At 43.5% G+C, this 108,386-nt stretch overlaps 4 protein-coding genes across 6 annotated transcripts; 2 read left to right on the top strand and 2 right to left on the bottom strand.

The window, feature by feature from the left end:
- The first annotated feature begins 1,527 nt into the window (after window positions 1-1,527).
- Window positions 1,528-11,535, top strand: LOC120058308 (cyclin-T2-like). 3 transcript variants are annotated; one of them, XM_039006873.1, is made up of 10 exons: window positions 1,528-1,717; window positions 2,661-2,742; window positions 2,859-2,987; window positions 3,509-3,569; window positions 4,094-4,156; window positions 4,374-4,419; window positions 7,885-8,048; window positions 8,210-8,280; window positions 8,459-9,608; window positions 9,768-11,535. In XM_039006873.1, the coding sequence occupies exons 1-10, from the start codon at window positions 1,560-1,562 to the stop codon at window positions 9,833-9,835; spliced, it is 1,992 nt and encodes a 663-aa protein (XP_038862801.1). In that variant the 5' UTR covers window positions 1,528-1,559; the 3' UTR covers window positions 9,836-11,535. The 3 variants fall into 3 exon arrangements, 2 of the variants coding, with proteins under 2 accessions (XP_038862801.1, XP_038862802.1); XM_039006874.1 differs by lacking the exon at window positions 4,094-4,156; XR_005477998.1 differs by lacking the exons at window positions 8,210-8,280; window positions 8,459-9,608; window positions 9,768-11,535 and having other exon boundaries at window positions 4,374-4,782; window positions 7,885-7,997.
- Window positions 11,311-17,786, bottom strand: map3k19 (mitogen-activated protein kinase kinase kinase 19). Its single transcript, XM_039006872.1, has 8 exons — window positions 17,629-17,786; window positions 16,915-17,002; window positions 15,907-16,157; window positions 15,681-15,724; window positions 13,335-15,560; window positions 13,115-13,219; window positions 12,175-12,872; window positions 11,311-11,871 (listed from the first exon to the last, which is right to left on the bottom strand). The coding sequence occupies exons 2-8, from the start codon at window positions 16,956-16,958 to the stop codon at window positions 11,796-11,798; spliced, it is 3,444 nt and encodes a 1,147-aa protein (XP_038862800.1). The 5' UTR covers window positions 16,959-17,002; window positions 17,629-17,786; the 3' UTR covers window positions 11,311-11,795.
- An 8,053-nt stretch (window positions 17,787-25,839) lies between these two features.
- On the bottom strand, window positions 25,840-29,519 carry LOC120057902 (FAST kinase domain-containing protein 3, mitochondrial-like). The gene is made up of 6 exons (XM_039006377.1): window positions 29,446-29,519; window positions 27,772-29,189; window positions 27,399-27,481; window positions 26,949-27,193; window positions 26,543-26,657; window positions 25,840-26,322 (listed from the first exon to the last, which is right to left on the bottom strand). The coding sequence occupies exons 2-6, from the start codon at window positions 29,147-29,149 to the stop codon at window positions 26,224-26,226; spliced, it is 1,920 nt and encodes a 639-aa protein (XP_038862305.1). The 5' UTR covers window positions 29,150-29,189; window positions 29,446-29,519; the 3' UTR covers window positions 25,840-26,223.
- A 568-nt stretch (window positions 29,520-30,087) lies between these two features.
- Window positions 30,088-73,436, top strand: rab3gap1 (RAB3 GTPase activating protein subunit 1). The gene is made up of 24 exons (XM_039006870.1): window positions 30,088-30,149; window positions 30,246-30,301; window positions 31,942-32,017; window positions 32,143-32,275; window positions 33,103-33,181; window positions 33,436-33,555; window positions 36,128-36,293; window positions 38,218-38,317; window positions 41,839-41,920; window positions 42,114-42,182; window positions 43,776-43,849; window positions 45,360-45,452; window positions 45,882-46,045; window positions 46,596-46,706; window positions 46,996-47,168; window positions 49,454-49,508; window positions 52,954-53,337; window positions 57,953-58,090; window positions 60,240-60,467; window positions 62,152-62,248; window positions 62,340-62,443; window positions 62,672-62,787; window positions 68,120-68,222; window positions 71,980-73,436. The coding sequence occupies exons 1-24, from the start codon at window positions 30,129-30,131 to the stop codon at window positions 72,223-72,225; spliced, it is 2,988 nt and encodes a 995-aa protein (XP_038862798.1). The 5' UTR covers window positions 30,088-30,128; the 3' UTR covers window positions 72,226-73,436.
- Window positions 73,437-108,386: the final 34,950 nt, after the last annotated feature.

The raw sequence follows: 108,386 nt of genomic DNA, 5'->3' as shown, positions 1-108,386 counted from the left end.
AAGTTTGGAGAACATGGCTGAACATTTAATTCTGCAGTGAGTCTGAGAGCTTGTTGAATTATTATTCCAAATCATGAGTATCAAATTTACTTAAAAGTAGGGAACAATGCTTAAATTTTTCTGTTGAAAGGTTCCTCATGAGTTATCACGTCGATCAGCAGTCCATCGCGTACTTCAAGCTTAATATCCAGTAAGCAAAATTACATTGAAAAGGTGTTTTCCAGATGTTGAAGTTAGGTTAATATTAGGTTCTGGATGAAAGGTGAAAATACGTATTAACCGGATGTTGAAAATATGTATTTTTTTGGGACGTTGAAATCGGGTAAATTTTATGTTCTGAAAAAAAGTCAATTCCAGAAGTTGAAAATATGTATTTCTTTGGTAATTGATTCTATTGCTGAATGTAAACTGCACTTACATTCTCAGTAAGCATTATATCACACTAATACTTTTTATATCCATTTAATATAAGAGGAGCCAACTGAAGATTGCAACAGAAAATATTTGGTAACACTTTACTGTACGTGTTTTTCTGCATGCATTCATAAAGCTATTATAACAAAAAGTACTGGTTTATATCATTCCTTTCTGTTCCTTTTTTAACCTGTGAAATACTTCTTTTTTTTTTTACATTGAGCTTATTAAATTACTTCACGAATCAAGTGTGGATAGAGTAGGCAAGCTAGTTATTTACATGCGTGATGGACAGACAAAGTGTAGCCTATGGCACAAGATGCGACTGAAATTTTGCGGGTGGGGTGAGAGCTAGAGAGGGTTGAGGAGGCTTGAGACACTGGGCATCTTCTTGTGACATGCATTATCTAGCTAATTAAAAGTCTATCTTATGTTTTGAAGGGTAAGAGCAGGTAGCAACAAAAAAACACGCACAGGCAAAGATTTTCAGCTTGCAGGCAGACACTGGAATAAGTTTCTGAGGGACAGAGCATTAAATCACTTTATTAACTGGTTCCCATGCATTTAAATTAATAGTTCTGTTACGGAACAGTATGGATCACTTGTGTTCCAGGTTCTGTTTCTGTTCCTTGAAAATGTTTATTTTTTGGTTCTGGAAAAATTTGGTTGAGGTTAGAAAAAGGGTTAGCTCAAATGCTCTCCTAACCTTGAACCATGAACTGCCATTGCTGGGCCTCCATCAGCAGAGATCTCCTTTTGCTCCTTTTTTTTCTGATACATAAACAATTAATGAACTAAGACCAGACCCAGTTGCTAATGCATTGGTGCATATGGGAGAGCCACCCCTTAAGCAGACCGGAACTGTTAACAAGTTATGTTCATTTATCCACTATCTTTGTCCATCTTCCTCTCTATTGCTTTTATCGGCTGTAACCGAATTAAAACTAGGCTACTAATAAAAAATGTGCGCACTAAGCTGCACATTAATACAGAATCGTGAAGTTCACACTCCAGAACGAATGGAGGCGATGATGCACTACCAGTTGGTTTGGCTGTGTCAAAAAAAGCTATCGAAGAAAAACTATTGTCGTTTCCGGTATGCGTCCATTCGGGTCTTGGTGTGCTGTGTGAAAGCTTGGAGAGCTATGGCGGCGTGCCGGGGATCCTCTTCAAAATGGTTTTTCACCCGGGAGCAAATCGAAGCCACGCCGTCCCGCCGTTTGGGAGTGGATCCGGACAGGGAGCTATCTTACCGACAGCAGGCGGCTAACCTCATTCAAGATATGGGCCAGAGACTCAACGTGTATCCTTTATAAACAAGCTTTCAGTCATCAGATGTCGAAGGAAGGAGGATTTACATAGCGCTCTTTGTAGGCCCGTGTCTGGGGCACGCGCTAGAGGCAGGTTATGTTCGACATTATTTTGTCATAGTAGAACATTTCAAATGTGCCAGTGTGGTGTAGGTTATTACCCATCCAAGTTTGACTAGCAAACATCAACCAACATTCAACATGAAGGGCATCTCTCTAGCGCTGGTTAGCAAACTAGCAATGCTAGCAGCTAACTAGCCCACTACTTGTTAGTTACCATAACTGAAATGTTAGTTAGCTAACGCCGATGTTTAATGATGAATCATAGTTCCTTCGCTTAGACAAGTGATAGTTGCACTAGTCAGTAGTCAGCTATAGTAGAGCTATAGTAGCATTGAACGGTCCTGTCAAGCTACCTAGTTCGTTGTGACTAAGTTGCTTAGCTAGTTAGCGCGAGCAAGTTCAATCAGGTAAAGCAGAACGTGCATTGTTGTATTTGTCAATTTCATTTGCTCGGTTGCCATGTTAGTATTTTGCTTACTGGATAAAATGTATCTAGCTGCTGTACCTTAACTAATAGGTCGCTAATATCTAGCCGGCATTGTCAACACAACGTGGATCAAATGATTAGGAGTTGCCACATCTCATTGACTTGATTTAATTAAGTAACTAATGGCTTACCCCATGGATAACAATGGCTGCGTTTATACAGGCATCCCAATTGTGATTGGTCAAAAGATAAATCAGTGGGGAAAAAGATCACATCAGATTTGAAAGCTGATCTGATTGGTACAAGGACCAATTGGTGAAAAAATATCACAATTGGACTGATTGTAAACGCAACTGTGATCTGTGGACTAAAATACATAATTTTAGCTAGTTGATGAAACATCGTAAGTTGAAATATATTTGAATTCCTTAACCCATTTTCTCCAGCTCACAACTTACAATAAATACAGCAATTGTTTACATGCATAGATTTTATATGTTCCACTCTTTCACCAAATTCCACAGAAATGTAAGTATTTTTTTTCCTCCTTATGTATAGTCAGTCTGACTGTCTGCTTTCTCCATACAGACAATTTGCTACATGTTTACATATTAATATATTCAAATCAATTTATTTTGTTACAGACAATTTCTCCAACCACCTTATTCCTAGCTGCGAAAGTTGAAGAGCAACCTCGGAAACTTGAGCATGTTATTAAAGTTGCCCATGCTTGTCTAAACCCTCAAGAGACCCCGCTTGATACAAAGAGTAATGTAAGTCTGGGTAGTATGGGTATTGTAGGTTTTATTTTCCCTTCCCACCTCCCTGCTTGTCCCATTTTGTCAATGGCTTGAACACTTTCTTTTGTGTGATTATATTGAGGTTTGAGTGTAAAGGTTTATACAAAGTGTTAGTATACACTGAGTATACAAAACAATAAGAATATCTGCTCTTTCCATGAGACTGACCAGTGAATCCAGGTGAAAGCTATAGTCCCTTATTGATGTCAGCTTAATATTAGTTAGGTGTTCCTAATGTTTGGTATACTCGGTGTATATTCTCCTTTGTCACCAGAGGGCGAGTCTAGATTGACAATAGTCCTGCTTTGTCAGACTGATGTCTCAGTCCAGTCTCAGCAAGATCTTAGTGCTCATATTATTCCTAGTAGCGAGACTGAGTTGAAACCACTGACACTAAGAAAACAATACTGTTACAGTTTGGAATTGAGCTTTGAAATAGAGGTATGGATAGACACATTACACATGTCATGTAATGATTGTCTATTGAACTTCAGGCATACCTCCAGCAAGCTCAAGAGCTGGTGATACTTGAAACCATAGTGCTGCAGACTTTAGGTAAGTAAAGTCTGACTGAGTGAGCATTTAGTGAGAGCTTGATCTTGTCTACAAAGTGTTTGAATATTATGTTTGAATATTCTGTTGGTTCATTGCTGCCAGGCATTGGTGAATTTCCATTTTTCAGACTGTTTTAAATTAGGTTTGTCATAGTAACATGTTGATCATTCCTCAATGCCATAATTCTATTGTACCCGCGCAGGTCAAAATGTTCTTCTGTTATGATGAATTTCAGATCTTGGCAAACAGCAGTCCCAACCAAGCATGTTCCAATCTGTGGTCTCTATGACTACGAAATACTCTAATTATGTGGCCACCATCTGGCCATTTTGATTATACAACACCAATATACTCGCCCTTATTTAGATGGAAAGAAATGAGAACTCCTTTTCATAGTCCACATGTTATCCTGACTGTGCTCTTGTGATAAAGAATAGAGGGGAAGAACCATAGAACATTACTTTAATACATTTCAGCTACAAACTGCTACTGTTGAAACTCACCTGTCATGTATTTTGTTACAGGATTTGAAATAACTATTGAACATCCACACACTGATGTGGTGAAATGTTCCCAGCTAGTGAGAGGTAGAGGCTTCTTTCTTTGCTCTTTCATGCCCTCTAGCCCGCCCAACCTCTAATGTGGGTGGGAGAGAAGATAATGCTGACATAATGATTGTGCAACAAGTCATTGTTGACCTTAGAGTTCACAAAACATGATGTACAATTTGTGAACTTCTAATAATAACCCTTACCGGAGCTTACTGGTTGGCAAAAACTTACCCTCTTTTTCTTTCACTTGCAGCAAGCAAGGATCTGGCACAGACTTCCTATTTCATGGCTACCAACAGGTTGTTATCCTGACCCTCCTTTGTTGCACTGTGACTACTGCACACTATAGCTTCCTTTAATGCAGGGTACCCTTTCAGTGTCCAACGGCCCTCTATGCGCCGGTGGCTAGTGGGACGCCAGCCCCCTCCTTGCCCCCCGGGTTGGGGGCGTTTGGCGGTACCGGCCCCGGTTGCAGTGCGGTGTATTGTACAAGGGACCAGAGTTGGCACAGTAGGGTTGAATGCACAATGTGAAGTGTAGTGGTGCGCTAGAACCTCACGTTTGCTCGGTTACAAAAGTGCATATGTCTAAAAAGACACTTTGGTAGCCTGAATAGCAGCTAAAGATTACACAGATGTAAACATAACGTAGAAGTCATCCCGGTAAGTACCAATACCCTATTTTCTTTTTATTTGTATTTTTCCAATTTCACAAAATAGTTTTATTTAAGTATTTTCTTAAGTTTAAAATTTTTAAGTCAGTTAACCAAATACTATTTAGTGGAATGATATCATAAACAGTGCATTCGGAATGTATGCAGACCCCTTGACTTTTCCCACATTTTGTTACATTACAGCCTTATACTAAAGTGGATGAAATTTCTTTTTTCCCTCATCAATCTACACACAAAACTCCACAAGGATAAAAGCTGAAACCGGGTTTTAGACATTTTTGCAAACGTATAATAATAATACAAATTGTATATCACATTTACTTAAGTAATCAGACCCTTTACTCAGGACTGTGTTGAAGCACCTTTGGCGGTGATTACATCCTTGAGTCTTCTTGGGTATGATGCTACAAGCTTGTCACACCTGTATTTGGGGAGTTTCTCCAATTCTCCGCAGATCCTCTCAAGCTATGTCAGGTTGGATGGGGAGCGTCGCTGCACATCTATTTTCATGTCTCTCCAGAGATGTTTGATCAGGTTCAAGTCTGGGCTCTGGCTGTGCCACTCAAGGACATTCAGAGATTTGTCCCGAAGCCATGCCTGCGTTGTCTTGGCTGTGTGCTTAGGGTTGTTGTCCTGTTGGAAGGTGAACCTTCGCCCCCAGTCTGAAGTCCTGAGCGCTCTGACGCAGGTTTTCACCAAGAATCTCTCTGTACTCCATCTTTCCCTCGATCCTGACTAGTCTCCCTGTCCCTGCCGCTGAAAAACACCTCCACATCATGATGCTGCCACCACCGTGCTTCACCGTAGGTATGTTGCCAGGTTCCCTCCAGATGTGACACTTGGTGTTCAGGCCAAAGAGAGGAACTCTATAGCTCTGTCAGAGTGACCATCGGGTTCTTGGTCACCTCCTTGACCAAGGCCCTTTTCCCCCAATTGCTCTGTTTGGCTGGGCAGCCAGCTCTCGGAAGAGTCTTGGTGGTTCCAGACTTCTTCAATTTTTAAGAATGATTGAGGCCACTTTGTTCTTGGGGACCTTCAATGATGCAGTAATTGTTTTGGGAACCCTTCCCCAGATCTGTGCCTCGGCACAATCCGGTCTCTGAGCTCTTCGGACAATTCCTTCAACCTCATGGCTTGGTTTTTGCTCAGACATGCACTGTCAGCTGCGGGACCTTTTATATAGACTGGTGTGTGCCTTTCCAAATCATGTCCAATCAATTGAATTGACCACAGGTGGACTCCAATCAAGTTCTAGAAACATCTCAAGGATGATCAATGGAAACAGGATGAACCTGAGCTCAATTTTGAGTCTCATAGCTAGGGGTCTGAATACTTATGTAAATAAGTTATTTCTGTTTTAAATTAATGAATTTGCTGAAATTTCTAAACCTGTTTTTGCTTTGTCATTGTAATATTGTGTGTAGATAGAGGGAAAACAACATGATTTAATCCATTTTAGGAAAAGTCTGTAACGTAACAATGTGGAAAGGGTCAAGTGGTCTGAATACTTCCCGAATGCGCTGTTTTGTATATAAAACAGAAATGGAAGTGCCAATTTTACATTTCTGATGTTAACCCATTAAGGACCTGCTCAAATGGCAAGTTTTTATTAGATTTGAAGAGAAGAATTCATGTTTTCATACACCATTGCATTGTAAAATACTGATTTGGTGCCACATCTGCCCATTATCATACGTATTATTCTTGGTTTCTGGCTCTTCGCGTACAAACAACCTTTCACAGTTCATGTTCTGCAAATTCTCGTAGAACTAGGTCCTTAAAGGGTTACTTTTAACGTGACATGTTGGGTTGGGATTTAAATATAGCCTTTTTGTTTCCAACTGTTGAATGCCCTCAAAACAAACTACAGTGTCTGGACGTAGATTTTGATAGTTGCTTTTTTGTTAGGCCTAGTCTTAATTAAAGTGCTGTAATTCAGCAATCGTATGGATATGTGTATATATATATATATATATGTATATATATATGTTTTGTTTTTATAGAAACAAATATCAAAGAGCCAAAGACAACGTTGTGTTCCAAACGCGGCCTGTTCGGCTGGGTTTGACACGTTAGAACTGTAGAGGCTTATAGACAGTGAACAAGGAGAATAAGAGGTTGCCGCTGTGCCTGAGACATCGCTGTAATTCGAGGATAAATGGCTTCTTAATGCCTGAACTGAACCCAATAACCAGCCACAGCAAGTAGGAGCATAGAAATATAATCGACTTGAATGGGAATGTCTGTTTTAGAATCCAAACCATAGAAATACTAAGGTTAGTCACCATGGTGAATTCTGGAACTTCTAATCTGTTGTTTTTCAGGATTGTGTGCGCACTAGGCTCAGGCAGCGCAGTCATACAGGAGATGGACAAAAAAAAAACATAATATGCGTTGTGTAGCGTCCAGGCATTGTACTTGTTGTGACACAAGGTTACCATCCAGCTTTTACCACGGTCTTTCAAATGGTAGGCTACCTAGCTCTCTGTGCTAGAAAATATTGTACGGTTCAGTATTGTAGCTCGATCTAGTTCTCTATTACTCAGGTTCTTTAGAACTCAAACCAACTTGGACTAGAGTTGACCAGAAGAAGGCATTTCTATGCATGTCTCACCATAACCAGTTAGTCATGAGTGATGAATGCAGAATGAGTGTCTGTTTGAATTAACTTGAGTTTACTTTGCCATAAAATGTTCACCTTGTGTGTTATTTATTGGTGGTTGATGTTTCAATGAAGGGTGAAATTCGGTCACTTTTCCCACACAAAAAAACGTATAGTCATCTTTTTAATTAGAATTGAAGTTATTGCTATATCTGCAGCTCCTTGTGGTAAACACTAGGATGGTAGCCACAATGTGAAACTGACTCATGATCTATTCTGCATGTCAGTCATTGTTTGTTATTTTGGTAAGTGTGCAACTGTGTCAATCTGTGTCTAACATTTCTGTTATAATGATTCTTATTCTTCTCTAATACTATGTTTTACCTCAGCCCTAAGCACCTGTTACTAACGTTGTTCCCCCCTCCCCTCTTTGTTTTTTCTTCCCTCTCGTCCATGTGACCCGTTGTGCTCCGGCCTCTCTTCACACAGCCTCCACCTCACCACCTTCTGCCTGCAACACAAGCCCACAGTAATCGCCTGCGTCTGCATCCACCTGGCCTGTAAATGGTCCAACTGGGAGATCCCTGTCTCCACTGACGGGAAACACTGGTGGGAGTACGTGGACAACTCTGTCACACTGGAGCTTCTCGATGGTGAGGATTTGATTCTGGTTCATGCTCATAGTCGAAAAGCCACAGTTACATTGTGGTTTAGTTTAGAAGAATAGTTTGTTTTTGTCAATGAGAAGTGTTTGAGATATGTCATTCCTATGAATTAGGTGTTAAAACCAAGTGTGATCTTTCCTTGTCTTCAGAACTGACGCATGAGTTCCTTCAGATTCTGGAGAAGACACCGAGCAGGTTGAAGAGGATACGAAATTGGAGGGTAAGCTTCTGTTTTTCACCAGTGAATCATTAAGACCTCTTACTCACGTTAAACACTGTAGAGCATCTTGTGTCTGCTGATTTAAATTCAGTGTAGTTTTATTGCTGTACAGTTTTATATAATGCCCTTTGCAAAATCGCCTCCTCACGCCATCTTTCTCTCTTCTCCCACTTGCCAGACCACGCAAGCTGCCAAGAAGACCAAGGGAGATGGCTCTCAGGCAAACGACCCCTACCCAGGACCCTCCCTGGTCCACGAACATTCCCTGGGAGATGCCATCCCTGGGGTCTCCAACTCAGCCTTCTCCAAAGCCGCTTCATCGTTCCCTGTCCCTCTGCCAGGGCACGCCAGTGGGCCCCTCTCCCTGGACTCTATCGCGTCCATGCAGGGCAGCTCCTACACCTTCACAGCCCCCAGCGACTGGCCCCAGGATACGGGGGGTCGCTTGGAGGGAGGAAGCTATTCCCTCAAAACAGATGCACTTGGCCTCCAGCAGGGTGCTCCAATGAACCCGAACAGACCAGATAAGACAGTAGAGTTCAACCCTACTAAACATGAACACAAGGTTGGGTCGGGGGGGGGTGTGGGGAAGCAACAGCAGCCAGTTTTCCCTCCACCGCCCCCGCCGGCTCAGAAAATGTCCCTGGACAAGTATAGAGAGAAGCACGCTGCTGAGCTGGCGGTGCAGCATAAACGCAGGGCAGAGCAGCAGAGTTTTGAGCCTGAGGGCAGGGACTCATATATACCCTCTGTCCAATCAGACCACAGGAAACTCATGCAGCTCCACCCTAACCCTGGGAGTAGCAGCAGCACCACTGCCTCCCCTCTTAAAATGAAGCTGGCCACGCCAGGCCAGGACAAGGTCCCCTCTGACAAACGGGACAAGGGGGGCTCACTCAAACTCCGCCTTCCAGTTCCTTCTCAGGGGGGCGTGGCCAGCAAAGAGGAGCTGAAGATGAAAATCAAGGTGTCCTCGGAGCGCCACAGCTCTTCTGATGAGGGCGGGGCCAAGAGCAAACATTCCAGCCCGCTCGTGAGCAAGGAGAAGCACCGGGAACACTCAACCCACCGCCACCACCACAAGCAGCACGGCCACTCTCACCTTCATGCAGCACAGCACAGTGGCAACGGCCGAGGGGTCCCCGAGGGGCCAGCGGGGGCCGGGCCAGCCGTCCTCCGGAGACCCCTAGGGCTGGGAGGTGTTGAGGGGGTGGCGGGCATGGCCCCTAGCTCTGGTTCCAGCTCCTCCCGCAAGAGGGGGCACCCACACGTCGCAAGCCACAACCACCACTCCTCCAAAACGAGCAAAAGCTCCAAGGGCGGCGCAGGTAGTTCCTCCTCCTCTCATTGTTCCTCTGTTCAGCTGCAGTCACAGTGTGTGTCGTCTCAGTCACAGTGTGTGTCGTCTCAGTCACAGTGTGTGTCGTCTCAGTCACAGCTCTGGTTTTAACCTTCCCTTCCCCCCTCCTCCCCCTGTCACATACCAGGTGGGCTACGAACATCTCAACGCCCTAGTGAAACTGGACAAGAAGCCAGTGGAGAGCCGCAGTCTTGAGGGAGCCGGCCGGACGTTTGCTGCCAGCGGGCAGACTACAAACACTTTTGACATGCTCGATTCTCTCAAGTGCCCAAGGAATTAACTCATGAACCCTTTGTAGCAAAGCATAGGAAGGTAAAGTAAAAAATATAACGGAAAGTGTAGGACATCTCAACGGTTGAGGCAAAAAGAGAGAAATGAATGCTTCCTGATCATCTGATCTTTTGGAAGTGCTGGTATAGTCCTGCCCCTTTCAATGTGTAACTGCTGCTTTGTCCTCCATATTCTCAAGATGGGTCTTGGAATGCGGACGTGTGTGAGTGTTAGGGGGTCATCCGAGTTTAAATCTCCATGTTCGGAGGGGGGAAAAGTATAAATACTGAAAATGCACGAAAGGTGCAATTTCTAATAGTTTCTTTTAAATAATAATTTAAACAGCATTGCCACCGCTGTTATCCATTCTGGTGAGAAACATGTCAAGTAGCCCTCTGTTGTGGCAGGAGGGGGCTTAACTCAGACAGAAGTAAAGGCAGGCCAAACATGGCTGCCAATGGAAGTTGGATTTTTAGTTGTTTATTTCTCTTGAATTAGTTTTTCCTTTTTTATGCTGAATACTGTATGTAGGATCTGCATGCAATCATCAAAGGGATAACGCAGAAAGCTGACCGCTGTTTACAGAAAGTAAAGATAAATGTACATACATTTTTGTATGTTTAAAAAGCTATACCATAAATACTCAGGTTTGGAGCTGCTTGTAACTATAACAAGATATATATATTGGGGAAAAATACTATTGTAACTTGATGTAGGAGTCCTATCATCGGTGATTCTGACTGCCGCATTCCTGTGTTGTGCTTAGAGCCTGTACTACACATGGCTGGCTGCCAGGAGATGGCACTTGAACTTCGACCTTTCCAACTCAGCCAATCCAGACCCTACAAACAGTACCAACCACCTGGCATGTTGTCAGAGGCCATGCAATTTATACACTTATTTTATTTTATTTTTGGACTTCCAAGATTACCTTAAGCTGGATGCCAAAGGCTTTGCCTCACAAAAAAACTAAAGACATACATGAGAAGAGGACAATAATAATAGTGCTATAACGGTTACATGCCTAACCTTTGCTGTGAAGAGCATTTACACAAAATTGTTACTTGGCTTGACGCTGTAGCCCATAGATACAAAGCTGTAGGTAAGTAATATAGTATTGTTTATGTCTGGTGAAAGAAAACAACAGCAGAAAAGTAGCCTGGGGTGCCAGTCTTTCTGCTCTCTTGCTAACTCCTTACGTAATATGGCTTGACAATATGGCTTGACAATGGAGTAGGCAAGAGCACAAACCGATCTGGGACCAGGCTAGCAGTAAAGGCTGTAGGGCTTAACGTTCCATCAGTGTTGATACAGTACGGTGGCTTGTATGCTGTTTGTTCTCTAACGGGTCAGTTTCCTAATATATGGAGTATATCGTTCTCAATTCTGGACACACAATAGTAACTGTTCTTTGACTGGTTAGTCCTTTATTTCAGTGTGCAGACAGTTTGTATTGAGGCCAAGATGGTATATTTCCCCAGTAATGATAGTGATTATACTCTTGGGCACAGACATTATTACAGTGGTTTGGTCTCAACAAGAAGGCAAATGCAAACCTTGACATCCATTTTTGTTTTTTTTGTTCTACAAATAAATCTTACGGTTACCACTACCTTAAAACATGACCTATGTTGTATGATTGGTATTTACTGTATGCTATATGAAAAGTATGGATGCAATATGTTTGACAAATGCTCTTTGTATCAAAGGTGCCCCAAATATTCAAGGAATTATTTGTGTAATAGTCTAGGGAAAGTATCTAAGTTTCAAGCAATACATTTGAAAGTGAATTTAAATATACAATTTGGACTTGTTATAAAATGATTGATAGGTGTTCCTGATTGGCACTTCTGGCGCTATTTCCTAACAGCTTTGAGTGTAGGTCCTAAACTAAGATCACATTGTTAGGAATGAACGGGTGGTCCAATAGTTGTTCTGCAGACGGGCGCTGTTTCTGGTCACTGCAAAGAGGACAAAATAATATGTTATTCAACTTGGATGCCTTTTTATTATCATGATTTACTGACTGTTGGTGAGTTGTCACATTTATCTTTGACTTAGTAATTGTTAATCTAATTAAGTTACTGAAATGTTAATCCACACTGTTTTACTTTAGTCTTTGTAGCGTTCTATATAAACCCAGAGTGTAGATCCCAATCCTCATATTTGGAGACCACGTTCAAGGTAAGGAAACATCCAGTCATTTAGTTGAACTATGCCTTTAAAAAATATTATATGTAGTACAGAATTGTAAATCAACTCACTTGGTCAGACAGACTTGAACAAAATCCCTGGCGTCCTCTGAGAACCTGTCAGGCAGCGAGGGCATCAGGCCTCGCCTCGCCCCGATGTAGAACAGCGCTGCCATCTTGTCCATGTGTGACAGCGGCGGCTTCCCCGTGGCCATTTCAAACACTGTGCACCCCACGCTCCAGATGTCCGACTTCCTGCCGTGACCCGTCTCGTTGATTACCTCTGGCGCCATCCAATAGGGCGTGCCGTGCACCGATTTCAGGAGGTCACTATGACTGTGTGTGTGACTGAGGCAACTCAAACGGCGGGCGCAGCCGAAGTCTATCAACTTGACTACTCCCGTAGGCATCAACATCACATTGTTCCCCTTCAGGTCCCTGTGGATGACCCTGTTGAGGTGCAGGTAGGACACCCCCTCCAGGATCTGACGGGTGTACAGGGCCAGGACGCGCTCCGGAAGGGGACCAAAGCGGTGGAGCACGCTGGCGATGGAGCCTCCGGGGACATACTCCATGAAGATGCTGACTATGTGGTCCCGCAGAGAGGTGCCCAGAAATCCCACAATGTTGCCGTGATGGAGGTTCTTTAAGAGGTCTACTTCCTCCTGTAGGCGGTTGTACTCCTTGTCTGCGGTTTCGAGGTCTGAGGCGTCCAGGGCCACCTGTTTTACGGCTATCAGCTGGCCATGGCTGGTCAGTCCACAGAACACCTAAAAACAGCGTAAATATGAAGTTTTAAAATTCCTATTACAGACAGGCTCAGGTGCTAATTTGAGACCCTAGAGATTAGCTCAACTGTTTCATTTGAATGTCTATAAGATGAAGGTAGCCTTGTTTTGATATGGGATTATACAACTATAGCAAGGTTTGGGTGTTGGCATGATTGGATCTCTTTACTGTGATGTAACTTTTCCTTTTCTCCAAGGCAATTGAGAAGCTGACATATACTCACAGTTCCATAAGCTCCTCTGCCCAGCACTTCTCCTTTCCTCCAGGTGATGGCATCATCCACTACCAACCCAGACCCACTGAGCACTTCTCCAGGTGATGTAAAATCCTAATGGACAACCGCACAGGGTAGGAAGTTACACACACACACACATAACCACGCATATGTGTGTGTGTATATATGATTAGCTGTAATTGGTGTGGGTACTCTAGTGCCAACTTACCCCCAGTAATGACTTCTCACATCTCAGCTCAGAATCGTTTCTAAATTCCCTCTGGTCTGAGTCATAGTTGTTTTCTGGACATACACCATCTCTCTCATCCAGTGATATCAGCTCTTCTGCCAGACAACGGAGCAGGTCATCGGTCAGTGGTCCCTCCCCCACGTCATCCAGAAACTTCTGGAACACAGGGGACACTGTCCTGCTGTCACAGCTACCCGAGGTCCAGGTGTTGATCTTAGGCTGCACTGGGCAATCGGATGGGGTGGATGAATGGTCAAAGTGATTTGCCTTGTTTTTCTCATTTTCTGACATGTTGTTCCCCATGGGTCCCCTATTGTGCAGCACATGGAGGTGATCATCATCTGGGTCCGAATGAGATGTGAGTTTAGTCTTTGTCTGACTGGGAGAGGTTTTGTCTCTCAGCTGGTGGTGAGAGATTAGTGGGTTTGGCGCATGGCTGGACATAGACAGCACTTCTTCTATCACTGACAGTGACAACATATGGTCCAGCTCCTGAAACTCTGGTATGCTGGGAGAGAGGGTCTCTTCTCCATCTTTACCGAGGACCAGCTCAGTCTTAGTCTGGATGTGGATTTGCCAGTCGAGCCCAGAAATAACCACCACGTCGTCTTTGTCATCCGTGATGGCGATAGGCATCAGATGCGACTTTCCCCTGGATATAGGCCTAATAGCCCTGTTCTTCCTCTGTTTGGCCTTGTCCACTGGGCTTCGCCTCACTCTTCTGCTCTCCAGTGGTTTAGGGCATTTGTGTTTGGTCCTGTGGGTTTGGGTCTTCCTAGATGGGGCAGACAGGACCTGCCTGGTCCTCTCACATGAACTGGAAACTCTTATGTTGTCAAACACCGGGCCGGCAAACATCTCATAGATGACTGGTCCCTCCTCATCCCTGGTGTTGATTTCCTGGAAGATATCACTATACGTGATGTAGTCCACGGCTGACTTGGCCCTCGGGGTCCCCGGTTGTGACCCAGTCTTGGCTTGTCTGGCACTTTTCGGTTCCCTCTGCTGAATATGTTTCTGACAAGGGATTTTTATTTTAAGTGCCTTTTTGTCGTTGTTCAGCCTTTTGCAGCTTGGATGTACGGGCTCTGTAACCCTCGTTCTGACAGAGGTTGAGTCTGTGCTTTTCTGACCAGTCTTTGTAGAGATTATCCCACTGACGATGAGATCAGGAGGTTTTCTGACTTTGCCTTTGACTTGTGAAGGAATGGGTGAAGTCCTCAGGTTGCTTTTGGACTTGCTGTTCCCCCGAATGTGATCTTTGTGTGCCAAGACGTTGAAAGACTGATTGGTTTGGACACTAGTGCTGCCTCTTCTCTCTTTGTTCTTGGCAGGCTTGATAGGTTTGATCTTTTTCTCTGTAGGAGGGTTTAATTCAGGTAGTGTGACATTCACAGTAGAAGGAAGACATTGATACTTGGTGTTATCCACAACACTAGTCTTTGCATTGTCATCAACTTGAATATCTTTGTTTCCATTTCTTTTAGATGCAAAGGGGCATGTGGTAGTTGGCTCAGTACTTGTGGTCTCTTTTGAGAGACCCCCTGAGCACATCACCTTTGTCCATTCCACTGCCACAACCTCACCCTCACAGTCCCTCTCAAAGCATGAAGTGCTGTTAACATCTTTGAAATTTGTCAAATCGGGGTTAAGTTGGTGCCTCAACTCAATCATTGCTTTGTACCCTCTCCCTCCAGGGTCAGATTTGATAGATACTCCTTCCTTGTTATCCCTAGAAAAGGCACCCTGATGTCTTGTCGACTCCCTATTCATATGGTTTGCATTATCCTCACTGTAATCTCCAACATTAAACTTTCCAGATGAGTCTAGATCCAACTGCAACCTTCCCTCAAAAGTCTCTCCAGCGTGTTGTTTTGCTGTAGTCTCTCGTATGTCTCTATTGTCATCCACCTCTACCTCCAAGTCGATGGAGGATTGGCTACTGAAGCTGCTCTCCTCGCTGCCCCCCCTGGTGCCTGGGGACCCTCTGGGGCTCACCCTGGTCCTGGCCAGCCTCTCCTTCCTCAGCCTGGAGGTCATGGAGGACATGGAGGTCAGGGGCATCAGGGGCACGAGGCTGATGGGCTTTAGGGGAGAAGGGTGCTTCAGGCCGGGCAGCACTCCTCCGTTTCTATGCCTCCCCTCCAGAGGGGCTAACAGCTTGGGGGTCCTGATGGGGCCTGGAAGCAGGGAAGGGAAGGAGCCCTGGACAGAGATGATAGGAAAAGGTGAATAAATAGCAGATTGCAGGTGGTTTTACAAACTAAGGAAGCTGTATGAAAATGTGATGTACGAATAAAACATGATTTATTTGAGTTGACCTACCTTTCGACCACTGCTTTTTTTCTCCGTTTCACCACACCCAAGCCCTGCAAGACAAGAACATGCCAAGCTTTACAAACATAAAATGATGCAACTAATTTCCTCAACAGAGTACTTCTCTAAACACATTCATGAGCATGACCTTTACCTAAACAAATGAATCAACAACATGCTGACCATATACTGTCCTCTAAGCCTTTAGCAGACACATCATTATTATATTACTAACTGTTCTGGATGTGAACTCGGGCCTGGACCAGAGAGCTGGAGTCCAGGAGAGGTTCCAATAGACCGGGGGCAGATTGGCTCAGCTGGGCTGGGTGAGGGGCCACCGGGCTGGGGGCCACAGCCTCACATCTGAGCCTGGGGGGAACAGGCAGGCAGGATGAGCTTCCTGTGGTCTTCAATAGCCCCGGTGTAGGATCCAGTTTGTCTAAGTGTCTGGCTCTGAACCACAGACTGGGTAGAGACGAACCTTGACTGAAGAGGGAACAAATTAGATTTGAGAATAAATCCTTTGCACCTCACAATGCTCTTCACAGGTAATCTTGGTCAAATAATTTGGTTCATTAAAATCATCTATAATTCACAAAACCTGGAGCTGAGACGTAGGGTAACCTTATATAATTTCCTAATAATGAACACTGTCCCTCCCTTTCAATTGCACTTTCTCTGTTCTGTGTGGACGCAGGACAGAGGGCACAGCAGAAGGACGCTGGCCAGGGGCTGATGCTGTAAAGTGAGAACTTTTCAAAGGGGTTTATTTTCCCAGGATCCCTTTGGACCTCTTTCAGCAGTAAGAGCCCTACAGACAATGATCTGTTTCAGAAAGCAAAGTAGACTCTCCCTCAGTTTCTCCCTCCCTCTGTTTCTCTCGGTCTCCCTCTGTTCTCTGTTTGGGAAGATTGGCATGCCCTTGACATGATGACTGCTGGCCTGACCGTGTAACTGGACACTTCTTATTCTGTATTTATGTAAGTGACAGGGAGGTGTGGAAGAGGGATGGGGGGGTGAAGTACACACAAGGAGGAGGGACTAGCATACGGTGGATTTGTTTGTTCATGTGTGTGAGAGTGCTTGTTAATAGCAAGGATGTGTGCATAAGTGTTTGTGTGTGTGTATGAACAGGTGTTGGTGTTTGGGTGTGTTCCTGACTGTCAATTTGCTCTGTGGTTACTGTATTGTTGTATTAATTTATAGCCGGTCTAATTAACATGGAGCGTGTGTGCATGCCCACCTGCTACCCTTCCCCAGATCTTGGTAGGCTTGCCTCATGTCCATCACGGCATCAATGGCGCTCTGGAAGGAGAGGGAGAGCCCCTTATCTACAGGACCCAACACAGCCTGAGGTCAGTAGGGGTTGATGTACCTTTCACACACAGCAGGGACATTACTGCTACTGTGTGTCAACAGCAAAAGTCCCAAGCCAACAGTGAATGGTTCCTCTGTTACACGTAGGATAGCATTTGGTATCACAACAGTCCACTGACAAATCAGATTTTTTCCTTCCAGTTAACCATTATTTAACTAGTCAGTTCAGAACAAATTCTTATTTACAATGACGGCCAAACCCGGACGACGCTGGGCCAATTGTGCGCCACCTCCCAATCACGGCCGGATGTGATACAGCCTGGATTCGAACTAGGGACTGTAGTGACGCCTCTTGCACTGAGATGCAGTGCATTAGACCGCTGTGCCACTCGGGAGCCCAGATGCTCCACCATGACACTGTTTATGATAAACTCAGTAGGATTTCACCAAGATCAAAATTAACCAATAATACAATTATCACTGCATAATGCCAAACATTTTACACTATTTACACATTGTTTTTACACACAACTGTTTCTATACACAGCCTATGTGCAGAAAACTACATATGACATTTAGCATTTACAGTACTTTCCAAACAAAGTGGTTGGAGAACAACATAAGAAACAATAGACGTTACCTGTTTGAGCCAGTTAGTCCAATCTACCCTCATCTCAGCCTACTCAGATTATATGACAGATTGAGAGGGGCTGTACACCTCTCGCTCGCTCTCGTTTTCGCTCTCTGAGCTACTCTGTTCTGTTGTGTGTGTCTGACAGGAGTCAGGAAGGTTTCCAGCTGGGAGTCTGTATTGTGTCTCCCTGAGGGGAGTGATTTAGCACACTGACCCAATCAGCTTGGGCCATGGCAGGGCTGGCCTTTGTGGCTGTCTCTTTGTGGGATAGGCCCAGTGTGTGAAGAGAGGGGAAGGGTGTGTTTGGGAAGAGGGGGTGGTCTTGTGTAGAGCCAACAGGGCACACAGACCAGAGACACAAGGAGTCACTGTCCAAGACCCTACCTACTGTAGGTGAGAGTGCACAATAGGGAAATACAGCTTACCTTGTTTGATGGCTTTATGATGGGCGGATAAAGGAACGTACTCTGGAGACTCCAGCAAATCCTACAATGGGAAAATAAGAATGATCATAAGTAGCCTTAAACCCTGTGGCATTTGGCATGAATCCACAAAAATATCTATGATATAACTGTCCTAAGTGCAGTTAGGAGGACGATGGTGACTGTTCTTGTAGCTAGTGGTTATGTTCAACTGACATTTCTCAGAGCCTATAACGAATTAGATTGGTAAACATCTGATTAACAACTCCACCCCATTTAATTTCCCTGGGGGGGCCCTAAAATATAATATAGCTTCACGTTAGTGCCCAGTCTGCTATGTTTGTGTGCCCCTGGGGTAGCCTCTTTCAACCATCTGCTTTTCCGCTATTCAATAAGTGGGCTGGGTCATTAGACACCCGACAGTAGCCAGCTGCGCTCCCTGCCCTTGTCTCACCTGTTAAGACCACTTCAAAGCAAAGTCAGGATATAGCTAAGAGTCAGCTAGTCAGAACACGGACTCCCCACCAGCCAATTACACTGATGTAACTCAGGTCTCTGGTGAATTGGGCCCCATTGCTTTAGGGGAAGAGCCACTATGGATTAAGCCTTTTAATTGATTAAGGATATTTGGGCATTATTTGGTTAAGTAATAAATAATGCATTTGAGACAGAAGCTATGGTGTAGTAATTTTTTTGGGATGCAATACAACTAACTTGTCTTTTAATATATTTGATGATCTTAAAATGTGTTAACAGATAGTGAACAAAATCACATTATGAAGTAGGTCTCCACAAAATGATAGACTTGTACACTTCTTACATAACTGTACGACCGGATGATCACTTACCTCTGTGCTGGCAGCAGTCTGAATGAGGACATTTTGGGTCAGAGAGGGAGAGGGGCTGGGGGAGTTTGTTGCTCTCAGCTCATCGGTCAGAGAGGGAGAGGGGCTGGGGGAGTTTGTTGCTCTCAGCTCATCGGTCAGAGAGGGAGAGGGGCTGGGGGAGTTTACTCTCAGCTCATCAGGGTGGAAGCACTGCAGGTCCAGGGGCGTGGGCGCTGTTTGTTGACCAGGGCAGAATGAGACAGAGGTGTGGAGTCAGTGAGCACAAGAGGAAACAAGGCCCTCTCACACACTCAGCCCCTCAGGAATTCACCAGGATTTCCCATATGAGTGCTGGTTTTGACCACTCCTCCAAGCTCAGGAAAACATTTGATTACGCAAGTACACACTGCACGGATCGACTAAATCAATACTATTCACCACAGTAGGTTCGTGGCACCTTAATTGGGGAGAAGGGGCTCATGGTAATGGCTGGAGCGGAATACGTTGAATGGTATCAGAGACATGGTTTCCATGTGTTTGATGCCATTCCATTTGTGCTGTTTCTGCCATTATTATGAGCAGTTCTCCCCTCAGCAGCCGCCTGTGCTATACACTAAGCTAATAGATAAGTCAAATCTGTATTGCGTTTCTGTCAGGATTGATTTGAAAAAATCTACTTTAGAGGAAAACTTTAAAGGCATCATGTTGTACATGACCTGAGTGCTGTGATGTCATAAGAATGCACTGCCACAAACAAGCAGACTTGGTGTGGTACTAGTATGTGTATAACAAACAGATCACATGGTTTGTACTTGGATAGAGAAGTATTTCCCTGGAATATCCTAAAAAGTAAACAGAGAATATATCAAACCATACCAAAAATCTGGGTTGTGTTATGTTGGATTTGTCTGAACATCATGGTTGAAAGTCATGTCACGTAATTACACAGCAATAACTGTAGAAACAACATTGTCTGACCATCTTGGTTCAAAGTCATGTTATACCTGGCTGTCTGAGGGACTCAACCATCATGTGGATGAGTTCGTCTTTCAGGGGGCTCTCTATCTGAGCAGCATAGTGAAGAGCAGAACAGCCGTTGACATCACACACCCCCAGGTCACTGTTTGGAAAGAGGGAGAATAATTAACATAATTTATAGAGCGGAAGGCAGCGTATAGACCAATAAAAATGCAGGGGCAATGTGAAAAAGTATTTGTGAGTGGAACAAGGAAGTTGTTAGCTTGGGAGGTGGAATATATTATTATGTTGTAAGATTGTAATAAAATTGTATTGCAGTATCAAGGTCATTTTGCAATTAGGTTCTGTAATAATGTAATGTTTTAGGCTGTTGTAATAACAAAACCAAAGCGATATTGTCATTGCTGCAGGTTTCCTTACGCTGAGAGAGACAGCAGTTCCCTGACCACCTCCACAGGTCTGTATTCCCATGGCAACCGGACGTCCAGCTCCTCAAACAGGTCGACGTCCCTCACAGCCAGCATTAGAGGGGTCAGCCCGTCGCGGTTCTGAGTGTTCACGTCCACTAGGTCAGTCTGGGCCTGCAACACACACAGACATAGAGATATAGGCTCAGCACTGGTGCCTGAGAGTTACACATTACGAACAAAGATAGGTCAAATGAGAAATGTCCTGGAGATGATTACAGATGAAATGCTCATAGCTGCTTCGGCTGCATCCACACAATGCTGTCCTTTGTGCTAATCTAAACTCTAGCCTACCCCGTTGTTAGACAAGCACCTGATGCTGTGTGTCACAATTCCAGTTACACAATGTAAAGGGCGTTGGGAGTGGTGGCAGTGACCTTGTGTGTGTGTGGTCTATGGTGAGGCGTTGTAAATGAGTTTTGGGGGGAGGCGGACTTACCAGGAGGTGCTGCAGGGAGTGGAGGTCTCCCTGCCAGGCAGCCTGGAGGAGCTGGGTCTGGTGGGGCAGAGCCCTGGACATGGCTGATAACAGCACCTCCTGGAGGACTGGAAGACTCACATGCAGTGGTGTCTGGTTGCTATGGTTGCACAGAGTCACATCGGCTCCTCTTTTCAGAAGGAAGTGTACAACCTGACAACAAAATTTACATTAAAATACCCCCACCCCTCCTATGTTTTATTGGTAGGGTAGGGTTAATGACATGCTTTGGTCCCCTATTTCAAAATGGCAAGGGTCAAGTAAATGATAGCCAGCATAATAGTATGGGGTTTATTGCATGTTTTCTCCGTGTACATAGTACAATGCCATGTTTTGCTATGGCAACAGTGAAATCTGTTAAATCATACAGAGTCAAAACAAAAGCCAGAAAGACCCAACTCCTGGGACACATGCAATCAATTGTTTCCCTGTGGCCTTAGACACACTACTAACAAAGTCATGTGGTTGTTTTGATAGTGCATCTCCAGAGAATGATCATGGGTCTTCACCCCCCCCCCCCCCCCCCCCCCCCTGTCAATGTCACATGACACCATGTTATTGTTATTGCGAAGAAAAATACAACTGATGAGTAATGTCACTGTAACGCTGAGAGGAATAAATAGTCTATAATTTTTCGTCTGTCATCACCTGTGTTTAAATGGATTATTCACATCCTCACAGTATGTTAAACTGTTTTTGATTTAAATATTCCTTCATTCACAAGACTAATAAACATGCAACCACATAAACAGAACAAAGTCTGTATAAAGCATATCAGTCATGCTGTGTTTCCATTCAAATATATAGGCTTATTCACTAACAATAAGAATACTAATCACATCTTATCAGTTCAGTCAAAGGGTCTCTGAAGCAGACTAACATACTAGACAGACCTCCCCCTAAACCAAATTCCCCTCCCCAATGGTGCTTACCTCAGTCAAGCCCCTCTGGCATGCAGTGATAAGGGGAGTACAGCCCCCCTCCATGCGGGGAACATCCACCTCCTCCCAGGGACAATCTCCCAGCTCCTCCAGCCCCAGGCCTACCACCTCCAGCTCTCCCCTCAGCACCTCAATACCAGCCCCCAGACCCCTTCTCTCACTATTCTCCATCATCCACAAGGGTCCTGTTGACAAGTTGGCATGAATAGAAGCCAGAAGGATGAATGTAAGAGATAACAGTGAAGGTTGTTTTGTTGCTCTGTAGCTTGCTGCCTTTCAGCTTGGTTTGTTTGCTGTGGACACTTGGTACGTGGTTACTCTCCTTTTTCAAGATCTGGTCCCTCCATGTATGGTGTGGGGCTTCAGCATGTTTGTGTTGAATGTTGATGCAAGCCTCTAGGGCTCTCCATCCCTGTTCCTTTAGAGCTACCGTCCAGGAGGTTTTCACTCCAACCCTAATCTAGCGCACCTGCTTATAATAATTACTATAATATAATAAGTCCCAGTAGGAGAGGGACAGTGGAGTGGAGGACATTTCCTCTCGTTACTGTATCATGTGTATCAGAGAATGACTGCCTCTCACATGGTATCCTATATCCCCTATACCAGCGGTATTAAAAGCTTACCCTACAAGGTATGGAGCCTACTGGTTTTCTGTTCTACATGATAATTAATGGCACACACCTGGAGTCCCCACTAAATTAGAGGGGAACAATGAAAAAAAGCTGTGGAACTGGCTTTGATGTCCAGAGTTATGTTTGAGGGCCCTATACAGTGTAATGCTTTTGATGCAGGGCCCCTGGTCAAAAGTAATGCACTACGGTGCCTACACATAATACCCGATAGTGTTGAATTATGTTGTTAGACATTTTTACAAAAAAATGAAAAGCTGAAATGTCTTTATCTGCCTCACAAAGAAGGGCACCTATTGATAGATGGGTAAAAATAAAAAGCAATAATTGAATATCCATCTGAGCATGGTGAAGTTATTAATTACACTTTGGATGGTGTATCAATACACCCAGTCACTACATAAATACAGGCCTCCTTCCAAACTCAGTTGCCAGAGAGGAAGGAAACCTCTCAGGGATCTCACCATGAAGCCAATGGTGACTTTAAAACAGTTAAGAGTTTAATGGCTGTGATTGGAGAAAACTTAGGATGGATCAAAATTGTAGTTACTCCACAATACTAACCTAAATGACAGAGTAAAAAGAAAGAAGTCTGTACAGAATACAAATATTCCAAAACATGCATTGTTTGCAATAAACCACTGAAGTAAAAATGCAAAAAATGCGGCAAAGAAATTAACTTTATGTGCTGAATACAAAGTGTTATGTTTGGGTCAAATTCAAAACAACACATTACTGAATACCACTCTACATATGTTCAAGTGGTGGCTGCATCATGTTATGGGTATGCTTGTAATCGTTAAGGACTGGGAAGTTTTTCACAATAAAAATGTTTACGGAATAGAGCTAAGCACAGGCAAAATCCTAGAGAAAAACCTGGTTCAGTCTGCTTTCTGGGAGATGAATTCACCTTTCAGCAGGACAATAACTTAAAACACAAGGCCAAATCTACACTGGAGTTGCATACAAAGAAGACAGTGCATGTTCCTGAGTGGCCGAGTTACAGTTTTGACTTAAATCTGCATGAAAATCTTAAGCAAGATCTGAAAATGGTCTTTCAATGATCAACAACCAATTTGACAGAGATGAAAGAATTTTGAAAAGAATAATGAGCAAATGTTGCGCAATCCAGATGTGCAACGCTCTTGCCTTGTTTACACTACAGGCCTTAATGCTCAAATCAGTTCTGTTTTTCAAATCCGTTTTGGAATAATTACTGTCCAAACAGCAAGTTACAAGCGACCAAATTGGATTTGTGCGTGTTCAGAGCTCAGACAATAGTAATTTGGTGACATGGCTCAAATTTGACTTGAGTCACTTCAACCTGCCAATGTGAATAAGGCTTTAGAAACTTGCCCAGAAAGACTGACAGCTGTAATCGTTGGCAAAGGTGATTCTAACATGTATTTACTCAGGGGTGTGAATACTTATGTAAATTAGATATTTCTGTATTTCATTTCCAACAAATTTGCTAACATTTCTAAAAGCATGTTTTAACATTCATTATTTGGTATAGTGGGTTGATGGAATGATAAAAAAATGTTTTTAATCAATTTGGAACAGGCTATTACACAACAACATGTGGAATAAGTCAAGGGGTATGAATACTTTCTGAAGGCACTATATATAGTACCCTCAACAGTACACATTTTGTTGTATCCCCAGACAAGCACACCTGATTCACCTGAACAACTAATCATCAATCCCTCAATGAGTTGAATTGGGTGAGTTTGTCCGGAGCAACAACAAAAATGTGTGCTGTTGGGGATACTCAAGGACTGGAGTTGGGAAACACTGATATAGGGGATAGGGTGCCATTAGGGACACGACCACTGACTCATGATGTGACTTAGACAATAACAATGAGTTAATGAGAGAGTACTAGAACAAATTCAAACCACAAGCCTGACTGGCATCATAATAACAACTATTCATCCCTGGAACATTAACCAGCATCCTAGTGGATTCATGACTGACAACTAATCATTTAAACCATTTTGGGAGTTCTTTACAGATTAGCATTCTAGAACCAATTAATGGAATAGTACTAAAAGTGTCAGTCAGAATGGACATAGTTAAAGCAAGAAGTCTTGAAAAAGAATAGCAGTAGAGTGAAATGAACAACTTTACTCACCTTCAGTATTCTTGGTCTCCGACTTTGAAATATCTTCCTCAATCCTTTGCCCAATTTTCATGCTTCACATTTACTCCAATGTTCTTTGACAAACAAATAGTGTTCTGCATTTTAATAGCAGCTGTTTTATAAGTAAACTTCCTCCTAGTTTAAATAGCTTCTTCAGTGTATGTCTGCTCTCCTTCCCTGTGCAGTGTGCATGCCTCCCCTCCTAAGTAGCTCGAATGTTTACATTCTGTTACCAAGGAGATAGTCAGCCAGGCAGGCCAACAGTAGATTAATTGCCAGTCTGAATGGGCCTCTCAAACAAATAAAGGCAATACTGAGTGCATGCCTACAATTAGAAGTGATATCTGTCAAACGTTCCTTTTTCCTGTATGAATTAGCAGTGGTGGAAAAAGTACCCAATTGTCATACTTGAGTAAAAGTAAAGATACCTTAAAATAAAATTATTCAAGTAAAAGTGGAAGTCACCTAGTAAAATAATACTTGAGTAAAAATATTTGGCTTTAAATGTACTTATGTATCAAAAGTAAATGTAATCGCTAAAATATACTTAAGTATCAAAAGTGAAAGTATTAAGCAAACCAGATGGCACTATCTTGATTTTTAAATTAACGGATAGCCAGGGGCACACGTCAACACTCAGACATAATTTACAAATGAAGCATTTGTGTTTAGTGAGTGCCAAATCAGAGGCAGTAGGGATGACCGGGATGTTCTCTTGATGAGTGTGTGAATTAGACCATTTTCCTGTCCTGCTAAGAATTCAAAATGTAACTAGTACTTTTGGGTGTCAGGGAAAATGTAAGGAGTAAAAAGTACATTATTTTGTTTAGGAACGTAGTGGAGTAAAAGTAAAAGTTGTCAAATATAAATAGTAAAGTAAATACCCCCCAAAAAACTACTTAAGTAGTACTTTAAAGTAATTTTTACTTTACACCACTGTGAATTAGTAATTATTACACCAAAAATTGATTCAGTCACAACAAGCTGTTCTGACACTCAGCTCTGTAGTTAATCAGTATTATGCTCATTTTTCACGTGACATGTATGGGGTATAGCTTTGTCTTCAAAATAAAGCCTGTTACGCAGAGCACCCCTTGTACATGCTTTGGTCCATATGCCTGTCAGCATTTCAGTACCCTTTAATCTATTACTTTATGTTCCCCTTCAACTTAGTGAGGCTTTATACAAATCATGTGTATTGTTTACAAAAGCACATAACAGCGATGGAACTTTGAGTTTTTCCCATGGTAGTTTGAAAACTGGTTTTACACATTTTGTATTGGAAAATAGAGTGCATTGTACAAAATATACAGTACCTTCAAGCTTACATGGAAACACAAACCTGTTTTATTTATGAATATAGAGTCAGTGTATAACTAACAGACTGCAGAAAGCTCCTATATGGAAGTATGCAGTTTATAGTTTACCTATTACCACCATAGCCCATATTTTGTGAAAAATGCCATCACATTATGTACAATGACTTAACACTTTTCTAGCCCAACACTGTCATAACAATAGTATTAAAGTATTATGAACCTTCCGTTTATAAACGGAAGGTTCATGCCTAATCCAATCCAATGTTTTCTGTGATGATTAGTAGACAGTTTAAGAAACATCCTAGTTCATCTTGTTGAAGGCCATGTTGTCAGGTCAGAGGTCAAGGAGCTTGGATGTGATGTCACACAATGTCCTCCTATCCTATCTGAGAAGTCACCGGTAAAACCTGAAGATTGTGGGGAATATCTTCTTATGAAGGTATTGTACCCGTTCCTCTTGTGTTCTCAATTTTTCAAATTCAAAGTAAGGGATCTGGTTGGGAACATACAGACAAAGACCAATGTCAGATAGGTCTTCATGAGAAAATAAATACCCCTAGACAAATGTAACTCAGTCACAGAATGACACAGAAAATGACACATTACATTGATTATAGAGATGAATTCAAAGCACATACAGTACTAACACACATTCCACACACCTCACATTGTGTGTCTATTCTAGCCTGTAACCAGGAGCGGAGTTCCCCTACCTGAACCACTTCGTAGCCCATTCTGCAGAGGTGGCGTCTCTTTGTGGCCTCCTTTCCCAGAAGGTGATGGGTGTTGCTGCAGAAGCGGTCCTGAGCATCCAGGCACAAGGCAATCCTACATAGAGGAAAACAATTCACCTGTTATCTGACTGGCCATTTTATTCAATGGGTGATAAGTCGTGAAATGCAATAAGTATCATTCTCTGTGTCCGAGGATCTGCCTGAACAAGGTGCTGTGAAGATTTGCTCATTGGAATAAATTGTTGTATTTCAATTGAATTGAATCTTTGGAAATAAGGACCACTTATTGGGCACTTCGCAAAACAGGGTGATTGGTAGATCAGGGAATGAGTCTGTGCAGCGCCCTGTCAGACTGATCCTCTAACAAAGTTCCAATGGCTCTAACCTCCTATGAGTGTGGTCCCACTGTGAGAGAGGCAGGACAAACCCCTCCTCATCCAGACAGATCTCCACATCTATGGTGTATCCAGGCTGTGTGAAGACCCTGGTAGAGTAGTAGGTCTTTCCCTCTAGCAGCTTGTTAAGAGGGCCCTTCACCTGGTTGTACAGGTAGCTCTCTACAGGGCTCTCAAAGGAGTGGTCCATGGAGGAAAACTTCTTCACATGGAGATGGTAAGGTAATCTCGGGCCCTGTACGGAACACAGTATAATATACAGTATATACATCAGAATGAACTTAGTGTTCAATCCAACTACTTCAAAATAATATTTTTCATTCAGTGTGACACGTGAAGGCCCATTGTAAGAGTCAGAGGGCTTTAATTTGACAGACAATTTTGCATAATTATTGTATGATTTATTTGTATATTTACAATGTTATTAGGGAGGTACTCACCCGGTAGGTGCACTCGAGTGAGATAGAGAGGTTGAGTTGGGTTAGCTGGCCTAAGGCATGCTTGTCCAGGGGCTCCCCTTGTGCTGTGAAAGAATAGCAGCCTTCATCAGACACATACATAACATGACTCTGGCTAGCTCAGCTGTGGACAGTGACAGAACTGTGCTGCTGGTACAATGGAACTTAAACCAAAGAGTATTTCTGACCATCATCTGGAGGAATTTAATTTGCAACTGAATGGAAAGGACAAAACTGACCCTGTTACATAGACATACACGTGGCATGAAATTGTGCACACATACTCAAATGTAGCCCTTTTACTTTTGCTCTCACTTTTTTTTTTACACACACAGACAGAAACTGACTAGCCTACCTTGCAACCTCTGTAGGAAGTAGGGGCTGAAGACTTTGGACACAAAGTTGAGTGGAAACCTCTCCAGGTGAATACAGGAGTGGAGCACCTCAATCAGAGCCCTGGGCTGGAACTGAGAGAAGCGAGAGGACAGGACACTCTCCAGCTTCTTAAACATCTGACTGGAGCACTGGGGCAGGTAGCTCAGTCTCCCCATGGCAATGATCTGCCGGGCTATCTGGGATGTGGTATACTTCTCTGAGTTGCAAATAAAGCTCTCAGCCACAGCTTCGAATATGGGCTCTGAGCGACACCTCATCTGAAGGCAAAACTCCATCACCACGCTTGTGAGTTCGGGGTCTGCGTCAACTATTTTGCCTGGCAGGTGCTTTTCCATGGCTGTTATGAAGTCTTCATCATGCTGACCGAAATGCATTAAGGCAGCTAGAACTTTGATGAGCTCTTCATCTCGGAACGATCTGAATACCCTAGAGGCCCGTCTGCTCAGCTTCACAATCAGTGCAATGGCCTGCCTCTGTTGTAATGCCACCAGGGAGTGGAAGATGTCACTGATGTTGATGGCTTGTAGTCTGTGTGTCAATTTCTCTGTGTGTCTGTGTAGTCTTGACATGAGATCTTGGCAACGGTGTGGGTCCTCGAGTAGTGCAAGGAAGGAGTACACACGAGCGGTTTCATTTTGGGTGAGAGCCTCACCCTCATCAATGCTGATGCTCACGGAGTCGAGAACCTGCTCGACAATCTCTGACCTCTTCCCCTCCAGATTATAGGCTACTTCTCCAAGGTGGCACAGGTGAATGACCCCAATGTCTGTTTTGGAGAGGTGTGTCCTCCACTCCTCTTTCAATCTGGAGACAATTGAATTTTGATAGTCCACACCAAACTCAACACATACTCCCAGTAAGGTTGCCAGACCCTCAGTTTTCTCATTGCTGGAAGCTTCTTTCAAACGTGTTAACAACTCAGGTAAAACCTCAACCTCAAAAAGGGATTTGACAGAAAGTGGCTCCACTTTTAAGTGCCCTAGTTGTGTTGGTGAAGCACTGGTTCCTAATTGGGTGTCAATGGAAGGCTGTCCAGCTGTTTTGGGCAAAAGGTCTTTCTCCAGGTGAACCCTTAATTCGTAGTCTTTCTCTTCTGCAAATGGGAGGTTACTTAACTGTTGCGCCACCGCCCCCATCTCACGTGTGTTATGGAAGCAGCCTAAACTACTTTTTACACATAGTTGTGCCAGTCTGGCTTTAAAAGAAACGTCCGATTTCAATATTCTTCCAAGTGAATCTGAGTGACGTATTAACCCCCGACTACTAGTCATAAAATAGTTAGGAGAATACTGACACACAGCCCTAACTGAGGAAGAAATGCTGACAACTGACTTCATGCTTGAAATGATGTAATCTCCCTCTGAATTACAGTGGAACCTAGAATAATAAGAACATAAAATTGTGTTATTATGCATGCAGAAACATTATTATACTTCATTAATTACATTGCAGTCCAGTTTGTTACAGTACCTTCTTTAGCAGCAACTTCCATGCACCAAAAACACACAGCACTCTTTCACTTTTGGTAAAATTCCCGAATGAACATTCCAGTAAAAGACATTGCCTACCTTACATCATCATTAGCTTTTGAGCACAGTTAATATTTTTTTCTTTAAGTGTGTAGATTGCTTACCTCCTCGGTTCGAATAAATGTGAAGAACTGACGAGTCACGGGCACTTACGGAACTGGCATTGTGTGTTCGGTAAATACCTTGTGTAATGTCACATGTGTCACTATTTGCTGCCATCTGCTGGCAACATGTGTCCATGAAGGCATTTCACGTCTCCAATAAGGCTTATTATTATGCCATCATATCACCTTTAATAACAAATATATTACAATATGTATCAAAGCAATAATTTTATCTGCAAAAACTGGTTAAGGGCTTGTAAGTATCTGCATTGTTGGTTAAGGGCTTGTAAGTAAGCATTTCACTGTAAGGGCTACACTTGTTGTATTCTGCGCATGTGATAAATAACATTTGATTTGATCTGATTTGAGTGTTTGACAATATGCAGACTGATATTAATTTCAAGACTAAGTTGTAAAAGTAAGATATATTTTTCTACTACTGTTACTACTAGATGAACAAATTAAACTGCATTAAATAAAGGAATTTAAAACAAGGGATTCGAATGAAGGTAAATATTGTCCATTTTCATTACGAGTGGTTTAAAGCACGAGCCTTGTGTCAAAAGCTTTTTTTTGGTGTAAAATGTGTCAAATTCGGTGACGTCATTGCTTAATTGCGGAAGAGACTCCATCGACAAGAATCCCATAATGCAACGGACAGCAAAATTCATAAACAGGAATTCATGATGGCGGCTGACAGTGACGTGAGTACAGTACTGGTGTACAGTTTATAAAGTAAACATTGCATCATATTAACAATGTTTAGAAAATATTGGATGTTAACGTTATTTCCTTTACAGCCGGAGTCGGAGGTCTTCGAGATCACGGATTTTACCACCGCGTCGGAGTGGGAGAGGTAGGTGGATACTGGAGATCTCTGGCTAGCTAAATTAGCTTTAGCTAACAACAACAACAGTAACGTTAGTTGTGAATCATCATCAGACTCAGACTAGATAGAAGAATTGGATTAGAAGTTATTAATGGCTGGCCAAATATAGTTCGCCTGTTCCATATAGCTAGCATACTATGCTGAGTATATGGCAGACAACGTTCTCGTCTCCTGCTGTCAATCACATTGCTCAATCGGCTAGAAAGCAACCGTTCTTACCAATGTTGACAGCTCAGCAGAGCCCTACATACACTACATGGCCAAAGGTGTGTGGACACACTTGAAATTAGTGGATTCTGTTATTTCAGCCACACCCTTTGCTGACAGGTGTATAACATTGAGCCCTACGCCATGCAATCTCCATAGACAAACATTGGCAGTAGAATGGCCCTTACTGAAGAGCTCAGGGACTTTCCATTATAGGATGCCACCTTTCCAACAAGTCAGTTCATCAAATTTCTGCCCTCCTAGAGCTGTCCCGGTCAACTGTAAGTGCTGTTATTGTGAAGTGGAAATGTCTAGGAGCAACAATTGCTCAGCCACGAAGTGGTAGGCCACACAATCTCACAGAACGGGACCGCTGAAGAGCGTAGCTCATAAAAATCGTATGTCCTCGGTTGCAACACTAAACTGCCTCTGGAAGCAACGTCAGCACAAGAACTGTTAGTCGGGAGCTTCATGAATTGAGTTTCCATGGCCAAGCAGCCGCACACAAGCCTAAGATCACCATGCTCAATGCCAAGCGTCGGCTGGAGTGGTGTAAAGCTTGCTACCATTGGACTCTGGAGCAGTGGAAACACGTTCTCTGGAGTGATGAATCACACTTCACCATCTGGCGGTCCGACGGACGAATCTAGGTTTGGCGGTTGCCAGGAGAATGCTACCTGCTCCAATGCGTAGTGCCAACTGTGAAGTTTGGTGGCGGGGGAATAATGGTCTGGGGCTGTTTTTCATGATTTGGGCTAGGCCCCTTAGTTCCAGTGAATGTAAACATTAATGCTACAGCATACAATGACATTCTAAACGGTTCTGTGCTTCCAACTTTGTGGCAACAGTTTGGGGAAGGCCCTTTCCTGTTTCAGCATGACAATGCCCCTGTGCATAAAACGAGGTCCATACAGAAATGGTTTGTCGAGATCGGTGTGGAAGATCTTGACTGGCCTGCACAGAGCCCTGACCTCAACCCATTGAACACCTTTGGGATTAATTGGAATGCTGACTGCGAGCCAGGCCTAATTGCCCAACATCAGTGCCTGACCTCACTAATGCTCTTGTGGCTGAATGGAAGCAAGTTCCCGCAGCAATGTTCCAACATAAAGTTGGAAAGCCTTCCCAGAGTAGTGGAGACTGTTATAGTAACAAAGTGGGACCAACTCCATATTAATGCCCATGATTTTGGAATGAGATGAGCTGGTGTCCACATACTTTTGACATTGTAGTGTAGCTTGTCCTTCCTTGTCAACAGTATTTCCCAGAGCCATTTATTTCGAGATTGTGTATGTGCGTGCTTGCTTGCTTGCGTGCGTGCGTGCGTGCACGCCTGCTTGTGTGAACACTGCTCTCTGACTTCTGCTGGTATATGTTATGATCCCCATGTTGTTTGCTAGGTTTGTGTCCAGAGTAGAAGAGGTTCTGAATGACTGGAAGTTGATTGGGAACAATTCAAGCAAACCACCAGAGAAGGTAACAATAAACCCTCATTCAATCAGACCTTAATGTTATGTAAGAAGCACGATGCATTAATAAGCAGCGATCTGGTAAGCTTGTTGAATTCATTCATGGATGCCCTGATTGTCGTCTTGATCCAGGGTGAATACACCAGTGGTACCTGGGAGGAGAAGACCCAGGATATCAATTTTGCTGATTTTAAATTCTCCGTAACGCACCACTGCCTGAAGCAGGAGTCTGAGGAGGGCGAGGGGAAGGAGGAACCTGAGGAGGGTACATTGCTGCTGCGGCTTTTATTTATAATCCCTGTTATCATATCTGTCTCATAGGAATTGTCACTCAGTGTTTCCCCTAGGATTTATTTCAGCAGTGGTAGCAAACTTAGTGTAGTGGGTGTGACCAATAATGCGGTCTCCAACCTAAAATTTTAGAGGTCCCTTTCTTGGCTGCAGATAATTTCACTTTTAAAAGTAATTATTCTGTAAACTCATACCCAAATAATGTTGGTGACTCGTCCTATACGTGTATTTATGGCCAAAGCATAAATTGGACAAAAACACTTCAAAAACCCCACCTGTATCTCAAACAGACCATTTAAAAAGTCTTGCTATTTCCTCACAGAGTATGATGTCATCCTCTGAGGAGGATAAGCTGGCAAATCAGTGGTCTTAAGGAGGATGAGCTGGCCAATCAGCAACTACTCAAATTAATATTTGTAATGAACGGTATATGCCCACACCATTCTGTTAGGGTATTCCCACACCATTCTGTTAGGGTATTCCCACACCATTCTGTTAGGGTATTCCCACACCATTCTGTTAGGGTATTCCCACATCATTCTGTTAGGGTATTCCCACACCATTCTGTTAGGGTATTCCCACATCATTCTGTTAGGGTATTCCCACACCATTCTGTTAGGGTATTCCCACACCATTCTGTTAGGGTATTCCCACACCATTCCAACACAGAAACTATATGATGAGACTATATGGATGAACTCCACAATTTTGTCTGGACCACTGCTCTGCTCTCCAGCAACAGAGAAAATCGTAGTGGATGTTAGAATATAAATGAAGTTTCTCACTCTGCTCTCTCCCCAGATGCCTTCCCCACAGCCATGCAGGACCTGCTCTGTATGAACAATGACTTCCCTCCCAGGGCCCACTGCCTCGTCAGATGGTGAGTACAGTACTCCAGGTCTCCTAACCTCCGACCTCTAACCTTTACCTCTTACATTTATTTTAAGATGGGAATTAAAATGACTGAAGATAGACATTCACAACTGCTATTGATATTTGTTATCACCAAATCCAGCTGATGTCTGATCTTTTTGAGAAATATATTACAGAGTTTGGTTTGAATGAGACTCAACTTGATGGATAGATAGATGGTAGCTGTCTGCTCTCTTTAAAGTATTCCGTCTGTGTTTGCAGGTATGGCATGCGTGAGTTTGTGGTCATCTCCCCCGGGGCCAACTGTGAGGCGGTCATCAGTGAGTCCAAGTGCAACCTGCTACTTAGCTCCATCTCCATCTCTCTGGCCAACACAGGCTGGTAGGTGACAGTAACTCAGAGCAACAGTGAATACTATATTAACTAATACTCTTTGGGAACAGTATAATTGTTATAATTCACAGTTACATTAGTATGCCAGAACATCACTTTATGTTCTTATGGAAAATCAAGTTAATATTGGTAACAGAATTTGCTTTGACAAAGAAAAGGGCTGATACTGCCAATGTGTTCATGAATCTACGCTAAGGGAAAACAGTGTTAGTTCTTACACATTCACACATCTAGTGGCAACATGCCCTTTGTGTGTGTTTCTGTTTGATGACACAAGCATGTTTTAAAATAGCAACACTGTGGGTGGTGAGTACAGCTCTCCGTGGCATCGTATTGCGGTAGATCAGCTGGTATCCATGGCAACACTGGGCTAAATGGGAGATGGTACCATTGTAGATGCTCCGAGTGCTGTGGCTCTGCAGCTCTGCTCTGTGGTAGCAGCAAGGTCACCTGGCCTCCCACTGTGTCTCTGGGAGTTTACTGTGAGGCAGAGTGACACTAATAACGTGGTTATAAGAGGAGGAAGCGTGTAGCCGACCATCAGAACATACAGTACCTTCAGAAAGTGTTCAGACCCCTTGACTTTTTCCATATTTTGTTACGTTACAGCCTTATTCTAAAATTGATTCAATTGTATTTTTTCAATCTACACGCAATACCCTATAATGACAAAGCAAAAACAGGTATTTAGAAATGTTTGCTAATTTATTACAAATTAAAATTAAAAAACGGAAATATCACATTTACATAAGTATTCAGACCCTTTACTCAATACTTTGTTGAAGCAACTTTGGCAGCGATTACAGCCTCGAGTCTTCTTGGGTATGACGCTAGAAGCTTGGCGCACCTGTATTATGGGAATTTCTCCCATTCTTTTCTGCAGATCCCCTCAAGCTCTGTCAGGTTGAAGGGGGAGTGTTGCTGCACAGCTATTTTCAGGTCTTTCCAGAGATGTTCGATCGGGTTCAGGCCTGGGCTTGACAATCAGAGACAAGTCCCGAAGCCACTCCTGCGTTGTCTTGGCTCTATGCTTAGGATCGTTGTCCTGTTGAAAGGTGAACCTTCGCCCCAGTCTGAGGTCCTGCGAGCTCTGGAGCAGGTTTTCATCAAGGATCTCTCTGTCTTTGCTCCGTTCATCTTTGCCTCGATCCTGATTAGTCTCCCAGTTCCTGCCTCTGAAAAACATCCCACAGCATGATGCTGCCACCACCATGCTTCACCACAGAGATTGTGCCAGGTTTCTTCCAGATGTGACTCTTGGCATTCAGGCCAAAGAATTCAGTCTTGGTTTCATCACACCAGAGAATCTTGTGTCTTGTGGTCTGAGAGCTTTAGGTGCCTTTTGGCAAACTCCAAGCGGGCTGGAACGTGCCTTTTACTGAGGAGTGGCTTCCGTCTGGCCACTCTATCATAAAGGCCTGATTGGTGGAGTGCTGCGGAGATAGTTATCCTTCTGGAAGATTCTCCCATCTCCACAGAGGAACTTTAGAGCTCTGTCGAAGTGACCATCGGGTTCTTGGTCACCTCCCTGACCAAAACCCTCGATTGCTCTGTTTGGCCAGCTCTATGAAGTATCTTGATGTTTCTGAACTGCTTCCCTTTAAGAATGATGGAGGCCACTGTGTTATTGGGGACCTTCAATGCTGCAGAAATGTTTTGGTGCCCTTCCCCAGATCTGTCCTGTGACACAATCCAGTCTCGGAGCTCTACGGACAATTCCGTCGACCTCATGGCTTGGTTTTTGCTCAAGACATGCACTGTCAACTGTGGGACCTTATATAGACAGGTGTGTGCCTTTCCAAATCACGTCCAATTTTTTTTTTTTTTTAATCCATTTTAGAATAAGGCTGTAACGTAACAAAATGTGGAAGAAGGGAAGGGGGCTGAATACTTTCCGAAGGCACTGTATAGCTTCAAGTTCTTTTCTTGCATGAGCACTTGTTCTATTACTAATGCATAGAGCATTTACTGCATTTTTTTTACCACAATCTTGTGACTGGAAATAAAAAAAGGAATCAACAGATATAACAAGGCTTATTATTTAAATTCCATACTTGTTCAATCCACTAGGTGGTGTATGTTTTGATTGTAATATCTCTATTGTGCACCAGGTGCTGCTGTGTAGCTGTGGTATATCAGGGATGCTGAGGTAGTTACAGGATGTCAGTGTGTGCCTGCTCTTCCACATTGATACCAGAGATGCCTTGCATGTCTCTAAAGGGATAACTTCAAAATCAAAGTTTTTCAAACATCATGATTTGTCTGTTGTGCAGCTCCAACTGAATGCCTCAATCCCAAACGAATGGGAAAGATGAGCAAAATCTAAAATGATTCAACTAGATGGTGTTTATATTTCTCATTAATTTGGAGTTGATGCACATAGCTATGTCTTCACAACTGATGGCATAGGACATTACCTCGTCTTGACACAAGAACAGGTGTAGTTACAGTAGCAACAGGATTTCAATGTGTGGCTACCTTCCCACAAAACATCTGAATGAATTAGAATTTGAAGTGACCTATCCCCTTTAACGTCTCTATCCCTGTGGATGCCATGCAGCCAGGTACCCATGTTTGTTCAGATCCAGCAGAAGTGGAGGAGGATGTACCATGGGGAGTGCCAGGGCCTGGGGGTGCGTACCGACTTTGAGATGGTCCACCTCCGCAAAGTGCCCAGCCAATACAACCATCTCTCAGGCCTACTGGACATCTTCAAGTCCAAAATAGTGAGTATGGAAGGGCCAGGGCTTACTTATTGCCTTACATGGGCTTTTATGAGTAGTGCCTTTCACATGGGTCACCCATAAATAATTGTAAGACTGGTTTCCCGGAATGAGAGTAAGCATAGTGGATTAGAATGTTCTTTCAATGGTGAATCTCCATTGGCTGAACAAGCATGCTCATGGGTTAGCCATGGGTTAATCTGGGTCCGGGCACTCAGTCCCTACAATTAAATTCTATGATACAGTTGAAGTCGGAAGTTTACTTACACTTAGGTTGGAGTCATTAAAATTAATTTTTCAACCACTCCACCAATTTCTTGTTAACAAACTATAGTTTTGGCAATGCATGACACAAGTAATTTTTCCAACAATTGTTTACAGACAGATTATTTCACTTATAATTCACTGTATCACAATTCCAGTGGGTCAGAAGTTTACATGCACTAAGTTGACTGTGCCTTTAAACAGCTTGGAAAATTCCAGAAAATGTCATGGCTTTAGAAGCTTTTGATAGGCTAATTGATATCATTTGAGTCAATTGGAGGTGTACCTGTGGATGTATTTTCAAGGCCTTTCAAGGTTCATCCTTGGGAGCAATTTCCGAACGCCTGAAGGTACCACGTTCATCTGTACAAACAATAGTACGCAAGTATAAAAACCATGGAACCACGCAGCCGTCATACCGCTCAGGAAGGAGACACTTTCTGTCGTCTAGAGATGAACGTACTTTGGTGTGAAAAGTGCAAATCAATCCCAGAACAACAGCAAAGGACCTTGTGAAGATGCTGGAGGAAACAGGTACAAAAGTATCTATATCCACAGTAAAACGAGTCCTATATCGCCATAACCTGAAAGGCCGCTCAGCAAGGAAGAAGCCACTGCTCCAAAATCGCCATAAAAAAGCCAGACTACGGTTTGCAACTGCACATGGGGACAAAGATCATACTTTTTGGAGAAGTGTCCTCTGGTCTGATGAAACAAAAATAGAACTGTTTGGCCAAAATGAACATCGCAAGCCGAGGAACACCATCCCAACCGTGAAGCACGGGGGTATCCTGTTATGGGGGTGCTTTGCTGCAGGAGGGACTGGTGCACTTCACAAAATTGATGGCATCACGAGGAAGGAAAATTATGTGGATATATTGAATCAACATCTCAAGACATCAGTCAGGAAGTTAAAGCTTGGTCGCAAATGGGTCTTCCAAATGGACAATTTATTTTACCTTTATTTAACTAGGCAAGTCAGTTAAGAACAAATTCTTATTTTCAATGACGGCCTCGGGCAGAACGACAGACGACCTTGTCAGCTCGGGGATTCGATCTTGCAACCTTTCAGTTACTAGTCCAACGCTCTAACCACTAGGCTACGCTGCCGCCTCAAATGACCCCAAGCATACTTCCAAAGTTGTGGCTAAATGGCTTAAGGACAACAAAGTCAAGGTATTGGAGTGGCCATCACAAAGCCCTGACCTCAATCCTATAGAAAATTTGTGGGCAGAACTGAAAAAGCATGTGCAAGCAAGGAGGGCTACAAACCTGACTCAGTTACACCAGCTCTGTCAGGAGGAATGGGCCAAAATTCACCCAACTTATTGTGGGAAGCTTGTGGAAGGCTACCCGACACGTTTGACCCAAGTCAAACAATTTAAAGGCAATGCTACCAAATACTAATTGAGTGTATGTAAACTTCTGACCCACTGGAAATGTGATGAAAGAAATAAAAGCTGAAATAAATCATTCTCTCTACTATTATTCTGACATTTCACATTCCTAAAATAAAGTGGTGATCCTATCTGACCTAAGACAGGGAATTTTTACTTGGATTAAATGTACATATGATGGATAGAACAAGATAATACATCATCTTGACTCTTTCTGTCTCTGCCCTTTTCCCTTTTTCTCTTCTCTGTCTTATGTTGTTCTCCAGGGTTGTCCCCTGACTCCTCTTCCTCCCATCAACATCGCTATCCGCTTCACGTATGTCCTGCAAGACTGGCAGCAGTACTCCTGGCCTCAGCAGCCCCCTGGTAAGTACCACCAACAACACAACCACACAGCCTACTAAACTGGAAGAAATGTATCGAGTTATTATGACCCCTTGACTTTTTTGTTACGTTACAGCCTTATTCGAAAATGGATTAAATAAATAAATATGTCCTCAGCAATCTACACACTACCCCACGATGACAAAGCGAAAACAGTTTATTTTTTGTTTTTTGCAAATGTAATAAAAATAAACAACGGATACCTTATTTACCTAAGTTTTCAGACCTTTTACTATGAGACTCGAAATTGAGCTCAGGTGCACCCTGTTTCCATTGATCATTGTTGAGATGTTTTTACAACTTGATTGGCCAACTGTGGTAAATTCAATTGATTGGACGTGATTTGGAAAGGCACACGCCTGTCTATATAAGGTCCCACAGTTGACAGTGCATGTCCGAGTAAAAACCAAGCCATGAGGTTAAAGGAATTGTCCGTAGAGCTCAGAGACTGGATTGTGTCGAGTCACAGGTCTGGGGAAGGGTACCAAAAAATGTCTGCAGCATTGAAGGTCCCCAAGAAAACAGTGGCCTCCATAATTCTTAAATGGAAGAAGTTTAGAACCACCAAGACTCTTCCTAGACCTGGCAGCCTGGCCAAGCTGAGCAATCGGGGGAGAAGGGTCTTGGTCAGGGAGGTGACCAAGAACCCGATGGTCACTCTGACAGAGCTATAGTTCCTCTGTGGCGATGGGAGAACCTTCCAGAAGGACAACCATCTCTGCAGCACTCCACCAATCAGGTCTTTATGGTCGAATGACCAGACGGAAGCCACTCCTCAGTAAAAGGCACATGACAGCCTGCTTGGAGTTTGCCCAAAGGCACTTAAAGACTCTCAGACAATGAGAGGCAAGATTCTCTGGTCTGATGAAACCAAGATGGAATTCTTTGGCCTGAATGCCAAGCGTCACGTCTGGAGTAAACCTGGCACCATCCCTACTGTGAAGCATGGTGCTGGCAGCATCATGCTGTGGGGATGTTTTTCAGCGGCAGGAACTGGGAGACTAGTCAGGATCGAGGCAAAGATGAACGGAGCGAAGTCCAGAGATGAAAACCTGCTCAGGACCTCAGAATGGGGCGATGCTTCACCTTCCAACAGGACAACGACCCTAAGCACACAGCCAAGACAACGCAGGAGTGACTTCGGGACAAGTCTCTGAATGTCCTTGAGTGGCCCAGCCAGAGCCCGGACTTGAACCCGATCAAACATCTCTGGAGAGACCTGAAAATAAATGTGCAGCAACGCTCCCCATCCAACCTGACAGAGCTTGAGGGGATCTGCAGAGAAGAATGGGAGAAAATCCCCAAATACAGGTGTGCCAAGCTTGAAGCGTCATACCCAAGAGGACTCGAGGCTTTAATCGCTGCCAAAGGTGCTTCAACAAAGTACTGAGTAAAGGGTCTGAATTCTTATATACTTATGTAAATGTGATATTTCAGTTTATAATAAATTAGCAAAAATTTAAAATAAAATAAAATGTTTTTGCTTTGTCATTATGGGTTATTGTGTGTAGATTGATGAGGGGGAGAAAAACAATGGAATTTAGAATACGGCTTTAACCTAACAAAATGTGAAAAAAAGTCAAGGGGTCTGCATACTTTCCGGAAGGCACTGTGTATTCCAGAGTCGATATTGGTTCGAATTCAGCCCACTGCCCGTCTAACTCGCCCAGTCGCACTCCTCCTACCTTACCTGGCTGATCTTATAAAACCACATCCTATCTGTTCAGTAAAACCACAAAATATAAAACAGGAAGGAGCTACAGTGTCTTCAAACTATTCACACCCCTTGACTTTTTCTAAATTTTGTTGTGTTACAAGGTAGGATTAAAATGGATTTAATTGTCTTTTTTTTGTTGACGATCTACACAAGATACTCCGTCTCTAAGAGCATTGCACACCTGGATGGTACAATATTTGCACATTATTCTTTAGGAAATTCTTCAAGGTTTGTCAAGTTGGTTGTTGATCTTTGCTAGACAGCCATTTTCAAGTCTTGCCATAGATTTTCAAGCCAATTTAAGTCAAAACTGTAACTAGGTTACGAAGGGGAACATTCAATGTCATCTTGGTAAGCAACTCCAGTGTATATGTGGCCTTGTGCTTTAGGTTATTGTCCTGCTGAAGGGTGACTTTGTCGCCCAGGGTCTGTTGGAAAGCAGGCTGAACCAGGTTTTCCTCTAGGATTTTGCCTGTACTTAGCTCTATTCCGTTTATTTTTACCCCCCCTCCCCCAAAAGAAAACTCCTTAGTCCTTGCTGATTACAAGCATACCTATAATATGATGCAGCCACCACCATGATTGATAATATGAAGAGTGGAACTCTGTGATCTGTTGTTGGATTTTCCTCAAACATAGCATTTTCTATTCAGGACACAGTTAATTTTCTTAGCCAAATGTTTTGCTGTTTTATTTAGAGCCTTATTGCAAACAGGATGCATGTTTTGGAATATGTTTTGTCTGTACATGCTTCCTTCTTTTTACTGTGTCTTTTAGGTTAGTATTGGGGAGTAACTACAATGTTGATCCATCCTCAGGTTTCTCCTATCATAGCCATTAAGCTCTGTAACTGTTTTAAAGCCACCATTGTCCTCATGGTGAAATCCCTGAACAGTTTCCTTCCTCTCTGGCAACTGAGTTAGGAAGGATGCCTGTGTCTTTTGTAGTGAGTGGGTGTATTGATACACCACCCAAAGTGTAATTAATAACTTCACCATGCTCAAAGAGATATTCAAAGTCTCCTTTTTATTTATTTATACCCATCTACCAATAGGTGTCCTTCTTTGCGAGGCATTGGAAAACCTCCCCGGTCTTTGTGGTTGAATCTGTTGGAAATCACTGCCCGACTGAAGAACCTTACAGATGATAATTGTATGTGTGGGGTACAGAGATGAGTTAGTCATTAATAAATCATGTTCAACCCTATTATTGAACACAGTGAGTCCATGCAACTTATTATGTGACTTATTATATTTTTACTCCTGAACTTAAAAATGGTTCTAGGCCTATATAGGTTAGCCCATAGTGTATTGGAACCGGTCTTTCAACGCCTCCATGCGCATTGGCAACTCTTTTAGGAAACTGATATAATCCACTCGATCTCTTTGCACCAAATTCAATAGTGGATGATTCTTCCCACGGTCATGTTAAGTGCTGCTCTCCAGGGTACATTTTAGTGCTGCAAAGAGATGCTCAACTCTTTGAGTGGTGCAGGGAAGGCGGTAAAAGGTAAGAGCTCGGAGAGCTTTTTAAACGGCTTACAAACAGTCACTATTTCTGCTCCTCTTGAATCGGACTGGTGAGCTCTAGTTTGAGAGACCAGAGTATATTTGGACCTTTAGTTTTTATGGGATGAATTTGCCTGCCTTCAAGGCATTGAAGATGATAAAGCGTAAAAAGTGTTTACGGTTTGGGTTCTTCTTGCTACTTCTAAGTGGACGTATTGTGTGCTGAATCAAAGTAATGTTTGAACAATGAAGGTAAGTGTTTTTTTTGCTGCCTCCAGACTTCGACGCTCTCCTCGGAGGTGAGGTGGGAGGGGTGGAGTTCGGGAAGCTGCCATTCGGAGCGTGTGAGGATCCAATCAGGTAGGATCGATGGTACTGTAGCCATGACGATAAAACAATTCACGCTTGATTTAGCAATTTACATCATTGGTCATGTGTATTATTTGTTTCTTTTAGTATGAGCCTTTAATTAATTGTTTTATGTAATTCATTAATCTCATAATGTGAAGTTGATTATGCAAAATAAACATATCTGTATTTAATTGTTGTTTAGTGAGCTTCACCTAGCGACCACCTGGCCCCACCTGACAGAAGGCATCGTGGTGGATAACGATGTGTACTCGTAAGTATCCACCACCACCCTCCCTCTCTCTTCTGCCCTGCTGGTTGACACACACTGAAAATACATCTCAACAACCTGAGCTATGATCTATCAACAACATTGTTTGTCCCCCCACAGAATGACAGGTATTTAGACAGGGAAGATGGAGGTGTCGTCTTCAATAAATAGAATCAGTAGCCAGTATAAACTCATCAAGTAAGTGAGCATTGAGATAGACAGAGAGAGGGAACCTCCAGGTAGGTGATGCCAACAATGAAATAAGTTCCCTTTAAAACATTGGGAAAGGTTGTTGCCCATAATAATTTCCTGTGTGCCAGACAGTGTAGGTGTTGAGGGCGGATGTGGAGGAGTTGTGTGGGAGTTGATATAACAAGTACTTCAGCCCTAGCAACACCACTCGCTTGTTCAACTGCATTAAAGCTGAATGACTTTACGCTTTTCAGTTTAGTGATAAAGTGGTGCTCAGTGAGCCAGCGCATCTTATTAACAGTGTTTGTGTTTTTCTTCGAGGGCCTTCATCCTAAATGTTCATGACATTCACTGTATAAAGACATCGAGACTAATCTCAGCCCTCTGAAGAGATTCGAAGACTGAGATTAGCCCAGCCTAAGATGGTCCTCCTCCAAATATGTTTTGGGTTTTATTTTGATGGTTGTATTTATTGTTGAATCCCCTTAGGGCATTCTGGGATAGAAATGTTATACATGGTATTTTGGCGTAAAAAAAAAAAAAGATATGACTTGCCTCATGTCAACTTGAAATTTAAATTCTACATTCCCTGACTGAATGGGTAATATACCTGGTAAGAACCCCTTTTTGCCCTCAGAACTGCCTCAATTCGTCAGGGCATGGACTCTACAAGGTGTCGAAAGCGTTCCACGGGGATGCTGGCCCATGTTGACTCCAATGCTTCCCACAGTTGTATCTAGTTGACTGGATGTTCTTTGGGTGGTGGACCAGTCTTGATACACACAGTAAACTGTTGTGTGTGAAAAACCCAGCAGCGTTGCAGTTCTTGACACAAACCGGTGAGCCTGGCATCTACTACCATACCCCGTTCAAGGGCACTTAAATATTTGTTTTGCCCATTCGCCCTCTGAATGGCACACATACACAATCCATGTCTCGAGGCTTAAAAAACCTTCTTTAACCTGTTTCCTCCCCTTCATCTACACTGATTTGAAGTGGATTTATCAAGTGACATAGCTTTCACCTGGATTCACCTGGTCACTCTGTGTCATGGAAAGAGCAGGTGTTCTTAATGTTTTGTACACTCAGTGTAGATTATATGGCAAGTGATATTTAGTGGTTCTTATTTCAAGGATCTCAAATTAACCAAAAAGTCAATAGATGATTATCATGTAATTACTCTTTCCACTATATAATCCCTATACTAACACCAGTAGGTTCCAGGCTGTAAAATAAACCACACTAACAAGGAACCTTTCCTCCTTTCAGAGCACCATGTTTTAATAGCTATTGTTCAGTCCTGACCTTGACTATAATGGTAAATGTGAACCACTGAAACAATCCAGGGCCAGTTTGCCTTCCTCCCCTGTGTTGTCTGACCGTGCTCTCTGTGTGACCTCACAGTGACCTGGACCCGCTCCAGGCCCCTCATTGGTCAGTCCGAGTCAGGAAAGCAGACAGCCCCACGTGTTTGCTCGGTAAGACCTTCACAAAAATACTTACTGACCTTAAAGAAACATTATAGAATCCTATGGATACCCATGTAGAGCAGTATGCATTCCCATTGTCCTTCACCTACCAGATATGTGTATAGTGGGGTTTTTGGGAGCTACATGCAAAAGACGTCTTTTTTAAGATTTGTTGGACAGTAAAGTAGGGTTAGGTCGATGGTGACTAAATCATGTGACAGATGATGGTTTAGCCTATTCCTATTTGTTGTGGCCTATTTTATATCGGACACTGATTTAACTATCGTGTGTCTAGCTGTTTAAAAAAACGTGTCCTATATTCCTTTCTCTCTCCATTCGATAGGCTACGATCAAGCAATGGATGTAACAGAGTTCCATCTCCAAAAGTTATTTGAATAGTCTAAAAACTTAAGGTAGCCAGAGTATTAATAATTAGAGAGAACAAACGATATCAATAGGAAAATAGAATGTCAAGTTAAATCAAGTTTAAGCTTTTAAGAAATAAATTACTTTTAAGAAAGAAATTATGCTGGCCGGAAAAATCCTTCCATGCGAGGTTGAAAACCAAATGGCCAGTAACCTATCCTCCTACTAGGCCTATCATAAAAGCTTTAAAACAAGTTTAAAGTTATGAACAGTAGCTTATTTCCCAAATATTGTAGCCTACGAAGGTGTTGCCCTAAAGTTGTTGTGGCTTTCAAAAATAACCAGAATTGAAGTCTATGGTCTAGGCATAGGCTATTCTCAGTCACAGCTTTATGAGAGAGAAAAATAAATAATAGTGTTTGTTATATTATTTTATGATGCAAATAAAGCTATTATTGTCCAGTTTTGAAGACGGTAGACTGATTCTATCCAGCCCGTGATGTAGGCCTATAACCTAGCTCACTACAGTAAGAAAGCCCGGTCCTCATCAGTTACTGCTCCAGCATGTACGTGCCAGCCAGAGACAGACAGACAGACAGACAGACAGACAGACAGACAGACAGACAGACAGACAGACAGACAGACAGACAGACAGACAGACAGACAGACAGACAGACAGACAGACAGACAGACAGACAGACAGACAGACAGACAGACAGACAGACAGACAGACAGACAGACAGACACACACACACACACACACACACACACACACACACACACACACACACACACACACACACACACACACACACACACACACACACACACACACACACACACAAACCTGTTCTGCTCCTCCACCAGAAAGGAAAATTGGAAAATATTTGCCATTGCCGGCACATAGCCTCTACCCAGGCTTTCAACAACATTATCTTTTGTCATGGTTCTTCCAGTTGCATTCAATTTCGCACTATAGCGCAACTGTTTTAGCTGATTACATTTTTTGGTGGCCAATCGAGAGAGCATCGTATATCACAATGTTTTATGGGTACCTAAGCACGATACGACAAAGGTTGCCATTGCCCAACCCTACAATAAAGCTATTTGACTTTGAATTTAATGTAATAAAACCTCATGTTGCCCATCCCAGGTGACTTCCTGACGGAGTTCTTCAAGCTGTGCTCTAAGAAGGAGTCAACAGAGGAGATCCTGGGACGGGGTCCAGTTGAGGAGGAAGGCAAAGGTAATACGACTCCCTCTATTAGTGTGTGCTATGGCTACTGGGGTGTGTCTCAATAGTCTAACATCACTCCCTCTCATTTTCCAATATGGTGTATGCCCAAAGGGGATTTGTGCAGAGCTCAGTGCTGATGGAGGAAAGGAAGAGTAGAACATGAAGCCACTTTGGACTATTGAGATGCACCCTTGGCTTGCGTCTTTCCATTTTTGTTTGTTTGCTGGTGCATGTGAAGGGAGCATGTGAAGGGAGCATATGCTCGCTCTGTCAGAGCCCACCCTCATTCCTTCTCTCTCTCTCTCTCTCTCTCTCTCTCTCTCTCTCTCTCTCTCTCTCTCTCTCTCTCTCTCTCTCTCTCTCTCTCTCTCTCTCTCTCTCTCTCTCTCTCTCTCTCTTCCCCCCCCCCCCCCCCCCCCCCCTCCCCTGTCGTTACAGATGACATCAGCCATGCCCTGTCTAAGTTGACAGAGCCCACGGCCGTGCCCATCCCCAAGCTGTCTGTCTCTAACATGGTGCACAGTGCCCGCAAACGCATCCGCCGCCACCGCCGCGTCGACGAATCACCGCTCAGCAACGATGTACTCAACTCCATACTGCTGGTGAGAGGGGCAACGCATAGACACACACACAGTGAAACCCCATATAAAAAATGCATCAGCTCTGATGGGTACACTAGGCCATGTGTTTGGCCTGCTCAGATGTCTACTGCAGCCCTCTGAAGGCTTATGGGGATTTAGTCTGGCTGACATACTACACAAGTGGCTCTGCCTCAGTGGCTGTGAGAGAGAGAGCTCCAGCCATTCACTGAGAGGAGAGAAAGGGAGCTGAGTCTGCAGCCAGGCTCCACTGGCATTGCTGTGTGGAACAGTTTCTTAATCAGCCGTGAAGACACTTGGAGTCTCAATTGGTAAGTCCCTAAGGGCCTTTATGGGTCCTGGTCAAAAGTATTGGACTGAATAGTGAATAGGGTGCCATTTTGGGATACACACACTGCCATTGGCCTAGAGGCTCAGTGAGGTGAATAAAACATTTAAACCAGACTGTTAGTAGCTGAATTGTTCCTTGAGGGTTTTTTTTTTGTCCAAACGGTGAGATGGATGTTCCCTATGTAAGAGAATGGTTAAGCTCATATTTGTGTGTGTGTCTCAGTATCTCTTCCCAGACGCCGCCATAGACAAGTCATCATCAGAGAACGGCGAGAGCAAGGCTTCTCAATTGAATACTGATGGGAAACCAGAAGAGAAGGAGTCTGACGACTATGTATGTCTGCCCTCTATCTCTATCTCTCTATCGTTCTCAAAGACAGACATTGTACATCAGGGATGTGTTCAGCAGGCATGACATTCCAAAAAAACATTTAAATACCTGAACTTGTCTGATAAAAGCACTCATTGTCTTTTTTCAGTGTGAACGAGATTGTTCCTTACTGAACGAAACTCACAAATTCAATTGTCAAACTTACACATTCAGAAAATCCATGATTGATTAGTGTAATTTTCTGTAGTACTGCATCCTGATTGCATTCTCTTTGTCAACTGTCTCCATCCAGAACCTGTACAACCAGCTGAAGTCTGCTCCTAGTGACAGTCTGACATACCGCCTGGCTCTGTGTGTGTGTCTGGTTAACTTCTACCATGGAGGGGTCAGGGCGGTGGCTCACCTCTGGCAGGAGTTTGTCCTGGAGATGAGATACCGCTGGGAGAACAACTACCTCGTCTACGGGTGAGACCATTATCGTATTTATTACGCAACAAACTAAACTGAGCAAAAAAAGAAACGTCCTCTCACTGTCAACTGTGTTTATTTCCAGCAAACTTAACATCCAGCAAACTTACAATTGAATAATGTGTCCCTGAACAAAGGGGGGGGTCAAAATCAAAAGTAAGTCAGTATTTGCCGTGGCCACCAGCTGCATTAAGTACTGCAGTGCATCTCCTCCTCATGGACTGCACCAGATTTGCCAGTTCTTGCTGTGAGATGTTACCCCACTCTTCCACAAAGGCACCTGCAAGTTCCCGGACATTTCTTGGGGGAATGGCCCTAGCCCTCACCCTCCGATCCAACAGGTCCCAGACGTGCTCAATGGGATTGAGATCCGGGCTCTTCGCTGGCCATGGCAGAACACTGACATTCCTGTCTTGCAGGAAATCACGCACAGAACAAGCAGTATGGCTGGTGACATTGTCATGCTGGAGGGTCATGTCAGGAGGAGCCTGCAGGAAGGGTACCACAAGAGGGAGGAGGATGTCTTCCCTGTAACGCACAGCGTTGAGATTGCCTGCAATGACAACAAGCTCAGTCCGATGATGCTGCGACACACCGCCCCAGACCATGACGGACCCTCCACCTCCAAATCGATCCCGCTCCAGAGTATAGGCCTCGGTGTAACGCTCATTCCTTCGACGATAAACTCGAATCCGACCATCACCCCCGGTGAGACAAAACCACGACTCGTCAGTGAAGAGCACTTTTTGCCAGTCCTGTCTGGTCCAGTGACGGTGGGTTTGTGCCCATAGGTGACGTTGTTGCCGGTGATGTCTGGTAAGCACCTGCCTTACAACAGGCCTACAAGCCCTCAGTCCAGCCTCTCTCAGCCTATTGCGGACAGTCTGAGCACTGATGGAGGGATTGTGCGTTCCTGGTGTAACTCAGGCAGTTGTTGTTGCCATCCTGTACTTGTCCCGCAGGTGTGATGTTCGGATGTACCGATCCTGTGCAGGTGTTGTTACACGTGGTCTGCCACTGCGAGGACGATCAGCTGTCCGTCCTGTCTCCCTGTAGCGCTGTCTTAGGCGTCTCACAGTACGGACATTGCAATTTATTGCTCTGGCCACGTCTGCAGTCCTCATGCTTCCTTGCAGCATGCCTAAGGCACGTTCACGCAGCTGAGCAGGGACCCTGGGCATCTTTCTTTGGTGTTTTTCAGAGTCAGTAGAAAGGCTTCTTTTTAGTATCCTAAGTTTTTATAGCTGTGACCTTAGTTGCCTACCGTCTGTAAGCTGTTAGTGTCTTAACGACCGTTCCACAGGTGCATGTTCATTAATTGTTTATGGTTCATTGAACAAGCATGGGAAACAGTGTTTAAACCCTTTACAATGAAGATCTTTGAAGTTATTTGGATTTTTATGAATTATCTTTGAAAGACAGGGTCCTGAAAAGGGATGTTTCTTTTTTTGCTGATTCTATATTTTAATTTAGCAGCGGTGTGCTTTTACATTTTTTTTACGGGATAGTGTGACATTTTGGCAACTAAGCCATTTCTTTACTTATCCAGAGTCAGATGAACTCATGGATACCATTTTTATGTCTCTGCATGCAGTTTGAAGGAAGTTGCTAACTATCATTAGCGCAATGACTGCATGTCTATGGGAACATGTAGCATGTTAGCTGTTCCTGTAGACTACCAACGTGCTAGCTGTTCCCCTAGCCTTCAAGTCATTGCGCTAGTTAGCAATGGCTTGTGAAACTACCTTCAACTTCGTTCAAACTGTACGCAGTGACATAAAAAATGGTAATTCCCAAAATCTCACACTATCCCTATAAGATCAGAGAAACAAGTTACATCATATATTTGTAGCAAGCAGAGCGAGCAGTGGCGCGATTCAGAGCCACGAGCGCACAGCCACCGCTTGCTCATATCCCTACAGTGCACTGGCTCCCATCAGTTATATTTAATATGGTGTCAACATCATTTCATTTTCATGCATTTTGGTGTCAAATGTTGTTGTTTTTTGTCACCTTCTCAAAGTCGTTCTACAAGAAAATCTCCTGGGGGCATGCGCCCAGACCCCTGCAGCAAAGAACCCCTCCCGCTACCTTTCCCACCGCTGTTGAAAAAAATCCTAGGGGAAACACTGCACTTGATTACAGAGGGAATAGAAATAGAAATTGGATTGAACCCTCATCAAATTGGATTGAACCCAAACCGGAATCCCATCAATAATGATGTTGAGGGTATACACCGGGACTGTATACTGAATTATCCCCTTCCCTGTCTTTTATTTCAGACTGGCCAGTGGTCCTCCAGACCTTCGCTGCTGTCTCCTGCACCAGAAACTCCAGGTGACTAGCCCAGTCTATCAACTATATACATACAGACCTCACTATGATTATTACTAAGACTGTTTACTCAGTCCTAATTAATAACAGCTTTGTCAGAGTTTTCCCTCTTTAAGGCCTGCAACAACAACAAAGCTCTCTGTAATGATAAAGACCACTATAAGCCCCACACACCAACATAAACAATCGCTACATGAAAGCATTAATCCAGCACAAAGCAAACTATCTGCAGAAATGAATTGTTTAGGAATGATGGATTAAGATGGTGGTAACAGCAGCAGCAACTTGTACACCAGGATCTCTATCGTTCTGTGTGTTTTGGTTTTGCATATTAGTCTGGTAGCAATAGCATGTACAAACATTTTTACTGGTAGTACAAAAGAAGTACATCTCTCCTCCGAGTGTTCACTCAATTGAGTCTAAATTTATCCTGGAGAGGATAGGGTGAATAAGGTAAAACTGTTGATAATAATGCCTCTGTCTTAAGTTTATGATGGAGAGGGTGTGAGTGAGTGGACAGGTAAGAGAGGGAGAGCCGACAGGTAGCAGAGAAAGAGAGAGCGAGCCGACGGGTAGGAGAGAAAGAGAGAGAGCGAGCCGACGGGTAGGAGAGAAAGCGAGAGAGCGAGCCGACGGGTAGGAGAGAAAGCGAGAGAGCGAGCCGACGGGTAGGAGAGAAAGCGAGAGAGCGAGCCGACGGGTAGGAGAGAAAGCGAGAGAGCGAGCCGACAGGTAGGAGAGAAAGAGAGAGAGCGAGCCGACAGGTAGGAGAGAAAGAGAGAGTGAGCCGACGGGTAGGAGAGTGAGCCGACGGGTAGGAGGGTGAGCCGACGGGTAGGAGGGGGAGCCGACGGGTAGGAGAGTGAGCCGACGGGTAGGAGAGTGAGCCGACGGGTAGGAGAGAGCCAGAGAGAGAGAAAGCCAGCCAGTCGACAGGTAGGAGAGAGAGACAGCCAGCCAGTCAACAGGTAGGAGAGAGCGAGTCGACAGGTAGGAGTGTCTCCCCCCTAGGGCTGTGACGGTCATGGAATTTTGGATGACAGTAATTGGCCTGCCAAATGACCACGGTCACTGCAAAAACTGTTTTAATACCAAGAAAATAAATATAGACAGTATTGTTTGCAGTTGTTGTACACTGCTCAAAAAAATAAAGGGAACACTTAAACAACACAATGTAACTCCAAGTCAATCACACTTCTGTGAAATCAAACTGTCCACTTAGGAAGCAACACTGATTGACAATAAATTTCACATGCTGTTGTGCAAATGGAATAGACAAAAGGTGGAAATTATAGGCAATTAGCAAGACACCCCCAATAAAGGAGTGGTTTTGCAGGTGGTGACCACTTCTCAGTTCCTATGCTTCCTGGCTGATGTTTTGGTCACTTTTGAATGCTGGCGGTGCTTTCACTCTAGTGGTAGCATGAGACGGAGTCTACAACCCACACAAGTGGCTCAGGTAGTGCAGCTCATCCAGGATGGCACATCAATGCGAGCTGTGGCAAGAAGGTTTGCTGTGTCTGTCAGCGTAGTGTCCAGAGCATGGAGGCGCTACCAGGAGACAGGCCAGTACATCAGGAGACGTGGAGGAGGCCGTAGGAGGGCAACAACCCAGCAGCAGGACCGCTACCTCCGCCTTTGTGGAGATCATCCTACTCTGCGTCTCACAAAGACACGGCGGTTGGAACCAAAAATCTCAAATTTGGACTTATCAGACCAAAAGACAGATTTCCACTGGTCTAATGTCCATTGCTCGTGTTTCTTGGCCCAAGCAGGTCTCTTCTTCTTATTGGTGTCCTTTAGTAGTGGTTTCTTTGCAGCAATTCGACCATGAAGGCCTGACTCATGCAGTCTCCTCTGAACAGTTGACGTTGAGCTGTGTCTGTTACTTGAACTCTGTGAAGCATTTATTTGGGCTGCAATCTGAGGTGCAGTTAACTCTAATGAACTTATCCTCTGCAGCAGAGGTAACTCTGGGTCTTCCTTTCCTGTGGCGGTCCTCGTGAGAGCCAGTTTAATCATAGCCCTTGATAGTTTTTGCAACTGCTCTTGAAGAAAATGGCAAAGTTCTTGAAATTTTCTGGATTGACTGACCTTCATGTCTTAAAGGAATGATGGATTGATTGGCTCAAATGCATTAATTAGGAAAGAAATTCCACAAATTGAACTTTTAACAAGGCACACCTGTTAATTGAAATGCATTCCAGGTGACCTACCTCATGAAGCTGGTTGAGAGAATGCCAAGAGTGTACAAAGCTGTCATCAAGGCAAAGGGTAGCTACGTTTAACACTTTTTTGGTTGCTACATTATTCCATATTTGTTATTTCATAGTTTTGATGTCTTCGCTATTGTTTTACAATATAGAAAATAGTGAAAATAAAGAAAAACCCTGGAATTGAGTAGGTGTGTCCAAACCTTTGACTGGTACTGTATATTATAATTGTTGGGGTTGTTCTTGACACATTTTCTCCTCTCCTCCGCTCCTGACTGCATGTGCTACCATAGAAATAGAATGAAAAGAACAGCCCCCCCCCAAAAAAAATCAGTTAACATCATTTGAATGAACGTTCTACATTACTTTGGAAATTATTTCAATACCAGGCAGCGGTTCCAAGCCTGTTCGATGAATAATTTTTCTATGTGTCCTGCTGCTGCATTGTGGTCATCCAGTCAACTTTTGTGCCAGCCCTACTCCCCACGGCCCAGCCAGATGTCTGCAGAGGCCCCAGACAGAACCAGACCCATAAACTGTGTTGTTATTCAGCTGCCCACGCCTCACCTGGGGGAGGGAGGGATTGAGGAGAGTGAGAGGAAGCGATAAAAGGAAGTAGGGAGAGGTGGTAATAAAGATGTCCGGAGAGAGTGTGAGCGAGGATGAGAGGGAAGGAAGGAGAGGTAATATCTTTCTGGAAAGGTGGAGAGAGCCACTTTATCTGCAATCACTTTAATAAGAGGAAGAGGTGCCCAGCCTGCACTGGGCAGAGAGCTTCTGACTCATAAGCTGAGTCTGTCTCTGTATCGCTCTCGCGCTCTCTCCCTCTACTTACCTACCTCTCTGCTCTCTTTCCCCTTTCTCTCTCTCTGTTCTCTCTTTCTCACACACACACACACACACACACACACACACACACACACACACACACACACACACACACACACACCTAGGCTAGGCATGCATCAGTATTAGAGCAGGAAGTGACTCTATTCATAGTAATAAAGTGCTGCAGCCTGCACTAGGTAGAGGTTTGGAGCTCAGTGTAGGAGGAAGAGAAGACTTTAGTGTGGGCACACAGGGACATGATGATGAGAAATGGCTCGATAAGGGGCAAAGGGATTGGGTTATACCGGATAGAATTACACACACACACACCGCCCAAAAGCTTGCCATCTGCTGCTGTTTCCCTGACTCCCTGCACTCATCACTCTTTGTCCATCTCTGCCCCCCAGATGCTCAACTGCTGCATTGAGAGGAAGAGAGCGAGGGATGATGGGAGGAAGACGGCTGAGGGAGGGAAGGAGAAGGAGAGGGAGAGAGGGAGGGAGAGGAAGGTGTCAGGGTCGACTGGGACTGAGAACGGGCGCCTGGGGCCAGGGAGTGCGGAGATGGGCAGAGAGGTGTCTCCTGGGAAGTCGTGGGACTCGTGGAGTGACAGCGAGGGCGAGGACGAGTTCTTTGAGTGCCTGAGCGACACGGAGGAGATGAAGGAGGCTGGGTCCACAGACGGAGAGAAGGGCGGGGCCAAAGTGGCCAAGCCAGAGGGTCGGCTCCACCCCCACGGGAAGTTGACTCTGCTCAACTCCCAGGAACCCCTGTACATCCCTGTTACTCAGGTCAGACACACAAGCACACACAGCCATTTCAATCTTCATGTGATTGACTGATGGCTTCAAGCACCCTTTAATTGTTTCCTAATGTTTGGTATACTCAGTGCATATCATTGTAAAATGATTCCTAGGACCAATATGTCCCCATACTGACCATGTCATTAACAATGCCACAGGTCAGACAGATAGACAGCCATGGCAGATGTACTGTACAATATGCACCACTAACTGTGGTGAACTATTGAACTATTCATTACTACATTGTAGTGATACTGTGACTCATTGAACTATTCATTACTACATTGTAGTGATACTGTAACTCATTGTTACTATGGTACCATAAATCACTATAACACGGTTGCCCTGACCAATACACACTGCACACAGTGCCTAATTCATTATCACAGACTTTTAAGAAATTGTTGTAACATAAATCCCATAATTAGCTTTAAATGTCTGTGGGTTCATCTTAATAAGTATGGTAAAAGCCAAGAGCAGCATGATGTGGAACTTAGCCTGACAGAATCAACTCAACAAAGGTTGTGCTCAGCCTCTTATTGTAGAAGGCATTTGGGGGCAGGTAGATACTACAATACATCTTGTTATAATTGGCTATATCCTCTTCCATTTGGTGATCAGCCTCTATGCCAGGGGTGTGAAACTCATTCAATGGGGGGACTAGTGTCTGCTGGTTTATGTTTTTTCCTTTACAATTAAGCCCTAGTCAACCAGGTAAGAGGCACTCCTTACTAATTAGTGACCTTAATTCATCAATAAAGTACAAGGGACGAGCGAAAACCCGCAGACCGTTGGCCCTATGTGGAACAAGATTGGCACATGTGCTCTATGCTATGAGTCTCTCTGATAGTGCTACCTCCCTCCCTCTACATTCCCTGCTATGTGTGTGAGCCCAGAGCTAGCCTGGAGAGATGTGTAGCTCCTCTACCCCTCATCAATTATAGACTGGGATGAATAGGAGAGTTAATTAATGCACAAGGCTGAGTCTGACACTGTTCAATGATTAACACTAGGAGGTGAGATGCAGGAATGGAGATGGTGGCCCGGGCTGTCTGAAGCTGCTATCTATCCACAAATGCATAACACGCACACAAAGACACACACACACACAGTACACGGACATATACACGGTACACGCACACAAAGAAGACACACAGACCCAGTACACGGGGACACACACACATAGCAAACGCTGCAGATGGTGGGCGAGGACGGACGCCTTGCCGTGTTAAGAGAGCGGAACGACCGTGTACTGCGTGGAGGAGAGATGGATGGAGTGTGTGAGTGTAAAATAAACTAGTGTCAGCACTTCTAGATGGGCCCAACGTTTTCACACAGCTTGTGTCTGCTAACACACACACACACACACACACAGTCTCAGGCCGTGTCTACAATTGACACTTACATTTGACTTCTGCTATCAGAATACGAAGATCGAAGATCAGGTCTAGACGCACTGAAGTTGCATTGTGGTCTGATTGTGTTCAGATCTGGCTGACCACCTTATCGAGCCATTTTCCCTCAGGAGGTTTGTAATAATAATTGGGTGTGGAATTTTCATTGTTGGACATAAAAGATTGTAAAAGTCCCCAGGAAATCAGCTCCAAGGGATTTTAATTGAAGAAATCTGTTCCCAAGTATTCCCACGCATAATAGAGACAATACGTGACCGTATACAAATGTAAGCAAGGTTTGAAATGATTATGTTTTAGTTAAACATATCTGTTTGGGCTGCTTGCGGTCAATTTGCAGTCTACAAATTATTTGTTCCTGCCCCCCGACCATCCGCTCAAGAAAAAATTGTCCCGCGGCTGAATCTCAATGATGATCCCTGGTGTATACAGAGTCCAGAACACTTGGGTTTTGGGAAAGAGCATTATAACATTTGCGGAAATACATTCCTAGCGTGTGAGGAACGTGTTTGCTGGCCTCATGAATGCTAGCCAGCTAACAACAATTTCTATAGTTATTCTAATAACTCTATTCTCGAGTTATTCTAACCCGTTTGCAATCCCTTTAGCTTTGCTTGCTGGCTAGCCACAGATTGTTACCTGGCTTGTTAGCTACAGTAGTTAGCTACTACCATTAAGTTGTTGTGTTATAATATTTAGCCTGTTCCACCGTTTGCAGACTACATACTGGCATTTGAATATAGTCCGGAAAATCCTGACCAAATGTGGACTAATTTGCCTTGCACCCCCTCCCCTTGTGCTTCTCTGCCTGTCTCTGAACCATTGCAGTGACTTCTGTTGCAGAGACAGCTTCTCCCACTCTTGTTTGCGGCCGATTGGGGAAAGTCGCAAAATGCTATTAAAATCAGAGAAATCCTCGGTGTCGAAACTCCCCAAAAGTAGCCTGAAAAGTAGCTGAATTTGACGCTATCCACTTTTACCAATAAAGTCACTGGAGGGGGTCTGAAAACTTGCTAAATATATCGACGTAGTCGCTAAATTGGCAACACTGACTGTGGACATGGTGGATACATTTAAATGTAGCTGAAGACGCAAGATGTGTCTGTGAAGAATACAAAAACTGCATTCATTAACTGTCAAGTCTAGACACGGCCTCAGTCTCCGGCTGTCTCGGTGTATCATGCAGGGATTTTTGCACTTGTCTTTATCTATCTCTCTCCCTCTTTATCCACACCATTCTCCAAACTTTTGTGTCTCTGTCTCTCATATATCACTCCCACTACCCCTCAGTCCTTTTCCATTTCCTCTCTCTTTTCTCTTTCTCTCGCTGTCTGTCCTCTCAATGACATGTTCTCTCTTTCTCTTTCTCTTCCTACATCCATCGATTATCTGTACGTCTGTTTGCTCATCTGTGCTGCTCTGTCTCTGTCTCTGTCTGGATCTGTTGTCTCCATCTCTACTCGCCTGTCTGTTTTTTTCTTTCTATTACCTTTCAACCATTTCCTCTCTGACACCCCTGTCAATCTCTCTCTCGCTCTCTCGCGCTCTCTTTCTCTCTCTTTCTCTCCCGCACTCCCTCTTTTCTCTTTCTCCCTCTCTGTCGAACTTTTAAACAGCAGGGGCAGGGTAGAAGGGGAGGACAGGGGTAGGCAGAGATGGGTGTTTTAGATTCATGGCATTGCCACTATTTGTAATGAGGTGGATGCCTCTGCTCCACTACTACTCATGCTCTGCTCGGCATTCTCACCTTCCTTCCCTAGTTTTAATTAGTCTGGGTAAAGTGTTTTTTGATCGCCGCTCCTGTCTGCCCTGTTTGTATTCTCCACACTGTCTGCGTCCTAAATAGCATACTATACTGTATATGGTGCACTACTTTTGACAAGGGGCAAGGCCCATAGGGCTCTGGTCAAAAGTAGTGCACTATATATGGGAATGGGGTGCAATTTAGGATGCGGATCTCTCGAGCCGCAGCTAATGGTCCCCTCTGACTCAGGTCTTTCTTTATTTCATTAGAAACTTGCTCAGGAGGGGACAGGCTTTTAGTCTTTTCTTTCTCCCAGACCCGACTGTGCATTAGTCAGTCTGAGCCCACTGGGTAGAATGCATTAGAGGCTGTGATGGTAAAGAAAGAAAGGCACAGTTGGATTCTGCCCCCCCCCCCGTTTTCCATTCATGATTGCATGGTTTTGCCTTCTGCATTTAGAGGTATGCGGTTGTTGTTTAAAAAGGTAGGTACAGCAGCCTTACATTGGGCTACTTCCGCTCAGAAATCCTTTGGGTGTTGTATCGAGCCCATTGTTATATAAGCCTGCTTTGTGCTGGAAAACAGTTGCATAATGGCAGCAATGCAAAAGGCAGGAATGGCCAATTAAAGCAGGTTATAGAATGTATAAGTAATGGCTATTAGGGAGTTATTACAAGCCAGGGAGCAGAATCAGGATTCTATGAAATTAGGGACTTTTCTTTAGCAGGTTTATCTGAACAATAGTGATTATTTTGTACATAACAAACCTACTGGGTAATCTGTGTGACTCAAGACAATGTTAGTCCTCTGAGCTAAAGCCCTGGCTAACTCAAGTTCCAGAGTCTCAAGCAAGGTTACTCATCAAGCAAGCGGAGTTTGGCCAACCACCACCTACCTCTACATGTAATCAGTCTTTCTTGCTCATTCAAATAGGTGCATAACAATTTTCGCTATGCACCTGATTGGCCGGTGATCATGACTGACTTTGCCAGTGGTGGAACCGAGTCCGACCTTAGCGAACATTATGCAGTGTTCAGTTGCCCTTCAGCAACTTGGACACTAGACAGGACTGTGGACATTGCTCTACAAGACAGAACCAGTGTTCATTAGCTGGAGCTGATGGGAGATTGGCAGGGCGTTGTGGTTGTTTTGGCATGGGGTTGTAGATGCCCCAAGTGTTCCATTGTTCCACAGGTTGCTAATGAACATGACGAGCTGTCTCCTCTGTTCTCCTCAGAGTGAATGACCGGGCCAATCCTTGTCACTGCAGCATGTCTCTCACACACTAATAAGTACTGTAACATACAGACCTTATGGATCAACTTAAGGGGTCAGTTTCTGGCTTCCTTGTGTGTCGGAAACCAATCCACACACACATGCTTCTTCATGCACACACTAAAACCCATAAAACACAGAAACCCTGAGTGTCCTCCTCCCCACTCCCCAGGAGCCAGCGCCCATGACAGAAGACCTTCTAGAGGAGCAGTCGGAGGTATTGGCCAAACTAGGCACGTCAGCCGAGGGTGCCCACCTCCGCGCCCGCATGCAGAGTGCCTGTCTGCTCTCAGACATGGAGTCTTTTAAGGTGAGGACACATACCCCACCCTGACATATATATTTTACACACACACACACACACGTATTTTACACACACACACACACACGCCCTGAAATGAATGCTGGCACACACAAACACAGAGAAACATACACAGAGAGAGGCACACTCACTCTCACTGACACCCAGACTGGGTGAGTGGCACAGGAGCCTATTAGTGTTCTCCGTCCTCAGTCAGTCAATGTGTCAGACTGGGGGGCGTTTGATTTGATTCTCACAGTCTCTCTGCCTCCCTCGTCTCACACGGTGGCATAGTGGAGGGCATGCTAATTGTGTTATTAATATCAATGAAAGGCTTCTTTCTTATTAGAAAGCGTGAGGGGTGTGGATTTGGACATGTGAAGAGGTCTTTGAGAGCTGATGTACTGTATAGATTTCTGTTTTAGTGCTTCAAATAATTTCCATTTAGAAAATAAGCCTCCGTCGTGTTGAATTATTGAATACTGATGTTATGCCTGTAAAAGTATTAGTTGATAGAAGGTTGAACACACAAATGCTTTTGATGATTCATGTAAATTTCCTTCGTCATGCAGACAAATCTACAAAGCTCTTTACAATCCTGCTATGTGTCTCAAATTAATTTCATCAAGTTACATTTAATAGTTGTCCCTTTAAAAAAAGAATGGACTCAGGCTAAAGTAAGCTTCATTAATCTCTATGGTCACCTTATTGTGCAATGAATACAGTGAAACGTACCCCATTTTTCTGCTGAGTAGAGTGCAGCCACACCTGCCAACTCCAAGCTGTTGGATTCAAGAGGTTCAGAACTTCAGGTCATTATCTTTAAACTTCTCTGATGGGACTTCAGGCTCGACCCCTTTGTTCCCAACAGTAACAAACGTTGACAAATAGTGTTCTTTCAGGGGGCACAGTTGCAACTTTCTGTTGCATTACCCTGGTCTGTTTTTAGCTGGCCCACTAAATGCTCTACTTTGGAGTTAGTTGTATGTTCTCGACCTCTTCTTCTTCTGTTCTTTCTGAGCTCCGACAACAGCTGACGTGAGGAGGAGGGAGATGGGTTAAAAACTAGAGGAAGAAGAATGTTGTGTATTCAGCCAGAGCCCATAGTTGAGTTGGAATGGCCTCAAAATGTTTCATGGTCAGGGCCGACCTGCTCTGTATGTAATTGTGCTTAGCCAAGCATAATCTGGCATTTTAGCTTTAATTATCCCGGTCCCTGCAGGCGCAATGCCAAGGATGGACCACTGATGAATGGTGGGGACTTAGGAATATGACACCCAAGCACTACGTAACCAGCCCCCTCTTCAACTGAATGTCACACGCACGAATCCCGGCATGCGCGCACACACACACACACACACACACACACACACACACACACACACACACACACACACACACACACACACACACACACACACACACACACACACACACACACACACACACCTTCTTTAGGGGGACTGCAGTAGAGGAGAAGCCCCCTGCCCTGGACCCCCAGGCTACGGAGGAGCTCCTGTCTCAGTTATTCACGCTTTATCCTCTTTCTCATCAATCCATCTACTGCCGCTGCACTGAAATGGAACTGTCTCCTCGCTACGAAACTTACCACAGAAAAAAAAGGAAATGAAGTAAGGCAGGCTTCTAATTAATTATGGAGTGTGAATGAAGGAGAGAAATGACTGTGTTGAATCTCACTAACGCACATCAGCGAAAGGTCACACAAAAGTTCTTCTTGTTCAGTTGGTCAGTCGGTTGGTTTCCAGAGGAAGCAGGGAAACAGTGAGACATTGATTTATTTCACAGCAGCAGGTACTCTGATTCAGATTCAGTCCCTCTGAGGGCCATTAACAGACTGATGCTGTCTGCTACACCTGAATCATCACCTGTCTCTGAGTCATGAGCTCACAGACAGCGAGCACTGCTCTGGAGTGGAGCTGAAGCACTAGAGGTGGCGATGACATCAGCCAGATGTATGTGTGTTTTCTGCTACTATCGCCAGGGTTTTTTAGAAGACTTTTGACTTCTCTTGAGTGCGTATATATGCTTTGGAAGATTAGAATATAGTTGAAAACCTTGAACATCTGTGGGGTTTGAGAACATGACTTGGCTATGACGGTGTCAGTAACAAGCCTGTGTCTGTCCGTGTCCATATTAGGCAGCGAACCCTGGCTGTACCCTGGAGGACTTTGTGAGGTGGTACTCACCCAGGGACTACGTTGAGGAGGAGGTGGTGGACGAGAACGGGGACACGGTGGTCAGGGGTGACTTGAGTGCCAGGATGAAGATCCCGGGAAACATGTGGATGGAGGCCTGGGCCACAGCCAAGATTACCCCCGCTCGCAGACAGAGACGCCTGTTTGACGACACCAAGGAGGCGGAGAAGGTACTGAGCTTTAAGAATTGTATTGTGCATTGCAGGGCCGGTAACATTTTGTGTTTTTATAGCTAGCTCATTTTTTTGGTTTTGAAAATATGTGAATGGGATCCAATTTAGTTTATATTCAAACTTTGGGTGACTAGGCAACCTAGACATTTTCGATCCAACATTATTAACTGGAATGAATCAATAAACTCAATATCTGACATAGACTGTGAGGTCTTTTTTTTTTAAATTAGGCCTATAGTTGCGTAGTGCAGGCCTACACGATGCAGACCTGCGTAAAGCAGACCTGCATGAAGCAAGCTCAGCCCTGTGAGATCTATTGTCCAATAATGTTGGTGTCTCTGTGTGTGTGTGTGTGTAGATGAAAACGCCCCTTTTAGTCTAGCTTTAAAATATAAAGGTTGCTGCAGTTTGACATGATTTTCATCCTCTCAAAGGCCAGGAGTTTTTAAAACCATGTGAACTGATTTTTAGAAAAACTCTGGTCCCATCAGAGCCCTTATTAAACCTTTTTACAACTGATTAATCACATCATACCGTGTTAGTTCCAGAGTCTTTGGTTACCAGACCAGGAAAAACTAAAAGGGGGGATAAGCTCATTTTGGGGGTTTTCCTCTCAAGGTTAGGATTTGGGGAGGATAAGTTGTGCCTAAGAACAACTTTTACCCAGAGCCATTTTGCATTGTGATTCACTGACTGATTTAATATAACTAGCAGTTCAAAAGGCCACCCCTTTGAACTGCTAGATTGAGAGTGAATGACACCTCCACCTGTTCTGTAGCTCATTGCTGCCAGCCCAGAGAACTAAACACTGCCAGGTTCACTACACACTCTGCCTCTCTCTGTTTGTCCCTGTTTCAGCCAATCACCATGCAGCGCTGCTAGAAATAGGAAGTAGGTCAGAACACAAGGTGTCCCTGCTACGAGACACACACACACACACACACACACACACAAGGTGTCCCTCCCCTCCCTGCCATGGGTCCCCTCCCTGAGAGTTTAAACTGAGTTCAGGGGAACCTTGCCGGGCCTTGAAGGTCGGTCATCTAGCCTATAGCGCTGCGTCCTTCATCCGTATGGCTGCCGCCAGCCGGCTCTTTTGGGGAAATTCCAGGTGCACAATTTAGTTTGGAATTAATTTACTGCTGATTTATATATATATATTTTTTTTTTCTTTTTTCTTCCTGCTCCAGTAAGTTGTCCTCTTAAGTAGGTAGATGACAGGTGTGCTTCTATATTCCACAGTCCTCTGATTGCAGTCAAGATCATTGCCACAAGGTCACTCTGCGACAACTTAAGAGCGCTGTACTGTGCCTTTCCTTCTATCCCTGTTCTCTCCCTGTGCACGAGAGCCTGAAGGGTTGTGTGTTATTAAGGGATACCAAATCAGATTGAGCTCCTGGAATCTCATCACTGACTCACTCAACATAACGAATGACCCTGTGTTGTATAAAGAGGAGGGTCATTAAAATGCAGCGCTGCCTCTCGCCAACACAATTGCGTTTATGCGGCAGACAGCCTCCATAAGTCAAAAGAAGCCGATGAACCAGTTTTGTAAAAGAACAATGCCTTTGGAAATGTCAAGTACCTTGCCGGGTCCCTGACAACCTCTGGAATCATAATTGCTGTAAGAGAGAGATGGAGAGAGAGAATTTGCTTTTGATATTCTTCCCTTCCCCCCCAGGTGCTGCACTACTTGGCGGTACAGAAGCCAGCAGACCTGACCCGCCATCTCCTGCCCTGCATCCTCCATGCTGCCATCCTCAAGGAGAAGGAGGAGGGTTAGTGACCGCAGGGTCCTGTTGCTCTGTCTGTCTCTTTATCTATCCCTCTCTCATATTTCACCAACTTCCTCTCTTCTCTCCCATACAGAGTCAGTAGAGGACATTCTTTCTGCTAGAAAGGCCATCCAGCAGGCCACCTCTCATGCCAGCAAGCTGCTGCGCCACCCCAGCCCAGACTACAAGAAACTAGAGGTGACTGGAAACAACTTTTTTTTCCATCTAGCCTTTATCTTACCAGGATAAATCCTGTTTTTCAAGGGAGACCTGGCAAGATTGACGATCTCTCCCCAACAGTCTCTAATCCCTAACCTCTACCTCTAACCCATTGGTTGGACTGCAAGGTAGCCACAGTATACTTTTTTTCTACCCCCAATTCATCCACCCTAGTAACTGTGTCTATGTGTCTGTCTCCTTCAACAGGACGTGATTACCCAGCTGATAGCAGTGGAGACGGTCATTGCCCGCTCCCGCTCTCTGAAGGCCAAGTTTGGCATCGGGAAGGCAGAGCAGGGCGACAACGCAGAGGATCTGGAGAGGTACAGTAGGACAAAAGCCGCACGCCCTGAAATAATAAGGATATATTCCATTTAGCAGACACTTTTATCCAAAGCGACTTAGGCATGCATACATTCCTGGCATTGCAAGCACTCTGCGCTACCAGAAGTAATTTAATGTTAACCAGTAGGGCCAGATAGATCTGCGGAGATACAAAAATACCTATGGAGTTAAATGAAATCAATCCAACTGCTTCAAACCTATCTATTTCTATGCAGGTCTATTTCTATTGAGATAAAATCTCTTTTGCAAGTGAGACCAATCGAAACCATGAATAGCTTAAGTGTTATCGATTCGGTTTTCAGACAGTGCTCTTAACTTCCCTGTAGATTCTCTCCAGCCCTACTCCTGATGAAACCAGCAGGCACATTTTAACCAACCCTCCATGCCACTACTCCTCCTTCCCCTCTGTTGTTCTTTTGTCCTCTCAAATCAAATAACATTTTATTCATCACCTGCTTTGTAAACAACAGACGTAGGCTAACAGTGAAATGCTTCCTTACGGGCCCTTCCCAACAATGCAGAGAGAAAGAAAATAATAGAAAAGTAATAACACTTTTGAGGGAGAGGTTGTTGTCCTCGCAACACCCTGCCAGGTCTCTGACGACCTCCTTATAGGGCAGGGGTTCCCAAACTCTCGCGACCCCAACCATAGGCTGTTAATGACAAAAAATCTTCACATGGTTGGGGTCGTGAGAATTTTCAGATATCAAAATGGGGTCATGGGCTAAACAAGTTTGAGAACCCCTCGTCTATAAGGAGGTCGTCAGAGACCTGGCAGGGTGGTGCGAGGACAACAACCTCTCCCTCACCGTCAGCTAGACAAAGGAAATGGAGGGCCAAGCACGCCCCCATTCACATCGACAGGGCAGTAGTGGAGCTGGTCGAGAGCTTCAAGTTCCTCGTATCCACATCACTAAGGATCTATCATGGTCCACACACATCAACACAGTCGTGAAGAGGGCACGATAATGCCTCTTCCCCCTCAAGAGGCTGAAAAGATTGGGCATGGCCCCTTAGATCCTCAAAACGTACTACAGCTGCGCTATTGAGAGCATCTTGACTGGCTACATCACCGCTTGGTATGACAACTGCTTGGCATCCGACCGCAAGACGCTACAGAGGGTAGCGCGTACGGACCAGTACATCACTGGGGCCGAGCTCCCTGCCATCCAGGACCTCTATACCAGGCGGTGTCCGAGGGAGTCCCTAAAATTTGTCATTAACAGCCTATGTTAACTTTTTACTTTTATTTGGGGCTGTTGCAGTCAATTGAAAAACATTTCTAACATTCTGATTGTCTTAACTCACCATCACATACTTTGAATGTGGGGCTATGACAGTCAATTGCAAATTAGTCTGACATAATGTCTTATCTCACCACCGCTAATGAGATGGGTATGCTTGATGCATGTCGCGTCGGAGCTTCTCAAAGTCAGGAGTCGTAGTCGACAGTGTGCAACTCATCTCTGCTGTCACATCCAACCTGGATCGATTTTTGGTTTTAATGCAAACGAGAGCACTCAGTCCAGCTTCACACAGATTTGAGCTGGCGAAGGGTACTAGGAGTTTTATGGTGCTTTCAAGATAACTGGGAACTCTGAAAAATTAGAGGTCAAATCATGACGTCAGTGATCTTCAGGTCGGAATGTCGGAGCTCTAGAAAGAGGCCCAAGTTGGATGACCGTTCAAAAGGATTTTTCCCAGTCAGAGATAGTTTTTTTCCCTTGTTCCCAGTTGTCCTTAATGCACTGAAGTCAGAAGTCTGAGATTTCTGAGTTCCCAGTTCACTTACTGATGCTGTTTTCTGTTAGAAACATGCTCAGCTATGGGAAGGCTCTCCAGTAAGTAAGACCTTTGTAAGACTCTCCAATAAGAATTCTTTCCTCTGAATCCACTGATGCATTGACGCATCTATAGAATGTTTTTTTTATTTCCCCAGCATGCTTGCTTTCAGTTTCTCAAAGATGTCTATTGCATAGGCAAGGTGACATTTTATTTTACTTTACACAGAAAGTTGTCTTTTTTTTCTTTTCTTTTTTACATCCATTGTGAATGACAGAAGTTCCTCTGTCAATGTGAAAATCTTTTCAACCCTCCCCCTTACTAACCACCAATCCTCAGTGTGAAATAGAACATTGTCATGCTCTGATCCCATATCACATAGTTTTGTGAACAGGCCTGCGTGCAGGGGATATGGTTTGATGTAGTTTACCATTGAAGTTACCTGCTGCAGTATATCTCAGTTCTGTGCTCAGCTCTTTTGCCGCCAGTTTCTCTCGGTGTATCATACAATGCTTCCATATGGCAGAGGGAGACGCATTCATAACTAGAGTGCAGAGGCCTGCCTGCCGTCCCGCCATAGATGGAGCCCCATCTGTGCAAAAGCCCACCATTCGATCTCATGGAATCTGTTTTTCGTCAATATAGCCACGCAGCACACTGAACATCCTCTGTGCCGTTTCATGCTCAGGAATCGTGAGACGGAACTATATGTCCTCGTGAATAGCAACCCCCGACGTACAAAAGTCAATTCATGGGCATCTCGGCCCTCACGGCTAACGTACATTTGGAGAGCATAAGCTAGGGAGTTTGAGTCATTCAGTTAGAGTTTTCTCTTGATTACTAGCAATAGCATCATTTCTTCATTTAGCAGTGTTATCTGACAAAGGTATTGATGCGAGTTTCTGTACTTCTCCCACCCCATACGTTGTTTTCACCATATCAATTGCGGCCAGTAATATCAAAGTCTCTGTAATAGTGTGTGGTTTCATAGCATAGCGGGCCTAGCAATTCACTGTGGGAATGATTCAAGTGCAACAGTCAAGTGCAGCCTTTTCAAATGATCTAAGGGCACTCTGGTAGAGTTGTATCTTTTTATATTTGAAAAATTTAGATTAAGGTTAACCACATTGCAATGATTTTGAGATACAACGTACTGAGTAAAGGGTCAGAATACTTATGTAAAAGTGATTATTTCAATTTTTTTGCAAAAATGTCTAAACCTGTTTTTGCTTTGTCGTTATGGATTATTGTGTGTTGATTGACAGGGCAAAAACATGTAATTAATTTTAGAGTAAGGCTGAAACGTAACAAAATGTGGTAAAAGTCAAGGGTTCTGAATACTTCCCGAATGCATATTATCTGATCAGAACATTTTGCTAGCATGTTATACATGCTAGTCTCCTTGACCTTCACTCGTGTAGTAACCTGGCCTACTCTTGACCAAAAACCTCTGACTTGTCTGATAATCAACCAATGTGAGTTTGTTTCACTGAATCTCTGTCTATATATTTGGTTAATTGATCTCTGGTTGGACAAGTGGAATTGGTAGCTTATTTATTAATTTGCTCATCTATCACTGATCAGAAACATTTAGCATGCAATAATGTACCCTAAATCAAGTGTATTATTTATCTATTGACTCACGTAGTAGCCTTATAGACCCCAGGTTATTTTTCTATTGTCCCAATCTCACTGAAACCCAAAATCCTGACTCCTGTCTCGCTTGAAAATTCCTAACCTTATTTTGTAATCCATAGGTTGCATTATCAAAGCATGTCTCGCCTATGCATGTCAAAATACCGCTATAAGATGTCTGCTCTGTCTCGTATTGCTGCCCATATGAGAGCTTCGGTAGAGAATGTGACCATCAAACGGTATGAGAGTAGATATGGATTTTAAAAAATGGATAAATAGAGTTGGTCCCTGTTAAGATGCCTTGATATTTAAACATTTCCCTCTCATCATCTCCCCGTTATTCATGAGCTGATCTGCTGTCTGTATAATCATCAACTTGACTTTGCCAAATAGGAGATATTCTGTCATTCGTTGGAGGTATCTAGCAAGCTTTCAACTTTGGTCATTTTACTTTTGTTTGACTGCCGTTACAAAGTTTGTATGATCCGACAACGCTATAGCCTACTCAGGGGGTCCGCTGTGTGTCAAGATACTGTAGCCTGGTTCAACTGTTGAAATGCGCTGAATTAATTGAGGAACATGATAACACTCTGAATTTATGAACAGCCTGTTTCTCAATTCACAACAATTTAATTGCCAATCAATTACTCTATCATTACTAAATATCAGTTTCACTTTCTGTGAAGTCTTTACATGGTGGCGCTGACAAGGTGGCGCAGCACCTCTCTTATTTGCGGAGAATCCTTGCTTAGTCACCATATCTTGGTTTTGAACGCTTTAAATGGGCACATTTTTGCTGTATTTCCCCGGACTCTCTGGTTAGATTAATTATTCCCGGTATTGAAACTGTCGATTTATGGCGAAAATCCCCATTGCCTACCCTCAACACCTGGGGGCGGACTGTCAGGATGTCCAGGATCCAGTTGCAGAGGGAAGTGTTCAGTCCCAGAGTCCTTAGCGTAGTGATGCGCTTGGAGGGCGCTATGGTGTTAAACGATGAGCTGTAGTCGATGAACAGCGTTCTCACATAGGTGTTCCTCTTGTCCAGATGGGAGAGGGCGGTGTGGAGTGCAATAGAGATTGTGTCATCTGTGGCTCTGTTGAGGCGGGATGTGAATTGGAGTGGGTACCTCTTGTGTACCTTCCATCCCGTCCTTCTCGCTTTATTAATATCACAAGCCGGCTCTTATTTCATCATACACCCTGCTCGGGGGGGGGGGCTTGAGTAGGAATGCTAATAAAGTTGGGCAAACACACGTACTGTGTTGTGTGCTATATTAAAACTCCACCACCCTCTCCCCAGGCACACACTCTGCTCAGATTGTAATAAGGGAGCATAGTATAGTGTTTGTGTGCGTGTGCCTATCTTGAGAGTGAATAAGTGAGTGTGTGTCTGGAGTATGTAGATCCATCTGTGTGTGTCTGTCTGTCTAGGGATTTACGTACAGTATCAGAGGTTCAGGTGCATTGAGAGAGAGAAACATAGATATACAGACAGACGGGGTTATATTAGGGAGGCCCCCAGTGTTAATTTGTCCCAGGGGCCTCTGATGGCCCAGGCAGTAGAACCAGGCAGAGCCAGACTAATTTTGAGGACACTCAGAGCTGGCCTGGAACACCATGCAGCCACTAACCTGTCCCTTTTCTCTCCAACAATGAATGGCCTGTCCTGTCTTGTATCTGAGATGCTGTGTCAGGGGAGAGGGATGCGTTCCAAAAGGCTGTAGTTTTCACATGTTGTGTACTGTAGCTAGTTTTACAACCCCTTCTCGTTATTCCGTTGGTAAAAGTATAATTGCATGTCTTTTAAATATAATATACCTGCATGTGTTTTCTGACTATGCTCCCCTGAAATGAACCTCTTCCCCCATCTCCTCTTCTTCTCGCTCTCAGGTTCGTGAGCTCTCTGCTGGAGGAGCCTGAGGTGTCTGTGATCGGAGCAGGGCGCGGCCCAGCCGGCAGCATCATCCACAAGCTGTTTGTCAGCGCTCAGAGGGTAAAGCACACCATCTCACACTGTCACCACCATCCAGAACACACACACACACACTTGTACAAACATACACACCATCTCACACTGGGGCCTTTCCTAAATCCTGGCATCACAGGATATCCCGCCACCACTATCGGCTCACCTGCTGTCTGTCCAATGGCCCAGGCAGAAGATGTTATGTTCCCCCTGACTGATTCCCCTCCTACAACCCCACCCTTCTTCCAGGCCCTGAGGGGCTCCTGGGCATGCTGCCTGAGTAACAAAAAGCATGCTGCTGCTGGACTCTGTTCTAATGTGTTCACTTATCACTACTTTCTTCTTGCCGCTTTATTAAACTGTTTAATTGCTTAAGTTAAGTCACTCTTCTTGCATATCACATAATGCAACTCATACCAAGTATGATAAAGACTTCTGTCAAAAAATGGCTTTGTGCAATCTGACAGACAAAGATCCATGCTCTGTAGTTTCCTCTGTTATGATTAGCAGAAGGACAATTAAACACATGTCTTGTTTTATTCAGTCTGATATGATTTGACAAACACCTGGACCAAATTACTGTCTATTCTGTGCTGCATGTCTTTCTGAGTATACTCCGACTGAATAGTCTGAGATGATCAGTTAAAAGGCACTTGCAATGACCTCTCGCATTGTGCTGTACAGTTGCACCTGTATTGGTTATGAAAGTAAGTGTATGCTTGGCTGTAACACATTGAAATACAAAGCCTGGTTTGGTCTTGGCACATCCAACGACGCATACATTTGTTTGTTCAATGTGAAAGTTAGTTAAAGCCAATAAATGTGTCTTCTTCCGGAGTTCATCAACAGATGCAGTCCCTGGTCCCAGATCTGTTCCTTAGAATAATTGCTAGTAAAATGCAAACAGGGAATGAATGCTTGTCTTGGCTCTCTCCCCTGTGCCTTGTGTTGGAGGATGAAACGGTGCGAAAAAATAGTTAGATTCCAGCAAACTCTCACTCCCTCAATCACTTTATTTATTTTTTTACCCAGCAAGATGTCGGAGTGTTAAATTACAGCCTGTGTTTTGCCAAGCTCTCGAAAGAAAGCTAGTAATTATCCCAAGCACATGTAAATCAGATGAAATCATCAGCCAATCAAATGAGGTGAGTTTCTTGGGAACGAGAGACAGAGAAGAATAGAAGGGAGGAGAGATGTCCTGCCCCTCATCTTACCCATGTTACCAGTACAAGACTAGAGTACTAGTTTGATTGTTGTCTGATTGCAATGCCGCTTGCTCTGGCTTGAGTGCGTATGCTTTGCATGTGATGCATTCGGTGGGATGAATGTCATGTCTTAAGCAAAACCTAAACCTCTTCTTAATCACCTGACTTTGTGTCAGTTTGTTGTTTGTTCTTCTGTTTCTTATTTTATGTTTTTTCGTTCTCTCCATCGTATTATGTGGGGTTTTTTGTCTCCTAATGCTGCTTGCCTCACCCATGTCAAGCTCGCTGACTACAGCAGTGATGAGGTAACCACTAGCAACCCTCCCTATCCCCCCTTTACACCCCTAGTTCACCCCCCCCACCCTAGCTGCCTCCACCCCCCCCAGTCCATCCATCCACCCCCCATGCCCCTCTCCACGATGACTTCTCCCTCTTTCTACCTGCAAGCAGTGCTGCCACTGAGGTTCAGGCTAGCTGAGGGAGGGATACAGACAAAGATTACAGTTATTTCTCTGGTAATGGAAGAGTGAACCGCTGCAATTTCCAGACCTCCATAACACAATGGAGAAGCACAGGGTTCCTAAAGCGATGCCACTTACCGTGTTTTTAACCTCCCCCTGACCTTTTTACCTAACCACCTTCTTCTTCTCCTTCTCCCTTCCATCTATTCTTCTAACCACCTATCTGTTAGTGTAGCTCTAATCAATTATTTTTGTTGTATGTCCATTTGCTCTCATTCTCTGATGATGGGTCTGCGTTGATAAACAAGTGTTTTCTGGTGGATGTGGAGGTTGGTTTATAATAGACTAGTTTTAGCCTGCTGGTCTAGTATGTATACTAAGGAGTGGTATGTCTCTATACACTGAGTGCACAAAACATTAGGAACACCTGCTCTTTTCATGACAGACTGACCAAGTGAATCCAGCTCAAAGCTATGATCCCTTATTGATGTCACTTGTTAAATCCACTTCAATCAGTGTAGATGAAGGGCGGAGACAAGGATTTTCAAGCCTTGAGACAATTGAGACATGGATTGTGTATGTGTGCCATTCAGAGGGTGAGTGGGGAAGTCAAAAGATTTAAGTGCCTTTTGAACGGGCTTTGATAGTAGGTGCCAAGCGCACCGATTCGTCAAGAACTACAAAGCTGCTAGGTTTTTCATGCTCAACAGTTTCCCATGTATATCAAGAATCCTACCTATTCTTCAGATATACTACATATTCTATCCACATAATGTCTAAACATGCCATCACATACATATATAATTATACTCCGGACTCCGACATTGCTCATCCTAATATTTCTATATTTCTTAATTCCATTCTTTTACTTTTAGATTTGTGTGTGTTAGATACTACTGCACTGTTGGAGCTAGTAACACAAGCATTTCGCTACACCCACAATAACATCTACTAAATATGTGGATGCGACCAATACGATTTGATTATGAATGGTCCACCACCCAAAGGACATCCAGCCAATTTGACACAACTGGGGGAAGCGTTGCTGTCAACAAGGGCCAGCATCCCTGTGGAACGCCTTCGACACCTTGTATAGTCCATGCCCTGACGAATTGAGGCTGTTCTGAGGGCAAAATGGGGTGCAACTCAATATTAGGAATTTGTTCCTAATGTTTTGTACACTCAGTGTATACATTACAGTAGGTTAGCGGTATCTTGCTGTTTAGTATGTACACAGGAGTGGTAGGTTGCTCTTTTCTGTCTGGTTAGTTATATACTAGTTTTAGCCTGCTAGTTTACTATGTAAGTATTGGAGGTTGCTGTGGTGTGTTTGATCCCTTTTGGCTTTAGATCTTAGCGTCACGTAGCTTTCTTGTGTTGCCATCCCTCCAGGGCTATGCTGTGCCCCACTGAAAACAAATGCATACATTGATCTGGAAGCACACACCGAATCGCTCCAATCCATTAAATGTGTTCTCCTTTCCTCGCCTTAGACAATAGTTTGGGAGATGTGGGAAGGCATTTGTTAATTTGTAATCAGCCTTCTAATTTATGTAATTTGTTCCTGCTCAGTAAAAATAGATTGTGTTAACATGCTGCTGTCGTCTTCCAGTCCAGCCGCTTTCACTTGCGCCAGGTCTGATCACTGTCGAGGTTGTTTCATTCCCCCCACGACTTAGAATATTAAGCGATAGAATGAGTTGTATGCATGTTTTTCTCAGTCTCGCGTGTCACACCCTGTTATACTCACATTGTAAAAGTGTAGTATGTGTTAAGGTTCTGCTTAGACTGCCTAAAAATGTATTGTGTTCTAGTTTCCACATTTTATTGGGCTTTTATAGAAAGTCTACTGTGTGTTGGGCCCTACATTCTCCATTTTGTGCCAACCTAAATGTTAGCCACTCAATTTTGTGCCAACCTGAATTTTAGCCACTTGCATTTAGACAGGCAGCCTAATTCTGGTCTTTTTTCCACTAATTGCTCTTTTGACCAATCCCATCAGATAATTTTCAGAGCTGATCTAATTGGTCAAAATACCAATTAGTGGTATTAGAATTGGTCTGTCTGTCTAAACGCAGCTGTTGACTCCTCCCATCTGTCTGCCTCGCCCCCCCACAGGCTGCCCTTTTGGCTCCATTGGATGAAGACACAGGACGTGGGGGTGGAGCTGATGACAAAAAGCCAATGGGAGGTGCCAGTGTGCCAGACTTCCCTCCCCCTGCAGGGCGTGAGATCCTGCTGCGTACGTGTGTCCCGCGGCCCGCGCCCTACTCCAAGGCCCTCCCCCAGCGTCTCTTCTGTGTCCTGATGAGAGAAGACTTCAGGCTGGCTGGGGCCTTCTCATCCGACACCTCCTTCTTCTGAGAGCGAGAGAGGGAGAGCGAGAGAAAGAAGGAAGGAAATGGAGAGAGAGAGAGAGGGGCTAGTCTGGAAGATGAACCAGGGAGTGTTGGTGGGAGGTCAGGAGGGCATTTGGGATCTCTGGTCAGTGACTCAATCAAGGCTGTGTGCATCTCATCATGGGTGGAGCTATGGGCGAGTCCATGGTTTGTTCCAAAGCCACATGACGGAAAGCTCCACCCATCTCGGGGCTGGCGCCATCTCAAATGTGTCCTGGGAGGATCGGAGAAACAGAACGGTGGGCTGGCAGGCAGCGCTTTCTTATGAAATCATCGCACTGTGCAACGACTCATGTCAGACTGTTCGTTGGTTCCCGGAGGGCTACCAACGACTATTTGTTGATTTAGACTATTCAGTTATTTGGGGTTTAAATGCAAAATAGACTGTATTCAACTGGGAACTGAGCTTACTATGACTGTTGTGTAGTAAAATAAATCTCTTGCTTTTTTGTTGCGTAGCTCTGACAAAAAATATACTAGGGGGAAATAAATGTACCCTTGTGTGAAAATATTTTTTTGGGGGGGGGGATAAGAATATTCCCCCTGACCTATCTCCCTGAGTGGTAATATATTAGGACGCTAAATAGCATAACATGTATTTTTCCCTGCCCCTTGATTGTGATCGTTTGTGGCTCTCCAGTGTTACCCAATCAGTCATTGGTTGAAGACCATCATCTCTTAGGCGCTCACAATGCTCTGTCTGTTCTGTAGCCCCAGACACTCTCACGCTGCCCATCGCGCTCGTACTGTATGCAGTAATTAGTTACCACTTCTTAAAGCATTTCTCACTATAATAATGCTTATTGATATACATGCAATCACCGTAGGTTTTCCCTTGTCACCTAAATATATTGAATCCTAGTTGAAAGTGCAATTACATATTCTATATTGTAAAGACGTAGCCTTACATATAGCAGCAGAGAGAAAGGTGTCCTAGTTAATGTTGTTAGTGCTGTTTCTATGAAGAAGGATGTTAAGTGCTGTTAATTGTTAAATTGCTGAGTAATTTTACTTAAGTCAATGCAGACAACTTTTCTACTTTGTCAGTAATTGACTGAGGGGGTGGATTCAAACTGTGGAGCTAGCCAAAGTCTGTACATGTCAAGTGGGTGTTGGTTGTAAATTTCTCCTAGTTTAGTCCTGTTACATTGGTAAAAAATAAACATTTTAATTCGACACTAAAATGTATAATATTGGTATCTGTTATTGGTATAACTATTTAACATTTTGTGCGCTTATTTTCTTAGTTGCGATTAATCATATTGTCTGAAAGCGTTCAAAATACACTGAAAACATCTCAAATACATAATCTACTGTATACAGCTAAAAACAACAATGCGATGTCAAAACAGGTTGACATTGAGGTAAAAGAAAGTGTGATTATCAATTTACCACATTTAGTTTAATGTTACTTTGGGCAAAATCAAGGTGTCAATATTCTTGTAATGCTTTTTGTATCAATCTTAAAGGGTAGGTAGCATAAACGTAACATACTATATAGATTTGCATTAGTGTACACAACAAAAGTCCCAATGCAAAGTTACACATCACTTTCCTAAAGTTTTTATTACATAAAACCGATCAGCAATCCGAATGTCATGTCAGAAAATGTTTTTACGGGTTGTGGTGTAATATGGAGGACCCGTCAAGCCAACCTATTCCCTATAATGTAAACTCCAACAGAGTTGCTTAACGTTACGTTAGCACTGAATAAGTCAGCCAGTTGTTATCAACACCTACCTTATAGCTACATTAAAGTTAACCAACGTTTTGGAAGTACATTACGCCATCTAACCAGTTATCAAAGAATGTTCGATATATGCAGTTAGCCAGCCAGCTAATGTTTGCTTTTAAGCCAACTTGCTATTAGCCTAGCCAACCACCAATGTTATGGTCGGCAAGCTAGAGCCCCAACTACTGGAGACCAGCTAGAACACAACTAACACAACTAAAACATAACCGCAAATAAAAGCAAAGGGCAAGCAGAGACTTACAGATTGATGACCGGGGCCCATCCGATGGTAGAGTGCAGGCCCATCTTTTTTTAAAGAGTGCAAGCTGAGAGCTACCAAATTGAGGGGGAGGCGGGAGCTTCACCGGACTGAGGAAGAGTCAGGGAAATCCAATAGCTATATAGCGAGAAAAATCCGAAATAGATCGATTCCAGACGTCAGTCAGCTTGGTGGAAGTTGGAAAAAGTTAGAAAAGTCCCGTAGCCAATTTCACAGCGAACATGAAAAAAGTTGACAAAACAAAAAGCAAAACAGACGAGGTACTACACAATTAGAGCAGGCAGGTAGGATTTTTCTCTTTCATTTTGAGCCCACAGCAAGAAGGCACCAGAGCCTGCCATGCTAACGGGTTCCCATTAGTTAACACAGCCACAAAGTCCATGAAGAGCTTGCGCTAGCTACCGAGCTAGCATACAAACTTGGTAGCACAGATTAGATCCTCCATATGACGTTGAGAAATAGCGCATTGTGGGTAGTTTAGAAGGTATCTGAATAAGTTAATAAATATGTAATAACCCAAAAACATAACTGTTTACTTTGAAGTAGCCAGATCGTGACTACAATAAAGTCTTTGACCACACTGTGTTGTTACATTGGTGAGTAAATACTCATATTTCCTACCCTTCAAATTACAGCTAAATACGTGCAAATTCAGAATTTGCAATTAATCACAGCAAATCTTTTGGCAGCACTAGTTCCCTTTCAGTCAGTACTCTCGGTACAACACATCACTATGGGAAGCTGAACTGAAGAACTTAGAATCACACCTGACAAGGCCAATGAAATCACCAAATTTGGTGATAAACAAAGCAACTCAAACAACATTGAAATTGCAGGAATTATGTACTTTTTCTGTTTACATCTCCCGTTTGGCATGTCGCTTGTGATGCAATTCACAATGTAACAGGGTTGGTTATGTTTCCACTTGCCTCTAAAGAAATGTGTATTTGATGTTCAAGCATTCTTATTGGTTAGTTCAACTCTGATGACAATAAGGGGTGTTGTGATTGGCCCCACTTGCAGATAGGGGGAGATCGTGAACGTCAGGTCTTCCCAGTATGAAAATGTGATGCAAGGGGTAGGTCACGTTCTGAATACTGTTTTCTATTTTACAATGTGTACAAGTTTGCTGTACGTTACTGATTTTATACATGTGTGGGTATATGGTACCTGTTAGGGATTGAGGGGCTTTCTGGGATGTGCTTTGGCATATGATTGCTGTAAATAATTGTGTTAGCTAGCATACACCGCAATGTAACAGTATAACTTTAAACCGTCCCCTCGCCCCGACACGGGCGCGAACCAGGGACCCTCTGCACACATCAACAACTGACACCCACGAAGCGTCGTTACCCATCGCTCCACAAAAGCCGCGGCCCTTGCAGAGCAAGGGGCAACACTACTAATAGGTTTCAGAGCAAGTGACGTAACTGATTGAAACGCTACTAGCGCGTACCCGCTAACTAGCTAGCCATTTCACATCCGTTACAACAGCAGCACATGACAACTGCATAAGAGTATTGAATGAACCGCCCCCCTTTTGTTCCATGCTTGTTGAAGATCTAGCTAGCCAGTAACTAGCTAACACTAGACACAGATGAAAGGGGAGACATATAAGTATCTTTGCCATATAATTATTATTATTATTTGACCCTGCTGGTCATCTATGAACATTTGAACATCTTGGCCATGTTCTGTTATAATCTCTACCCGGCTCAGCCAGAAGAGGCCTGGTTCCTCTCTAGATTTCTTCATACACTTAGGTTGCAGTCATTAAAACTTGTTTTTCAACCACTCCACAAATGTCTTGTGAACAAACTATAGTTTTGGCAAGTCGGTTAGGACATCTACTTTGTGTATGACACAAGTAATTTTTCCAACAACTGTTTACAGACATATTATTTCAGTTATAATTCACTGTATCACAATTCCAGTGGGTCAGAAGTTTACATTGACTGTGCCTCTAAACAGCTTGGAAAATTCCAGAAAATGATGTCAAGGCTTTAAAAGTTTCTGATAGGGTAATTGACTTAATTTGAGTCAATTGGAAGTGTACCTGTGGATGTATTTCAAGGCCTACCTTCAAACGCAGTGCCTCTTTGCTTGACATCAAAAGAAATTAGCCAAGACCACATTCTTTTTTTTTAGACCATCTTGTTTCTCATGGTCTGAGAGTCCTTTAGGTGCCTTTTGGCAAACTCCAAGCGGGCTGTCAAGTGCCTTTTACTGAGGGGCTTCCTTCTGGCCACTCTACCATAAAGGCCTGATTGGTGGAGTGCTGCAGAGATGGTTGTCCTTCTGGAAGGTTATCCCATCGCCACAGAGGAACTCTGGAGCTCTGTAACGGTGACCATCGGTTCTTGGTCACCTCCCTGACCAAGGCACTTCTCCACCGATTGCTAAGTTTGGCTGGGTAGCCAGCTCTAGAAGGAGTCTTGGTGGTTCCAAACTTCTTCTATTTAAGAATGATGGAGGTATTTTGGTATTGGTATTTTGGTACCATTCCCCAGATCTGTGCCTCGACACAATCCTGTCTCGGAGCTCTATGGACAATTCCTTCAACCTCATTGCTTGGTTTTTGCTCTGACATGCACTGTCAACTGTGGGACCTTATATAGACAGGTATGTGCCACAGGTGGACTCCAATCAAGTTGTAGAAACATCTCAAGGATGATCAATGGAAACATGATCCACCTGAGCTCAATTTCGAGTCTCATAGCAAAGGGGAAAACCAGTGAAATATACATGCTGGAGCGTGTGCTATGGGTGGGTGCTGCTATGGTGACCAGTGAGCTGAGATAAGGCGGGGCTTTACCTAGCAAAGACTTATAGATGACCTGGAGCCAGTGGGTTTGGCGACGAGTATGAAGCGAGGGCCAGCCAACAAGAACATACAGGTCGCAGTGGTGGGTAGTATATGGGGCTTTGATGACAAAACAGATGGCACTGTGATAGACTACATCCAATTTGCTGAGTAGAGTGTTGGAGGATATTTCGTAAATGACATCGCCGAAGTCAAGGATCAGTAGGATACTCAGTTTTACAAGGGTATGTTTGGCAGCATGAGTGAAGGATGCTTTGTTTCCGAATAGGAAGCCGATTCTAGATTTAATTTTGGATTGGAGATGCTTAATGTGAGTCTGGAAGGAGAGTTTACAGTCTAACCAGACACCTAGGTATTTGTAGTTGTCCACATACAGTTGAAGTCGGAAGTTTACATACACTTAGGTTGGAGTCATTAAAACTTGTTTTTCAACCACTCCACACATTTTTTGTTAACAAACTATAGTTTTGGCAAGTCGGTTAGGAGATCTATATTGTGCACGACACAAGTAATCTTTCCAGCAATTGTTTACAGACATACAGTGGGGAGAACAAGTATTTGATACACTGTCGATTTTGCATGTTTTCCTACTTACAAAGCATGTAGAGGTCTGTAATTTTTATCATAGGTACACTTCAACTGTGAGAGATAGAATCTAAAACAAAAATCCAGAATATCACATTGTATGATTTTTAAGTAATTAATTTGCATTTTATTGCATGACATAAGTATTTGATCACCTATCAACCAGTAAGAATTCCGGCTCTCACAGACCTGTTAGTTTTTCTTTAAGAAGCCCCCCTGTTCTCCACTCATTACCTGTATTAACTGCACCTGTTTGAACTCGTTACCTGTATAAAAGACACCTGTCCACACACTCAAACAGACTCCAACCTCTCCACAATGGCTAAGACCAGAGCTGTGTAAGGACATCAGGGGGCGGCAGGGTAGCCTAGTGGTTAGAGCGTTGGACTAGTTACCGAAAGGTTGCAAGTTCAAATCCCCGAGCTGACAAGGTACAAATCTGTCGTTCTGCCCCTGAACAGGCAGTTAACCCACTGTTCCTAGGCCGTCATTGAAAAAAAAAATAAGAATTTGTTCTTAACTGACTTGCCTAGTTAAATATAAAAAATAAAAAAAAGGTAAATTTGTAAGTCGCTCTGGATAAGAGCGTCTGCTAAATGACTTAAATGTAATAAAATTGTAGACTTGCACAAGGCTGGGATGGGCTACAGGACAATAGGCAAGCAGCTTGGTGAGAAGGCAACTGTTGGCGCAATTATTAGAAAATGGAAGAAGTTCAAGATGACGGTCAATCACCCTCGGTCTGGGGCTCCATGCAAGATCTCACCTCGTGGGGCATCAATGATCATGAGGAAGGTGAGGGATCAGCCCAGAACTACACGGCAGGACCTGGTCAATGACCTGCAGAGAGCTGGGACCACAGTCTCAAAGAAAACCATTAGTAACACACTACGCCGTCATGGATTAAAATCCTGCAGCGCACGCAAGGTCCCCCTGCTCAAGCCAGCGCATGTCCAGGCCCGTCTGAAGTTTGCCAATGACCATCTGGATGATCCAGAGGAGGAATGGGAGAAGGTCTTGTGGTCTGATGAGACAAAAATAGAGCTTTTTGGTCTAAACTCCACTCGCCGTATTTGGAGGAAGAAGAAGGATGAGTACAACCCCAAGAACACCATCCAAACCGTGAAGCATGGAGGTGGAAACATCATTCTTTGGGGATGATTTTCTGCAAAGGGGACAGGACGACTGCACCATATTGAGGGGAGGATGGATGGGGCCATGTATCGCGAGATCTTGGCCAACAACCTCCTTCCCTCAGTAAGAGCATTGAAGATGGGTCGTGGCTGGGTCTTCCAGCATGACAACGGCCCGAAACACACAGCCAGGGCAACTAAGGAGTGGCTCCGTAAGAAGCATCTCAAGGTCCTGGAGTGGCCTAGCCAGTCTCCAGACCTGAACCCAATAGAAAATCTTTGGAGGGAGCTGAAAGTCTGTATTGCCCAGCGACAGCCCCGAAACCTGAAGGATCTGGAGAAGCTCTGTATGGAGGAGTGGGCCAAAATCCCTGCTGCAGTGTGTGCAAACCTGGTCAAGAACTACAGGAAATGTATGATCTCTGTAATTGCAAACAAAGGTTTCTGTACCAAATATTAAGTTCTGCTTTTCTGATGTATCAAATACTTATGTCATGCAATAAAATGAAAATTAATTACTTAAAAATCATACAATGTGATTTCTGGATTTTTGTTTTAGATTCCGTCTCTCACAGTTGAAGTGTACCTATGATAAAAATTACAGACCCTTTACATGCTTTGTAAGTAGGAAAACCTGCAAAATCGGCAGTGTATCAAATACTTGTTCTCCCCACTGTATTATTTCAGTTATAATTCACTGTATCACAATTCCACTGGGTCAGAAGTTTACATACACTAAGTTGACTGTGCCTTTAAACAGCTTGGAAAATTCCAGAAAATTATGTCATGGCTTTAGAAGCTTCTGATAGGCTAATTGACATAATTGGAGGTGTACCTGTGGATGTATTTCAAGGCCTACCTTCAAACTCAGTGCCTCTTTGCTTGACATCATGGGAAAATCTAAATAAATCAGCCAAGACCTCAGAAAACAAATTGTAGACCTCCACAAGTCTGGTTCATCATTGGGAGTAATTTCCAAATGCCTGAAGGTACCATGTTCATCTGTACAAACAATAGTACGCAAGTATAAACACCATGGGATCAGGCAGCCGTCATACCACTCAGGAAGGAGACGCGTTCTGCCTCCTAGAGATTAATGTACTTTGGTACGAAAATTGCAAATTAATCCCAGAACAACAGCAAAGGACCTTGTGAAGATGCTGAAGGAGACGGGTACAAAAGTATATATATCCAGAGTATAACAAGTCCTATATCGACATAACCTGAAAGGCCGCTCAGCAAGGAAGAAGCTACTGCTCCAAAATCGCCATAAAAAATCCAGACTACGGTTTGCAACTGCACATGGGGACAAAGATTGTACTTTTTGGAGAAATGTCCTCTGGTCTGATGAAACAAAAATAGAACTGTTTGGTCATAATGACCATCCTTATGTTTGGAGGAAAAAGGGGGAGGCTTGCAAGCCGAAGAACAATATCCCAACCGTTAAGCATGGGGGTGGCAGCATCATGTTCTGGGGGTCCTTTGCTGTTGGAGGGACTGGTGCACCTCACAAAATAGATGGCATCATGAGGGAGGAAAATGATGTGGATATATTGAAGCAACATCTCAAGACATCAGTCAGGAAGTTAAAGCTTGGTCGCAAATGGGTCTTCCAAATGGACAATGACCCCAAGCATACTTCCAAAGTTGTGGGAATGTGTTGAAAGAAATAAAGCTGAAAGAAATAATTCTCTCTACTATTATTCTGACATTTCACATTCTTAAGATAAAGTGGTGATCCTAACTGACCAAAGACAGGGAATTCTTACTAGGATTAAATGTCAGGAATTGTAGATAAACTGAGTTTAAATGTATTTGGCTAAGGTGAATGTAAAATTCCGACTTCAACTGTACATTTTGGTGGGGTAAAAATAAATAAATGTGGGATGCATGCCAGCAAAGCCACTACACAACACAACACTAAACAATGCATTAATTGAACTATAACGGTGACAAACGGTGCCCACAAACTGTTAGGGCCTACATAAGCAGTCCCAACACCTTACCACTGCTACCCCTGGCTATCAGCAGAGCCTCATTTACTGCCTTTAGAAAAACATAGCTGATATGGCTGACCTGCTTAAACAAATGTGGTCTCTACTGACAATTGAGATGTACAAACTATGGCATAAGGGGATGACAAGCGGATAAGAGGCAATCCGTAATTTCGATTAAGACATTAATGAGCGAGCTAGGACGGACGTAGTCAAAATAACTATTTGTTCAGCACTTTTGAAATGTACAGCAACAGAATTCAGAACATGGGCCGTTCTTACAGTGTTCTCCCTGTACACCAAGTCTGAACTGTAGGATAAATAAAGGGGGCCTAAAAGCAGACAATGAAAGCTCTTACAATATTTGATGATTATATTTCTCAAAAACAGGTTATAGGCTACATGTCAGAACAGTAGGCAAAATTAGGAGGTGAAAATAGACCAAATTATTAGGGTGAGGCAAATGGGCTACTAATAGCTTACTACACAACATATACTTAGTATTACTTTCTTAGCTACAGTATACATATCTCCTTGGTATATTACATAATTTATTAAGCAGCATACAATACATTTTCGGACTCAGCTTGTTGTGCTGTGCTCACTTGAAAAGGAAGGTGGCGCGGCAGCCCTACGATGGCAAATTTTGTCATCAAAGTGTGGCATTATCTAGATGTATGGTGCTTTCAAGACAACTGGGAACTCAAAGGAAACAAAAGTTGAATCATGATGACGTCAGTGATCTTCAGGTCATAGCTCTAGAAAGAGGCCCGAGTTCCGAATTTACATTTCCGAGTTGGATGAAAGTTAAAAACGTTTTTCCCAAGTTCCTAGTTGTCTTGAACTCACTAAAGTCCGATTTTGCTGTTCCAAGTTGTTTTGAGCACGGCACAAATCATGCTTCATTGACAGCATGGCCAATGCTGAATGTTTATCATTTTAAACTAGGAAAAGAGACCCTTCATCTTAGACTTGGGACCACACAGCCACTCAACTGAATAGAAGGCGAGTGATTGCTTTGCAATGCTTGCAGTTAGCCATACTGATTCCTTCAGAACCACTCATTGTTGAATTTGTGATTTTCTACCTGTTGTGTAATGTTTATGTCCAATGGCCGATGAGCACCGATACATTTTATCTATAATTTCTCTTCATTATTTCTCTTCATATGACAAGGATTTAAAAGGATTTGCAAGTACATTGTCGACTTGATTCATGATGACTGCTAGCTAAGATTTTGAAAGTATGATGTTGAGATGATCAGTCCAATCAAAGCTACTCTAGATATGTGATTTGATGTCATTTTATCTGTGGCCAATGACCTTGAGCCTTCTTGCATGGGAACTTCTAATGTAACTCTATGACAGCACCCAAGGCGCTTGAATTTACTAGCTTTACCCTTAGACTTGGTGGTGACGTTGAGTCCCCATGAGTAACAGAACACTGAGCCAATCAAGACGCAACGCTCCGTATTTTCTGCTGCCTTGCCCCACCACCACAGAAAGCACTGAGCTAGGCTGAAACACCTGCATTTTGGAGCTGCCTTACTCAAGAAAACAAAAAGAGACCATGTTTGTATGCGGCTTTATTAACTCAATGATATATATATGTGACACGTATTAATGCCAAAATAACATGCAAAACAGAAATGCTCCCAATAAAAACATGCCAACTGGTCGCCACTGGTCTGAATACTTTCCCAATGCACTGTATTTTACCAAGCTACCAATTACTTCACACTGGAAGAAGTTAAGCTACACTAAAGTTATCCTTAAGAAAAATATAGCTTTTGACTAAAGCTACTTTAAAAAAGTAGTTCACTACATCCAAACTACTTAGTGAAAAATTATCATATTTGAAATTTCATTGACTACTAATTGCAAGAACAGAACACTGTGGAGTCAGATGTTAACCGAATGTGCAATTTAGCCTATTAAACACTAAAACTAGGTTTTATCCGACTGGATAAATAAAGAAAGAAATGTACCTCCGACTTCTTAGACCTAAGTTGCACCCCTGGCAAAATGTGCTGTAGTTTAATTACTAGTTGAACTACATGTAGTTCACTACTCCCCTACATTGCAGCCAAGTTTCAGCCCCCTGTCAATCAGGTTTTTGGCTACAATGTCCTGGTACTGGGTAAAGTTCATGATGCCGTTGACCTTAACAAGGGCCCGGGCCAGTGGAAGCAAAATAGCCCATCACACCAGCCTTCACTTTGGCTCCTCCTACTATCCAGCGCAGACATTCGGCGTCGACGGCCTTCTAGCTGCTGCCGAACCTGCTGCTGGCAAACGCCCTTCGCTCATCAACCCCGGACTTGTCTCGTCATCATTACACACACCTAGTTCCAATCCCCACTCCATCACTGTATATATACTCCCTCTGTAATTTGTCTTTGTCGGTCATTGTAAATGTTGCTTGTTTTCCTGAGAGGAATCTTTATTACTTAAGTACTTTATTATTTTCCACTTTAGGTTTCGTCCCACTTTTATATACACTTCCCCTATCCCAGTCCATGCCCTAGACAACCGTCCCCTAGGAACAGGACTGGTGTGCCAGACCACGATTCCCATTTTCCTCACAGTTGCTCACAACCACCATGAACACATCACTTTCCTCATCTTAGACTCTCCTGCACACCCCATAGTTTTAGGTTTTCTCTGGTTACAGTTCCATAACCCCAGGATATCGTGGACAGAGAGGAGGTTGTTGGGTTGTTCGAAGAAGTGTCAGAGCAAGTGTCCCTCTGTGTCTATCAGTGCCACCTCCTTGGAAAGTCCGGACCAGGCCACCCACGTCCCTATCCCAAAAAGGCATACTGGGACCTACAGGTGGCTTTTTCAAAGACTCATGTAATACCTACATGTTTCAACAGACCACCATAGTCCCTGTGCCCAAGGAAGCAAAGGTAACCTGCATAAATTATTACTGCCTCGAAGCACTCACGTCACTGGCCATGAAGATCTTTGAAAGGCTGGTCATGGCTCACATCAACAGCATCCTCCCGGATACCCTAGACCCACTCCAATTCGCATACCGCCCCAACAGATCCACAGATGATGCAATCTCAATCGCACTCCACACTGCCCTTTCCCACATGGACAAAAGGAACACCTATGTGAGAATGCTGTTCATTGACTACAGCTCGGCGTTCAACACCATAGTGCCCACGAAGCTCATCACTAAGTTAAGGACTCACCTCCCTCTGCAACTGGGAACACAACTTCAACACCACCATTACGTTTGCTGATGACACAAAGGTAGTAGGTCTGATCACAGACAACGATGAGAGCCTATATGGAGGAGGTTAGAGAACTGGCAGTGTGGTGCCAGGACAACAACCTCTCCCTCCATGTGAGCAAGACAAAGGAGCTGATCGTGGACTACAGGAAAAGGCGGGCCGAACATGCCCCCATTAACATCAACGGGGCTGTAGTGGAGCAGGTCGAGAGTTTCAAGATCTTTGGTGTCCACATCACCAACAATCTATCCTGGTCCAAACACAGCAAGACAGTAGTGAAGAGGGCACGACAAAACCTTTCCCCCTCAGGAGACTGAAAAGATTTGGCATGGGTCCCCAGATCCTCAAAATGTTATACAGCTGCACCATCGAGAGCATCCTGACCGGTTGCATCACCGCCTGGTATGGCAACTGCTCGGCATCTGACCGTAAGGCGCTACAGAGGGTAGTGCGTACGGCCCAGTACATCACTGGGGCCAAGCTTCCTGCAATCCAGGACCTATATAATAGGCGGTATCAGAGGAAAGCCCATAAAATTGTCAGAGACTCCAGTCACCCTAGTCATAGACAGTTTTCTCTGCTACCGCATGGCAAGCAGTACCAGAGCACCAAGTCTTGGAACCAAAAGGCTCCTTAACAGCTTCTACACCCTAGCCATAAGACTGCTGAACAACTAATCAAGGGGCCACCGGACTATTACATTGACCCCCCTCCATTTGTTTTGTACACTGCTGCTACTCACTGTTTATTATCTATGCATAGTCACTTCACCCATACCTACATGTACAAATTACGTCCAACCTGTACCCCCACACACTGACTCGGTACCGGTACCCCCTGTATATAGCCTCGTTATTGTTATGTTATTGTGTTCATTTTTATTATTTTTTACTTTAGTTTATTTGGTAAATATTTTCTTAAACTGCACTGTTGGTTAATGAATCTCAAAGAAACCAACTGTATTAAGTAACAATTTTGCCATGCGGTTTCTAAGTACACCAAGTAAATAGGATACTGTATGTAAAAATGTTAGACAGAACATCGTTATCACATCAAAGCACTGCTAGTGCCACGTTCAGTTTAGTTACTCTAGCCCCTCTGTAATGGCTTCCGTTCTGTCTCTTTAGTATGCCTAATGTCCTTTATCCAGCTAAAGTGTTTCCCTATTAATATGTTATTATTCCAGCAACATGATTTCCTCTACATTAATGACAGTCCATGCTCTATTTGTAGCTGTTACACTGAAAAAAATGACTTTTACTTTGAAGAAATTCTGGGCTATGAAGAAAAAATATGAAGGAGTCTTTCTTGTGGAATTGCGATTCATTGAATAACTTGAATAGATCAATGTCCTCGCCCCTGCGGAAATCGAATTAGCATAATACAAAAATCGCCATAAAAATCTGTTAGTTTAAACTAGAGAAATCTGTTTTTTTCTTTGGATGCATCTCAATCCACCGCATCCACCTATGTCGCACTTACGCATCTGCGGTGAAAGGTGACAGAGCTAGAGCGGTGTTTGTCAGACCATGAGACATCCCAAAAGTCAGTCTTCTCACAAAATCGTCTGTAGCTTGTCTGTAGCTCGTCTGTAGCGTCCGAACGGTTTGGCCTAGAAAACTATTATGACCCCTCTATGGAGAGATGAAACTCTCACGAACATGTACAGTGTTGGTTGTTTTGCTCTAGGACACCCACAGGCTTCACAAGACTCATCTGAAGTTCCCCCAGTACCAGTTGAATGGAAGTATACAGTGCCTTCGCAAAGTATTCAGACCCCATTTACTTTCTCCACATTTTGTTATGTTACAGCCTTAATCTAAAATAGATTTTTTTAAATACCCTCAGCAATCTACACACAATAACCCATAATGCAAACATTTAAAAAAAAACTGTTTTGTCAAGCCAAGCCATGAGGTCGAAGGAATTGTCCATAGAGCTCTGAGACAGGATTGTGTCAAGGTACGGGTACCAACAAATATGGGTACCAACAAATGTCTGCAGCATTGAAGGTCCCCAAGAACACAGTGGCCTCCATCATTCTTAGACTGAAAAGTTTTGGAACCACCAAAAATCTTCCTAGAGCTGGCCCCCAGTCCAAACTGAGCAATCGTGGGAGAAAGGACCTTGGTCAGGGAGGTGACCAAGAACCCGATGGTCACTCACCAAGAACCTGATGGTCACTCTGACAGAGCTCTAGAGTTCCTCTGTGGAGATGGGAGAACCTTCCAGAAGGACAACCATCTCTGCAGCACCCCACCAATCAGGCCTTTATGGTAGAGCGGCCAGACGGATGCCCCTCCTCAGTAAAAGGCACATGAAAGCCTGCTTGGAGTTTGCCAAAAGGCACCTAAAGACTCTTAGACCATGAGAAACAACATTCTCTGGTCTGATGAAACCAACATTAAACTATTTGGCCTGAATGCTAAGCGTCACGTCTGGAGGAAACCTGGCACCATTCCTATGGTGAAGCATGATGGTGTCAGCATCATGCTGTGGGGATGTTTTTCAGCGGCAGGGACTGTGAGACTAGTCAGGATCGAGGCAAAGATGAACGGAACAAAGACAGAGAGATCCTTGATGAAAACCTGCTCCAGAACCTCAGACTGGGGCAAATGTTCACCTTCCAGCAGGACAATGACCCTAAGCACACAGCCAAGACAACGCAGGAGTGGCTTCGGGACAACGCAGGAGTGGCTTCGGGACAAGTCTCTGATTGTCCTTGAGTGGCCCAGCCAGAGCCCGGACTTAAATCTGATCTAACATCTCTGGAGAGATTGTAAAATAGCTGTGCAGCGACGCTCCCCATCCAACCTGACAGAGCTTGAGAGGATCTGCAGAGAAGAATTGGAGAAACTTCCCAAATACAGGTGTGCCAAGCTTGTAGCATCATACCCAAGAAGACTCGAGGCCGTAATCGCTGCAAAGGGTGCTTCAACAAAGTACTGAGTAAAGGGTCTGAATACTTATGTAAATGTAATATTTTATATATATATTAGAAAACATTTCTAAATAACTGTTTTTGCTTTGTCATTATGGGGTTTTGTTTAGAGATTGATGAGGAATTTAAAAACATAATTTTTAGAGTAAGGCTGTGACCTAACAAAATGTGGGAAAATTCATGAGAGTTGAATACTTTCCTAAGGCACTGTATATGGAGACTGTTTAGTGCCAAAAATAAGGGGTTAAGCACATGTAAAAATATATATATATAAATCCTGATCTTTCTTATATCTCTCAGATATAGGACATACACTTCAGAACAAACTTCCTTTTTTTGTGGGATTGTCTGTTGTTCCATGTAGTGAATCTGTTATTCAATGCGTTTGTATGGGCTAATAAAAGGCCAAATAAAACATTTTATCAAATATCTTTTAAATATATTTTAGGGATACTTCAAGGGGTCTTGAAATTCAAAATACAATAGCAAAATGATCCTTGGTATGACCTTCTTAAAACAATTCCATCGCTTAGTAGAACCCCTCCCCCAGCTTAGACTCTTATGGGTTAAAAGATAAGGAATACTATGAGCAACCACAAAGAACATTCCAACTATGCCATATAATGGTATGCCGTTGATAACTGCTTCATGGAGTTCCATTTTTCTTCACGTATTCAGGATAATGACATTTCCTTTCTGTGAACTTCTGGCTTGTCAATTGTTCAATAGCCTCATCACTGACTGACTGAAATAAAAGCCACACAACTTTCTTTCTCAACAGTTTATCAATCAAGTTGATCGTCTCATTATTGCTAGCCCAAATGTGTGAGCATGTGAGACAGATTGAGATATGGTTCTCCTGGCACAATGTGATCAGTTCAGTGGTAGAGCTGTTCACAGCTTGATCAATGGCTGCTAGCTGGTCCCGTAGCGTTTCCATAAACAGAAATATGGCTGTAAAGCGCTTTAACACTCTAAGTGCGGCTTATCCCTCAGCTTCTGTTTCCATGGCGACGCGCAGCACTTTGGTTCCAGCCCCTCCGCCCCCAACTTCGCCATACTCCTCTTGTATTACAGCCACAAACATAAAGTACAGTTGGATGGGTTGTTATGTGGGCAGCGATACGCAAACACGCACAGGGACGCATGCGTACACACACACCACACACACTTCTGTCTCTTCGAGAACGGAACAACATATTTTACTAAGGCCGGAGAATTCCGATGCTCCTTTGTTGTTTTTCAACGGCAGCTCGATGAAGCACATACCCCTGGTATGAATACTGTATGTTGTGTTGTGAAGTTCAGAAGCTCAATTAGCACTGATAAAAGAGTCGGCTGGAGCGCAGAAGAGAAGACAAGGAACATTTGGGTGTGTTAAAAGCGAGGGCTGCTTCCCTTTCCTTCCCTTCACACAAATGTGACAAAACCTAACAGACATGATGTTAGGAGAACTTTGTGAAACTTGAAAACACACTGGAATATGCAGCGAGAAGGCATCGCGAATGCCATTTTTCATTAAGTTTTGCACCACTTAAAATAGCTGTGACACTTTTAACCGTACCCTCCTTTCCCAACTGTCTCAATCCCCTCCTTCCCTCGCTCTTCCCTCTTAACCCCCCCCCCCCCCCCCTCCCCCTTGAGCCAGATAAGCTTGTCATAAATCAAACCTGACACGAATCCGCTGCATAGGATACAGTTCTGGGAGAACTTAAATACATGGCAGATAACTGTAGATTACTCCAGTCCTCGCCCATGATGCAGTACTTTTGGGGAACTTGCTTCTCTTTCTTGATATTACCCCTCTATGGTGGTGGGCATGTAGCTAGAACTGGTATACTGTATTTACAGCTGCCTAGCGCCTTTGTTTAGATCAACTGTGTTTAAGAGACTGCAGCTTGACTATCGGTCGCGGTGAAAAGCAGACAGCCAGATTAGTGTCTCTGTGCTGTGTGGCTGGCTGATCAGGATTAAAGTGATTCCTGAATGGGTAGAGATAGGACAGAGTGGGTGGTGGATGCTCCTTCTGCACAGGGAAAGCAAGCAATGCTATGGATTTTGCTACAACACCTCCAGCGAAATAGGATTGTGTCGAACTGAGGAGCAAAATGCTTCGTTATACAACTGCTGTAAAAATGAAACTATTATACAACCCCTCTATGAGAGGATGGTGTATTGGGCTCCTCAAACACTGGTTATTTTTGTCTTGCCAAAGTTTGCTGATCAATCCATCAAAACAGTTTCTATGTGAAGAAAATTGTAACGTGTGATGAAATATGTTCCCTTGTTTGTTCAACATAAGGCCACTTTAATAGAATCTGATTGTATTTCTCTGTGAAGCTTGCTTGAAATTCTGTGTCAAGCCAATGGAAACATGGATAGTGTTTCTTTATGTACTCACTCAGCCCACATGATTCTTGATGCCACTCATCTTTGACAAGTGCTGCCCATCCTCTATGTGTTAACTACTTCTGACAGTCTTGCTATTAATATGCTGTCCACCTATCAGAGAGACTATTATCATCAGTCGTGAGGATAAGGCCTCAGACCAGGTGCACAGGGTTGTCTTTCTGGCCTGTCTTTGTAATCTCTGTTATTTCAGAGAAGAAATCAATGCAATCAAATTGTATTTGTCACATGCGCCGAATACAACCTTATAGTGAAATGCTTACTTACAAGCCCTTAACCAACAATGCTTTAAGAAGTTAAGAAGAAAAGTGTTAATGAAAAGTGTTAGTGCTTTGATTAGCTGTTCAGGAGGCTTGGGAGTAGAAGCCTTTTGGACCTCAACTTTTGTCTCTCTGTCTGTGCGTACACAAGAATGTTGTGTCCTTAGCTAACCTGTCTTCCTTCTCTCTGTTTGAGGCAACATTCTATTCCGACATTCTATTACCAACATTCTATTTCAGAGCTGTTGGAGATCTGTCTAAGGGCTAACCCATTAGTGATGACTGCCTTGATTGTTTATGATGCATTGCAGATGTTGTGTGGTCTGAAGTGAAGACCTACTTTCTTTCTTTCTGAAGGGCAGCGTTGACTTGGCTAAACAAATAATGTCCCCAGCACACTAATAATGAATTCAATAAAATGCCATTTAAAATGTCAGTGAGGGAGGGTACAAAATGAAAACGCAGTTGCATATTAGAGAGAGAGGCCCAAATCACAGACTTTACCTTGAGGGCTCTTTAGGAGGAGAGACCCACAGGAGGAGTCCGGCCCCAGAAATCGATCCCCATTTCATAGTGTGTAATAAGCTTGATCTGGGCTGAGCAGCACTAGAGAACCACCAGAGGACCTTAAAGGAGCACTTAGTGGGAGTGACAAACCACCTGAAAACATACATGCACAATCTCACTCAAACACACACTTGCACGTAGGACATGCACGCGCACACACACTCACACACACCCTCCTCCGAAACACAGACCAATACTACCACATCTGGGCATTCCCCTTCCTGTACACCCCTCTATAGGGAGAAGAGGTCTGAACCTCCACTGTATTGGACTAATCATGTTCACTGCTGATAGTATTTATTGTCCTGGCTATTTCCTCTCTGACACGGCGGAGGTCTAGCCAGCCAAAAAGCCTACCATTGATTTGTGAGAAGCAGTCTTTGGGGGCTCTTGTGGGAAAATGGCAAACAGTATCAGAGGGCCGTTGGGCTGGGGATCGGCGGCTGGTGCTGAGCTGCAGGGAGAAATCAATGCCTGTTCCACCGGACCCCGGATTCTATTTCCTGTAAGCGTCTCACAGGCCCACAGGCATCTGCACATCCCTTAAACACCTACCCCTCCCTCACCACCCCTCTCCTCCAACCTCATCTCACCCTCTCTACTTCCCCCCGTCTCCTTCCTTCCCTCAAACTCTCTCCCTCGCTCCCCCACCACCATCCCTCCGTCGGCATCTTGGCATTGTTGTTCTCTTCCAGGGGGAGGGCATCCCACGCAGCTCCAAATCGTTTATCTTCTCCCGGCACAAAGCCGCAGATCATAGGGGAAGAAAGAGAGAGAGAATGTGTTGGTGTTCCATCCCCCTTCCCTCCCTCTCGCCTTCTCTCCTCCCCCCCGCCTCCCCATGGCCCTGTTTGACAGCTTCAGAGACGCCTCTCTCTTTCTCCCGGAGCTTTACGAGGTAGAGGAGCCATGGACAGAGAAGCTACAGGAGAACTGAGGGGTTGGAACATGTTCTTACCCTTTCACCCCAGTTCTTGTAGGGTATTGTAAAGGCTTTAGTGGAATGGTAGAAAAGTGCTGTAGCTTTATGTAGTTCACTCTGAAACATTTATGCCTAGTAGTCCACAATGATTCACACTAGCTGTTCCATAACGTCCACAGTCTTGGAGTGTGGACGGATATACTGTCCTGTATGAATATACAGTATTTTACTCCAGTTATTGGATTGGTTTGCGTAATACTTATGTAAACCTGAGTTTTCATCGGTTGTACAACAAAGTTTTTTTTGTTTTTGTACACTACTCATATGATTTCTCGTATGTTTTGTCAGGCAGTAGTTTGGATAAAGTTAGATATTTCTAGTAATTTATAACATATATACATACATATATGCAATTTAACAGACGCTTTTATCCAAAGCAACTTACAGTCATGCATGCATTTACTGGGATCTATTAATAGCACGACAGCTAAGTAATTCAATACTGTGACTAAACATGATCAATAATAATTACCAAAATCATCATCATTTAAAGCAAAATATGGATTTTCAATGATCTTGTGAGCATTTCTAACATCTTGTTTCAATAGAATCATGTTTTCGTCATTATCCAGTCGAATGGATCTAAAGGAGGCTTTAAGCTTTGCAAGCAGATCATTGGGACACAGAGACAGAGAGGAGAGCAGTGTGTTTCTCTCTGAGCACTACCCCACGGTTCATGTTCTGTTTGAAGGTTATCCTCTCCTCCACCTCTTTCAAAACACACACTAACTCCATGCTCCTCCAGCCTAACAGACCTCATCAAAACTACACAGAGTTCAGATGTTGACGTTGAAGCCGACATAATGTAGCTTTATCTGCATGGCTCTCTCTGCTTTATTTCTCTGTGGAGGGGTGAACATATCCCATGGTGCACCAGTGAGAGCCTGTTGACCTGTGCCTCGCCCGCTGAGGGTTCCTGCTCTACCCAGAAGCCCCAGCCTTCACAGAGACCTTCTTTGCTCGACATAAAGCCCACCGCTGTTCCCAAGGCAACGTCCACACCAACCAGCCAATGGGGTTCCAGCTCCACCTGCCTCAGGTCTTAGACAATGGATTAAGTTCCCCGCATAGCCAAACATTCACTCGCTCCTCTTCCAGGAGCCGCCCGACGTTGTTTTTGTAGAAGCCGCCGGGCTCAGCAGAGCAAACAGTCTGTGGGCGATATCTCATCCTCTGCTTTGAGTCCTAACCTCATATCGAGCCCCATCTGAACAGGCCCCTGAGAGAGGGAGCCAGGGGGAGAGGAGGGGGGAATCGCTTCAGCAAACACTGTGATATTGGAGGAGGGAGCGTTGGTTTCACATTTCATTATTATTACAATATATCTATTCTCTGGTGGTGATATTGGAGGGGGTTGATTTTGTTTTGATTTGACAGCAGAGCCACTCTATGTGTGCAGATCCCAGATGGGGTCATCGCTCTCTCTTCATCAGGTCTATTCTTAGTTCTCTGCATATTGGTGCCATCTGACCACTACTTCTGTCTCCATGACCACCCGTGTTTACCTTCCATTATTAGAGAGTACCTTGTACGCCACAGGATACAAATGTGGGCTCTGGTATGGTAGGACCTTGGTTTGTGTTCTTCAATGATTGTTCTCTGTAAAGATACTGTATGTTATTTGATTTCTGTTGATCCGCCGTAGTTCATGTTATGTCGAGAATACGGTTAGCATATATTGTGCGTTAATATCTCAAAAGGTTAGATATTCTCTGTGCTCCGCCTCAGTAATCGCTTGGTTAAACCATGGCTAAACCCATTCCACCCCCCCATAACCAAGAAAATGAACAAAAGAGAAAAAAGACAAAGACAAAGGAAAACAGAAAACAACAATGCAAATAACAAAAGACATCAAGGACAACAAAAATCATAACAGCAAGGCCAACTGAATATGTTTGAGTGCATGTATGGCACTATTTAAGTGTGTATCCGTGTATGTGCACATGTGTGCATTTGAATGAGTGTGTGTGTGTACATGTGTACAAACACCTGCACAGCATCAGCCTCAGGCAAACTGGCATTAGCTGTAACAATGCTGCCCCTCAGTGTCATTCAAACATACTTTTTGTCATGTTTTATTTTGACTTTATTTTTTATACTTTTATCTTTGACCGTCATTCTATCCCCGCCCAACAACTCCACTCCCACTTGTCTCCAATTCCACATCCCAACCCTCAGCTTCCCTCAGCCCATCCCACCTATCTCTCCTGACCACCTTCTTCGGTTAGATATTCTCTGTGCTCCGCCTCAGTAATAGCTTGGTTAAACCATGGCTAAACCCTTCACTCTGGTTGTTTCACTTCAGTCTTGTTTAACCAGGCTACCTCAGTGATGCCATGTTAAGATCTGTGATGAAACTTTATGCCAAACACAGATAAATCACAGTTACGTTGTTGGCTTCAGTGAAATCAAAGCTCACCGTAGACAGACATGCGACACACCTCTCCTTTACTTGATAACAGTTAACTTCAGCGTACGTTACAGCCCAAGTGATTTCTATTTTTGATCTTCCCGTGCCGCAGTGACACTAACACGTCAACCCCATCTCCACGTCACATCACCCCTGTTTAGAGAGTCAATATTTTGATTAACTCCTCTGAGACGTGGATCTTGAAGCAAGTGGGTTGACTTTGGACATTAGGTGGATTTTACTTAGCAGTGAAGCAGCTCCATTATTCCTCACTTTCAGTCCTATCCCAGCTAGCACATTTGGTCCCTTGGATGTTGTGGGAATGTATGTTTTTGGTTTCACATTGGCTGTGGGAACAAAGCCATACATTTCCTGACCGGTAAAACTGAACTTTAAACGTTCTAAGAACACAAGTGAAAGGTTCTGAGGGAGGTTCTGAGAATGTTTTATTATTTTCCCTTGAAAGTTTTCCTGGAAGATTGTATTATCTGAGAAGTGTGTGTGTGTGTGTGTGTGTGTGTGTGTGTGTGTGTGTGTGTGTGTGTGTGTGTGTGTGTGTGTGTGTGTGTGTGTGTGTGTGTGTGTGTGTGTGTGTGTGTGTGTGTGTGTGTGTGTGTGTGTGTGTGTGTGTGTGTGTAAAATAGCAGCGGAGAGCAGTAGAAATTAGGGATGGAGGGGGGAATGAAAAGGACCACATGAAAGGTGCATCCCACCCTGACAAGGTTCGGATCAAGTCATAGGAGTAGGTGTGCTTGCATGTGGGCGCGTGTGTCTGTGCACAGGGACAGTAGTGGGCTGAGGGGTGATCTCACTGGAGGTTTGTATATGGAACTGGTTCCTCCATAGGATTCTCACCTTTTAATTGCCATGTTTTCTCCCTCAATGCTGCCGCTAATGGAGTGAAGAAACACTGGTGCCTCCTTTTATTGTCTTCTACCTGGAAGGAGTTACAGTACTGTACCTAACAGAAATAGTGTGAAACCAATCATAGAGTTGTCCCAGTAACACATAATGTTCTGTGAACCATATGTTCCTTAGAGCTTGGCGTGAGTGTTGTGGTCCTATGATTATTTTGCATACAACCTTCCCACAAAGTTCTGGTGCAGGATAGTTGCTTGGCTTTGGAACATTCTCAGCACATTAAGGAACTTTACAAAATAAAATGTTCTTGGTATTTCATTACTTTAACAGAATGTTTCCGAAAAGATCAGAACATGGTTACATTTAATAAATTTTTTGGTAAATGTCCTAGGAATGTTCTCCAACTGCTTTGGCATTGGGAATGTTCTCAAATTGTTCAGAGAATGTGAAGGAAAGGTTCTTCTGTGGGAATTTCAATACTTCAGAATGACATTTCCTACAGGTTTCCTCATGGTTCTATTTAAAGTCATGTTCTCAGAACATTAAGAAAACTTTCCATAAAAACCACAAGAAAACATTAGTAACGTTCAAAGAATCAAATAAAATTGTATTTGTCACGTGCCGAATACAACAGGTGTAGACTTTACCGTGAAATGCTTACTTACGAGGCCTTTCCCAACAATGCAGAGGTAAAAAGTAAGAAAAATGTGCCAAAAAATAAATATTAAGACAAAAATTAACAATAAAGAGAATATATACAAGGACTACCGTTACCGAGTCAATAATCTAAGAATGTTATTGAAAAACATATGCATTTTGTTCTCAGCGTAATATATATATTTTTAATTCTTTATCTTTTTAAGTGTGTTCAGGTGTGTTGGCCGCACCCATTAATTGGCCACACCTGATCTATCCGTTGTAATGGGGTCTGTTTGAATAGACAAAAATGAACAGCTTCGTATGAGTAAAAAGCAATGCTATGCTAGATTCATCCTGGTGGCTCGGTGGACTTAAACCATGCATATTGATCAAAAGGTCCAAGGTTCTAATCTCACTGATGCCATGCCACAATACATTTTTTTTGTGTTTTGATGATTAATGCCTAACCAAATCCATTTCCATGTGTCCTCTCTGTGCTTGGAATTCGAAACAGTTAACTTCAGCTAGCATTTTTATTAAAAGTCCTACTGGTAACAGGCATCAGTGTTGGTAAACATGAATATAAACTAAATGTATTTGCAGATTACAGCAATCCTTTAAGTGGACCACAAAAAATATTAGATACTTAATAAGTGACAAAAAACAACAAATATATAAAGATAACTTTAATCCATTACTCAACAATATGAAAGCAGAACTAATTAAATGGAACAGTATTATCATAAATCTTACAGGTAGAATAAAACTCTTTAGAATGGCTTAGCTCCCAAAGTTTGGGGATTTATTTTCGGCAACACCGAAGACATTCTTTTAAAAAGTAAACTTGGCATAACAGACTTTATATGGGCAAATAAAATGAATAGAATAAAAAGTCTGAGGGTGGTTTTAACCTTCCAGTTTTGGAATTGTATCAACTCGCTACCCATACTGTATAGTTAAATGCACCAACAAGGAACAATGGGTACATATTGAAGATGCTCATCCCCAGAATATTTGTACGTGTCTATTTTCAAAGGATAAACCTAAAAACATTAACAACTTCATTGTTAAGAACACTATAACAACATGGAAGAAGATGAAATGTATTCTACAAGAACCAATATCACTCCCTAAAAACACAACCCTATGGAACAATCCTTGGATAGCTTTTCAGAATTCACCGATAAATTGGTCCAAATGGAAAACTAAAGGAAACCGTAAATAACTTGGTAACAGGAAATACATTTATTGGGGTGTGAGTAAAGACAGCTAAAGTCACTCAACTCTGCTGAACTGCTTAAGAACGTAATTCAAATACATAAATATCATGTACTGTACAAGTGTATAAATGTTATCTTTGAGTCTCCTAAGCAAATGAAAAGAGTAAACTTCAGAGGTCTTTCTAACAGTCTTCACTAATTTATTGTAAAATTCACCGTTATTTCCTGCAGTTGTTTTTGTGTTAAGCCAAAGCTGAAAGAGGTCCAATGTGGAAACTGGAGCCATTGTGTTGCATAACACTTTACAGCCTTGGGTGTAACTGTGGCCTCTGTCCTCCTCATGTAAGGTGTGAGCGCACTCTCTCACAGCCCAAGCTTTACACACACACACACAAATCACACACAACACACAACACACAACACACGCACACGCACACACTGCACCACTATGAACTCTCATTCTCCACTTCATGTGCATGTCGGACTTCTCTCTCTCTGTGTGCTTCAAACACCACAGTGCTTGCCGTCTTGTTCACAGCAGCCTGGTTCCTCTCTCTTTTTTCTCTCTCCACTATGCACTCCATCCTCTCTCCATCCTCCCACCATGCATCTACCGGCTCATCCATAGGGATGAAAGCTCTGCTCAGACGCTCCGCTCTCCCCTTCAGCGTGTGGGCGGGCGAGGAGAAAGAGTGAGCCCTCTAATGACACACACACTCCCACACAGAAGCCAAAACCAATTCCATCCTGACAGGAATAAAAGCTATTCTCCATTCTATCACTTACAAATGGCCAATCGATGGATGGATGTCACTGACTCACTGGGGTTATCCACCCACCAGGTTTTTACGCTTTTTAAAAATCTTAACTCAAGTCGGTTGAAACTGAAAGAAACAGAGAGAGCAGGAGCAGGCATTTTGACTAGAGACAGGAATCATGATGAGAACGCATGGCGGCTTGTTGGCGATCGATACAGCCAAGTGACGGCAGTTGACGTGATTGACTGGGGGAAGAGGACAGACATTGATACACTTCTCTCTCTCTCTTCTCCTTCGCCAGACCCCATCCCGGCATAATCTTCCTTTCCATTCAGCAGCCCTAATCTCATTACAGATTTAAACAGATCCCCTCTGAAAACATAAACCCTGACTGAGAGGGGGCTTGAACAATACCTCTGGGTTTAAAATAATCTGACACAGTGTAAATCAGGTCTCCTCTCCTCTGAGTTGAGCCGAGTGGCTTGTTTCAGTTTCAGCTATGTGCTTTAGCGAGACGACCATGTCCCCTCTCTTCTTCTCTTCTATCTGCAGGGCGTCAGATAAGGACAGACGCAGAATCAAATGAAGTTGATTGGATGCAAGAGATTGTAAATAACTCTTCTTACTGCATCTTTCCGTCTTTTCAACAACGCACTTGACGATGGTTTTGTGTAGGCGTGTGTTGAGAGTACGCAACGTGTTTATGTCAGCACCTGCATGTGTGTGTGTATGCTCACTGCATGTGTGTGTAGGTAAACTGGTGATTGCAATGGGTGAGTGTTTGTTCATGCCTGTGTGTGTCAGCTCGCACACACACACACACACACACACACACAGACCCTAGCCACCATCTCGTTCGTCACCACCTTGCTATTCTGAAGACAGATCCTGTCAGGTTTTCTGCTGGCATAAGAGCCTGTGGCGAATGAGGGAAGGAAGGGTGGCATCAGCAGAATCGCACCACTACCCGCCACCCGTCTCCCGCCACCCGCTCCCTGTCAACACGGCAGAGGAAAGTAGTGCTGATGGAATGGGGGTGGTGTTCATTAATGTCTGTCACAGAGCCTCAAAATAATAATGCCAGGAGCTGTGAGAGAAAAGGCCAGCAGGTGACAGAGAAAGCTGTGAAGATCACTCTCTTTCTCTCTACTGTAGTTTGGTCATGTTGCTGCGTCCTTCACCCACCGCCACTGCTGTCTGTCTATAGCGCCTATTAACTTTCAACCATCAATGTCCATGAGACCGTACTGAGTGAATGTGATTTTAACCTGGTTATACAACCCATTGACTCCTGAATAATAGAACGGAGCCGTTTTTGAATGCGGGAAGAAATGTCATGGTTCGTTTTCCAAATTGCAACCTATTCCTTATGGAGTGCACTACTTTTGACCTAAGTCCTATAGGCCCTGGTCCAAAAGCAGTGCACTACATAGGAAATAGGCATGGAAGGAACAGACACAACGGGCGAGGAACCCTTAGGATCAATCAGCACCTTGAGAAAGCATCCAGCAAGCTGCCGTGCCACGTTGGCGTTGCTAGGTTGCTAAAAAAGGAAGACGTGTTGCTAACGCTCCTTTTTTCATGGAGAGCGTTTTTTGTGTCCCTGGTCGAATGAGTGAACAAGCAAGCGTTTCGCTTGGTGCTGAGCATCAAATCCATGCAGGTCCAGCCTAACTGACCCACCACTGTGCCCCGAAATTTAACCCCCTGACATGCCACCGCTGGCGAGCAAAGCCTCAGCCAATGAGAACGTAGCATTGGTACTGACAATCTATGAGAATGAAGCACTGGTACAAGAGAGCAGAGGTAGCCTATAGGAACACAGCGTCGGCACTGCCTCAGTAATCACACAGACCCATTAACAGCCATTAAGAGCTGCTCTCTGGGGTCATGGCAACGTCTTTCTCCAGGGAGACGGAGTGGAGGCAGGCGGAAAAATGAAAGAAATAAACAAGCCTTTGCCATTTCAATGATCTCTGTTTGATTGTTGGCAGTTTTTTTTATCCTTTCAAGGATCTAAAACATCCTGAACGAAATCCTTGGACAGGTTTCAGAGGGCATCCAGAGGAAGAGGGGTTTATCTATCTATCCAGAGGAAGAGGGGTTGAGGGGGTGTTGATTGGTGTGTTATACTCTCTCTCTCTCTCTCTCTCCCTCCCCCCCCCCCCAAGATGGACGCCCCTTGTTCTCAACGTAATCTACCCATGTTTGCATTCGCCATTTCGTGGCCCGTCTTCTGCTTTACAGAGCCGATAACGCCGCACTAGCACTCAGTGCGCACTGGAGCAAGCAGGGATGTCATCATCATGTCATCCAGAAATATGGCAGACATCGGATGAATATTATACGTTAATATCTTCAGCTGTGAGTGATGGAAAAGAATGGACATTTTTGGTGCTAAAGTGATATAGAAAGTGTCTTGGAATTGGAATTCTCTATGGAGCCATCTATAGGAATTGTCCTTTTGGGCTCGGTTTTAGCTAAACTGAAGTACCGAATGTGCCTTCTGAAGACAGTGAAAAGGGTGCTTCTAGACCGGAACCCTGGTCCCCTGGTTGACACTGGGTCTTTGATGGTGGTTGGTGTATGTATGAGGCTGACTTGATGGTTCACTGCCAACTCGTTTTCCTCAACCTTCCCTGACCTCGAGCTGCTGTGATGTAGCGAGCAGCATATGGTTCCCTTCCCCTCAGCACAGTATGTATGAAGAGACTCTGGAGCATCTATTTTTTCTCCTTCATTTGCATCCAATTTTACTTACCATGTAGATGTGGAGTAAATTACTAATGTACCATAATTTATTTTGCACTGTATTGTTTACTGTGTTCACTTAGAAATGGGATTATGGTATTGATGAGTAGTTTGATGGATATTTTGGTACCATTTTTAATATATGTACAAATTAATGAAGAATCAAGATTCACCCTCCTCAAATGGAAAATAAGCAGGTGTAATAAATGGTGTCATTTGTGGCCTGTTGCTCCACAGGGAGCAGTAGTAGGGATCAGTGATTAAGGAGTGAAATATGCCTCAGAAGGTGTGATTGTGAATTAAACACTAGCCTGGCCATAGCTCGTAGGCCAATCCATAAACCCATCAGGACACCTCTCTGGTCAATGGCATCAAATGATAAAATAAAACAGCTGACGTCATGGTTCCAGACCAGTCAGGCGCTGTGTCCTAAATGGCACCCTATTCCCTATATCGTGCACTACTTTTGACCAGGGCCCATGGGCTCTGGTCCAAAGTAATGCACCGTGTAAGGAATAGGGTAACATTTGGGACACAGACAGGAACTGACTGCATGGATGGAATGCATAAAAATAGATGTATGCTCTGAACATTTTAGATATTCAATTTTATTAGCAAGTAGTGATTAAACCCTGCAGTAACCTTCAGATGAAATGAAAGAGAAGGGATGGAATACTCAGGCTACAGATGTAGGATCTTAATTTGAGCCAGTTTGCTACAGCAGGAAAATAATCCTGCAGCAACAGGAAATGTGAATTATTATATGGTTTGTAATTAATGGACATTTTTTTGCAGGGGTTGATACCTTTTTTGTTAGGGCAAATCAAGTCTGGCATTTTAAAGTGGAAATTACAAACTTTAGAAGCCTTTTTAAAAGTTTAAAAATTCTCAGCAACAAAATAGATTAAATTAAGATCCTACATCTGCAAATAAGAGAAGGGGCCTGTGGAAATCCATATTTGAAGATATCTGTACTTTTTTGGTCTGCAGGGAGAGCGAGATGAGGAATCGGCGATATCCTTCGGAAGATAAAGATCCAGAGTGTAATGGAATATTGACGGTTATCCTCATTGAGGAGTGACAGCAATGTTAGAATTCACCGTGGATGGATAAAACATTCCCACAACATAGGTCTTTACACAGTCGTGCACATGCAAGCTTTATGTAACATATACAGGAAGACAAACAGACAGTAGATTTGGCCGTCATAGACCTTTTCACTACATGGAGGATTGAGATAATGACATAACCCAGGTAAAAAAGGAAGTTAAATGCTTTATGTGCAAATATGTGTATATATTTATATATATTTATATTTATATATAAACATATAGCTTTCATGATTTTACAATATAGGCCTTAAGTGGGGACTAGAAAAGCAGGCCTGCATGACCGACAACGACCCGTGTAATGTGTTACATGCTTTAACTGCTGCCAATACCCCTTTTAAGTGGCTGTAGACACCTTCCCCCACAGGTCGATGTGAAAACAAAAGACGCATGCCGTGCCTTTTTCCTTTCCTGCGCCTCAGAAAGGCTGCTAATTGTTTTTTCCACCCGGAGAAGCTGTTTCTTGGCATCTCTCAAAAGGCCAGGAACTCTTATGGATTTTATGAAATGTCATCTGAGTTTTGGGTTCCACCCCCACTAAATTCCCCTCCATTCCCTAGTGCCAGCCAAAATCTCCAAAGACATGCCTTTTAACAACACATTGAAATCTAAGCTTCATATTCTTGAGACAACACTTCATTACTTATTCATGCAGTATATCAAATGGTTCTATTTTCAACACTAATACTTCTCATATCTGTGGATGTATAGGTACTAGCTGTATGATTGCTAATGCATTACTAAAGGCTAATGCCTGGGATGTGTAGTACTAATCTATTGTCTATTGTTGTGAGAAACTGGATACACGTAGCCTGCGACTCTACTAATTCATTCAAGGCAGGTGGAAATCTAGGAGATAGTAAGAATGGCTTGATTAGTGATGAATCTAAACACCACCTTTTGTGAACAATACCACGTTCTCTTGCACCTATGAAAATAAGCATATAATTTGGTTAACACCTGATTATTTACACAAAGTGATGATGCCTACCTCTATGAGCCACCTGGCGTCTTTCGTTTCTCTCTATCGTCGTGCCAACGCACATCAGACCTGTGAATCATGGGTGATGTGTGTTTTGTGATCACGTTGAGCTGGGGTGTACAGTAGGCCTAAGGGTGCATAGGGCTCTGGTCAAAAGTAGTGCACTATATAAGGAATAGGGTGCCATTTGAGACGTGTCACCCTCTCAGCCCCCTGACCCACACACACGGTGTAGTTGAGAAGAGCATTGCCGTTGAGAGCTGTGTCTGTGGAGTGTAACAGCTGGCTGCCAGCTCTGCTGTACCGCTGTGTCTTCTTCTTCAGCGACATGAAGGCAGCTTCCCATCCTAGCGTTACATCTGCTGGCGCTTGCTGCCGCGGCAACACCGACATGTGTTGAGAGTGTGTGAACGGATGCTTGTCGTCAGAACCAATCTAGCGTGAAACACATTCTGATGGAGTGTTGGGAAGAAACAGAGTAAATTAGAATGTGTTCTCAGTCTTACCTGGTAAAATAAAACTAAAATGAAATTGAAAATAAGAAAAAACATGTTTTAGTTATAAACAGTACAATAATATGATGACTGCTACCTGTTTATCAGTATACTATTTGGAGATCATTTGCTCTAATTTCAATGTTTTTATATCATTGACAGCAATCTGTTTACTTAACTGTAAATGTCTGAAGCAATCAGAATCTCCCTCATCGTAGCTTAACTCATTGTGGAAGCAGCATATTTGTGATACTTAAGCCACCAGTTATCAATGAATTATTCATTTGGTAATTTGTTCATATAATAAGAAACAATACAATATTTATCCCTATTGTCACTATTGCTCATGTAAATTACATCAGTGTAAATGATGCATTAATATTTTCTATGTTTTATTGATTAGAATAATTTTAAAAATTCCCTTAGTGATAATTTTTTTCTATGCTTAGGCCTGTGGGCCTAACATTCCATTAGAATTCAGAGACTTTAACCTCTGTAATGGGTTTTTGACATTGCCATTAAGTGACCAGTTTAGTTTGTAGACCCATTTTAACATATTTTTGAAGCTTTTTATAGAGTTTAAAAAGGCGGACCAGCTGACGGCAGTATCAATTCTAATCTATTCTGTTCTGTTGTATTATATTCTAATCTATTATATTCTAGTCTATTTTATTCTGTTCTATTCTGTTGTGTTCTATTCTATTCTACATATGTACCATCCATACTTGAAAACCTTGTATTCCCCAGTCTACTATAGTCTAATGAGATAGATAGCCAGCCGCATTTCACAGATATCAGAACATGGAGATATATATGTAGTACTTGTATTAACACCACAGATATCAGAACATGGAGATATATATGTTGTACTTGTATTAACACCACAGATATCATAACATGGAGATATATATGTTGTACTTGTATTAACACCACAGATATCAGAACATGGAGATATATATGTAGTACTTGTATTAACACCACAGATATCAGAACATGGAGATATATATGTAGTACTTGTATTAACACCACAGATAGGTGTTCACCGAATGTTAATAAGATATGTAAGTTCACGTAGAGGATAGCCGTGTGTGAGATCCTGTTTCAGATGGAAGCACCCAGGAGGTCTGTCTTTAAACTGGAGACATCCTCCCCATGTTCAGCCTCACACATAGTCTGCTGCCCAAATGGCTCTCTATTCCCAGATAGTGCACTACTTTTGACCAGAGCCACCGCTAAATAGGGAACAGGGTGCCATTTCGGACGCACCCGCAGATAACATTTCAACTAGGCCAGGCCCGCTTTCCATTCCATTATTCAGTCGCCTTAGCCAAGGTGACTTACATTTCTTCATTTTAGTACTACTATAGCCCTCTCTTACAGCTGTTTGAGTAAGCTTCTGGGAGGGAGGCGTGTATGGCATTGCCCCTCACTCACTTTATACAGTGTCTAAATTCGTCTTGTCATTTTCTGTTGGCAGACATGCCTTGGGGCCTTTCCAAGCTGGGTTGTATTAAAGGTGGGAGAATAGTTCAGCACAGGGATGTCTTGAAGTGGAAGTTTAATTGAAACTTTTCGCTACATTGGGCCTCACTGTCATGTTGTAGTATACGTGTCAAGGTGTAGTGGTGGCTTCGATTTATTTTTGTCAGGTCACATTGCATGGAAAAACTTCAGGTCCAATCAGAATAGTTCAGGGTTGACTTTAGGTGTTGGTCTCACTTCTGTACCCTTGTGTGAGAGAGAAGAAGGGAAGCCTTCATCAATGGCAGACAGTAAAGTGTTGCTCATTAGGGTGTGTCATGACAGGGCTGCTGGTGTGACAGAGAGACAATGTTAGAACCTCATCACACCTCTACAGGGGAACATTTGGGAATGACACACACTTGGGTTCCTTTCGTTGTCTCAACACCGCGCAGGTAGGGAAAAATATACCACAGCTGCAGTGTCACCACAGCGATAAGGACTGTCCAATCAGATGTCTCTCAGCTGCCAGGTTGTGAAGGAACAGATGAAGAAAAACTTGAAGGACTTTATTACATGGCAGCATGCTGCCATGGGCACATCATCGTGAATGTGACTCTTTCGGGAGAAAGTACGCTTTCTGTCTCCCCATTCCAACATGTTCTCGTTAGAATATGTCAAAATTGTGACATTTAACCATTGTAGTTATACGTCACTTTGGCCGACATATTAGCTATATCGCCGATATGAAAATGAGATACAGTATGTCTGCACTCCAACGTGTAAAAAATTGCTTAGTTCTCAAAATTCTAACACTGTAGGGATTATATATCCTAGCTCAAATTGAGAAAGTTTCCCGATGGTGGAACCAGCTTCCGCCTGAAGCTAGGACAGTAGAGTCCCTGCCTATCTTCCGAATACGTCTGGAACCCTACCTCTTCAAAGAGTATATTAAATTAATCCCAGAAAATTGTTTCTTTCTACTAGCACTGACGTTGCTGATAACTACTTTATTGAGGGAAAGTGTACTTGATTTGACTGTGATATGTGGATTTCTGACCCATCTATCTTAAGATGAATGCTCAAATTTTAAGTGACTCTGGATAAGTGTGTCTGCTAAATGACTAAAATGTAAATGTAGAAAGTATAACATTTCTGACTCTAATATTTCCTGCTAAAACATTTCTGATTCTGACAATAAACCAACCAGAAAAGTTGACGTATTAAATCATCATGTTGGTGTAGCCCATTTTTGTCTCACTGAACACGAGCAGGAAGTAGGACATTGAATGCATCTGTTAGAGCCAATCAAACAGCATATGTTTCAGAGGAGGAACAATGGGAAATCACACACTAGGAGAGCCAGCAACGCAAATAACACCGCTAATGGGCCTCTTTTAGTAATGTACTCCCTTTATATAAGTTATGAAACAAAACGCCTGCTGCATCGGTTCAATCACAAAACCATAATTGAAAAAGGAGAGACACAACAGACACTCGTGTGTGTTCTCTTTGTTTTCAGTGTGGCGGTCGGTAGATTCATTAAGACAAGGGTAGCGAGGTCAACATCTTTCCAGCTACTCAGCTCTGCCAGAGCTGAATTAATGTCATTCCATCCCGTTAACTAACGTGTTCTAGTCAATCTCCTCTCCTCTTTCCTCTCTACACTCCACATTCATCACGCCATATGGTGGTGGAGAGATAGAATAGAATGGCGGAGGTGCTATTCTGAGCAGCACAGGTGACGGAGGTCCTTAATGTGAGGGGAAAGTGATGGAACTGACCTTTCCTCTGTTTAATCTAATCTTCCAACTGAGAGGCTGACTTACCGTGCTCCTCTCCTGGGAGGAGGGGTACAAAGAGGTGCCTGACCATAAATACTGACAAACTGAAAATGTCTCTGTATCAGGAGTCATGGCACTGGCAGGGTCAATCCACCAAGCAAAAACAGGAGGGTTTCAAATAGCCCTTCATAAAGAATGTCCTTTCACTTACTGTATGCACTTTCTATATTTTTATGCTTTTCTGTTATGGTGTTGTCATTGCACGGTTAATTGTTATATCAAAATAAGAGATTCTGTTATAATGGGATAATATTGATCAAAAATTATAGTGTGATTCAAGACTGATATGAATATAAGTGACAACCAGATGGCTGGTGGGCATAATTTTTGTCTGACTTTCAAATTGTTATCTTACTTTTACTGAGCACCCGAAAAATATAGCAATATGAAGCCTGAGATTAGGACATAACTTGGTAGACAGCTAGACATATTCAATTTGATAGCTCTTTTATTACAGATAAAACAGAACAGCTAGCTTGTGTTAATTGCATTGAGGATGAGAGAGCGAGAGAGAGCAAGAAATGGGCCTATTAACATCTGTGTACTCAGATATCAAACAGGAGACGACACAGAATGTCAGAATCTGCATTTTTTAACATTATAGCCAGTGTGCTGTCTCCAATGGTAAATCAGAAAGGTATCTGATGGCGGAAAAATCTGCTTTCTCTTCTAATGATCACTCTCTGCCTACAGAATAATTTCTACTGATAGTTAACATTTTCACCCCGCCATACCGTTTGTCTGAAAATAAGGGGATGAAAGGTAGATGAAAGCAGCATGATTTTCATGATTCCAATAAAGTGAGATCTGGCAGAATGTACCCTGTACTCTGAAATAACACAGAGATATTTGGAAACACCACCAATTAAGAAGACACACCAATGGAATGGAATCGTTAAATCTGTGGAGCTTGGCTCCTGCTGTTGCTAGGTTTCCGGAGGATTTGTGAGTATGCTGTGATTGATGAAACGTATGGCAGGCAGCAGGTTTCTGTTGTATGTTGTTGTGAGCACTTAAATTCTTTGTTCAAAGAGTGACTTGGGGTCAAATATAACAACTTGAGGACATAGAAAGAAACCAACAATAAAAAAATCTGAAAGCACAAAAAAAAATCTATTTGCTTTTAACAATTTGATTAAAAACAGGTTGGGCAAGATGGTAAGGGTTTTCTTAACCTTATAAATCAATGTAAAGTTCATTTCTAACCCTGTTCATTTCTAACCCTTTTTTTTCTCTCTGTTGTTTTTTGGGAGCTCACCCACCGGGCTCTGTTACATACGTGGCATGGCGTTCTCTGTTGTGCACTGTGTGGTCATTTGTGTGTGTGTGCATGTGTTTGCGTGTGTTTGGTGTGTACTGTATGTGTTATTCTGTGTGGAGAGACTGGCAAGGCAGACAGATGTCCTCTCACCAGTGGCACGGGGGTCTAACTGAGATCACCTGCCTCATCCGCTTCACCCGGCTGGGGTGCTGGCAGGGTCACTGGGGTGAGGGACAGTGGCCGAGGACAATGTGTGTGTGTGTCATCTTCTGACATAGTTCACACACACAAGCAAACACAAGCACACAGCTCAGTGACGTACAGGCCTTAGAAGTGAGATGTCATTACTGTACACAGCATACCGGCCAAAACGGTGGAAAGAACCACATTGAGTTGATTGATTTAATATAACATAAGGTCAAATTTAGCACTTTGACACAAGAAAGACTTGTCCGTTTTGCAATAGCATGTCTTCCATAATAGTGGTACTACATCACTATGAGAATGCAGCAGTCCAAAAAAGTTCTCATCTCATATCAACCACAAAAAGTGTATTCTGAGCTCTTTTATTACATAGAATACATAATACCCCTTGTGCCCATTCTCTACATAACCTAATTTACACCATTTTATCTGTTTTCAATCACCCCCCTCATCCCCCTACCCCAACCCCATCTCCATGTTATGCCAATCCCTCTGAGGGCCATCCTGGATTTGTCACCTTGAGTGGGGCTGCTGTGGGGATATGAGGGGGAAGGAGAAGGACGTCCTCTCCTCCTTGCTCTCCTCTCTTGTCATTGGCCAGTTAACGGTTGGGTGGAGAGAGAGTTGGAGGCCCCTTCTCCTGTACTCTGGGGCCTCTGGGTGTGAGTCCACCTCTTAATTACTGACACACTCCCACTGTTGGGATGGGACTGGGAGAGATGGGGGGGGGGGGGGGGGGGGACTGGGAGAGATAGGGGGATGGGGGAAGATTGAAAGGGGAGAAATGTGGGGAACAGGAGAAATGGGAGAGAGATGGGGGGGACTGGGAGGAATTAGAGAGTTTGGTGGGGAGAAGTGGGGGATGACGGATTTGGCCTCAAACCAATAGAAGAACGTGATTGGGACTTGCTGCTTGTAAGTGGTAAGAAAATGAGGTTGCTCACTGGGCTAGGACTATAGGCCTGAAGGATGGTGTTTTTAGATTGAGCTATATGACCCCCAGTAGAGGGCCAGAGGTTGGTTCAGGACTTTATTACTAGGGCCATTACGGAATATTGGCCCCTTTCGTCCACCATAATGATGATATGTCACAAGGCCTGCAGCAGAGTTTTGCAGTGGATATGCCACGGCCAGTGGAGGCAGGACAGGACGCTTCCATCTTCATGGATTAACCCCTGTTC

The sequence above is a fragment of the Salvelinus namaycush genome, chromosome 13, assembly GCF_016432855.1.
Source record: "Salvelinus namaycush isolate Seneca chromosome 13, SaNama_1.0, whole genome shotgun sequence".
NCBI lineage: Eukaryota > Metazoa > Chordata > Actinopteri > Salmoniformes > Salmonidae > Salvelinus > Salvelinus namaycush.
This window is presented reverse-complemented; position numbering and strand designations above follow the sequence as displayed.

What these genes read in the sequence shown, in the direction of transcription:
- LOC120058308 (XM_039006873.1), top strand. Translation starts at nt 1,560, where the DNA reads ATGGCGGCGTGCCGGGGATCCTCTTCAAAATGGTTTTTCACCCGGGAG. An exon ending in TCACCAAATTCCACAGAAAT is followed by an intron (nt 2,743 to 2,858) that starts GTAAGTATTTTT and finishes ATTTTGTTACAG; the next exon opens with ACAATTTCTCCAACCACCTT. An exon ending in CACACTGGAGCTTCTCGATG is followed by an intron (nt 8,049 to 8,209) that starts GTGAGGATTTGA and finishes CCTTGTCTTCAG; the next exon opens with AACTGACGCATGAGTTCCTT.
- map3k19 (XM_039006872.1), bottom strand. Translation starts at nt 16,958, where the DNA reads ATGGACATGAGGCAAGCCTACCAAGATCTGGGGAAGGGTAGCAG. An exon ending in AAAAAAGCAGTGGTCGAAAG is followed by an intron (nt 15,561 to 15,680) that starts GTAGGTCAACTC and finishes ATCTCTGTCCAG; the next exon opens with GGCTCCTTCCCTTCCCTGCT. An exon ending in GCAGAGGAGCTTATGGAACT is followed by an intron (nt 12,873 to 13,114) that starts GTGAGTATATGT and finishes CGCTGTTTTTAG; the next exon opens with GTGTTCTGTGGACTGACCAG.
- LOC120057902 (XM_039006377.1), bottom strand. Translation starts at nt 29,149, where the DNA reads ATGAAGTCAGTTGTCAGCATTTCTTCCTCAGTTAGGGCTGTGTGTCAG. An exon ending in CACTCGAGTGCACCTACCGG is followed by an intron (nt 27,194 to 27,398) that starts GTGAGTACCTCC and finishes TGTTCCGTACAG; the next exon opens with GGCCCGAGATTACCTTACCA. An exon ending in TGGGACCACACTCATAGGAG is followed by an intron (nt 26,658 to 26,948) that starts GTTAGAGCCATT and finishes TCCTCTATGTAG; the next exon opens with GATTGCCTTGTGCCTGGATG.
- rab3gap1 (XM_039006870.1), top strand. Translation starts at nt 30,129, where the DNA reads ATGATGGCGGCTGACAGTGAC. An exon ending in ACCGCGTCGGAGTGGGAGAG is followed by an intron (nt 30,302 to 31,941) that starts GTAGGTGGATAC and finishes GTTGTTTGCTAG; the next exon opens with GTTTGTGTCCAGAGTAGAAG. An exon ending in AACAACTACCTCGTCTACGG is followed by an intron (nt 47,169 to 49,453) that starts GTGAGACCATTA and finishes CTTTTATTTCAG; the next exon opens with ACTGGCCAGTGGTCCTCCAG.